This window comes from Felis catus, chromosome A2 (assembly GCF_018350175.1).
Source record: "Felis catus isolate Fca126 chromosome A2, F.catus_Fca126_mat1.0, whole genome shotgun sequence".
In the NCBI taxonomy this organism is placed as follows: Eukaryota; Metazoa; Chordata; class Mammalia; order Carnivora; family Felidae; genus Felis; species Felis catus.
This window is the reverse complement of record NC_058369.1, coordinates 166480901-166602796: the sequence shown is the minus strand read 5'-3', so window position 1 is coordinate 166602796 and position 121896 is coordinate 166480901. Positions and strand designations below refer to the sequence as shown.

Genomic DNA, 121896 nt, shown 5'->3' with positions numbered 1-121896 from the left:
TGCTGCTACTTCCAGAAATCTCTCGGCTGTGTGTTTGCCCACGTTCCTCCCAGGGTAAACAGCATTTGATGCTCTTAATTAGCTCTTCCCTTGGTGACTAAAGGCCATTATCCCGAACATCAAGGATGACTGAGTAAGAGTGTAGGTAAATAGAATTACAGCGCAACTAGAATATTCCCTGGAAAACAAACACCAGCAGTAACGGAGTCTAATATCGCTTCTTTTTCTTAAAAGCATACAGATGGAAAACGCCTGTGGGGTGGGTTCTGAGTAAAATATTGTAAGATTTGCCTTTTTTTTTGCCATTGATCTCTCTTTGCCTCACGTCCGGAGCCTCCTAAAGTTGTTAGCATGAGTTCTCCTTCTCACAGTGACGCCGATTTTAGGCCTGGAAAATATAATTTGGGTTAAAACTCGATGGGGAGTCGCTCACGCGGATGGGTTGCCGTGGAGATGTGCTGGCGAGGGGAGCCGGATGGCCGGCGGTATTTGCATGAGCCTCCGGGCTGGGCTTTGTCTCCCAGCCAGCTGGTGGGCCTCCTCCTCCCCTCACCCCTCCCCACCTGCTGCCTCCCTGAATCCCTGCCCGGTACTGACACCAGCCTGGAGTAGGAGGGCGTTTCCGGCAGGGGTGAGTGGGGGGCGGGGGGGAGCCTCTGGGCGGGGCATGTCCTCGCTGACAGAACCCCGATTTTGTGCAGCAACAGAGCGGCTCAGTCCTTGCTGGGACAGCGTCTCGCGGCCACGCAGGGGAAGCCGGAGCCTGGCAAAGAACCAGACCCGGAGACAGATGACCTTCGAGGTGCTGAGCTAACCGGTGCTGAAGCCGCTGCCCCGTGGCCGTCCTGGTTGTGGTAGCAAACCCCCCGCCTTATTGCCGAGCTGTGCGCCCCCCTAATTCGTCGGCTGCGGCCCTACGCCCCTTGTGCCTCGGAAGGAACCCCTGGAGACAAGGTCTTTAAAGAGGTCTTTAGGGACCGTAACCCGAGTGAGGGTTAGGCTTGTGATTAACGACCAGTGAATTGTAATCGGTAACTCACGGTCCAGTGTGGCTGGTCTTGTAAGAAGAGGGGCTTTGGACACAGACATGGGCCCGCACAGAGGAAGGACCACGAGGGGCCACGGACGGGCCACGGAGAGATACCCGGCCCGGCTGGTAGCTGATCGTGGACTTGTGGCCTCTGGAACCGTGGGAGAGGACTGTCTGCTGTGGGAGCCCCGTCCGTGGTCGTTACAGCCACCCTAGGAGACAGGACAGGCGTGAGAAGCAAGCCAGCGACATTCACCCTAAGTCGAAGTGGCTTCACCCAAGAGAAAGTTGAGCGAACCCGGGAGTAGAGCGGCTCGTGGCGGTCTCCACACGTCGGTAGACAGCCAGGATCTCCACCTTCCTGCTGGCCCCCTTCCTGCTGCACGGCCCACACTGCCTCCTGTGCAGCGGCACGGACGGGGCCCCTACATGCCGGCGCTTTGTGAAAGAGAGGAAAGTCTTCTCCCCGGGTCTCGGCCAGAGCTCCTCCACGTGTGCAATCCCAGACCAGCAACTGGCAACACGCGTGGAATTACTGCGGTTGACCCGGGAGGGAGTCAGTTTTCTGACACAGGTGGCTGCCGGTAACCAAACAGGAATGCTGTGTCACCACCACAGAAGAAAGTAGAACGGAAACCCACCGGCGCTACCTCCTACAGACCTCTCACAGTCGTCCACCTCTCAGCGTCTCCTCTGCGCTTACTATGATTCCAGCCACAGTCATCCCTTGCTGGGACTGGTGCAGTAGCCTATCAGCTGGCTTACCTGCACCCACCCTGGTCCCCTCCGCCTCTTCTAACGACAGGCTGAATCGTTTCCGGAAGACACAAATCACATCAAGCCACACCTTACGATACCGCAGGGGTTCCACGTGGCTGAGGAGAAAGACATACTTCCTCACCTCTGCCCGCAAGGGTCTGCCTGGTCCCTGCCCACCCCGGCAGCCTGATCAGGCGCCGTTGTCCTCTGAAACACTCGGACTCAGGCCTCGGGCCACCGTTTTTTTTTTTGTTTTTTTTTTTTAATTTTTTTTTTCAACGTTTATTTATTTTTGGGACAGAGAGAGACAGAGCATGAACGGGCGAGGGGCAGGGAGAGAGGGAGACACAGAATAGGAAACAGGCTCCAGGCTCTGAGCCATCAGCCCAGAGCCCGACGCGGGGCTCGAACTCACAGACTGCAAGATCGTGACCTGGCTGAAGTCAGACACTTAACCGACTGTGCCACCCAGGCGCCCCTAGGGCCACCGTTTTTGATCGTTCTTCAAATTCACCTTACGCTCTTCCACTGCGGTGCTGTGGTGTAGACACCCCCTCTCCCGAGGACCAGCTCCCTCCACTCTTCGCCGGGCAGGTGTATCCTCACCCCCGCAGGCCTTCCCGCTCCCTCTGTCAGGGACGCCTCCCATCTTCCCCGAGGGGGGCCGCTGCACCGTGTCACCGCCCCACACCGGAGGCCTGGACGTGACCCGACGCTTCCCACAGGCACGAGTGGCTCCCTGCCTTCGGCTGGCCTCACGCGCGGTCCCCCTCCCACGGCGGCTCCCCCCCGGGGGCCAGGATGGCTCCCTCACCGTCTGGGGTGGGGCCCATGTTTCGATTCCATTCCCGGGAGGCCCCTCCTTGTTCCCAGACCGCAGAAGTGAAAACTGCGAGGCCCCCGGAACTTCTACGGAAGCTCCACCTTGTGCGGGTCCCCCCAACTCGGGGCAGAATGTGGTGGGCGTGTCCTCTTCTCCCGCCCCCTCCCCGCCGGTCTCGGGGCACGGCTGCGCTCCTGTCTCCCGGACCCCGTCGTGGGGACCCTGGCCGTGGCCGTGGCAGGGACGTGGCTCTTCCCCCTTCTGTGTCCTCCCCCATCCTCCCTCCCCCCCCCCCCCCCCCGCACCCTGGCCCAGCGCCTGGAAGAGAGTCAGGACACAAGTGTTTTGTTGAGCGATGGCTCCGGGTTAACTGGAAAAGGCAGCTGTGTTGCAAAGGAAGATAATCTTTGAGCCCACGTGATGCATCTTTTAGACACTTGGAGCACCTGATGTGCACAGATAGGAGAGCGGAGAAAATCACGGTACATCTACTTGATGGGGTACGAAGCAAACATTTAAAAAGTCATCACAGTGCAGCAAGTGGAGATAATGCTTAAGACATACTATTGAACGAGAAGCAATGAGAAAAAAAGAACATCTTCTTATGATAATGTGTCCCCACCGCCCAAACACATCCCCCCCGGCTCCCCTCCTCCTAGAGGTGGACGCTGAGCCTCCTCGGGACGGGCCCCTCTCGGTCCAAGCCTGGCCCGTCCCTGTGTGTCCTCGGGGCGTCTCTCTGAGGCCCAAACTCAGCACGTCCCGGTTTGTTCAGGCCTGTCCCAGCTTCTGGCGGTGGCTGGGGACTGTTGGCTCACAGACCCTGCGTCTGTCCTCACAGGTGCCCTCCGCATGTCTGTCTCTGCGTCTCTCCTCTTATAAAGACGCCAGTCACATTGGGTTAAGCCCCATCTTTTCTTATTAAGAAAATTTTTAATGTTTATTCATTTTTGAGAGACAGAGAGAGACAGAGCATGAGCAGAGGAGGGGCAGTAGAGAGGGAGACACAGATTCGGAAGCAGGCTCCAGGCTCCGAGCTGTCAGCACAGAGCCGGATGTGGGTTTCAAACTCATGAACTGGGAGATCATGACCTGAGCTGAGGTCTGACGCTTAACTGACTGAGCCACGCAGGCGCCCCGGATTAAGGCCCCACCGTGACGTGATCGTCCACAGAGACCCTATCTCGAGTTCCGTCACGTTCACAGATCCCGGGTGTCGGCTGTGGACCGTCCCTCTTGGAGCCACGATCGCACTGGACGGTGAGGAGCAGGGGAGGAGGACCCAGGAAGGAGGCGCGTGGCCGGGCCCCGGGTCGCTGTTTCTACATGGGTTTGGCCGGACTGGTGTCTCCTCCGCTCCCGAGTGGGACTGTCCAACACTCCACCACCCTCTGGAGGTCTTGGGCCCACAGCGCTGCGGACAGACTCAGGTATCAGCCACTCTTCTCGAAGGAGAACGAGTGTTGCTTCGTCGGCGGGGTGGGGGGTGGTGCTCCCTTCTCCCCGACGTGTCCTCCCCTCCGTGAGGAGCAGCGGGCAGGGCTTCGTCTCCCCCTAAAGGCGTCGGGCTCCACTAAGCGGACCCAGGCGCCCCGGGCGGTCTTTGAGTGGCCGTCGTGTGGTCACAGGTGCTTGTCAAAGAGGCAGGCCACACCCCCAGCAGCGACCAAGGGCCTGTGACCGGGGCCTGCGGCTCGGCCCCTTCCAAGGTGGGTCTGGGGTTCCCCGGCACGTGCGGCTGAGGGACGGGCTGCCTGGCCCGGCCTCCCTCACTCGCCCCGCCTGCTCGAGGCGTCTGCACGCGTGTCCTCACGTCCCCGGCTCCTTCTCACATCAGTGCTGCTCACGGACCCCCAGTCAAGTGCGGGTTCCTTCCAGGGCCTGGTCTGTGACCTCTCCCTCTCTGCTCCTTCCTGGTACCTTGCGCTTGTCCTTGAAGACAGCAGGTGCCCGAACACCGGTTGATCCACGAGTCTCCAGGGCACGTGCAGAGCAGGGCCGGGCGGGGAGCGGCCGCGATTCCTGATTCGCGGCCCTTGCCTGGTCCCCTGCGTAAACGCCCGCATCCAGGCGGCTCTCCGGCTACCAGTGCCGCGTGGCTCACTAACTGCAGGGCTGGGAAGGTGTGAGGCGATTCCAGAAGGCTCCGGCACCTGAGCTCCCCCGGGACAGGCTGGATCTGCTGTGACATCCACCACCACCTCCTTGCCATTGCCAAATCTCACTCCGACAGAGAGAGAGAGAGAGACAGAGAGAGAGAGAGAGAGAGGAAGGACGGGAGAAGGGAGGAGGCAGACAGACGGAAGAGGCTGGCGGGCCCAGCGGGGAGGAGGGCTCGCCCTCTGGCAGGCAACGTGACCCGCCAACCCCCCCAGGAGGCTCACTCCTGCCGCCTGCTCTAATAAACCCAAAACTCCAGTGACTTAAGTGAAGATTTCAGATTAACATTTAAATTAACACCGGACTGGAAATCTGGAGGCCCAGGTCGCTGATGTGACTCTGTTAACTTGTTCTGCGACCTGGGGCAGAAATCTAAAATGATCTTTTCTCATTGAGCCGCCCCTCCATGGGGAGGCCCCCCTCCCTCCCAGCCTGTCCTAGAAGCTAGAGCCTTCCGTGTCTGGGGGGGGGGGGGTCACCTCTGACCCTGAGATGCTCTGCTCGACCAGTGAGTGTGGCCCCTCCCACCGCACCCCCCACCCCGGGGTCAAGGGGCCAGAGATGCAGGAGACACGGGCCTCTCTGACACCAGGGGCCCGGCCATCAGCTCAGCCCCTCCAGGGGCCCGTCCTCAGGAGACATCCTTTGCATGGCTGTCTCGGTGGCCCCGAATCTTGGGGACTGAGTGGAAGGGAACAGGTGTTAACATATGACCGATGGCCCCGGTGGGGGGGTGCCAGGCACACCCCGTACCTGCCACGTCCAGCCTTGTGGGCTCTCGAGAGCCAAGGCCACCTTTGATCAGGCTGGACTCTGAAACCTGGGCCTGTGACACAGAGCAGAGAGACCTCAAGGATCCCAGGTGGGTCACCAGGTCAAGGTGGGATTCTGGGAATCGGGACTCTTCCAGAGGGTGGGCGAAGGGGCCTCGCAGGTGCCTGATGCCTTATCCCAGGTTGAGGGAATAAGCATACATCGGGCTGGCGTGTGACCATCTTCCCCGATTCCTGCCCAGGAGGCACAGGCTTACGTTCGCCTGGGATTTGGCAAACTCAAACTAGTGAGTGAGCACTCTCCCAGGGGATGGGGAATCGCTGTCCGGGTTGGCGGGGGACCAGCCCCTGCGGCCACTCACCTGCAGTATCTGTGGGCTGCCTGGTCCCCGTGGCCTGGCCCAGCTCATCAGGGCCCCCGTGGTGGGAAAGGGAGGGGACGACCCCAGGGCCAAGGGCAAGCACCAGCTCTCTCTTCAGGAAGGAAGGTCATGGAACACAACTTCTAGAGCCACCAGGGGCCGTACAGGTGCCGGAAAGGACGCGCGTATTGTCTGAGGCTCCGCGTTCTTTCTCCGGGTGGGGGGAGACCCGCCGGGGGAGGCAGAAAACGCTGAGCAGACGGCCTAGGCAGGGACCCACACACCTTCCATGCCCCGCTGGTGACAGCCTTGGGGCTGTTTTGTTGGGGAAAAATTATGCCCGGAGACTGAGACGCTCTTTGCTGGTCATCTATTTAACACAGGTTCATGGCGGGCATTGTAATTTATAATAATACTCTTTCACAAGCCAGTAGCAAAGCAGATAATGTCTCCTAATAAGCCAATGACGAAATAACGCACTCCGAACCAACGATAGATGAATTCCACGATCGTTCCGGGGAAAGCGGGAGGAAGGCCGTCAAGTCCAGGTTCAGCCGAGGTGCACTTTGCTACCGGTTGTTTCTGGGGAGTGTGAGTCCTTGCGGCCAAAGCGGGGTGTTAGCCACCCGCGTAGGTCCCTCGCTGCCGGGGCGTGTAGCTGGGGGTGGGGGGGGGCAGGCCGGGCTGTTCCGGAGGGCGTTTCTCCAGGGGCCACGGCACACCGTGCACTAGTACCCATGAGCAGGAGCCCCTCCACAGCCCGGCCGGGCCTCCCTCCCCCAGAGCCCGCTGCACGGTTTGACCCCACCGCCGACCAAGAGTGACCCCACCGGCCTGGCCACTCGGGCACAGGTGTCCAGGACCTCCGGAGAGCTGTTCAGATCGGCCAGGAGCAGACTCGCCAGGCCGGACACGCTTCCCGAGTCCTCTCAGATTCTTTGAAGTTTCCAGAGACCGCGTGATGACGGCCCCTCCCTGTGCTCATGTTGACAAGCCCTCCTCAGCCCCTCGGTTTTGATGACGTCCCCCTGACAGCCTCCCCAGTGTCCGCAACTCCTTTCTTAGATCAAAACAGCCATCAAAACAAGTTATGCAAAACGGGTTCAAGCCACCAACAGTTTGCCCCCCAAACGAGCTGGCAAAACACTTTGAAATCCCCGCCATGAGGCGCGTGTGGTCCCAGGGACCCAGGAGGACTGTTGCAGTCACGGGCTGTGCGCGTGGGAACACAGCTCGGTCCGCGCGAGGAGGGCGGCGAGCCCCCACAGCGTTGGTGTGGGTCACCATCGGGACTTTGGCCTTTGTCGTCGTCACCGGGCCGCCTGGGCCCTGGGCCATCCCGGTCCCGTGTGCAATCAGGACGCGGTGCTGGAACCGGGTCGGGTCTACGGTGCCAGAATGCACCTCGTGGGCAGGTAAAGGCAGTGCTGTTCCCACGGGGAGACTCGGAAATACTTGAGTCAGACAGAGGCTGCTTATGCCTCGTCCGAATGGGGGAGCTTTGTCTCCATCACGCCTCCACATCCCTCGGCCACGGCTGGGCAGAGACGGCACGTCCAAAATTGCTTTCTGCTGAGCAAATGAGGCTGGTGTTGGAGGCATCGCTTCATTTACTTGTTCCTGGTGAGAATTCTCAGCTGCTGAGGCAGTGCCTGGAAAGAAGGAACCGAACCCGCCGTATAGCCCGTAAGAGGTACGGGTCAGAGGCTCCCTGCGATTTCAAATCCAGCAAAAGTGTGTCATTTGGGAGCAGGGCCCAGTTTGGGGCCAACCTTTCCCGTAAGGCGGAGGCTCCCTGAGTGTAATGAATGCGACCCAGGGAGGCTTGGGGAATCCCTGACAGACTAGGAGCAACTGTGTCTTTATTCCTTAAAAAAAGCATATTTTAGGGGCGCCTGAGAGGCTCGATCAGTTGAGCGTCCGACTTCGACTCAGGTCAAGATCTTGCAGTTTGTGGGATTGAGCCCCGCATCGGGCTCTGTGCTGATGGCTCAGAGCCTGGAGCTGCTTCGGATTCTGTCTCTCTCTCGCTGCCCCTCCCCTGCTCCCTCTCTCTCTCTCTCTCAAGAATAACAAACATTAAACATTTTTAAATATGCTTTCTTATTTTTTTATTAAAATTTTTTATGTTTATATATTCTTGAGAGAGAGAGAGAGAGAGAGAGAGCGCACGCGCACACACAAGTGGGGGAGGGGCAGAGAGGGAGGGGGACACAGAATCTGAAGCGGGCTCCAGGCTCCGAGCCATCAGCACAGAGCCCGATGCAGGGCTCCAACCCATGAACTGTGAGATTATGACCTGAACTGAAGTCAGATGCTTAGCTGACTGAGCCACCCAGGCGCCCCCAAACATGCATATTTTAAATGAATACGTAAAACATACATGGTTTTAAAAACCACAGAGTACAAAGGGCCATACAAAGAAAATCGGTCTCAGTTGGTTCTGCGTTCTGTCTCAGTCTCAGATGGTTCAAACCTGTCTTTGAAAAGCTGCACACCTGTGCTCGGGGGACGAGAGTCCTTCCCTGTTGACGGGGACGCCCTGGCTGAGGGTCGAGCTAGCGGCCGGTTCCGAGCGGCCTTACTCTGCGCCTTCCAGAGATAACAGACGCTTCGTGTCTTGTCTAGCATGCAGGGCCCTGATGGACGAGGTGGAGTATGACGTCACCAAGGCTCGGCAGAAGACGACCAAGGTGGGCTCCTTCCGAATAAATCCTGACGGGACGCAGGAGAGGAGAAAGGTAGCGGAAAAGAAATTATGTGCCAGTGTATAATTGCGGATATGGGCAATTACCAACCATTTATCCAAACAGCAGTTGGTCTTAATCTTGTAACCTTCCTCTTGTTCAGGGTATCAGCTCTAAATTGCTTCTGAGTCCTGGGGGATCCAAAGTAATCTTTAAGCTTGAAATTGAAGTCTCTCTCCCAGCACCTAAATTTTGTGTCTTGCCAAGTCGGAAGACATTTCGGCACTATTGTTCATCAGGATAAAAATAGCGTTTCCATGGTTCTTGGGCGAGGCCAGCGGGGGGCCCAGAGCGGCTGGGGGTGGGGGGGCTGCCTCGAGCCCCCCTAACGGGAGCACCCTCCCCCAGACTCCACCCTCCCCACCCCGAGACCTACAGGTTTCTATCGGGGCGGGGGGGAATGCGAGACCCGTCTCCAGGACAGACGGGGGCTCTTGTGTGAGGGGACAGGATGATGTTCCCCCACAGAGACCCTCTAGAGAGAGGCTGGCCCCGAACCCGCGGGCGTGATGGGTGGGGCCGCCGGGAGCCGGGCTCCTGTCTCCTCCCCCGCCCGGCACCGAGGTCCTAACGTTCCCAACACGCCAGCCGACAGTGATGTCATCCTAAGCGAGACACAAGTGAAGCTGTTCCCCGACGGGGCCTAAGTGGCTCAGAGCTGAAGGGAGGCCGCTTTGGGGCTTCTCGCTGCTTGGCCAGTGCACTGCACTCTGTCTTAGAACAAATCATCGAGGTGGGCTGTTTGCTGTTTCCACCTCTTTCTGGGGTTTTGTGCCCATCAAAGAGGGAGGAGGGCGGGGCCGGGTCCAGCCGAGGACTTCACGGCGGGGGGGGGGGGGGGGGGGGGCTGCGCTGTGTGAACACGACAGCCTTTCCGGGGGCCGAAGCGCGATGCTCACCTCCGTCAGGAGCCCGCGCACCTGCTGGCGAAGGGAGGGGGGGCTCCGGTGCGCCGCGTCTTGAGGCCGCAGACAGGGACAGGCCCTGAGGTCTCGCGGTTCGCGTCATGCCACCGGAAGGACCGTGCTTACCCGCGTCACGGGCACATCCGCGCGGCTCCTTTGCCGGCGGTGGTCGCCAGGTGCCCCCGGCCCCACGCGGTCACGGCAGCCTGTAGAGGAGCGGCCCTGGGACCCTGGCAGCAGCCGGAGCGGGGTCCCACAGCCAGGCAGGCCCGGGCACGGGCCAACACGGTCAAAAATAACCGGGTGCTAGTATCATACGAGGTTACAATGCGGGTTACCTGTCGGGCGCCTGCCCAGGACGAAGGAAGACCTCTCTCTCACAGGGTAACAGGCCAAAGGTTAGAGGAGACACCAGAGGGTCGCGGAAGGAGGGAATGAGGCAGGCGCGCAGAGCCTGGGGTCCCGTGGTGGATGGAGGGCCGCACGGGGGCTGGCCGGGGCACCCGCGGGCCCTCCCGCCTCCTGGCTCTCACCCAGGCCTGGCTTAGAGACCCTGGGCCCTCTGGACAGGGGCCCGCGTTCACCTGGAGAAAATGGGCCTCCTCTCCCCTCCTCCTCTTGCCAGACGATATCCCACTTTGAGTCCGTCGACTTGAAATAACTTTTTCGACGTTTGCCACAAACTGTCGGTCCGCAGAGCGATTTGAAAGCCACCATCCTGCGCATCGGTGACCTCAGAGTCCCGGCTACGAGGAGCGGGTGCGCCCTGGGTCTCAGGCTGGAGCAGGGCTCCCCCGCGGGCATGTGGGCCGGTCTGTGGGGCGGCCAGAAGGCTGCTCTTTAAAGCCCCCGCGTTTTGGAACCGTGTGGTTTTCAGCTCTGGGGTGCGGGTCGGTTTTCCCACCTCTGGCCAGCTCGCAGCAGAATACCCCCAAAGCCCTCATCGTTTCGGGAGCCCTGCCACCTTCCCCAGGAAGCTACCGGGGCCTGCGAAAACTCTCCCCTGCGGTGATCCAAAACCCCGTGGCGCTGTTTTCTTGGGCCGGCCGGCTGCTCGCCACACTGGAAATGCAGGGGGGCGTCACGGCAGGAAGTCAGGCCCTTCCAATGCCCGTCTTGGACGGGGGCCAGGCGGCTCTTGCCTGGTGTGGACCCAGAGGCATTTCTCTGCCCTTCTGCCGCGAGCCTGCAGGATGTGGGGGCTCAGCTTGGCGTTGGGCAAAGAACAAAAGCAGTGCCTGGCAGGACGCTGAAGGAGGAGGTTTGGACCAGCCGCCCTGGCGGGGCGAGGCCTCAGACGCCCGGGGCCTTTCCTGGGTCTCAGGGACGCGGCTGGCCCGAGGCACGAGACCACTCACCTTCCTGCGTCTTTCTGCTTTTGCCTTCCCCTTTGCATTCCGTTTCTCCGAGGATAAAAGGAAACACGAATCTGCGAGCTGAGGGAGCCGACACCCCAAGGTCCTTGGAAAGCCTCCCCGTCCTCAGAGGGAGGGCGGGGGCGCTCCCCGAGAGAGCCCATGTTCGGAGGGGGACGGGGTGAAGCGACCCGAGGTGGCCTTGCACAGTGTGGTTGAGAGACGCAGGGCTCCTCACTGTGAATCCGGGCCCGCAGCGGGGCGGGCGTGGGGAGGGTGGCGTGGACGGGGGGCCTGCTCGGGACCGGTTCTCACTTGGTGAGAAGACCCGAGGGGGTTCCAGGTGCACGTTCTGCCCCCAGAGGATGGCCGGGGAGAAAGCTGCCCTGTGCAGGGCTGCAGATGGCCCCTGCCCCCACCTGCCCGCCTGCCCCCCCTCCGCCCGCCGGCCCCACCTCGTCTGGTGGCCACGCCATCTCCCTGGCCCTCTCCGGCTCTGACCCGGCTTTGCTTTGAGTCCTGGTTTCAGTCTTTCGTCCCCCGGCTCCGTGCGCACGGGAGCAAAAGGGGCTGCCGACCCCCGGGGTCACCGGCTGGCTAACACCACCGGCTCCCAGACGCGATGGCCCATGTGGCCACCGGCAAGATGCCGGGCGGTGGGGACGCTGGGAGAGCTGTCCCTCGGAGGACTGGGCGGGACTCAGGTGGGGTTGGGGGCAGGGTTAGGGTACTGGACGGGGGGGCCGTACCCGGTTGGACACCCCCGTTTCTCCGGGGCTCCAGCCGACTTCCAGTGAGACCTGCTCTCTGCCCGGCAGTTGTTTCCAGCTGAGCAAGAAAGGAATCGACTCCGGGGGGAGCAGCCCCCGGAACCGGGTTTTAAGTACTCCTTGGTACCTTCAGAGTACTTGTGAAGTATGCTCAGCGCTAAGGTCCCCCTCAGGCAGAATCAGGCCCCAGCTACTCCCGGAGAGCACAGCTTATCAGCCGCCCCTCCTTCCACAGCTCTGCCCCCTCCCCTCCCCTGCCTCGGGAGCCTCCCGGATGAAAACCCGACCGCCCGGGGGCTGAAAGGCCCCCTCCGGGGACATGAAGGGTTTCTGAGAGCGCCTCCTCTGTGTCCTGCTCACAGATGTGAGCGTGGACGAGTGGGGGGTCCTGGAGGGACACGAGAGCCGCCAACGGCTCCCCACCCCAGCACGGGTGGGCAGAGGCCCCCATTTGTCGGAGTTGTGACCGGCCAGGCCTCCCAACACTTGCCGCCCGGACTCAGTGGGCCCCCGACCCGACCCGAGCCTGCTGGGCTGAGCGGGCTACCAGAGATTGACAAGTGGGGCTGGGGTTTGAAGACGTAAGTCTCCTGGGCTTTGATGACATCATCCTCGAGGTCGCTCGGAGGCCTCCAGTGTTACCGATTTTAGGGACGGCCTATAAAAGCAGACGGTGCAGCAGGGGCGCCTGGGCGGCTCAGTCGGTCGAGCGTCCGACTTCGGCTCAGGTCACGATCTCGCGGTCTGTGGGTTCGAGCCCCGCGTCGGGCTCTGTGCCGACGGCTCGGAGCCTGGAGCCTGCTTCGGGTTCTGGGTCTCCCTCTCCCTCTGCCCCCTTCTCGCTCACTCTTTCTCTCAAAAATGAACACATAAGCTTAAAAAAAATACTCTCAAAAACAGATGAGTGAGTCCCGGTGCCGGACCAACCCCAGAGATTTGGTGGCTTTGTTGGAAACAGTCTCCTTCTCCTTTTCCTGAACGGACAAGTTCGGTTCGCGCACAGCGGCGTTTTGCCTCGGGCTGTCTAATGAGCCGGACGTGCTTGTCTTCCTGTCGCCGGCCGCGTCTCTGCAGCGGAGCGGGAGGGGGGGCTGGGGGAGGCACGCTCTGGGGGCCCCAGGGCCCCGGCCGGTGACCGCCGAGGGAGCCTCCTGCTGGCTGCACTCGAGGGGACCGTCGCCGCCTGATACTTCCCCTGGCTTGTGACAAAGCCATGTCCGTGCACGTCAGCCTCTAGGTCACCTCGTGGTTTTGTGACGGTCGTAGTGACCCACGGTGAGCGGGACAGCACAACACCGTCCGGAGGCGGCTGTCCTACGATCGCTTCGTAACCAAGTGTTCATCCTCTCCTGAAAAGCCAACAGCGGGCCTCCAGGAAGGGGCCATGAATGAACTTGTGCTCTCGTGATGGGGACCCAGAGTCTGGGAGCAGGGGGGTGGTGAGGGCTTACTCTTGCTTCTACGGATCGAAACCACGAACTCGGTGCGCGGGACCCAGGACCCACTTCTCTGTGCAGTAGGTTGAAGGTGGGAGCACCAAGGTCCCCTTTGCCGTGACTGAGACCGCGAAACTTGGAAAGTTCAAAGAGAATAGATCTCGTCGATCAAAGATGACGATGATTTAGACCAGGACGTAAAGCCTCTTTCGTTAAATTCTTTTAACAGCTCTGCAAAGTAAATAAGGCCACTTTAATTAGCTCCCTTTCCTTTTTTTTTTCCCAAGTAATCTCTAAGCCCCGTGTGGGGCTCGAACTCACAACCATGAGATAGAGTTGCACGCTCTACCGACTGACCCTGCCAGGCACCCTTAATTAGCCTCATTTTAGAAATATAGAAGATGAGGGGCTCCCGGGGAGCTCAGTGGGTGAAGCGTCCGACTTGGGCTCCGGTCACGATCTCACGATTCGTGGGTTCGAGCCCCGCGTCGGGCTCTGTGCTGACAGCTCAGAGCCTGGAGCTGCTTCAGATTCTGTGTCTCCCTCTCTCTCTGCCCCTCCCCCGTTCATGCTCTGTCTCTCTCTGTCCCGAAAATAAATAAAAACGTTGAAAAAAAAAATTAAAAAAATACAGAAGACGAGGCTCAGAAAGCTTTAGTGACTCACTGTTTTGGCAAATCGGGATTAATTTAATTTAATTGCTGATAAGTCCGTTTAGACAGAGCCACATCATTTGCTATCGATAGAGCTACCCCATGCTGTTACATACTGTATAGCACCAGGTTCCTGCGGCGTTTTGAAGTTGTGCAGTGCACAACCTGTACAACTGTATGGGGGCCCTGTTTGCTAACAAGGTGAGAGGTGTGGCCTTTGTAATAGGCCAGCTAGGAAGCAGAGGGGAAATTCAGTCCCTCCATACTTTTCGGACTGTAGTCTGTCACAAATAGGTGTAGTGGGGTGAAACCAGCATGTAAAAATATACACAAAATATCAGAGTGCATCTTATGGCAAAGGACTGTTATCTCGTGACATCGTGTAACGAGCTGAAATGCAAAAAGTGGGTCATGTCCAAAAAGCTAAAAGCCACCATAGCAGATGGCTGTTCTCAGCATGGGACAGTAGCCGAAAGGTATTTCATTTGGGAAGATTATTAATACCCAAACAGAGAGCTGTAATAATTCCTGCCTCCCTATACAGAAGCAGCCAGAACTTCTCTGAGACCAGATATCAGGGCAGAGATGGCTGGCAGTTTGGTGGTCTGTACCTCCTCGAGGCTGGGGACCCAGGGCCCCACGGGGGGACAGATGACTTCCTGGCCCCAGTGGCCCGAGTCTGGCCCACTGCTACTGCCGTCTCAGGACCTGTGCTCTGACGCTGTGGCCTCCCAAGGTCAGGACGCCAGATGCAAGTTCAGCCCTGCTGAACGTGGCGGAGACGAGACAAAGAGTGCTTACCCGGAAGGAGTTAGACCCTAGCCACTGTGAACACCGCGTGTGACAGCAACAAGACACGTGTTTGGTCTTTGCCTTCCCTTCCTGCCACAGAGCTTCTGAAACCCTTGTGATATCCTGAGTGATAGGGACGAGAGTGTATGCTGGTGAGGTGACCCTTGGGGTCGAACCTTCAACCCCTGGGGAGGGCGGGGGCTGGAGACAGAGCTCAATCTCCAACAGCCAATGATTTAATCGACCATAGGCCTACGTAATGAATCGTCCATCGCGGCGTTCAGAGCAGTGAAGGGGAAAGTTTTGTATCACGTTCCTTTTTTAACCCGTGGGAAACTTGTCCAGAAGCCCCACCCCCATCCCCGGAACACTTCTCTCCTGGGTCGTGGTCAGGAGAGCCCCAAACACCCGCTGGTGATCTCCCTCACTGGAGACCCGAACTCGGGGTCTGCTGGGGGTGCCTGCTTGAGCACAGGCGGCAACAGGAGTGGGGGCTGTCGGCGGGAGGGGGCAGGGGGGTTCCTGAGGGCCGGGGACTGAGGAGACAGGCAGAAGCCAGAGCCCCCCTTCGGCGAGGCACGGGTGGGGGCCAGCCCTGCGCCCTGCCTTGCATTCCCGGGTCGGCAAGAGAGGGAAACGGTGTGGGGTTGGAGTGCCCGGCTGGCAACCATGCCTAGGAAGCAGGAATTGGGGGGGGTCACCTCTAAGTTCGTCTGTGGACATTGTCAGCCCACAGACAACATTTTAATAAGTATGTTACTGGGGCGTCTGGGTGGCTCAGTCGGTGAAGCGTCCGACTTCAGCTCAGGTCATGATGTCACGGTCTGCGGGTTCGAACCCCACGTCGGGCTCTGTGCTGACCGCTCGGAGCCTGGAGCCCGCTTCGGATCCTGTGTCTCCCTCTCTCTCTGCCCCTCCCCCGCTCACACTGTCTCTCTCTGTCTCAGAAATAAATAAAAACATTAAAAAAAATAAGTATGTTACTTTGATAACAATCATGAATAAAATTATGTTCCCAGGAAGCTCTAAATCAGCAACAGTAAAAAAAAAAAAAGTCAGAAAGATGTTTTCCAGTTTTTAAACGCAAAAAAGAGGTTATTAGCCAGGGTGTAGGATGACCCTGCGTGTACATGCGCTTGTTCTGGGGGGGGGGGGGGGGCGTCCCAGAATACACATCACAGCGGCAGTCATGGTTATCTTTGGTATTACTGGGTCTTTCTTCTCCGTTTGCTTATCTTTTAAATGTTTTCCATAATGAACACATTATCGCTGTAATGTTTTGCAAAGTGTGGGTTTTTTTTTTTTTTTTGAGAGATCAAAAGAATTCCACGTCATTTCAAGAACTCCAATGCCAAAAAGCAGCGTTGTTCTCAGGGAGGTGGAAAGCCACCCAGGAACACGTGATTTGCCTTTTTACAAAATTCCTGACAAAGAGCTACAGCGAGGCCTTCTCCCGATTTGTTCAGTCTCCGTTCCTGGTGGTCGTACTGGTCCTCCATCACCGTCGGTAACGCAGTCGGCACACGCTTGTCCTTCAGACATTTTGAGAGGACCAGGAGGACGGGGTGGGGCTGGGGCGGCTTTCAGCACGTCGCCGATGTGTCGCTGTCTTGTCTCCATCGCCCTCGCGGCCCAAGAACTTCTTTAAATTTCTTTATTATTTTTTTTTTTAAAGAGAAACGCTACCTCTCAAGATTTCATTTATTTATTGTATTTATTTACTTTTGAGAGACAGAGAGAGACAGAGTATGAGCAGGCGAGGGGCAGAGAGAGAGGGAGACACAGAATCCTAAGCAGGCTCCAGGCTCCGAGCCGTCAGCGCAGGGTCCCACGCGGGGCTCCGACCCACCAACCGCGAGATCGTGACCTGAGCCGAAATCAAGAGTCGGACGCTTACCCGACCGAGCCCCCCAGGCGCCCCCAGGAAGGAATTTAATACAGGCTTTTGGATGCGTCCACACAGCACACCCAGACCCCCAGGGAGCTGCCCCCTCTGCTGCCCACAGGAGAAGGGAGAGCGAGAGGCCGCGGCCCGGAGCAGCCGCATTAAATGCGGGACTCTGGTTAGCTGTCACCGAGGGCCCAGCAAGTGACTGGGGCAGCTGTGACCTTGCCCCCAGGACACGTCTGCTGGGTCAGCTCCCACAAAAGGAAGCAGCGGAAGTCCCAGCCCCTGCCCAGTCCTACCGCAGACACCCTCGTCCTGCTCCAGACCCGTGCGGGGTGCTGGGAACCGCTTTGGGAAAACCCGAGGGCGCGGACCCCCCGACCGGAGGATGGCGGCAGAAGACTCCCCGTCTTCCCGGCCACGTGGGAGGACATCCAGTGGGCCCCAGAAGGAGCCCCCCCCCAGCTGCCCAGAGGGCTGTGCTGTGTGGCGCCCCCTGCAGGGTGGTGGGAGGCCGTCTGTGGGAAGGAGCCAGTCGGCGCCCGGACTCAGGTGTGCGCTCCGTGCATCCGAGTCCGTTTATGTCCAGTAACATGCTGTCATCTTACTCGGGTGGCCTCCGGGCAGCCTCAGATTCCTTCTCGGGCCCAGTCTATTTCTGTCATTTTGCCCCTGTGTCCCTTCTGCTTCTCCCCAGCTTTGGAACGCCTCCCCAGGGCTCCCGCTGTCCCGTCCCGGCGGGCTCCGCTCTGGCAGAGGCACGGACAGAAGGGTCTGGCCTGAGACTCTCGCCCTTGACCCCGCAGCGCTGGCCTTCCCGGAGGCAGGGGCAGCAGGGTTGGGGGAGCAGGGGACAGTGGAGAGAAGGCTCGCCTTGGTGCCCCCACAACGCGGGTGTGCCCGGATGTCCGCACACGGTTCACGCGCAACAGCAGGGACCCTGGGGGTGTGGAATCTGAACTCGGGTGCTTGTGGACGGCCCCTTGTTTGGGGGGGAGGAGCCTCCCCCACCTGGCACCACACACCCCACCTCCTGATCTGCAGCGGCTCAGCCCGGGGGTGGTTCCCTCATCAGCCGGTCCCACCCCCCCCCCCCCAGCCGTCTTAGCTCAGGAGGATCTTCCTGACACGGAACCGCCCGCCTCCTCCGACATCAGACTCTCTCACCCCCATTGCCCGCGGAAAGGTGACCCACTCCACCTCCCCTCGCGCCCCAGACCCTGCGGCGAAGCCTCCAGGTCCTTAGCCCTGCTTCTGTGGCTCAAAGGGGTGCCCTCCGCTCCGCGCGTGGCCGGGAGGGCATCTGGGCCTGCAGGCCCCAAGGCTGGGGTGCCTCCCCCCGTCCAACCTCACGCAGCCCCTCCTCGTCCCTGCCTCTGAATTGCCCGGGACCATCAGGGCTGCCTCTGGGTCAGCGCGATGGGCCACCACCCCAGAGTGGAACCGCCCCTGCCACCAAATCTCGTCCGGGGAGGCCGGGGTGAGAATGCAGCCCTGGGGGACAGGAGCAGGCGTCTGCGGGCTCCGTGTGTGCACGTGTGTGTGCGTGTATGCACACAACACAGGCACCTTAGCCGGAGGTCGCCTATCACAGAGCAGAGAGCGTGAGCCTCGGGAAGGCAGGAGCTGCGGGGGCGGGGGGAGGCCCGGCTGGGACCCCAGGGGGACTGCTTGCGGCCCTGGGGTGGGGGGAGGGCACATCTCTCCTGCAGGACCGCGTGCCCCGGCGTGGGGGCGCCACTGCTCTTCCCGGAGGGGCCAGCAGGGGGACCTTTCACCAGGCCTTCCCCACCGGGCCACTGCCTTCCCGGCCCCAAACCGGTCTTCCTGTGCTGGGCGCGCGCGGGTGGGATTCAGGCGTGATGGCACCTCTCCTCGTCCGGGTTTCGAACCGGCCCAGGAGGCCTGTCGCGGGGACTCCCCGATGCGGGGGTGGGTGGGTGCTCCTTCTGGGGGTGTTAGCTGGGTCGCCCGCAGCCTCCGCCCCGTCACTCGGGCATAAACTTAAAACTAAAGTGACCCCGAACACTGAGCTGCCTTGAGAACCTTCCAGAAAGTGACACAGACGTTCTCGGTCCCCCGTCCTGCTCGGACTAATCCGCCCGGGCCAGGAGTGAACACAGAGCAGCTGCGTCAGTGAGGCCCTGACTTGCTGCATTCCGGCCGGTCGGCTTGTCCCACCTGCCTGGTGCGGACGGGCCGCGGGCTGAGATTAGAAGTTGGAGCAGCTCTGTCTGGGGTGCGGTGGCCGGGGAGGGGGGGGGGGGTGACGTGTTGCGGTAGGAAACCCCGCGTCTGCAGTTACTTATCTGCACGTGGCGTTGGAAGGTTCCAGTCACCGCGTGCCCGTTGGCTCCATCTGGTTTATCCTCCGCTCCTCCAGCGGCAGTGGAAGGCCCCCCGCCCCCCGCCCGGTGACACGTCTGCTCACTTACCTGGAGGTGAGCAAGTCTGAATGGGTATCCGTTTGAGATCATTTGGTTGTTACTGAGTGAGAAAGAAGTTAGCATATTTTGTTCTCTGATGAGGCAAGCATTATTTTTTTAAAGAATCTTTTTTTTTTTTTAAGTTTACTTATTTATTCTGAGAGAGGCAGGGACAGCATGAGTTGGGGAGGGGCAGAGAGAGAGAGGGAGGGACACAATCCCAAGCAGGCTCCACGCCGTCAGCACAGAACCTGACACAGGGCTCGAACCTACGAACTGTGATGTCATGACCTGAGCCGAAATCAAGAGTCGGACGCTCGACCGATTGAGCCACGCAGGCGACCCGCAAGCAGTATTTGAGGGGGTGAATTCTCATATCGGGCTTGCAAGCTGAACTTTGTTAGCAATGTTCCCCAGGGGCTGGAGGTGCCCGTGGGCAGGAGGAGGCACACAGACGCCTGTGGCCAGGCTGGGAGGTACTCCATCGGCACGACTGTCCGTGTTTGCGATATGGCATCTTCTCATAAAGGCATAGTGGGAGTTTTTAATGCAAATTCTTCTCTCTTGGGTTTAATTTAAGAAAAAATTTTCTGAAAGAAAGGAAGAGAGAAAGAAACAGAGAGAGGAGAGAGAGAGAGAGAGAAAGAAAGAGAGAAAGAAAGAGAAAGAGTGAGAAAGAAAGGAAGGAAGGAAGAAGGAAGGGAGATGGAAAATTCCAGCAACATTTTTAGGAGGAGTTGGTAGGTAACATAAAATAAAGCAATGGTTTATAAACGTGTCCTGTTTCCAAAACGGTGAAGAAGGGTTCTCCGAGAATCGTTTCAAAAGACAAAAAGACCCTGGTAAAGAAGCAGCCTCGGGACCGTCCACAGACTCATCTCTTCTGAAATAACTTCCATTGTTAATTAATGGGCTTAAAAAATCAGGCTGAACTTTCAGAACCAATTTCTTTTTCCTCTCTGAATTTCAGCATCACTTTTGCTTATGGAGTCTCCTACTAGCCATCGATCTAAGTGAGCTATTTATTAGCCTGGGCTGCTGTTTGCTCATATTCTGTTCTATTCTGTCATCTGGAATGCAAGCCGACTTGGCTGTCACACTTGAACAGGAATGTGCAGTGAGAGGACAATTTACCGCGAGGAGGAGACCCCTTTCCGCTGAGGTCCTTTCTAATGCTTCTGGACATCCTGGGTTGATGATTCTCAGGGGCTCAGGGCTCAGCCCTCTGGGGAACTGACAAGGCGAAATCCCCTTCTCTGTTTCTGAGGCATTTCCCTGGAACTCTGTCCCTTTAGCTGTCACCACTCGCCCTGACGTCCTGTCTGGGGTTTCCTGTTGCTGGATTGTGTGAAGCTGAAATCAGCCAGAGCTCCCCAAGGCTGGGCTGAGCAGCTCTTTGGAAACAGAAATACCAATAAGGAATTATCCCATCTCTGAGTGCGGGCTGTGTGTCATCTGGCAAGGAAGTGCCCGAATGCTAGCCTGCAGAGGGAGAGGGTGAGCCGGGCAGGATGAACCCAGTAAAAGTCAGGGGTGACCAGCAGAAGGCTGCGGGAGGCTGTAGGAGGCCACGCAGAAGGCTGCAGAAGGCTGTGGAAGGCTGTAGAAAGCCAAGGAAGGCCATGCAGAAGGTTGTCAAAGGTTGCAGAAAGCCATGTGGAAGGCTGAGGAAGGCAGAGGAAGGCCACGGAAGGCTGCAGAAGGCGGAGGAAAGCCGGGGAAGGTTGTGGAAGGCTGTGTGAAAGGCCAAGTGGAAGGCAGTGGAAGGCTGAGGACAGCCATGGAAGGCTATGGAAGGCCGTGGAAGGCCGAGGAAGGCCGTGGAAGGCCGAGGAAGGCAGTGGAAGGCCGTGGAAGGCCGAGGAAGGCCGAGGAAGGCCGTGGAAGGCCGTGGAAGGCCGAGGAAGGCCGAGGAAGGCCGTGGAAGGCCGAGGAAGGCCGAGGAAGGCCGTGGAAGGCCGTGGAAGGCCGAGGAAGGCCGAGGAAGGCCGTGGAAGGCCGAGGAAGGCCGAGAAAGGCCGTGGAAGGCCGTGGAAGGCCGAGGAAGGCCGAGGAAGGCCGTGGAAGGCCGAGGAAGGCCGTGGAAGGCCGAGGAAGGCCGAGGAAGGCCGTGGAAGGCCGTGGAAGGCCGTGGAAGGCCGTGGAAGGCCGAGGAAGGCCGTGGAAGGCCGAGGAAGGCCGAGGAAGGCCGTGGAAGGCCAAGGAAGGATGCCGGTGCCCCAACACCACCAAGTGCTCAGCAGGTCCTTGCGCCAACATATAAGCACCCGCCCTATTGTCCAAACACTTTTTAAACTTTCTGAATGTTCTCTAAACCTCCCAGATTTAAATGCCATGACCAGTCTAATTACCTACGTGTTCGATTCACGTAATTTTGAGGGTAAGAAATTCTATCATTTAGCTTAGTATTAAGCAACAGGGGCTAGAGCCAAATACGGACCCTAGTCCTTGAATTTTTCATTTTAAAAACTAAACATTGAACAAACAAGGTCAAACCGTCAAGAATTTTGGCAGAGCATGACCCAGTTTTTTTCTTTCGAAAAGAGTCTATCAACAACAAGAAGTCTTCTAACAAATAAACAGCCCCGCGCTTTCCGCACCGGCAGCAGCCGCCTGTCGGGCACACGTGGGCACCGAGGGCCAGCAGGCGGGACTGGGCCGGGCTTGTGGGCCTAGGATGTCAAGGCCAACAGCGCGACGAGTTCAGCCTGGGTGGCAGTGACATGAGATCATGGGCAGAGAGCCTGTGTCCCCACCAGGATGGTTCAGAAGTGTGCAAACTGGAACCAGGTTCTGTGATGGTTCTCAACTGGCGGGGAGTTTGCTCCCCAGGGGACATTGGGAGATGTCCCCAGACGGTTTCCACAGCCTGGGGAGGAGGCGTCGCCGTCTTAGGACTGAGAACGCCTTGCTGCCAGGGCTGGACCTTGACTGTATCAGATCCAGCTGGGAGAGGAACACATCAGTAGGACACCGAGGGGCTGTGGGGCCCAAATCTGGTGAGGCAGTGCCCCCCACCCTCACGTCCACCCAGAACCTCAGAATGGGACCTGATCTTTTAAATAGGATCTCTCCAGGGGCGCCTGGGTGGCTCAGTCGGTGAAGCGTCCGACTTCGGCTCAGGTCCTGAGCTCACGGTTCGTGAGTTCGAGCCCCGCGTCGGGCTCTGTGCTGATGGCTCAGAGCCCGGAGCCTGCTTCCGATTCCGTGTCCCCCTCTCTCTCTGCCCCTGCCCCACTCACACTCTGTCTCCCTCCCTCTCTCTCTCTCACAAAAATTTTTGAATAGGATCTCTACAGATGTTTCTAGTTAAGAGGAGGTCATCCCGGATTAAGGGAAGCCCTATTCCAATGATCGCAGCCCTTCCCAGAAGGCCAGCAGAGACACACAGAGGGGAGGTGGCCATGCGAAGACCGAGGTGGAGATCGGAGAGGCCAGGGTCACCAACGATGCGGGGGACACCGGCAGCTGGAGCCAGGCCCGGAAGGACCCTCCCTGGAGGCTTCAGGGGGAGCGAGGCCCTGCCGGTACCTCGAGGTCACACCCCGGCCTCCAGAACTGCGAGAGAGCACGTTTCTGCCGTTCGGAGCCACAGTGTGGACACGAGCCGGGTGGGAGCCCAGCCCCGGGGAAGCGAGCGGGTCCCGCGGGGGGAGAAAGATCGGAGGGTCCCGCACATGCAGCCCCCACAACGTGGAAAACAGAACCGCGAGCCAACAATCGTGCGTGGAAGATTCCCTGTCAACGGTTGTCTTTCTCGTTTCTCTGGGGCATCCGGGGACCCGCCCCTCGGGTCTCAGTCATCCCTCCCATCCGGCGTGTTCCCTGCGGTGTCCGCAGCCCCTCTGGTGGCCTCCCCAGCCCAGTGCTCACCGCTGGCCCAGTGCTTTCCTGGGTCCACAGCCCGGTCTCTAACCATAGCAGACCTAAAAGACCAAGATGTCACAGGTTTGGAGATGCCACAGGTTTGCCCTGTGGAAGGAGTTAGACAAGCTCCCTTTCGTTGGAGTTTGGCTCGAGACGAGGGACTGCCGTGGCTGGTACTGCCCGGCGCCATGAGGGGGCTCCACTCCCCGTGCCCGACGTGAACATCCCTTCTCTCCGGTGCCAACGTGACCCGCACGGTGGTGACAGCGGCCCATCCCTCCAGCAGAGGTTAACGTGGGACGGAGAAGGGAAGGTGACCTGTGACCAGAAGGGCCGCCATGCCCAGCTGCCGGAGACCTGGCCGGCCTGGCCTGGCTCAGGGACCGGCCCGTCCTCCCTGCCGTCCCGCCGGTAAGAGGCACAGAAAGCCGTGGAGGGAGGCGTTGGTGTGGGCACAGCTCCAATGGAGAGACTTTAAATTTTATATGAACAGGGTCTTATTTTCCGGCCCATTGTTTAAGTCAAGTGCAGAAATAATTAGGCTCTTTGGGCCCCTTCTCAAGTCTTGGTCTGTGAACTTTCTGGAAACACCAGAGGGAGAGAGCCTCTCCAGCCACGTTGAATTGTTTGACCGTGTGGAGGGGGCTGTCTGAAGAGCTCTGCTCTCCCTTCTGTACGAAACCGTGGAGTTAAGAGTCATCTCTAATATTGTGGAGGCCAGTAGATTTCGCTGATAAGATCCTCTATTTAGTCAGCTCTCAAGCTGTCCCCACGTTTCAGGGATGGCGTCGCCTTTTGAGTGAAGGGGTCAGTGATGCCACCCAGGGGCTGGGTCTCTGTGGGCTCCCGGGGTCCCCCAAGCAGTGCGCCCTGGGGCTCCTGCTGGGCGACGAGCGGCCTCCAGGCAGGAGGCGGTCAGAGTAGGGACGCTTGTGTCCGATGCCCCCACTTTGGGTTTTCTAAGTTCTTTTCATCAAAAAAGTTACATTATGAAAGTAACACATGGTGATTTTAGCTGGAGGGATACAGGAGCTTTTGAAATCCACCCTTCCCAGCGACTCAGATGATCAGCAGTAGGAGACCAGCCCCCAGCTTTCTCCACGCACACTCAAACTCTCACAAACGTCCACACGTTCAGTATTTTTTGTTTTTGTTTTTGTTTGTCATTATAAATTAATAGCCTCTCTATATTCCTCTGAAGAATGTGGAAATGTGAAATAAACCTAAGTGTTCAGTCTAGACTCCACGCTCTCGACTGGCGTGTGCAACCCCATCCATATGTCGAAGCCCTAACCCCCCACGTGGCCACACTGGGCACGGGTCGCTCATAAGGAGGTGATTCGGGTTAAATGAGGCCGTGAGGGTGGGGCCCCACTCGGGTAGGACTGGGATCCTCGTGAGCAGAGAAGGAGGCATCTCTCTCGGTGCTGCGTGTGAGGACAGAGGGGGCTGTGGCCACCACAAGCCAGCAGGAGGGCTCTCACGGGGAACGGAACCTTCCGGCAGTGCGATCTTGGACTCCAGCCTCCCGAAGTGTGAGGGATACACTCCTGATGCCTAAGCCCCCCGGACGGTGCTATCTGTTATGGCCACCAGAGCGGACGAGGACACCCCCCACTGTCAACCAATGGACAGAGATCCAACCCGTCTCTGTCCATGTCTGCACCCTGGTGACCGCCCCAGCGACGGACGTACGGGCTGTGTCCAGTGTGTTATCACAACCCATCAGGACTTCAGCAAGCCCCCTGGACGGTACGTCCTGGTGTCGAATTGCTTTCCAGGGCACAGACCCCCAGAAGGGTGGGGCTCAGAGGACGTGCGCATTTTCTTTGGAACCGATGTTGCCAGATTGTTTTCCCCAAAGGCTGTTGGGTTTTAGATCCTCACCAGCTTTCTTGCCTTGCGGCCGGCATTGGATCATATCATTCTTCGACGTTTGGTAATCTCGTAAGTGGAAGATGGTTATTTCATTGTCTCTCTGTTTCTTTAATGTTTATTTACTTATTTTGAGAGCGAGCGAGCACAGTGGAGGAGGGGCAGAGAGAGAGGGAGAGAGAATCCCAAGCGGGCTCCGCACTGTCAGCGCAGAGCCTGACGCGGGGCTCGAACCCACGAACCACGAGATCATGACCTGAGCCGAGGTTGGACACTTAGCCGGCTGAGCCCCGCCAGGCGCCCGGGATGGTATCTCATTCTTGTCCACATTTCCCTTTCATGGGCTCCGAGTGAACGAAGCGTATTTTCGCAAGGGCACCGTTCACTTAGATTTTCCGTGTTTCCAGTTGTTTATTTGTGTCCTTACCCATTCTGTTGGCTCGTCCCTCGTGTCGTTGTTATTTGACAACCCAGCAGACGGGGACGCTGTGCCTCGCCGGCCGCACAGGAGTCTCCACGCGTGGTTTGTCAGTGGCCTTGCCCCCTTCGGCGCCCGGACGGTCTTTGTTCTTGACGGCTGTGGGTCTCTCGTCCTGTTCAGGGACGCCTCCCTCCTCTTTGTCATACTGACGGCTTTCTGAATTTTCCCCCAAGAGCTTGTGCTTTGGTGTGTGGACGTGGCATCCGTATGGAACGTGGTTTTGGATACGGCGTGAGGTACGGTCCGGCTCCTTTCCTTCCGGTGACATGTGTCAGCCCTCGCTACTAAGGAAACCACACCCCTCCTCAGTGAATGAGGGTGACGCGTCGTCAGCTTTTTATGAAGAGGGGTTCATTAGAAACTGAAATACAGATACTCCTAAATACACATTCCTAACATCGGATGTATTTTTGTAGCTTCTTCAGAGCTGATTTCTACATTTTATTCTAGTTATGTGTATGGCGTAATACATCTCTGTCCTGAACTACATCTTTTTCTGGGACCGCCCCCTCCGTATGCGCACAGCACGGGATTTGCTTCTAGTGTGTTCTCAATTTCTTTTTGTTTTAATTTTTTTAAAATTGCTTTTTAAAGTTTTTATTTATTTTTGAGACAGAGAGAGACAGAGCATGAGCAGGGGTGGGGCAGAGAGAGAGGGAGACACAGAATCCGAAGCGGGCTCCAGGCTCTGAGCTGTCAGCACACAGCCCGACGCGGGGCTCGAACTCACGGACCGTGAGATCCTGACCGGAGCCGAAGTCGGACGCTCAACTGAGCCACCCGGGCGCCCCGGTTCTGAATTTCCGTGAAACGCAAGAGGAAAAGAATAAATGTTTGCTCGATTGATGTATCACTTCTCTATTGGTTCTGTGAGGTGTTTGGGGACTATTGCCATTATCTTGTGAAGACTTTAGAAAAGTGATAGAATGTCAAGGAAAAAAGGGGATCCTCCACCTGCTAAACTCCTGAGGATTTAGTTTGATGATAAGTGTCTGTGGCACCAGGTGCTGATTAAGCCCAGCGCGGTATGACAAGAGTCTATGGATCAGGTTGGAGTTTCTAGACAAGACTCGGGAGCTGTGGCTTTGTGCTCGGGTCGGCGCTGCGTGCCCAGAGGGCGGCTTCGCACAGCCAGCCTTCGGTCCAGGCGGTGAGCCTGTGACAGGTCCCTGCGTCCCCGGCACCGCCTTCTGCCCTGCACTGCTCCCCCACGGCCCGCCCCGGGGCCCCGCGGGCAGCAACGCCGGCCGCCGGCCGGGACTGACGTGAAAGTTGGTGACATGACGCATCTCAGGGGCAGAGGCGCAGTGTTTTCTGCTTAATCAAATATCCTGGTGCAGGGAGAACACAGCAGCCTTAGCGCTTGGCCATGTAGGAGGATTAAATGCTATACCACCCTCAGGGGGAAGAAATAAAACAGATGATTCAGTACCCCTGAGCAGAATCAAAATAATAATTATCAGAGGGCATAAAGTGATGGGAGAGAATTAAAGGCTGGAGCGGCTTAGCACGGCACAGGGTTAATTAACCAGCTGCTGGCCACGCGTGTTTCTTTTCATCACTACAAACAGGAGTTGTGACAGGATGGGCCAGGCGCCCCCCCCCCCGGCTGAAATCTTCCCTGGGCCCCCCGGGGGACGGAGACCCCTCCTCTGGCCACTTTCCCCTGGCCGGGGGGACGCTCATAGCTCCTCCTCTTGCCCGGTGGGGGGGGGGCGGGGCCATCGGAGCCCCCTCATTAGTTCTTCGTGCCTGAAACCAGACTGGTGTGTGTCCTGGGGTTGCCCTGACCAGAGGCCACAGACTGGGCGGCCGGAACAGAGGCTGGAACAGAGGCTGAGTTTCTCAGAGGTCAGGAGGCGCGAGGTGTGGGCAGGCTGGGCTCCTTCTCCAGTGCTCAGGAAAAGCGGGTCCCCTGTCTCACCCGCTTCTGCGGGTGGCTGGCAGTCCTGGAGCTCCCTGGCTTGGAGCTGTACCCCCAGTGTCTGCCTCGTGAGCACACGGCACCCCTCTCCGGGGGTCCGTGACCCCGGTCACATGGGGTCAGAACCCATCCTAACCGAATGTGACCTCGTCTGCGCTCATTACGTCTGCAGAGACCCTGTTGACAAATAAGGCTGCATTCACAGGGACCAAGGGTTTGGACTGGAGCACGTGTTCTGGGGGGACACAATCTCACCCACCACAGGCTTTCGAGTTGGCGACCTGGAGCCTTCCGGCTGTCTGTCTGATCCCATGAGGCTGAGTGGGTTCTTTTCTCTGCCTCGGTGTCTCCCGGGCACTGTCCAGCGATGGGGGTGCTGGAAGGCCGGGCTGGCATCCCCCTCGCAGCCCCCCCTCCAGCTGCCGGGCGGTGGGGGGGGGGGCACCTGGTCGGGGCTGGCTCTTCCCACCCCTCACGTGGCCCCGTGGCGGGGACCGCCCCCCTCCCTGCAGATCAGCAATAAAGGTGTTAAGGGCAACAGACCCTACCGCTGGCCTCCACGGCCCCTCAGGAAACGCCACGCCCCCCCCCCCCATGGCTCCTGACCCCCGTCTGGGTGTGCGGCTCACTGCCATTTACCCTTTCTCTCTGATGTTCGAGTTCATTTCCGGTACGTGAGACCGCTTCTCATCCAGGCTGGTTCAGACCATTTGGCAAGAATAATTTCACAAGCCCGGTATTAGACGCTGCACAAAAGTCTAAATACATAATGCATCCTGTAATTCTGTCACACTCAAAACAAGCTGTCAGAACTGTCTGCATGACTTATCCTTAATAAATCCCTAGTCCCGTTAATTGCTCCTGATTCCACTGAATCAGGGTTGTTGGAATCCGCAAATCGGGCGAAGGAGGGACGGGGGACGGGAAGCGTTTAGAGGCCTGCCGCTGTTTCTCCCCCAGGACACAGGGGCGAGGACCCAGGTGGGCGCCGCGCAGCCCGCGTGCACGAAGGCCGGGTTTCCTGCGCGGCAGCTTGGAGTCTGGCGGGTTTCGAACGTTCTTTCCAGGGAGCCGTCGGAGGGAAAGCGAGGCCCCGGCTGCCTTCGAGAAAGATCGCCAGGACGGGAGACGGAGTCTGTGACACTAACTCTCCTGGAAACGGCGACCTGGGGGGCACGTGCTTGACGCTACAGGAGCCAGACGCGCTGCGCGGGGGGGCGCGCCCGGCGGTAGAGACACACGCGCACAGCTCTCGGGAGGACGGCAGAGAACCCGGAACATTCCGTGAGGGCTGGGAAGCCGCCACTCCCTCTGGCCCCCGACACTCGGAGAAGGACTTTAGCGTCAGATAGACCTGCTCGTCTTCTGGCTTCAGCGAAGAGACCAGTTTGTGATCTCGGGCCAGGGCCCTCCCTCACGCGCTGCGTTGGCTCCGCTCAGTGGCACGGGGCCGCCGCCCCGGGGGAACACGAGCGGGGACCGAGCGTGCTGGGGGGGGGGGGGAGGGGTTTGCTCTGGCATTGTCATCATGCCCTGGATAAAAATGGCTTTCCTCTCCATTCGGGGCGATGCAGCTTGCTCACTGTGTGTGTGTGTGTGTGTATGTGTGTGTGAGCACACGTGTGCGCACATGAGCGCATGCATGTGTGCGTGTGAGTACACACGTGTGTGCGTGTGAGTACAGTGTATGCATGTGTGCACACGTGTGCACACGCGAGTACATGTGTGTGAGCACACGTGTGTGTTATGTGATTGCACGTGTGCAGCACGGCCACACGTGTGTGAGCACACGTGTGTGCGTGTGCATGAGCACACGCGTGTGCATGTGAGTATACATGTGTATGCATGTGTGCACGTGTGAGTAATGCGTGTGTGAGCACATGTGTGCACGTGTGAGTGTGTGCATGTGTGTGAGCACACGTGTGCAGCGCGAGTACATGCATGTGTGTGAGTACACGTGTGTGTGTGTGTGTGTGAGCACCCGTGTGCACCCGGGAGTATGCACATGTGTGTGAGTGCACACACGTGTGTCTGAAGCCTGTTTAGAAGAACTATTGCTGCATCGGGCAGGAGAGGAAGGCTGTTGACAGAGAAGGGAGGAGGGACACAGGCAGGGCAGTGGGGACAGGACCATGCCCTGCAGGCAGGGGGCCAGGGAACAGCAGGAACAACGCCACCTGCGCAGAGGGGCGGGGCCGCAGAGCAGGGCTGGGCAAGTGGCTTCTGGAAAGAGCCAGACAGCGAGTACTTGAGGATCTGTGGGGCCCCGTGGCCACGACTCACCCCGCCACTGGGGCCGGACGGCAGCCACGGGCGAGATGTGTACGGACGGGTGTGGCTGCGTCCCAGGAAGCTTTATTGTGGACGCTGGAATTTGAATTTCCTATCATTTTCACACGTCACAAAATGCTATTCTTTGGATTTTTATTTGATTTGATTTTTTGCCACTTATAAATGCAAGAACCGGTCTTGGCTCCCAGGCTGTGCACAAACAGACGGCGGCCTGGGGTCCCCGGCTCCAAGGGAGGGCTCCTCCCAAGGCCGATACGGCCCCCGTGTGACCCCAGGCGGGGGCCCAGGCCGCCGGCACCGGACGACGAGGACCACCTTGATTTTGTTCGCCGCGGCCTCCTCGTGTCTGGCACAACCCGGCATGAGGTAGACGTTCAACAAACAGCGGCCGAGTGACTCACTTTCACCGCGGAGGTATGTGACTTGCCCTAGACTCTCTCTCGGGCAGGTGTCTCTCGGCCCAGCCTCTCCCGGGGCTCCTGCAGGCGAGGCACCTCGCCCGTTCGGAGACACGCTCACTCTCCTTGCCATCAGCCCGCAGCACAGCGCTCAGTGCCCAGGGCTCAGCAAATGCCCGTGGCCTCTGCAGTCGGAGGCCCAGCTGGCACCCCCCCTGGGAGGCTGGTGCGCCCGCAGCCAGGGGCCCCGGGGCCGGAAGAATGGCCGACCACGCTTTCTTCTCTCCAGGAGCTCCAGGGGGAGTATTTCATAGCCTCAATTTAGAAACAGAACCTTTCGGGGCGCCTGGGTGGCTCAGGCGGTTGGGCGTCCGACTTCGGCTCGGGTCATGATCTCACAGTTCGTCGGTTCGAGCCCTGCATTGGGCTCTGTGCTGACAGAGCCCGGAGCCTGCTTCGGATTCTGTGTCTCCCTCTCTCTCTGCACCCCCCCCCCACCTCCGCTCGCATTCTGTCTCTCTCTCAAGTATAAATAAACATGAAAGAAAAAAAAATTTTTTTAATCTCATGCTTGTTTAAAAAAACAGAAGCATAACCTTCTTCTCCGGTCCGAGTACTAACTAGCAGAAAGATAATATTTACCCCAATCCAGGAGACTCAGGAAGGCACAGATGTCACATTATCTCTTGGGACTAGTAATTTTTAAGAAGTGAAAAACCAATTCAGTTGCAACGGAGCAAAAGAGTCTCCTGTCTATGGACGTCAGAAAGCAGAGGCCACCGTGGCCGCGAGAAGTCGTGCGGAAGCTGGCGGTCGCTGCGGCTCTGAGGGCCGCCTCCAGCGTGGGTCCGTGCCTCCTGCCGCGGGGGGAGGGATCTGAGCTCTGGGTCCCCCGCCATCTGCTCCCAAGCTGGACTGAAGAGGGGAGACCGGAGGACCCTCAGGACGCGGGCAGCCTGTGGCGCCGTCTCTCCTCAGGGAAGCCATCAGAGAAGTCCAGCGAGTTGGCTCAGAGTTTATTTCTAGAGACGTCTTTCTGCGATTAGCCCGGCTGGGTTCAGTGTGCTGACCACACGCGGCCGGGTTGAGACGGAAACACGTGGAAACGCGTATCAAGGATGACGTCGTTACCCGACGTCTGGGACCCCGTCCTGAGAAAAGGATCCAGAAGCACAGAGCGGAGGAGTTACCCGTAATGTTTCAAGTGCTGGTGGTTCCCTCAGCGTCCCGAGGTCAAGGGGCCGTGAGACGGGCCGGAAGGTCTCACGGGACGCTCTGCCTCTGCCGTCCCCGAGCGGGGACACGAGAGTGAACTTTCTGCGTCCGGTGGGGGGGGGGGGAAGCAGCACCCTCAGTGTTTCCAAGCCGCTGGCATCGGATGACTCGCACTGGGGGCGCCAGAGAAAACGGCGCCTTCTGTCCTGCCGCCGCCCTTCCTCCCGCGCCCCGGGCCCGCGGGAGGTCGTGCGTTCCGGCTCCCAGCCCCCGGGAGCAGAGCCCGTCTTGGCACACGGCTCACCCGCCTCGGGTGGGTCTGGAGAACAGAGGGAAGATTGGAAATGCGTGAAAGAGCATGCCGCGTGAGCCCAGAGAACGAGCTCTGCGATGTTCCGGAGAACGTTCAGCCCCGTGACATAATGAAAGGTCCTGCCGGGACGACAGGCGCCAAGGATCGGCCGCTACCCTTCATCGCCTTTTGCCACTCTCGGTTTCTTGGCGAAAGAGCTCGGGTCTGGAAGCGTGTTTTCGAATCCGCAAGACGGTGCCTCATCACATTCAACCCTGGCCGGGAGAACGGGCGCATTTGGCTCTCCCGGAGGTGCTGTCCGCGTGCGGTTTGGGTCTGAGGACAGAGGCACCTTTTTCAGGCCGTCCCACACCGCGTTTCTGAAGACACGCCTTGTAGCCAGACCGCTGACCGCGGGGCCCTCCCTCCCGTCTCCAGGGGGAGCGCGGCAGCGGTGAATAAAAGCCCGGCTTCTCTGACGCCAGCTCGGGCAGCTCTCTACACGCTTGTCTCCACCGCAGGCACCGTGCTCAGGACTCTGAGCCGCGAGGCCTCGACTTCCCTGTGCTGCTGGTCCAGGACCACGCCTTGAGTGCCAAGGGTCTAGACGCCCTTCCCGGGCAGAGCGGGACCCAGCAGGTCCGGGTGGGACCAGGGCCCCCGGACACCAGTGCTGCTGGACCGCGCCTTGAGCGCCAAGGGTCTAGGTGCCCATCCTGGCGGCCCTCACATTCTGAGCGGACAGGAGGGGAAGCGGCAAGGACAGCTTCGCAGAGGTCCGCACCGCCGGGGAGGTCACCCACCCGTCCTCCGCACCTAAAGGACTCGGCCCCCTCCCTCCAGCCCAGCAGTAAGGAGAGCACAGAAATCAGTCTCCGCTCCTGAAGTTGGCGTCCCGCTCAAGACGTCGACGGACTCAAACGGCACCCGTCGAAGGGAGAGTAATCACGGTTCTTTACGTTTATTTGTTGGGCTCTGGGAGGATGTCACTCCAGTCGCTTGACCTGATCAGAGACACCGCCGGGGTGTTCTTTTCGTCCCAGCCTTACAGGCCAGGACCCTGGAAGAATGGAGAAGCCAGCGGCTGGCCGGGCCACGCAGGGGAGATGTGCGGGGGCCCCGCCCACTCAGCGCGGCGACGTGACAGAGGGGGATGGGGTCGCTGGGCGCGCACCTCGTGCTGTTCAGAGCCAGGGCCTCCTTGTGGTAGTCAGCCCGTGGAGCTCTCTGCAGATCTTCGGTTTGATGGGCTTGGGCTGTTGTAGCAGGACTTCAGGGTGGGGACCTCATGGTCTGTGACTGTATTTGCGGGTCAGGCCGCCACCACAAGGTACGGAAGATGGTGGGGGGCGGGGTAGCGTCTCACAGTTCTAGAGGCTGGAAGTCCAAGACCGAGGTGCGGGCAGGGCCGGTTCCTCCCGAGGCCTCTCCCCCCATCGTGTGGACGGCTGTCTTGTGTCCTCACGTGGCCGTCCCTCTGTGTGTCTGTGTCCTGACCTCTTCTTCTTATAGGGACACCGGTCACACTGGATCGGGGCCACCCTGGTGACCTCATTCTACCTTAACGACTTCGGTGAAGGTCCTGTCTCCAAATAAGGCCACGTTGTGAGGTCCTGAGGGTCGGGGCTTCAATGTAGGAATTTAGGGGACACAACTCAGCCCCAAAGAGTGCCCCTACCTGGTCACCTGGGGAGGACATGGCGTGTGGCTTCGGCTAAAGGTGGTTAGGGAACAGGCTTCCCTGAGGCCTGGCCGACCACGTCCCGGGGCTGGGTTCTGACCCCGGCTCCGTCCCCCCACTCTGTGCCTGCCCCTTCCCCTGACGAGAAGGGGGTTGGCTGCGAGCTCTCCAAACTCCAGTGCCCTCAAGTCCAGGAGCGGGGGGATGGGGTCACCAAGGCCCAGCGCTGTGCCCTAGCCTGGGTACCAAGGGGACGGGGGTGCTCACAAATGCTCGTGACACACACAGACACACACACGTGCAGACACACATTCACATGGATGTGCAGGGGGAAGGTTCCTGGCCCCGGGAGAGAGCTGGGCCGTAGGGTCCCGGGTATCAGCCTCACTTTTTACTTTGCCCTTTTGTTCCTTTTGAATGTTTTTTTTTTCCCCAATCAAATGACTATGTTACTTTTCCTATTAAAAATGGTTTTAAAGAGGGGCGCCTGGGTGGCGCAGTCGGTTAAGCGTCCGACTTCAGCCAGGTCACGATCTCGCGGTCCGTGAGTTCGGGCCCCGCGTCAGGCTCTGGGCTGATGGCTCAGAGCCTGGAGCCTGTTTCCGATTCTGTGTCTCCCTCTCTCCCTGCCCCTCCCCCGTTCATGCTCTGTCTCTCTCCGTCCCAAAAATAAATAAAAACGGAGAAAAAAGAAAAAAAAATGGTTTTAAAGAAAAACAGCGCTGTCTTTCTGGTCCGTGGAAACCACTGTGTGTGCGTGGGCGTGTCCACATCTGTGGACACGGAACAACTCAGGTTCCCGTGGTCCCATTTCTCCGTCCCTCCTCCCCTGAGCCCGCCAACGCTTTCTAAGGAACTGCTACCGTTTGCCCACAAAGCTGGGAAATGCCGCCCTACATCCCACAAACGTGGGGTCTCACCTTTTCCCTTGCGTGACGGTGCCCAGAAACACAACCGCTCGATCCCTTCCTGTTTTCCGTGACAAGGTAGTGAGGGATGCAGACTTGGGGGGAGGGCGGAAAACTGGGAACCAGGAGCACCGATTCTGCATTTATGTGACCTTCAGCTCGGCCGACAGACCAGGAGTCACATCACAGTTCGCTAGCGATCGCTGGGCCTCTCCCGGGCACACAGGCTCCCCCAAGTACCTTCGTTTTCATTCAGAACCACAGAGGAGGCCCCCTCCAAGCCTCAAGAATGACCCGGCACGGAGACGGACCGGGATTCGTGGCATGAATGGACAGACTCGCATCTTACTCACGGTGCTCCCGTCTCCTTTCATGCACTCTTCCATTCACTTTTTTTGTTTTGTTTTGTTTTTTAATCTGCAAAATCCTTCCGGGGCACGCCGGTGGAGGGCACGGCTCCACTGTGGGAAGGGCTGATTTGTTTAAAAGATTGAAAAGTTGCGACATTTTCATACGGAGAAGTGCATTTTGTTTTCACTTTACCTAAAATGCTTGAAAATTAAAGTTTTTGGTGGAAGACTTTTTTAGGGTAGGAAACCAAGTGGCAGGGCCAATTTTGCACTTGCCAGTGAGAGCAGAGCTTTTTTAAACTTCCGGAAAAGGTCAAATTGTGTTTGATGACCCCATTTGGAGTTCATCAATGATGGTGCATTACGCAATTTTTCTCGGATTCTGTTTTATCCCTGGTAAGCTGGAAAAAGGCTCCAGAATTAAAAAAAAAAAAAAAATGTGATCGAAACTCGAGCAGTTTTGAATTATAGGAAAATTTACCCCCAAACCAAAATGTTCTTATTTCATTCTTTCTGTTTTCCTCCCAACCTGAACATATACTTGATATAACACAATATGTCCATAAGTAAGAATAGGAAAGACTCTTTTCCTTATTCAAGTTGCGGAAGGTAAAATCGTGATGTTATTTACGTAAATTTCCTGTGTCTTTGTGATAAACTGTGCCGAAATCTTTGTAGTTTTGTCCCCAAGGTTTTATTGATTGTAGAAATTCACCTGTTTTAACACTGAATTGATGGTAACTGGAAAAACTATATTAGTTCTGTTATCTGTGGGCTGGCTTCAGTTCTCTAAACAAAGGCTACTTGAAATCTCTGTTATTGATTAAATCCAGATGGAATTCACTTCTGATACACAGAACACTGGGAAATTTATCAGCTTCTATTATTCCTCATCGAAATGAGCTCCTTTAGCTTTCTAATTATATTGTCTAATAAAACTAAACAGCCAATGCTATCTGCATATTATATGAAGAATTGTCCTACAACAAACTCATAACAGTCAATTAACATAAAAGCTAATTATATATCTCATCATCTTACAAGTTTCCGAATGTATGCTTACCCTGTTGTCGCCTAGAGCAAAGGAGGCTTGAGTTTTCACTTCTAAATATTGACTTTTAACTAATATCAGAAGCGATTTCAATATTTTTATGGATGGAAAGTTAGTGATTAAGCCAGATGCAATATTTGCCAGAGTGCAATTAAAATCTCGACATTAACTAAACCTCCGGAAGGGGAATCTTTGCAACAATGTGAAATCAATTATCAGTCGCTAAGCAGGTTAAGTCCTGGGTTCCTATCTGAGGAACACTCAAGATAACGATAAAGATAAGTGAGATTTATTTGAGATTGCCAGACTGTTATGAAAACCAGAGACAGAGCACAAGGGCATTTCCGCGTCCAATCGTGCGTCGTAACATAATTGTGTTCCTGCCTAATTGTGATAGCTATCAAGCAAGAAATTTGCTACAAGATTAACAGAGACACAGTAATGAACGCGCACGGAGGCGCCCTGGAACCGTTAGGAATGTGGCTCACGGGGTCTGGAATGAACCCCACACTCCGGCCTTCCAGAGCCAAAACTTCCAGAGACTTTTTTCCCCCACTTTCACGTTGGGATATGGGTACTTCCCCCCGCCCTCCCCCCCCCCCCCCCCCGTTTCATTGCTCACAGAATAAGCACATGGTCAGAATAAGCCTTGAGGGGAAAAAAGAAAAGTCGACACTCTTTCTACGTAGCAGGATTCAGAGTGGCAGGTAGGTTTCAGAAGAGCAAAAGTTAGGATTTACTTTGACCAGCGCGCTCTGAGATAGCGATGAAGTTATAACGGATCGCTTTTATATGTATAACGTATCCCAAGTGAGTGCCTGTGCAAAAGTAACGGCTGATAAGAAAACCGGGTGCCCGCGAATCGGTTTTCTCCCGATACAATGCTGGCGGCCTTTTTCATTCATATTGTAATGAGGTTACTATCTCTGAGACAGTCCTTCCGGGGTGGAGGCCACCCTCCCCTAAGATTACAATAGGAATTGCTTTATTGACAAGTACTATTCAAAATCTTCATAGTATAGAAAGAAAGACTTTGTTTTATTCCACTCGTCTCAATACTTATTGCACTCTTATAATCAAAACACTCTGAGGGGAGAAAAAGGCCCAATTATTCTGTGAACAGTCTTTAAATTTACTGAAGGCAGTTCAGCTAAGTGGAATCATTTTAAACTCCAATCGTGTGCGGCGGCGTCAATGTGCCAAGAGCGGCGATGCTTAGACATCTTTAGCATTTTCTCACAAAGCCGGATGCTTTGATTGAGATTTTAAAATCCTTTTTTTCTCTTAGTCTTCTGAAAACAGATCTAGTAAGTTCACGTTGGGTGTTTTTCCTTTACCTGTTTTTAGCGGAGATTGTGAGGAAGCATTTTCTGAGCTATCTGCAGGCAAACACTTCCTCCTATTAAAGAATGTTTACTCAAAAGGGCCAGCTAATGACGGGAAAACACACACACACACACACACACACACACACACACACACCCGTTTGCCTTCAGACTCATAAAATCAACAAAATTCACGTGTTGATCTCTTGATATAACATATGTGTGTTAAAACAGTACCATACTAGTATATTCAAACGTATAGCATGACACTTTGAAAACTGGAAAAAAAAAATCCGGTTTGGGGGAAAGTTGTAAAGTGGGGACTGTTCTAAAATAGTGCCAGCCCCGGGAAACAAATCAAAAACCCCTCCAAAGTAAGTTGAGGAGGCCTTTCGGCCGCTAGCGTCTGATCTGCTCACGCGAGACGGTGGGCAGCTTCTGCGCACGGCTGGGTGGGTGCGGTCAGATTTAAAAAACATTTTCGAGAGCGTCCCCAGTCAGCGGAAAGTACTGGGATCCGTCAAGGCGGTGCTGAGTGTTCCCCCAAACTCTCTCAGACTCGAACCCCTGCCCTCCGGTGACGACCACCCCCACCCTGTTTACTTTTCCGCTGGGGAAGGTGGGGGCCGGAGGGGACAGAGAGTGCCTTTCCGGGTTTCACTTAGCTTTTTTAAGTGAAAGCGTGCACTCATCGCTGTAAAGTGAAAACCTGCTTTGCTAACATCCAGAAAGTACCACGAAGGGATCTCAAACGTATCAGATAAGGAAATACACTTAAACCACACGCGTGGCAGGCAAAAAAACCCACCCCATAATCATGCAGCTAATGATCTGCTTGATTAACTGTAATTAAGAATTTACCTCTGTGTTTTATAACGTGCAGACCCAATACAGATTTAATCCTCAGCGCCTGTGGTTAATAAAACGGATTTTCGGTTTGTTCCTTAACCCACGCATTGCTGTGCTTTTTGTTTTGTTTTGTTTTTACAACTTACAGGGCTTGATTGGCGTACTTAAAAGTGTAAGTGAAATGCAGCTTGTATTTGGAATGCACTTCAAGCCACTGACTTTAGGGTCATTTCACTGGAGACCCGAAAACAACAACAACAAACCACACTCGCGAGTTTTTAAAAACTGGCTATTTCAGTGAATGGATAAGCGTTGTGGTTTAATCCAGTTGAGTAAACGGTTTCGTTGCAAAAGGGAGCGCCCGGGCCTGGAGAGAATGCGCCTGGAACCGGGTTTTGGGGGGAGAGGCGGGGACCCCGTTACCGCGTACACGGCGGGGGCAGCTGGGCGCCCAACGGCGGCGGTCGTCTTCGGCTCTCTTGCTGCCCCGGCTCCTGCAGGCCTGTGTCCCACCGCGCGCACTGCTCGCGGACCCCGGGGGCGGCGGGGACGCCGGCCCGGGGGAGGGAGGCGCGGGGACCCTTTGTGCGCCCGGAGCGCGCGCCTCGCCGCCGCGCGGTCGCCGGCACCGGAAGGGTTCACACTGCGCCTGAAAGGGGACAATGGAGGCCGGCTAGATCAACATCGCCGAAATCGAGTTCATTTGCGATTCAGCCCCTTTCACCACGGTTGTCACGCAAACTTCCTACTTTGATCAGCGGAGGGTGGAGAGGGAGAAAGCCCGCGGAGGCCCGGGCGCGGCGCGTCCGCGGCGCCCTTGGCGGGTCCCCGCCCCCTTCCGGAAGGAGCCGCGGGGACGCGGCATCCTGCACCTTGACCCGTCTAGACGGGCCCTGAGGTTTTGTGTCGGTTACCAGGGGCGAGGGGTGCTCTTTGACCCCCGCGCGGGGCGGAGGTGGTGGCCGGGGCGGGGTGGGGGTGGGGGGGCGTCCCCTGAATCCTCGCCGCATTCCGGAGGGACAGGGGCGCGCGGAGACGGGCGCCAGCTGTTCCCCGAGCCCGCGCCCGTGGCCGTCCCGCGCGCCCCTGTCCCCCCTCCCCCACCGGCGCCCGCGGGCGCCACTGTCGGCTCGGCCCGACCCGTCCAGAAGGACGCGGCGCGCTGGCCCGCGGTCTCTGCCTCCCTCCCGGTCCCCCTCTTGTGCTCCCCCTCCCCCTCCGCCCCTCCCCCTCCCCTCCCTCCCTCTCTCCGGCTAGTAAATAATCACAGCCATTTTCTGGCCTCGGCGCCGTATTCTGCATGTGCAATGACTTTGAAAAAGGACTACCTGTGTAAGTGCACTTTCCAGTTCCAACCTAGGGGTTTCCTTCCCGTCCACTTTCAAACACCCGCCCCTTCCCAAAAGCACAGTGTAAGCGAACTTCCCACGTTCTGTAAGTAACCCAACCGCAAGCACATTGTGCGAGGAAGGTCATGCCTCCCGGCGCTCCTGGGGGTGGCGCGCGGCCCCGGACGCGCCCGGCGCACGATCTGCTAAGACCGCGTGAACGTTAAGGCAGGTCTCCTGCCCCGTTTGTCTCCACAGACCCCCCTAGCCCACTCGGAGGTTTTCCTAACAGACCTGTTGGACCAAGTGTGCGAGCGGATGAACCACTACCAGCTGGAAGAAGATTCCGTGACTCGGGAGAAGAAGTTTAAGAGATTTGCTCCAAGGGAAGGAGACAGAATATACAAAGAATTTAAAAAATTCCATTTTTATTCTGATGCTTACAGACCTTTGAAATTCGCGGTAAGCTCCCGTTCTTCGCAGGTGAATCCCACGCGCCAGGAACACCATTTGGGGTGTTCTTTTTGGCCGTTTGCTTGGGTTGTGGTTGAGTTTCCAGACCTTGAACATTAAAAGGTTATCTGGCTGCTCTGTGGTCCCCGCGGCGGCGTCAGTGTTGACCATGCATTTGGGAAGTTGCCTTTGAGACACCTCACGGGGCTGTGCAGACAGGCGGTGTTTCGCAGAAAGTGCTGTTGTAGCTCCCAGCGACTTGAAGCCGAGGGTCGCGCCTGCTCTGCCCCTGTGGGGCTCAGAGAGGGGTCTCAGTGGCCCCCCTTGCGGAGGCAGGTCTCTTCCAGGTTCCCAAAGAAAGAATCAGGGGTGGCGGCTCCTAGGTTAAAATCCAAATTAGAATGAATGTCGTTTTCAAATATTTATAGCCAAATGATAGAGGAAGAGTGACAAACATCTTTTTTTTTTTTTTTTCCTTCTCCCCCTTCAGGCTTCCCAGAAGACAGAGAATTTCCTTCCCGGGTTAATTCAAGTATTTTAGCACAAACTAAGTTAAACAAAGGCTTAGGTATGATAGTTGGCCTAATGCCAAACTCCCGTCCGGTGTGGTGTTTATTTTAAGTGAATGCCGGCCTCTGGCTTGCTAGAATGTGCCTGGCAAGATAGATTCCAATATATTTCGCTTTACTTAACGCTGTTGAATCAGACCAAGTGATGGCAAAGCCTGTTTAAAAAATGTATTAAGTTCACACACTGGCCGAAATGTCAGGCATGCTGACGCCCCGAAACAGGGGCTTTAGCTGACTTCTGAAGATTTCATTTTAATTAAAAAGTACAGGCAATAACTCCAAGGTAAAAGTACCCTGGAACAGGAATTGCGATGAGTACGTGGGCCTGTATTTCACAGGTTTTAAATAAACACGTTATGGTGGAATTTGCATATTTTTAAATGCCATTGAAAAATTTTAAAGTCTTGCTGAATGAACTTGGACTGTGCTTTGCCAAGTCTCGAGCGATTGCTCCCCTGTAGCTTCACGGTTCCAGGAGCTGTAACCCTGTGGGTCTTGAGCACAGACGCGTCCTTCAGTTAGAATTTAAGATTTTCTTAATGCCCCGGGCGCCTTTGGGCTCCCTCTTCTCTGCAAAGTGAGATTTGGGGCTAGAAGCGAAGTGAAATTATCAACGGAGCGCGCTAGATGGTCTGAAAAGAAACTTGGCCAAGTCACTGCCAAGCATGTTACCCACAGTGAAACCGACGAGGTTTGTTTTGATTGCTGAGAAAGCTTAATTGTTTTCACACTTCAGTCTCTGTTTTAAAACCACAAAATGGATTGTTATGTTAAATCTGAGGGAAACCGGTTTAAGCGTCTCCAGGAGCCGGGTTCTTTGAAGGGGTCTAGAAAACCCAAACAAAACCAGAAAGCTAAGACTCCCCAGCTCTACCTAGGAGACCCCTTTCTTCCTTTTCTTCGCATTCCAAGGTAACGAAGAGGCACAGATACAAAGAACCGCTCTCCTCCTCACCCTCGTCTTTCAACACGACTAATCGGTTAGTTAAGTCCCAGGAAAGTGACGCAATTAACGTTTGGGGACGAGGCTCCGTCCGAGGCAGTGAGGTCCCGAAAGCCAAGGGGCTGATGAAAACGGGCCACGGTGGTTGGTAACACGGTTTTCTGGTTTTAGCTAATAAAATGTTGGTGCGTCCTTCTCACGAGAGCCCCGTGCGCGCGGATCTATCCACATATGTTGTTATTACGTTTCCGCAGTGCGAAGCTATTATAGAGGAGCATGAAGACGAGATATTCTCACTTACCGCCCAGGAGGCACACGACCTCGCTGACAAGCTGTGCAGTGAGAAAGCAGGTACTGTGTCTGATGTAACATGTGTCTTCCGCTCGCCCACCCCCCTCACCCGGCGCGGCAGCATCTTTTTTTCAAACCGCCCTCGCTGCCTCCCCGCCACCACCACCACCACCACCACCGGCTCCGCACTGAGTCAGAAAGACCCCATGTGAGAGAAGACAAATAAACAAAACCACGGGGCTAGGTGGCTCTTCCGTGGGCGCTGGCTTTCTTCTGCGTTTGCCAGCAAGTCTAAAGACGGTAAAGGGGGCCCAGGCCCATCAGCACCGGCGGGTCCAAAGCACTTTCTCTTTCCAGTTTGCAAACTCGGAGAGGTGGGGTTGGTTCTCTCTCCCTCCTGGACCAGGAAGGAGAATCTCTTTATGACTCGCCTGGAACCTAAACTGATAGCAGGCGGGATCTTTATTTAGTACGAGATTTTAAAAGCTTTTTTTCTTTGCCGATTTGCGAGGGGTGCTGGGTATTTTTTTTTTTCAAGTTTCTTTCCCGGGATATCTTAAAAAAATTTTTTTTGTTTCTAATAAAGCATAACGTACCTTCCTCCACAGTATCAAATTTAGTGCCCCAGTCCTTGAAATAAGAGTTACTGCCCATCTGTGGAGAAATGTTTTTCTGTCATCAAAGGTTATTAAACGAGAAAGTGACAAAGCCACATCAACAGGAAGAAGTTTTCTTCCTCTGAGTAGATAATGGGGTTGTTTTCTTTTTAAAATCCAGTTTGAAAAAAATTAATAATAAAGATGACCCAGTTTGGTTGGGGGTTTGAAGAGTACTGTAGAAGGAGACACTCGGGACTGCTCAGGGCCCGGAGAGCCGTCTCACTGAGCTCAGACACGAAAGGTTGCTTTTGTGAGCCTCCCATCAATAAGTGCATAGCCACGATTTTCCAAAGAAAGTAGTCTCGATATTTTCGAAGTTTTGCGAACGATTCAGAGACGGGCACGTGCTTGAAGATACGAGCAAAAATGGGATGCGCGCTATTGGAAATACCTGTTTTCCTATTTTTTTGTCACAGAGGGTCTGGACTTGTCACAATCACCTATGGCAAGGGCCACCAGTTTGCTCTCTAAACACCTGTTCGGACCTCACAGAAGGGCCTGAGAAAGTTTCACCAACTCTTCCTGGCAGCGGTGGCCCCAAATAATGACAAGATTCTGGGGAGAGACCCTCTTCCTAAATGCAGCAGTTTGACCTAATTTTAATAATAGTGACTGCCTTTTCATTGCTTCTGCATACTGGTCCCTGGAACTGAGCATTAACGTTAGCCCCGAGAAAGTGTGAGTGTAAGGCAAAACCCTAAGATTTACGCAGGAAAGAAAACCTTAGCTTACGGAGTCTTAATAGCATTTGGTTGTTTAAAAACTGGTAAAGTATTTCCACTGTAAAGCGTCGGCCCCTCCGAGCTGCTGAGAGTACAAGGTGGGCCACCGCCTCGTGGCCACAACGTAGCGAGCCTTTTCAGGGTCGTGTTTCCCCGTGAAGCATCCTCATGGCTGTTGTAAACCATCCGTAAATTAAAAAGTGAGAACACGGTCACCTTACAAAGAGGCTAGACTCCCTCCCAGCCCAAAGCCCCCGCCGTCGAAGTAAGTTAGCGCCACGTAACGAGGTCGCCTTTTTCACACTTAAAAATTATCGCCAGAAAACCGAAAGCCAGGCGTCAGTGAGGACGCTCGCCCTCGGTGACCACGGCGACAAAGAAGCATGTGTTTTCACAGGTTGGGAGGCTTTCGGATTCCCGTGGAAAAGGTGACACTCTCGTGTTGTAGAAAAACTCCCGCGCCGTTGTCCGAAACTTTGCTACGATTGAGCTCCGTGATTTAAAACGTTTTAAAGACAGGGCCGTGTGTGTGTGTGTGTGTGTGTGTGTGTGTGTGTGTGTGTGTGTGTCTTGTGTGCTGGAGGCCGCGAGGCCGCATTCACCGGTGACCGTCCCCCAAGGCAGAGCGTGCTGTGTCCAAGGCACTGCACTGACGGCTGCTGGAGTGTGTACGTTCTGCTTTTAGGGAGATCGGTTTTTTTTTAAATAGATGGTTCTAGAACTAGACGTTTAATCGGAAGGGCGGCCCCTTTTTACACTTTGTATACACTTCACCTATACGTGCGTGTGCCTGCGTGCACACGTGTGTGTTATATGTGTATATATATGAATTTTGCTTTTCTCTCTCGAGGGTAGATCGTTTCACCTTCTTCTTAGTAATTACGTAGGAGCACATGAAAGCACATTCACGGATTTTAAAGCCTCAGCCTTATTGGGCTTTGATGGACGTATAAAACTGTAAGGCGTTTCACATGTGCACCGTGGCGATCTGATACGTGTGTCCGTTGTGAAACCTTCTTCCCATCTAGTTCATGGACGCTGGACCCTAACAGGACTGTCCAGTTTACTCCCCGTGCGCAGACCAGTACGTGGGGGACCATGGAGAAAACGCATATTACATTCGCGATGACCGTCTGGATTTAAAAAGGCCCCATCAGTGAGGTTTTCGTGAACGTATGCACCCTGCCTTGAACGAATAAAGAAAACCTCGGTGAAAGACGAGAGCATCGCAGACGGGTCTGTGGATACCTCTTCACCGCTCTGCGCTGCATAAAAGAAAAGGCGTCAAATACATCCTGCTCTTGGGGTGTGAGACGGAGCAATGGGACTACCCGATAGACAATCTGTCGCCGTCGTCGTTTGTCCCCAGGCAAAAAAAAGAGAAGTGAGTGTATTCGATCTTCCTGGTGGAATATTTTGTGGCACTTACTCCGGCCACATTGTCAGATTAACGTCCTGAAGTCCAAACGATGCTTTAAAATCTGAATAAGATAGAAGGTCATGATTAAAAGGGTAGCTGTGTCCCACGGATGGTGGAGGGTGTACCACTCTGGGTTGGGAATGGATGGATCCTCTCAGTTTTGTGGAGGCGTTCACTAGCTGGAGTGTGAGGGCCTAAATGTAAATACATGAATATATTCTGGGTACGTGTCACTTCTGCTCCACTCCTAAATCTTAACCCTGAAAACGTGAGACTGAGGAATCTGACGCGTGATCCTTGTGAATGCGACCTATGGAGTAAAGGACCAGGTATCTTGAGATGTTCGGCTTCCGTCTAAAGAAAAAGCATTTTTACCTCTTCGTGCAGACTTCCCTACGCGAACGGAGGTGTTGAATTATATTACACGAAATAATTACTTTCGAAGCCTCGTCTTTTTCCTGTTTTTGATAAATTATAGAGTAAAAAGAATCGTAGCCTTTCTGGAGAGGGCGGACGTTAATTGCTTCCAGTTGGCAAAGTGGAGCGTCTCAGAGCCCCCTCCTTGCCTCTCTGCTCCTTGGGTTAAATGCCAAGCGTGCTGCGCCTCTATTTAAGGCATTTCTTAAACACCCCCAAGGCCATGGGCAAAGTGACACGCTCCCTGGGCTTTGGTTTTAAAATACTCCGGAAAAAATTCTGGAGGACGGCAGCAAAGATAACAGAGCCTTGGCAGGTGTGGAGGCCACGTTTGGGGTACCGGGGAGGAGGTGTGTGTGTTTGAAAATGTCCAAGATAAAAAAGTTTTTAAAACGTGCTTCCCTCAAAACTGTGTTTCTTGCAGAAAGTCCGTGACTCACGCGCTGGTGGGAGATGGGTTAGTGATGCTATGTGACTTTTCTTGGTTTGTTTTTTTTTTTTCCAGATCTCTGTGGAGCCTCTGCTAACCTCGCGGAGCTCCTGGATGGCACCTCTACCGGTTACTGAGGAGGAAAGTCACAGCCCACAGGTCAACGTCCGTGTTCCTATCTTCACGTTTCCTCACGAAAACAAAGTTCACGTGTCTCGTTTATACGGTGTTGTCGCACGTATGACATGGTGTTGAAAATCTGTTGTTTGGTGTCTCGACAGACCCGATTCTTTGGATAGGGGAAGTTGAGGACTGCATAAAACAAATTACCCTTGTGGATTCGGATACAGACAGGGTCAGGAGTGAAGCATTTAAGTGCCCAGGAAGAAAAAAACGGAAGGCATTTCATAAATGAAATAAGGATTTGATAACATACACAATATCTTATGCGCGTCTACAAGTATAATGTTCTAGTTGATGAGAAAGAGCATGATGTGAGTTCTTAAATGCTTGATTGGTCACGAAGGTAAGAAAATATATTGCCACAAATTCCAGATTATGTCTTCTGGGTTCTATACGGTGATCGATTAAAGACACAAACTTTCTTTCCATCAGGAAGGAGATACGAAGTTCCAGAAACCTTCAGTTTAAAAACGTATTAATCTCTAAAATGTAACGGAATGTGTGAAAAAATAACGCTTTTCTCGCAAGCAATATGGTGGCCTTTCTTCCGCATACCTTGTGAATCCAGATGAGTCAGAAAGTCACTGTGCTGTTACCTCGTGTGTTCTTCAAAGATGGCACCAGTGACCGCGTTTTGTTTTGCCGCAAACTCTGTTGTGCGTGTGCGTCTCTGAAAAGACTTCCAGCTAACGCTTAGTGTGTGTATTTTACCGCCAACTAATCTATTGTCCTCCCATTTGGGTGTGTTCGTAGGTGTGGAGACAGAGGGGAGGTGGGACCGGATGAAAAATTACTTTTGACCCCACTTAATACCAGAACGTAGTCGTCCTAGTGCTCGGCTTGGATATTTCATTGTCTTCGTTAAACTTACAGTCGGTGACATCTGACTGTAATCGTTGCCGATGCCGGGGCATATTCTGTAACTTATTCTGAAGGAGAGATGCTCATTGTTGGTGGTGAGAATTTACTAGGCAGGGTGATATAAAGTCTGCCCCCCGAGAGCAAAAACCGTCCGCCGTGTGTTACGTCATTGCCTGGAAATCACGCTGTTTAAACCGCTCAGCTGATGCTTTGGGAAGAGACAATTCTGGAACTTAGGAGAATTTACCAAAATTCCGGAGAAGCGGTTTCCGCTTTTTTCCTTCTCCCTCCCCACTTCTTGTCGTTAAGTTCACACCATTTATTTACTGGGGGGAGCGGAAAGGCACGTGGCTTTTGGACGTGTCGGCAGCTGGCTGCGAGTCGAGACCCTGCCCAGTGTAGCCCAGCGAGCCTGCACCCCAGCTGACACAAACAACACAGAAAGAGGATTTCAGAATAATTAGCACCGTACTGCAGTCAGGTAGCGAAAGTGTTTAAAACGCAGCCCGCACATCCGTGTGTAAACCTACCTATTTAAGATTCGTTCGGCATCTCACATAGTGAGTCATAAACGTTTCCCTAACGTGGGCCTTGTTGGGAAGTGTGCTGCCCGGGGACTCGATTCCTTGCTGAGCACGTGGCAGAGGCCCTGGCAGGAAGTGCCCAGTGCGACGGGACCTCTGGAATCGTGTGGCATTGTCTCCGCCTCCCTGGCGGTCGCTACAAATTCTCAGAGACAGACGCGGCCAGTGCTGATGGCGCCGCTCAGGAGAATTGGGGCTCCCAATTTCCAACCCGCACGAACACAAGAGGTGTGCCTTCTGTCCCCGATCGGTGTCCCTTGTGGGTGTGGATGCTTTTGCTCTGACGGGCGCGAACCACCCGTCTTGCCTCTGATGGCGCACATCTAAGGTTCCGCCAAATACGGCTTTTCAGTTTTGTTCTTATTTCCCGGTAAAAAATAGGCTCGTCTCTTACAAGACTTTTGATGCCCCACGACTTCTATGTACTTTTTCCTTCCAGAAAGTTTTTTCCGGATCCAACTTGCTAAACCCGTGTAAATATTTTTGGCTTTGCGAAGTTACCGATTAAACGTCCGCTTGAGGGGTAGACGCGAACCTCTGCATCTTTGGGCTGAGGATATTCTGGGGTTCCCTGTGGGGCACGGTCAAGTTGTGCTGCGTTTGCTAATGAGCAATAATGAGACAGAGCAGTGGGTTGCTTTAGCGACCCTCTGAACCACACTCCTGCCTTTTTAATGACGTTGATTGACCAAAACCAAAGACAGCAAAAAGCCTGGGGGGAAAAAAAAGAGTCAGCACCCAGAGCGTGGCACAAAAGTTTCTTAGAGTCCGTGAAAAGCAACCTAATTCTAGGTCAGGGAAATTCCTGGAGGGGAAAAAAAGGTGGGGGGTGGGGGTGGGGCGTGTGATGCTCATGAAAAGACTGCGGAGGGTAGACGTGTTGGAGGCAGGGGTTTCGAGGTGTGTTTTTGTGAGGCCGGCTCTTTGGGTCTCTGCAGAAGATCCTGCGCACCTGTTCTCCTGGAGAGAAACCAGGTTGGCCAAGATGAGCGGTTTATATCCTGTTATGTGGATTCCCATTTGCTAAGAAGCAGCCCAGGCCACTGAATCCATTTCACTGAGGACTGGAAAGTGGAATTGAGCCAGAGTCCCAAATGGGAGGGATCAATACTTTATTTACTAAGACAAGCCCGAAAAAATAGAGTCGGTTGCTGTTTATAATTGTTATTTGTTCTACCTGTTTCTCTGCTCAGGTTGATATCTATCCACGTAGGTGGTAGCGTTAGCTACATAAAAAAGTTGAAGCTTTCAACCTTAAAATTCAGGTTACAATGGCGTATGGGAAAAAGCCATTCTTTGATGTGATTTTGTGGCCTGTGTTAAAATCTGATACAAAACTATGAGCTCATCTCAGATCTGGAAACCCACTCAATGGCGTTTTGCGTCGTTCTATCCCACAATGCACTGGTAGCAAATTGTCACGATACCTGTTACATACGAGTGTGTGTTTTGTTAGGATTTTCTGCCCAGGTCTTAATGCCCCCTGCTACATTCCTTACAGTCCGCAGAGTCACTGTTCCAGGGCAAGGAACTACACAGACAAAAGATCGAATGAGGTGCATAAAATTGAAATATGGAATCATAGACCTCCATCGCCCATAAGTCACCTCAGAAGAGGTGCAACGCACAGATGATGATGTCGTCTCCGGACTTGTCCTTCCCGCCCCTCGGCCCCCAAACGTGGGTTTGCTGAGGAGGAGTGACCCACTCTTTCTGACCATTTTCAGGATCTGCCCTTCTCCACAGAGATGGTGCTTACAGTGACCGTAACAGCAACTCATCTGTCTGTAAGGACGTCACCTGAAAATCCGGCTTGGCCTCCTGGGGACGGTTTGTAGACGAGTCTGTGGCATCAGCCACAGGTGCGTGCCCTTCTGGGTTCTCTGAGGGTTCAGAGCGGAAACTTAGGTGCAGGCATACCGTCCCACGCACAAAGGTGGGCCTGTCGTCTGGGCAGGGGGAAGTCAGCTGACAAAAATATCCTGTCTCACGACAGCGAGATATTTACAAACCACATGCCATCTGTTAAGAAGCTTGGGAAACAAGCTATGAGGTTACACCGGAAATATGTCGGAACTGCAATATGGCTCATTAGTACGGAACACGCATTTTATTGGACCACCCGCGGGTCAACATCGTATCCCCCAAAACGTAACGGCACAGAGTGGAGGCCGGGACAGCGAGGCGAGCGATTAAATAGGAGAGAGAGCGCCGCGTGCCCCCAAACCACCGTGGAAGCTGCACCGCGCACTTGGCTGAGCTAAGATACCACTCGAGGCGCACACGCCTTCCTCGGAGCGGACAGAGAGGAGCTGCCTCCTCCTCCGGGAGCATAAACGAACCAATATCTAAGGAATGCAAGTTCCATAATGGGACGCCGGGTGCCCGATGTCGGCTAATTAAGCCTGGCTCCGACTCGGAAAGATCCCGTAAGTGAGAAGTTAAAATATTAATCCCGATTTCGAACTGCACGACGAGCGAGGCTGGTACCTGAAGGGAGAGAATGTACTCCTGACGTTTTAGATTAAGGGTTCGCCTCAAAGCCGCCTTCCGAACAAGTGGGACTTTCTCTACAGCGTATTCTCTGATACCGGCCGAGGAAGGGCGATGACAATCCTTGAAGTGACACCACTGTCAACAGAGGGAGAGAAGATTTCAATCAGGTGGTTTTCATTGTCTGATAGAAACGATCTTTATGGCTTTGTTGTTCTTCATCAAAGCGCACTGATTAAGCACCTTCATGCCCTGTGGTTTGTAGAAGAAAGCACGGAACCAAAAAATAGACTATTCGGTCCCCATTAAAAATGGACCCTATTTAAAGCAACACGGTATTAAAACAGAGTGAGGTCTAATACAAATGCAGGTTCAATAAGTGTTATTAAATTATTAGACCTTAAGGTGAAAATATACCCTTGAACTGCCCTTATATGCAATCAGAGCTGTGATTAAATATTAATGCCCTAAGATTAAAGGGTCACTTGAGTGGATTTTTTTTTTTTTTTAGCAATACCCCCAAATGGTGGGAATTAACTACATTTTGCATACTCTGTGGACACCGAAACCTGGACAACTTCCAGACTGCAAAGCGCCAGGCTGGGGGCTCTGCTCTGGCCTGGCTGAGCCCCCGCCCCTGCGCGGTCTACAGTCGTGCTGAGATTCTTTCTCACGGCGCTGCAGGGAGCTCCGTGGCCCTGTGTCCGTGGACCAGGGCTGTCGCGGGTGCCTTCTGCAGAAAGATGGAGTCCGTTTGGAGCAGCGCTGGTCAGGGCTGACTGTCCACCTGTTGGGTGTGGTGCTTTGAATACCACAGAAGGAAAGGAATACGTTCAAACATACATATATATATATATATTAAGAAATGCTTTTCCTTCCACTCGATGACTGAGTGTCTAAGCCTAGCAAAGCCTTTGTTCTTCTAGTTCGGACGGCCCATCCCCAAAGAGGGAAGTGTTCTTTCATGCACAGACCCAGGGTTAAGTAACCACACGGTGACCCGATGACTCAGGGCCAGAGCCCCCCCTACCCCAGCCCCTGGGGGTGCAGCTGTGTGACCCACACCCGTGGCTCTGGCTGCCCCGGGCCGAGCCCCTCGGGGCAGGTGAGGGGCGCCAGCCCAGGTGGGGAGCCCTTTGTCCAGGGCCGTCCTGCGGCCTTGCTCCGACAGCCAGTGCCCTTGAGCCCGGCCGCCCTCGTCCTGGATCCCAGAGGCCCAAACACCACGGTCAGCCCGTCAGGCTCAGACAAAGCACTGGCTGCCTCCCGTTTGTGGTCTCGCTGAGGGGAACCCGGGCAGCACCGGCCCAGCGCGCGGCTCCTCCCTCAGGGGGCCCCCGAGTCCGGCCGCGTGTCGTAGCTCAGAGCCAGGCGTGGGCCCAAACCGGAGAAACTTAGCCAGAGCCCCTTCCTGGCAGGCCCCCCGGGAAAGCGCTGAACGACGTCACGCGGCTTCGGCACTGCCCGCGTGGGGCCGAGGGTGCCCCCGAAGGCCCGCGCCCCCACAGTAACTGTCCCCCCTTGACGACTACTCTTGCTGGCCCACGTTTCAGCAGACGCCTGTGCGTTGTAAGGCCCCACGGTGAGAGGCGGAGGGGCGGTGGCCGGGGCCCCCTCTACATTCAATTTGGGACTTTTCCACGGGAAGGGGACCGTGGGGAGACCTCGCCAGAGGCCTCGACGTGAATGCTGGTGCCCTCTGCGTGCCGGACAGGGACCGGGGTCCTCGTCTTCGTCTCAAAAGGGCCACCTCCTCCGGGGGCCACCACTGCTTTCCAGGTCAGTGGACAAGCAGACCCAGAAAAGACTCCCCCGCAGGGGCAGGTGGTGGGAAGAAACGCTAACGTGGACGCTGTGGAGGAGAGGACAGGGACGGGGGCATGTGTTCCCTGCTGGGGGGAGGAAGGAGTCAGCGGGAAGAGGAGTTCGGAGGCTCCCAGGGTCTCCTGCGCTGAAAGGGGAGAGGCACAGAGACCGTGGGGGTCAGAGCGGCTGGGTGGTCCCTGGGCGCCCCTAGAGGGCACCTCGGTGGGGTAGGGGGGTGTCTCCCAGGTCACTGTGATCCTGGCCGAGACAGAGGATGACCGCCCTGGGTCAGCTCGCGGTTCTGCAGGCTCACTGGCAAGAACGGTGGGCCATGTGTGCGCCCCCCCCCCGCCCGCCTCCACCGTGCCCGGCCAGCCGCACCCGGAGCCCCCCTCCTGCAGGACCTGTGTCACTGGGTCACCTGCCAGGGCCGGCTCGGAGCGTGGACATTACCTGAACTTCAAGCTAAACACAAACTTGTGTTGTAGACGTAGTTCATCTACTTTTGCTAATTTTCAGTAGAGTGGAAAGCATTTAATTTTTATTGGCTCTCACAGTAAGGGGGAGGCGGGCGGTCAGGGCGGTGGAGAGCAGAAGGAATCCCTTGGATCTCTCTAGAGTTTTCATTTATTTAAGTGCCTGTGATCGGTTTGCCTCCTGGTCACCTTCCCTCTGAAAGCCTGGCGCAGGGCGTCTCCAAAGCGAGGTAGGAATTGAGGGACCCTGCTCGGCTGGGGGCCGTTTGTCGAGGTGACCGTGCGACTTCTGTGGGTTTATCCGCCGGCCGCCCCGCTCGGGCTCCAGTCCACTGAGTGGACCTCACTGGTCTTTCTCCCCCACTGTCCTCCGAAGACCCCGTTCCAGGTCGCCAAGTGCCCCGGGCCCTGTTCCTCCTGGAGGCAGGGCAAGTCGGGGGCTCAGGCGCCACGCTGGGGGATCCCTTGGTCCTCCAAACACTCAGCAGGTGCCGCTCAGGGCAGAGCAAACTGGGCCCTGGACGGGCGGGTGGCCAGGGTCCCTTCAGTCTGCGGGACTGCACACGAGGCACCCCAGTCTCTGCAGCTTGGATTCCCTTCTTTAATACCAGACAGAGCAAAATGAAAAACACACACGCAAAAACCCTACATTTTTTTCCCTTATGGGTAAGAAGAAATACACGTACTTCTTCAAAAAGAAGAAAATGACAATGTTCTCGGGGCACCTGGGTGGCTCAGGTAGTTGTGCGTCTGACTCTTGATTTTGGTTAAAGTCACAATCCCAGAGTTATGCGATCGAGCCCCAGGCTCTGCACTGAGTGTGGAGCCTACTTGAGATTCTCTCTCTCTCTCTCTCTCTCTCTCTCTCTCTCTCCCTCCCTACCTCTCCCTCTACCCCTCCCCCTCCTCCAAAAATTAATTAGGGGCGCTTGGGCGGCTCAGTCGGTTAAGCATCCGACTGGCTCCGGTCATGATCTCGCGGTCTATGAGTTCCAGCCCCGCGTCAGGCTCTGTGCGGACAGCTCAGAGCCTGGAGCCTGCTTCCGATTCTGTGTCTCCCTCCCTCCCTGCCCCACCCCTGCCTGTGCTCTCTCTCTCAAAAACAAACATTAAAAAAAAAATCAGTTTTTAAAAGTCCTCAAGTCCCATCACCAAGATAACTGTTTGCATCATATATGTGTGTGCACACACGTGTGGGGGGGGTGGGGGGGGGAGTTGAGTGTGTAACCTGTGTTCTCTGACCCGGCCTTTCCCCTCAAAGCGCCAGGAGTTTCTTCTTCTGCTGTTCAATGTCCTCCTGCTACATAAGTTGTCGCGGCTGCAGAATGTCTACTTGTATTTAACGGGCCTCCTACGTTAGGACCATTTAGACCATTTTCAGTGAGTGTTTGCTGGGAATGAGGCGGAGGTGAATCTCGGTAGCTGGATCTTCGGCGGATTTTCCCTGGCTGCCGCCGGCCTCGGCTGGGTTTCTCGCTGCCGCAGGGAGGTCTCGGGGGGCCCGTGGCCCCACGTCCCCAGCGGTGCCATCAGAGCCGAGAACAGCGCCTGCCCTCCCGACTGGGCACCCCCCCCCCCGGGTGAGGAGTCCAAACGGTCCTCTCCTGTTTGGGAAACTCCCCGTCTTCAGTGCAAGGACAGGAGACCCCGGAGCAGCGCGGAGCCCGCCCGGCGGACGTCCCTGGCGTGGTGCCCAAGCCACAGGGTGAGCCCGCCCGGTCGTCGGGGCCCTCGGGAGCCCTCCACGGCTCCAGCAACAGCTGTGCCGGCGACGCACGCGAGCGTGCCTTTAGTCCCTTCCACGGGTACTGTTTCACATCACCCCCCCACCGCCGCGTGTGGAAATACAATCCTGTCTCCACCGTGCAGATGAGGAAGCCGGGGTCTGGAGAAACACGGGTGACCGGGTTCAAAGGCCCCGGTGTCCTGACTGCAGCACCGGCCCGCCTCCGGCGGGGGGCCCCCTCCGACACGGTGAAGGAGGCCCCCGAGATGGACTGGTTGGACAGGACAGTCCCCGCGGTCCCGCGGGTGCTGACGTGAGAGCATGATGGCGGGAGGACGGGGCTTCTGGACTCGGTGCCTCGAGGGCCCCCAGAAGCCCTGTGCACGGAGCGTCGGGACGGAAATTTGCCGCACGGGGAACAGGGCCCCAGCGTCAGCCCAGCTGCTGCTCGGACGCGCGCTGGTCCACGGTGACATCTCCCCTAGAGATCGGGACGGGGAAATATGTGTCCAGGAGGGGCAGAGCACGTGGCCCCAACATGCGGGGCTGAGCTCGGGGCCGGGGGCGTTGACATCCACTTGCGGGGTCACGGAGGCCAGGCTCGGCCAGGTGGTGTGGCCCCAAAACCATCCTGAGGGACTGTCTGCCCTGAATACTAATAATTGAGGTGATGCCCCAAGGTCAGCCTCCTCTCCTCGGAGCTACTTCATTGATTGTTCCCCATGGTAATGACACTGTTCTGCTGGCCCTTTGGTAAACGTTCGTTTCGCCTCAACGTCTCTCTAAAGCAGGGCTTCCTAGCAGCCTTGGGAAGCCTTTGGCAACGCCCTTCTTAGACGGATACGTGTGTGTGTGTGTGTATAGATAGATAGATAGATCCATGCACAAAATAAAATGTGCAAGGTGACAAGAAACACAATTGGATTAAAATACTTACAAAATATATTTTAACTGTGATGTGTTTCTGTACTAATGTGTTAGATAAGACGACGTAGTCACAGGTTGAATCAATGATTTTAGAGTAGTGATGGGCGAGGGCACGCGGGTGGCTCAGTCAGCTAAGTGTCCGTCTCTCAAGGGCACCTGGGTGGCTCAGTGGGTTAGGCCTCCAACTCTTGATTTTGGCTCGGGCCATGGGCTCATGGTTTGTGGGTTTGAGCCCCGCATCGCGCTCTGTGCTGATGGCGCGGAGCCTGATTGGGATTCTGTCTCTCTCTCTCTCTCTCTCTCAAAATAAATAAGCAAACGTTAAAAAAAAAATTAAGTAGCGACGGGCCGAAATGACGCCTGCCGTATCTGCAACGATTAGAGCAGATATGAAAACATCTGTGGTTTCGGTTGGCCAAAAGGCAGCTAGAGAGGATAAGGCTGAGCGAAAGGAGTCAGAGAAGGACCAAGGCCACAGGACTTCCCTCATATTTGGAATTGGAGGAACAAAGCAAATGAGCAGGGAGACAAAAGAGAGGCACACAAACCAGGACACAGACTCTTCACTACAGAGCACACACTGACGGTCACCAGAGGGGAGGTGGGCGGGGGCAGGGGGAGGCAGGCGACGGGGACTAAGGATGCGCTGGCCAGGAGCGCCGGGTGGACACCGAGTGCTGGGTCAGTACGTCGCACACCTGAGACGAATATAACACCGTGGCCGCTGACGGGAACGAAAGTGAAACCTTTAAAAAGTTGCCAACAGGGGCTCGGGCAGGGTTGACTCCTGCCGCGACATCATTATGTCTGTCTCGTAAGGAAAAGAACGGGGAGGGGGCTGGTAGGCACCGATTCGCGAGAACAACAAGCCCAAGTTCCCGGCCCAAGTTCACGGAAGCCAGAGTAAGAGCTCCTGCCTTAAAGTAAACAGGAATGGGTCAACCTGTTCAGAGAAGAGACCGAGGCACAGAGAGGCTCGCTGTTTGGTCCAAGGCAACACAGCAGGTCAGAGCCCCACACGGGACCTTCTGCTGAAGGCACTGACCTTCAGTGCTGGCTCAGACGTCCTCCTCAGGAGTGTTCTAGAGATTTCATCCTGACGACCTTCCACGAAGATCATTTGACCACATTTGTTATTCACTGAAGACGGCTATGGACAGAATTTTAAGATGCTGAAAAGAGTCTCTCAGGAAAGAGTTACTGATCATCTAAAACCCACACCTGAACCACACACACAGACTTGCTCGGTTCGAGGGGGAATGAGAAGATTCATTTCGCTAGAGAAAAATCTCGAACTTCCAGTTCGTGGCCCTCGTTCTGGGGAGCGCTATAAAATTAGTAATAAGACTGCTTGAAGAAATCCTTCAGACCAAGTTCGGATTTAAAAGGAATAAATACCTATATAGATAAATTAACCATAAGCTTCACTTAGTACGTTGTGGTTGCAATGGAGGACGTGGCCAATGGGTCTTGAGGTCCCGTGTTGCCGAAATTCTGCACAAAATGAAGCGCTCTGGAGGCAAGTAGCCCCCCGAAAGTACAGACCAATGTCAGACGCTTCCAGAAATATATGGAAAATAACACCCCAAAGAATGGAACAGTACGTGGTTATTTATTGATTGAGCAAGTAGTCTGAGTGAAAAGGTGGGCACTTGGACCCTTGCACCATTTCCATAAACCAAAGGTCTGGCTCTTCCTAAATCTCTCCCTTCCTCGCGTTTGTTTGTACATCCCGTGGCGGTCAGGATCACCGCACAACAGGCACAGGGTCGCCGTCCTCTCCCAAAGACGCTCTCGGGCCGCCGCGGGGAGACTTCACCCGGGGCAGCGAGCCCACACTCCCTCCGTGTGGTCCTCACGTTTCCCTGGGGACGGTGTCTCCGCTGTACTGCTTCCCACCTTACGGCCCCCACCCCAAATCAGCCTCCCCTCGCATCAGCTCCCACCCTGGGCTCACCCGGGTGCCGTGGGCCAAGGTGCTCCTCCGGCAACTCCCCACCCTCCAGCTGCTCCCCCTTCTCCTCCAGCTCCTCCAGCTGCTCCCCCTCCTCCTCCAGCTGCTCCTCCTCCTCCAGTTGCTCCTCCTCATCCTCCAGCTGCTCCTCCTCTTCTAGCTATTCCTCTTCCTCCTCCAGCTGCTCCCCCTCCTCCTCCCGCTGCTCCTCCTCCTCCTCCAGCTGCTCCCCCTCCTCCTCCCGCTGCTCCCCCTCCTCCTCCAGCTGCTCCTCCTCCTCCTCCAGCTGCTCCTCCTCCTCCAGCTGCTCCTCCTCCTCCTCCAGCTGCTCCTCCTCCTCCTCCAGCTGCTCCCCCTCCTCCTCCAGCTGCTCCCCCTCCTCCTCCAGCTGCTCCCCCTCCTCCAGCTGCTCCCCCTCCTCCAGCTGCTCCTCCTCTTCCAGCTGCTCCTCCTCCTCCTCCAGCTGCTCCCCCTCCTCCTCCAGCTGCTCCCCCTCCTCCTCCAGCTGCTCCCCCTCCTCCAGCTGCTCCCCCTCCTCCAGCTGCTCCTCCTCTTCTAGCTGCTCCCCCTCCTCCTCCAGCTGCTCCTCCTCCTCCTCCAGCTGCTCTCCCTCCTCCAGCTGCTCCTCCCCCTCCTCCAGCTGCTCTTCTAGCTGCTCCTCCCCCTCCTCCAGCTGCTCCCCCTCCTCCAGCTGCTCCTCCGCCTCCTCCAGCTGCTCCTCCTCCAGCTGCTCCCCCTCCTCCAGCTGCTCTCCCTCCTCCAGCTGCTCCCCCTTCTCCTCCAGCTCCTCACCCTCCTCCTCCAGCTGCTCCCCCTCCTCCAGCTGCTCCTCCTCTTCTAGCTGCTCCTCCTCCTCCTCCAGCTGCTCCTCCTCCTCCCGCTGCTCCCCCTCCTCCTCCAGCTGCTCCCCCTCCTCCTCCAGCTGCTCCCCCTCCTCCAGCTGCTCCCCCTCCTCCAGCTGCTCCTCCTCTTCTAGCTGCTCCCCCTCCTCCTCCAGCTGCTCCTCCTCCTCCTCCAGCTGCTCCCCCTCCTCCAGCTGCTCCTCCGCCTCCTCCAGCTGCTCCTCCTCCAGCTGCTCTCCCTCCTCCAGCTGCTCCCCCTCCTCCAGCTGCTCCTCCGCCTCCTCCAGCTGCTCCTCCTCCAGCTGCTCCCCCTCCTCCAGCTGCTCTCCCTCCTCCAGCTGCTCCTCCTCCTCCAGCTGCTCCTCCTCTTCTAGCTGCTGCTCCTCCTCCTCCTCCAGCTGCCCTCCCCAGGTGCCCCCACCCCGTGCCTCCTTGTGCTGCCCCGCTCAGTCCTCACAGCCTGAGATCTGCCCTTCCCGCTTCCCGTCTGTTTGCTTCTTCCCGCCCTCGCAACACTGTCCTCGCTCCTTCCAGGCCTCTGCGTCCGGAGCTCAAGTGTGACGGAACGTTTAAGCAGCAGGCTGAGTATGTCCCGAAAGCATCACCACCACAAGTGTAGTTACCGGCTGCGTGTGTGTGGTGAGAACTCGTGAGATTCGCTCTCTTAGCAACAGTCCAAACTCGGACTGCGGCGCTGCTAACCGCCGTCGCCCTGTCGCACACGAGACCTACAGGTACGGAGTCATCGCGCCGTAGCACCTCAATAAGAGGAACGAGAGAGGCGGGGAGGGGGGGGCGGGGAGTAAACAAACAAGGCAAAGCAGGCTGCGTGGCGCCAGGGAAAGAGCTTGCACCGGAGTGCCCCCTCCCGGACCCCGTGGTGTGACCTTGGGCCACCCCTCACCCTTGGCTTCCAGCTTCTGTCGTCCCTGGGAAGAAAGGGGCTCTGCTGGGCGGCCGCCAAGCCCCTCCGGCCCCTCCCGGATTGTGCGGCTCCTCAGTGACACACCGTAGCGACACAGAGCGCCCCACACCTACTCTGCCGTGGCCTTCGGGTCGACTTCCTCAACTGGCCCCTGCACGTGCCCCAGCGCGGCTTCCGCCCCCGCCCCTTCCGGTCCGGTGCACCTGCGCCCGCCCCGCCCCCTCCCGCCCCTCCCCCCGTCGGCCTCATCTTGCGGCCCAGCCGGCTTTGCTGCGGCCTTTGTCGCTTTGTCTTCCCTCCTTTTCCTTTTGTGTCTGTGGGGCTCACTCGACTGTTTGCACACTTTTAGAAAAATTTCCGTCTTCCCCGTGAGCCCATTCTCTCCGCACCGAGGCCCGGCTGGCGTTTCCTGGAGGCCCCCCGGATGCCTGGAGCCACCATGGCAACCGCCGGCCCGCGCCCGGCCTCACCTTCCCCGGGCGGAAAGCGCCAGAAGGGGCGGCCCGGGCCTCGCAGGGGATAAAGGGAGAAGGTTCTGGACCCCGAGCCCGGAGTCCAGGTGTCTAGGCCGCTCGGGCCTCGGGCGTTTGGAGGCTGAGCGGCCCGGCGGGGAAACAGCGCCCTGCTCACGGGTGACACGCGTTGCTAACAACTTCCAGGGAATTCTGAGTGTGTAAAAATCGCACATTAACGCCCCGATGGAGAAGAACGCCATCCTGCAGCCGTCCTGGCCCTGACGACGAATTTGCGCCTGGCCGAGGGGCCCCAGGGCCGCTGCCCGCCGAGACCTTCTCTCTCTGACCTTTTCCCTTCCTGGAAAGCCCGCGCCCCGAAGTCAAGCCCTTCCCTGCCTGTCTGCCCGCGGCCCGGGCCAGTGCCTCCTGGCCTCATTGTCCCCGCCAAGCCCTGCCCGGCCCAGGCCTGGCTCCTGATTAGAAATTTAAAAGAGTCTCTCTGGTGAGAGCAGATACCCCATCACTTCCCGGGATGTTCCTCCTTTTCTCTTCGGGCCTCAGCTCTTCCCACTTTTAAAGACGCGCAGCACACAGAAAGCGCAGCCAAGCGTGCAGCCCGGAACGGCCCCTTCCGGGGCCCTCGCAGAGTCTGGGAACTGCCGCCATTCACCCTTTGCCTTCTGGTGGCTTCTGAACCATGACGTCCTGGGCAGTGGCGCTCAGGACAATCCCCGGGAGCAGGGGGCAGGCCGGGGGGCCGGGGCCCTGGGAGGAGCTCCCCAGGAGAGCGTTTCCTGATCCAAGGATCCCTCGTTCTCGGCCGACCCGGGGTTGGGACAGGAGGCACCTGATGAGAACGCCCGACGACACTCAGTGGCAAAGGGTCGCCCTTCGCTCCTGGCGGGTTGCCACACGCCTCGGTCACCCCAGCCGGCACTGTGTGGAGGGATGGGGTGCCCGGATGGGGCCTCGCTCGCCCTGGACCAGGGAGAAGGCGGTCTGGGCCCAGCGGGGACCCTTAGCGGGAGCAAGCCTGCCCTGCCAGCCCCACGCACCACTTTGCCCACCTGCCTCTGCCCCTCCCCCCACCAGCCTGCGCTTCTTGGGGTTCATCCGCCATTGCCTTCCTGTCCCATGCGGGCCCTCAGCCCTTCTCTCCTGGCCTCCCTCCAGCCACCCTTCAGGGGCCACCGGATAAGCCTCTGGCCCCGGCCACACTGCCCTGCACGGCCTTCCATCATCCGCAGAGGCCGGGCTCCCTCACTGGCTCTCAGCCTTCATTTTCCTCCGCGTCCTTTCTGTGCCCAGGCCCGCAGCCGGGGAATGATCCCGTCGTCCCTCGGGCGTGCCTTCCCCCGTCCCAAGCCTCGCTTGGCATTTGTGCCATTTGGTTCTGGGACCCAATGGCCGCCAAGACCCTTCCCTGTCGTTGGGCACTGGCCCAGGGGCAGGACGGGACGCAGCTCAAGGGAAGCATCGACTGGTTCCCCCCCCCCCCCCCAACCCCGCCCGGGGCTCAGATCCAGGCGTCCCACCCAGGTTCGCGTGCGCGTGCAATCCGGTTGCCTGACCGCCGGAGGCGTCTGTCCACCCCTCGGTGCTCGGCGCATCGGCGAGGAAATTGTTCAGCCTGGAATCCCAGCTCTGCCCTCTGAGCCTCAGTTTGCCCGCCTGTAAAATGGGCGGGGAACCGTATCCGCCACACAGCCCTGTTGTGAGGAGTCGAGGAGAGGACTTTCAAGCGTGTGTGTAAACAGTCACACTACTTATAAGGCAACCGCAGAGTCTGTCCTCTGACCTGAGACCCTGGAGCAGGGAGGGCTCGGAGCGGCCGGCTGGGGCCGGGGCGTGAGCAGAGCACACGGGGGTGTGGGCCTCCAGCTCCCACTATTACAGAAAACGGTTAGTAAATACCTATGGGCTGGTCAAGTTTTAAGTGATCAGATTTCCCATTAGACAAAGTGGGAGAGAAAGGGGGATGGTCTGATAGACCCAGCATCGCTTTGGGGACACGAGGGATGGACGTGGGGCTGTGTTGGAGGGAAGGGGGCTTAGGGGAGGGCGCCGGGCTGAGCTGGCTCATCAGGGAGTGGGGATTCCCGCCCCCCCTTCCCTCTGAGGGTTGCTGGGGAGACGGAATGAGCCAGGAGCCATCCAGGTCCTCTGACAATGAAATGGGAGGCTCTCGGGCGGCCCTGAGTCCAGGGCTGGGGCGAGGTGTCTCAAGGGCCCCCCCACGGCAACCGGGCCCCAAGAGGCGGGGAGCCCTGTCCAAGGGGATCAGAGAAAGATCGGTGTCCGGAAGGCAGGGCACCCGGCTTGTGAGGGGTTCCAGCGTCAGATGAGGAAGGACTGAGTGGGAGCTGAGCGAGGGGGGGGGGGGGGCCACCCGTGGTCACAGACCCCTGAGTGTGCAGTGACTGCCAGGGGCCCCTAGGCTCACCGGTGAGTTCTACAGACAGAAGAAACAGCACGTGTCGGGTTGAGGTGGCCTGGCTCAGACTGACAGCTGTCCCCCATGCCCCTTTCATGGTAACTCGGGGCGCCCCAGATGCTCCTGCCCTCGGCCAGTCCCTTCCCCGGCCCCTTGCCGTGAGGAGTGGCCCTGGACTGATTCTCTCGAGCGTGAGTCGACATAGTCCTCCTGCTGGGACTGCCTCCTCCAAGCAGGTCTCCCAGTGGGGACCGGGCCAGGCTGGGGGAGCTACGCTGTCCACCACAGTGGCCGCCAGCCCCCTGGGCAGATTTTTTTTTTTTTTTGGGCTTAATCAAACAATTTTAATCAAGTTAATAGCAAGCAGTAAAAGTCCAGTTACCTGAAGAGCCCCGTACTTTACATGCTTAAATTATTTTCCACTGTCTTCGCTTGTGAGGCGTTGCAGGTGGGACCCACCTTTGAATCTTCTAATGGCAGAATTGGAGGCACATATCGTCTGGAGCGCCACTCACACTGAATGCGCGGTTTGTCCAGATGAGTTTGCGGTTTGGTGGTTGGGGCGCCATCGGTCACAGAGCGCGGAGCCCCCGATGCCATCTGGGGGGGGGCACCACGTTTCCATCCACATCCCCAAATGTGCTCTCGGCGTTCCTCTCAGGGGCATCCATACCCATCGGTGACGGCCGGAAAGCTGCGTGTTGTCCTCGGAGTATTTGTTTCCGTGTTTGTCTCCCCACCCACGTACCAGCCCTCACACCGTGTGCCTTGCGACAACCCCACCTTGTCCCGCAGGCCCCGCCTCGCGGCTGCCGTGGCACCTCATCTAAGCGAGCCGAGATTCAGGGAAACTGCGCTCCACTTCCCAGCTGCACCGGCCGCGTCTGGAGAGCGCGACGGCCACGTGGGCTAGTGGCTGCCGTACTAGTGGGAAGGTGCACGTGCAGAACGTTTTCGCCACCGTGGAGAGTTCTGGAGGACGGCAGCCGGGAGGATCGTGGGTTTCCAGATGATCCCTTGGCACAGAGCCGCCCCACCGGCCGGGCCTGTTCACTGCAGAAGCGTGCCAGTCGGAGAAACGTAAACTTCTGTCTTCTCAGCAGAATACACTGTATTTGGGGCCTCTTTGTTACAGCAACCTACCTTTACGTGTATACTTGTGGGAGTATATGCTGATGTAAATATGGGTGGGTGTATATGCTTATGTAAATATGTGTGGGTGTATGTGTTTATGTAAATATTTGTGGGTGTATCTGTTGATGTAAATATGCGTGGGTGGGTGTGTTTGTGTAAATATTTGTGGGTGTATATGTTTATGTAAATAGTTGTATGTGTGTTCATTTGCATAAATATGTATTTGTGGGTGTTTCTGTGTTTATAAATACATACTTGGGGGTATGCATATTTACATAAAGATACATTTGCGGGTATCCGTATTTTTGAATGTGTGTATTTGTGTGTATACATACACATATACATAGATTATGCCTCAGACATGTGTGGGCGCTAATGTGACCGACAGATGCAAAGTTTTTGGGGTTTTGTATGTTTCTCAGAAAGTGCTAAAGCCGTTAATTGCCATCAGGTCATGGATCTCCAAGTCCATTTTTGATGTTTATTTTTGACAGAGAGAGAGAGAGAGAGAGAGAGAGACAGAGTGTGAGCAGGGAAGGGGCAGAGAGAGGGAGACACAGAATCCAAAGCAGGCTCCAGGCTCTGAGCTGTCAGCACAGAGCCCACTACGGGGCTCGAACTCACGAGCCGTGAGATCATGACCTGAGCCAAAGTCGGACGCTCAACCGACTGAGCCACCCAGGTGCCCCTCCAAGTCCATTTTTAGATGCTAAAAAGAAAGCCTTTACCTGAAAAGGTGGAGAGTCACTGCCACAGCCAGAAGACCAGCCTGGCCAGAGCGGAGGACCAGACGGACAGCTGCCCAGCTTGAGGTCTGCACGCTGGTGTGAGGACGTTGTGGGGGGCACAGGGGGCTTCGACCGCTGACCCTTGGTCGCAGGCGAGAGGTCCCGGACTGGACTCTCAGCGTGGGTGACTCGAACAGGCAAGGCAAGCAGGAGTGTCCAGGTGTGTGGCCTGGGGGTGGAGATGATCTTCTGACAGCCTAATGCGAGGAGCACCAGAGACAGGGAAACTGAGGCACAGATAGGCTGAGAGACTTTCTCATGCTCACACGGCTGGGCAGTGGTCAACTGGGGATCCAAGTGCAGAGTCCTGCTCCCGGCCACTCTGCTGTGCAGCCTCCCCAGAGGCAGCCAATGGAGGGAGAGTTTGGAGATGGGACAGGACAGGACACCCTCGCCCCTCCCCTCCCTCACCACCAGGAGGCCACCCCCCCTCCCCCGTCCCTCCGGCTGTCTCGCTATCTTCCCACTGGCCCGTGTTGAGGCTGTCACATTACAAGCAACTGTGTGAATACGTCCCCTGGGAATTCATACGCCAGCCAAGAAATTACTTTTGTACTGGTCACCCAACACTTTTTGCTGAATGATGACAAATTCTCCATCCTCCCTGTGCCTCAGTGACAAGGACACGTCTGCTTGGCACGATGTCACATATGCATGCCTCCCCCTCCCGCGGCCTTGAGGTTAGCCTGTTTGGTCAGGGGACCTGGTGGGTGACCCGCAGTGCTGGAGGAACTCTCCCAGGAAGACCCCTCCTTGAGCCCCTGTTCACCTTTCCATCCAAGCTGACGTGTGGCCGAAGCAGACAGCGGCCTGGGACGCCCCCCACCGGCGGGAGGGGCCGTGGTGGGAGAAGGGGCTGAAGAATGTGCTGTGGGCCAGTCGGCAGGGACAGTGTCAGACCCAGGATGGGAGAGGGGTCGGCGAGAAGCCTGGGTGTCCTGCTCACGTGGGCCAGCTGGCCACGGGGATGGTTAAGTTCTGGTGGCTTCCTAAAGCCAAGGAAGGCCCAGTCCATCTCAGAGGATGAGGCCCTGACCAGATACATCTCACGGGTCAGCACGTTTTCACTCCATCTGTGCCCAAAGGCTGGTGTTGGGCAGGTAGCGACCTGGAGCCCAGGCGGTAAAGGGGCTTTTCTCTTCCTGGGAGGAAAATGGGGCCTTAGGGACATGAGTCCTTGGGTCACCGCTCAAGGAGGGGCAGGTGGCTGGACAAAAAGACAGCGGAGCCCCTGAAAGTCACCTCTTGTAGACAGTGCTCGGGCCTGGCCCTGGCCCTGCGTGTGGGCTCGCCTTGGAGGAGGAGGGAAGGGACGGACCAGAGGGGAAAGGGTGACAGCGGAAGCCCCAGAGGAGTTATTTGGAGACTAACATGTCCCAAGTGGAGAATAACCAACAGGTCTCAGCCGAGGGTCGAGGGTCGGGGCAGGGGCTCAGCGAGAACCAAGGGGTCTGGAAAGTGGCGGGACCCCGCCCCTGGGGCAGGTGCTGTGTCTCCCTGGGGCGGGGCGAGGCCCGTTTACAGAGCGAGAGGGGTGCGGAGGCAGCGCGCCCACCTTCCGTGGGACCCATCCAGCGCCACCCCCGCCTTCCTGCCTCCACCCCGACTGGGTCCCCCGCCCCGGGAAGTATTGGCTCCGCCCCCAGCTCTAGGAAGGGCCCTGATTGGGCGGGTCAGTCAGCACAGTACCTGCTCATTGGCTCAGGAAAATCACATGACCCGATTTAACTCAGGGAGGCTCAGAGACGCGTTTCCTGGGCCTCTCCGCCCTTCTCTCTCGGATGGGACCGCGGACCCGGGTTTAGTTTCCTTATGAACGTGCAGGAGGAAGGTCATGTCCCCCGTCTTTGCGGGAAGCCCACTTGTAGCCGTGCGGGGAGGAAGGCTTGGAATGAAGCTGACACCTTCCACGGTAAAGGGAAGGGCAAAGGAAACCAGCCCCGGTGACTTTGACAAGCCTTGGTCAAGCCTTACCTGATGCCACCGTCCTGGGAACCGTGGGGCCTGTCTAAGCCGGGTTGAGTTGGCTTTTACTGTTCCTTGTGACTGAAAGCGTCTTAACTGACACAACTATTAATTCATTTTATGTTGAGCAATTCCGACAGGCTGGAGAAATGAAGTGTTTCCTGTTTATACAAGTGGATATCTGTAGATGCGGTTGTGATCGCCGCATTTAAAGGCATTACTTAATTCGTCATCGTGCCGTCCCATTGTTTAATTTCTCCGCGAGCGGATGGTACAGGACGGCAGCCGTGGTGCTGCGTCCCGCATGTTCTGGATGTTTAAAAAGGCCTCCTGCTGATGGGAATCAACCAGACCAAGAGAGACAATTCGAATTTGGCCTGGAGGAAAAAACAGAACCCTCTCTACTTTTCAGGATCCTTTCCGCGTTTGATTTTCTCTGTCCTGCCCAAGGTTGGATGCCCTGTGGGCATAGCTGGGGGTGGGGCTGCCGATTCTCCTTCAGAGGTGGGTGTCCCCTTTCAGGCTGCCAGGCAGGGGCACCAGCCTGGCCAGCGTGCACTCAGCCGTCCCGCCTCGGATGCCCGGGTCCCTGTTAGCAATCCCAACGTCCCAGCCCTGCTGGCTGAGGGTCATAGGTCCCCCCCAGAAACAAGGTGCTCCTGACACCCGGCTGACAGCGGGGATCTAACCTCAGGTGCTCTGAGCAGCCGCCCGACGAGTCCCGAAAAATCTAGTGTGGAAAGAGGTTCTGTTCTCCCGTTTACTATATCGTGGTTTGATTTCAGGTCCCCAAAGCAATAGCATTTGGTCCCAAACCCAGCAACAGACAGAAACCGCTCCTCACATACACCTTACGCACCTGACATGCCGGTGTGCACGCACACACGTAGACTTGTAGAGTACACGTGCGGACGCACATGCACGCACGTGTGCGCACTCACAGGCACACGCACACGTGGGTACGCACAGGATCACACACACATGTACACGTGAGCACCCACGATGCACACACACACATAGGTACACATCGGATCACACACGCTTGCACGCGTGCACACCCACAATGCACACACATGTGGGCACACACGGGATCACACGCGCATGCGTGCACACCCACGATGTGCACACACATGCGGGCACACACAGGCACACTCGTGCACATGCACACACAGCCTGCACACTCACACATGGGCACGCACAGACATGCACACTCATCCACACATATGCACACCTGCCCCCCAGGTCAGCGTGCACAGATGGCTCTCAGGGAACACGAGCTTTCCCCGGGGCACACGGCCAGTCCTCTCCTGCCCTGTGCTCACCGGAGGCCTAAGCCGCTGGGGAAACGGGCCCGGTCTGCCCTTCGCAGGGTCTGGGGCCCCCCCTCACTCTACTCTGGGGACCCTCGGCTCACCTGGCTCCTTGAGTCGGGGTCTCTGCCCACCCCCCTCCACCGGCGGGCTGAGGCTGTCCTCCCTGGCCCGCCTGCCCGGCCCTCGCTGGGGTCTGACCCCAAGACTCTACAGAGGCCCTCGGCCCTCTCACCCCGGCCCGCCCCCGCCATGGCCCCTTCTGCATCGCACCCTTGCACAAGGGCTCTGCAGCTCAGTGGGTAGGAGCGCTATCCCTTCGTGTCTGTTCTTGATTCGACTGGAAACCAGCCTCGGTGCGCCCGTTCCTGCGTGAACTGCGTCTGCTGGGCACGCCCGCACGCACACACCTCCCACCTCCCGACCCGACCTCGCACACTCGGGCAACAGCCTCTTTCCTGGCCCCCGTGGACCTCCACCCCCCGGGATGTGACCCAAAGGCCTGGGCCCCGTCTGCCTGCCCCTCCAGGAGGGAAGCTTCAGGCTGGCTTCCGGCGCTCAGGTCTGGGAGGGCGACCTCTGCCCCTGCACCCTCCCCGGCCCCTCCCACCCCTGAGATAGTCGGGGTGCGGGGGGCCCGTCCCGAGCTGCTGGCTCAGACACAGACCATGCTCTCCCCAGAGCCCACACGCACACCCTTCCGCCCCGAACAGGGTGTGAGGGACACAGCCAGAGGACAGGAGGAGACCGCCATGTGAACTGTCCCCTCAGATGACCGGGTCCAGGCATGGCAGGAAGGAGGCCCCAGCGTCCCCAGCACTGTCTGCCATTTCCTGGGTCAGAGAGCAGCCTCCGGGTAGCCTCTCCGGTAGGACCAGAACTTCTCTAAACAAGGACCGAGTTCACGTCACAGTCGGGCCTCCTACCTGCAGCGCCAGGCGGGTTCTCAGCATTCTGGTCCTTTCCCTCCGTCAGGAAGAGGCTCCTCCCCGGGGCGGGGCTTTGACCACCAGAAGCAGCGGGATGAGCCCTGGAACCCTTCGCACCGAGCATGAGAGTTGCCTTTATGACCCCGTAGGAGGCCCTGCTGTCCTTGGCACTGCCGGGCACCCCGTGCCTCTCCGAGAGGGAGGAGTCCGTGCACGGGCACATGAGGGTCCCCACGTCCCCGGCCGGCTCTACCTGGGGGCCCCGCCTCTCGCCTCTGCCTCGGTGCCCCAGATCCCACCACCGGCCCTTCTCCCTGCGGTGAAGGCCGGGGGCCCAGGAGCCCATGCTGGAGGGGAAAGGCCAGTTACAGCTTGGCGAGAGGGCCTGATGCCCAGGAATCGGGAGGGAGGGGAGAGCAAGAGAGAGACAGGGGCATGGCTGGGAGGGCCTGCTGGCAGGACTACGTACGCAGAGACGGGAGAGGGAGACGTGTTCCCACCTTTCCGGTCTGGGCTTCCAAGAAACGGAGCAAACACAGATTCGGGATGGCCCTGTGTAGCCCAAAGTCCGCCTGTTCCGTCCTGGGGCGTCCCCACTATCAGCCTGGCCAGCGTAGTGGCCAACGTACGATGCAATGCAAGCCACCTCCTCCGGGGACGCGGGTCTCGCTGAGCGAGGAGCAAGCACAGGGCCTGGTGCTTGCTGGACGCTCAGTCCAGACCTGCCCGTGAACCACCTGCCCCTTGAGAGCGCCTGGGGCCGCCCTGTCCGACGCCAGCCCGGGTCACACACGGGGCCTGTTTAAGTGGGATTGCACTGAAATGTGTTTAAAACCCTCAAAAACAAAACAAAACAAAACAAACAAACAAAAAAAAACCAGCCCCAAATTCTAGATGTGGGCAAAGAAGGCATTTGAAAGGATAGCCTGGGGGGCTCAGTCGGTTAAGCATCTGACTTCAGCTCAGGTCATGATCTCGCGGTCCATGGGTTCGAGCCCCACGTCGGGCTCTGTGCAGACAACTGAGACTGGAGCCCGCTTCTGATTCTGTCTCCCTCTCTCTCTGCCCCTCCCCTGCTCACATTCTCTCTCTCTCTCTCTCTCTCTCTCTCTCTCTCTCTCTCTCTCTCAAAAAGAAACATTAAAAAGAAAGAAAGAAAGAAAAAGAAAGAATAGTGTTAGCAGTTCCCCACGTAGTGCGTGGAGCACTGCTGGGCACTGCGGAGCCCCGGGCGGCTTGCAGGGGTGAGATCCCTTCCGCTCATGGGTCTATAGGACAACCCTTGTTGGGCTGAGCAGGGATGGGCCCTGGCCCCGTGCTTCAGGATGGGCGCAGGGGTGCATCTGGAGTCCGGGCTGCCCGCGGCCACGTCTCCTCACGGCCGATCAGCAGGGCACACAGGGAAGCCGAAGACGTCTGTGAACGCATTCCTAAGCAGAGTTGCACGTGGGAGGCGGTGGGGACAGCACTCTACGCGAGGAGCGGAGGCGGGGAGGGGGGAGTGGAGCCTCGCTGAACGAGATCCCCACGGTCAAGGTACCCGGCAGGGCTTTGTGTTGCTGTGGCTTTTGTTTCTGAGTTCTGTCTTGTCCACGTTGGGCGCTCACGTCTCGGGGACGTGTGGGTGGCCACTCCTTGGGTAGCCTCCCAAACCTTTCTGGCGGGGCTGCTTCCGCGGTCTGTGTGCAAGTGTGAGAAAGCCTCTGCTCTGGGAGCCGCCGTGGACAGTCGAGCCCAAACCCCGGTGAGCGGGCAGCACGTTCAGGCAACCTAACGAGAAACAGGGGCGCCTGGGGGGCTCAGTCCGCCAAGCGTCCGACTCCTGGTTTCGGCTCAGGTCGTGCTCTCATGGTTGTGGGGTTGAGCCCCACATCGGGCTCTGTACCAGTGGCATGGATCCTGCTTGGGTCTCTCTCTCTCTCTCTCTCTCTCTCTCTCTCTCTCTGCCTCTCTCTGTCTCAAAATAAATTAACATTTAAAAAATTAAAAAATGCACCCCTCCCTCGAGGTGGATACAGCCCTGCGCCAGGACATGGGGCCTGGCAAATGGCTCAACCATCTCAGGGGGCTGCCCTTGCACAGTGAACAACCTGTTCAGCTGTGTGTGGCGGCCTGTCTGTGTACCACTTCTGTCTCTGGACTAGCAAATAACAGGAAACTCCAACGTAGGTCAGTGGATGCTCCCTGAAAAGCAAGAGAAGACAAACCCCTCACTGCGTTCGCTTCTCGGTAGAGAACAAGCACTGTGTTTTGGGGTGAAGGGGTCATACAAGACAAACAACCAATAGCATATGGTTAAACACATGATTTTGGTTTTCTTAATGTTTATTTATTTTGAGAGAGAGAACATGAGCAGGGGAGGGACAGAGAGAGAGGGAGAGAGAAAATCTCTTGTCAGCACAGAGCCTGATGCGGGGCTCGAACCCACAAACCTATGTGATCATGACCTGAGCTGAAATCAAGAGTCGGAGCTTGAACCAACTGAGCCACCCAGGCGCCCCGAACATATGGTTTTAAAGGTAGAATTTTCTCCTGTGAAGCTAGAGGAGATGAAAATGTAAATTTAGGGGCGCCTGGGTGGCTCACATGGTTAAGTGACCGACTTGGGCTCGGGTCATGATCTCGCGGTTCATGGGTTCGAGCCCCGTGTCAGGCTCTGTGCTGATGGCTCGGAGCCTGGAGCCTGCTTCCGATTCTCTGTCTCCTTCTCTCTCTGCCCCTCCCCCGCTTGTGCTCTGTCTCTCAAAAATAAGTAAATGTAAACATAAAAAAAAAAGAAAGAAAATGTACATTTACTTGAGTTAGGCGAGTGTCGCCCAGAACCGTCATAAAAGAGGGCTGGGCGTAGGAATAATACTGACGACAGTCAGTCTTGAATTTTCATCATCCCGAGGAGACCCCAGGAATAGTGCGACTATCAACATATCCCATCGTGTTGTATGGGGTCCTGGACGGCGGGAGGCCTGTGGTGCCGCTCGGCGGCTTTGAACGCACCCCTTCACCCCACTCCTTCCTTTCTCGGCAAATGTTCAGACGGGCCCTCTTCCCCTTTCATAAAGACGCAGTTAGTGGTTACAGCAACAGGGGCGTGCCCTTTCTCGTCCCAGGGACCCCCTGGGCCCCATGTGTGAGCCTCAGTCTGCCTCCTTGCTCTGGGTCTAGGCCCCTGGAGGTTGAAGTGAGAAAGGACGACAGTGGGGGAGGAAGGGCCAGGGCGGGGGGACTGGCTCGCCTCCATCAGGACCGGCGGGCTTTGGAGTCACGTCGTGACGTACACGTCCAGGGTGAGCCAGCAGCTCTGTCCCACACGGCCATTTAGGGACCCAGGCGGACGCGGGCCTCACCGCGCCGTGACATCACGGTCTAACCTGGGTGCCCAGAGCCCTGAAGGCAGAACAGAAAGAATGTGGGGGGACCCAGGCCCGCTTTTAGTGGCCTCGTACCCAAGGGCCCAAGTGGGCCACTTTGCCCCAAGATCATTGGTCAGTGCCAATCTGGTGTCCCCAGCCTACCTGCCGGGGAGGCTGGGGAGCACACGGGTGCACGTGGAATGTTCAGGGAGCACCACGTGTCTGCCACAGTGGTGACATGCCCTTCCCGCCGCGGGCGATGGCAGGCCCTGAGCGGACGGAAGCCGGACGACCCGGGACAGTGCCTTCAACGTGCGTTTGTGGCTGGCGTGCCGCCAGGCCCCTGAGAAGGTGCGACAGCAGGTCTCCACCTGACGCTTCTCCCCAAGGGCTCCGACCGGACAACGGCCGCCCGTCCCTCCCTGCCTGAAATAGAATCTCGAACCACAGGCGTCCGGTCGGGGGCCTTGCGCCCGGGCGCTCGGCCGTCTGCCATTCTGAGCGTGCCAGCCCCACACTTCTCTGTCCGCTCTGCGGGAACGGGACTCGCATCACACAGGACGGGCAAACGAGGGTCCGGGGTTTGCTCTGGAGCACCCGGCGGGGGCCCCCGGGAGGCCAGGCGGTGGCTGTGGCGGAGTCCTCGTCAGCCCCGGGCCCATACGTGCCGAAAGCCACCCAGAGACGACGGACTTGCCTGGATCTGCCGGAGTTCCCAGACGGGCCCGGCTGGTCCCGAAGCCTGGGTCCCTTCCACTTGTTGCTCACAGAGCCGGGGACCCTAGAGGACCGCTTGCGACTCACCTGAACCTGAAAAACCCAGAGGGCGGCACACAGGACTTCGTAGTTGGACTCTTAGGATGAAAAAATCGAAGGTAAACTTGGCAAAGAGGAGTGGGAAGCCTGAGTCGTAATCTCCTCCACTGACGCCTCTTGAGAGCTCCCCGCGGTCCTGGGCTGGCGGTCCAAAGGCCTCCCGCCTGCCCTGCTGGTCACCACCCTCCCCCCCCCCAGCCAGCCCCTGCGATGGCTTCTGTCGCCCCCTCTCTCCCAGTTTCACACGAGGAAGTCAAGGCACGGAGGGCGAGGGGGAGCATCACCACGTAGCTACCTTGTGCCCTGCATCTGGCCAAGCGGATGACGAAGGCCATTCTCATGATTGTGTCATGGGAAGGACAGTGTCTCACTGGGTCACACGGATGCGGGCTGGCCAGGCCCCAACGCAAGTCAGGGCTTGTGTCACCGGTGCCACAGACCAGCAGAGGAAGCCGGAGGGCTGCGTCACGCGGAGCACAAAAGCACGCTCACCCTCCGGGAGGGTCTCACCTCCAGGGTCTTCACCGCTAAGTGCTGGTAAGAGCAGGGTCCAGGGCGCAAGGCGTGATGTCACAAGAGTTTAGGACCATCTACGTCGAATGCCACGTCCTGGCTGTACCAGCTGCGTCCACGTCCGTGCACGAACCTGTGACTGTGGCCTTGTTTGGAAACAGACCCTCTCCAGATGCAGTCGAGGGAAGGGTGAGCCCTAAGTTCTCTGTGACCCGTGTCTTAGAAGGGGAAGAGATTTGGACACAGAGGCACGCAGCAGCGGGCCGTGAAGACAGAGGTGGGACGGGAGGCCGGAGGAGGTCTGGGACCGCTCTGCCCTCGGAGTCCCCAGGAGGAGCCCACCTGACCTGCTGGTGCCTTGGTGTCTGACTTCCGGGCTCCAGAGCTGAGACGACAACTTCCTGCTGTTTTAAGCCCCCAGCGCGTGGCTCTCTGCTATGGTGGCCTTGGGAAACTGAGCCACGGGCGCATACTAGGAGCCCCGTCAGGGTTGGCTGGTGTTCCTATTTAAGGCCGAAGGGATATAACAGACTGAACGTCTGGGAAGCAGGGCCGCTGGGGCAAGAAACACAAAGGAAGTTCTAGACTGCCTTCTAAGGCGGCCACTAGCTAAGGGACACAACAGGGAAGGAGAGACCTGGGCGGAGAAAGAAGAGAGCATCCCGGAACATTCCTGTTCTGGAGTCTCTGGCCTCGGAACAGTGAGCTTCCCCCGGCCCCCCTTCCCCTGGTGGTGAGAGCTGGGACCCACGGGCGGTTTACAGTAATTACAGTGCACAAGAGGGAAACTGGGGGGGGGGGGGTGGATTATGGCCGCGGACATTCCCAAGTCCTGGAAACCGGGGCGTTCCGGGGGCGGGGGCTATGGGTCAGCGGGGATCCGGACAGCCAAGGCGGGTCTTTGGAATGCAGGGACGGGCGATGCCGGCTTTAGCGGGAGTCAGGTTTTATGCCTGAGGCAGAGGGAATTCTAACACACGCTAGAACAGCAAGGCAGAAATTGCCTTTTAGATGGCTGCCATCAGCAATATTTAGCAGGTAGGTTCTGCAGGGTAGTTTAACCTTCTGTAACCTTACAGTTGAGTGCTCGCTCCCGCTCCCTCTCTCTCTCTCTCTCTCTCTCTCCCACACGCCTCCACGATATTTTACCTTGATGGTTTGCTTTGAGGGGGAGCTCTGCAGACTTAGTCTCTCTCCTTCGGTGCATAACTGCCTGCCTGCGAATGCATGCAAGCCCCCCTTACACGTTCACATCTAGTAGGGACTGAAACTCCGAGGCACAAGCACCCGCAAGCTTCTTGTTAATCAGGGCAACACCGGATGTACAGTTGAAGGTCGGCAAATAATTAATAGTAATGAAAATTGACATCGCAAAAATTAAAGTGAGGGGGCTGATAGGGAGGGATTGGGTTGGTTGTCATACCTCGGGCCTAAAGGAAACGGGTTGCTTTGGAGAATCTTTTAATTAATTTCAGAGTTTCCCTGTTTCTTCTCCACCAAATGAGCTGCGTTCCTCTCTCTCGGCCGGCAGGATCCTGTGCAGAGAGAGGGAGGCCTGGGGATCAGCCCATCCCGGGAGCGTCCTGAATCCCGCCTCCCCCCCCCCCAACCCAGTGGAGAAAGGTCTAGATGAGGGGGATGCCCTCCGCAGCCCAAAGAGGGGTTCGTTTTGCAAATTTACTTTCACCACCTGTGAATAAGCCAGGCGGTCTGCCCCTCATTCACAGCTAAAATAAAAATGGATCTCTACAGTCTGACCAAGTTCAGCCACTGAGCTGCAGCGTTAACTTGTATTCTAACAAGATTAAAATATATTTGTCCTGGGGATTAGCATACTAAGTCCCCCTTTGCCTTTTTAGCAGTGGCAGGGCACTTTGATCTGCCTTGCGTGGAGAGCGCGGCTTGGGCCCAGCCATCCGACTGCCAAGTGTGAAATCGGCCTGGTGTCATCATCATTCTTCCTCGTTTACATCTTCCACCAGTTTAATTATATTTCCGCCACAAAGGTCTGGCGCCTCATTGCATATTCAAGTTAGACCAGGAAGCATTAAAAAAAAAAAAAAAAAAAAAGGTAGGGATGAAATAGCCCCGTAGGGGGGAGGGAGGGGCTGCCCGGCCCCTCGCGCCCCTGGGTTGTGTGCCCCCTAGACGGGCCTACCTGCGTGCAAACGTGTGCCCCACGCGGGCCGGCTCTGCGCGGCTCCCCGCACAAAGGCCATGGTCACGCCCGCGCTGGGTTCGGGGGCCGTTTGGCTTGTGACTCCAGCGGTTTGTATCGTATTTATCCTCCCGACGCGCTGGTTCTGTCTCCTGAGGGCCGCGAACCCACCAGCACGCTCCCGCCACGGCTGAAAAGCTGCCCTTCCCCCTTCCAGGTGATGAGTCACCAGTGACTCGCCCATCAGTCGGCTGCGAATGAATTCTAGGGCACGCCCGGTGCCCAGAGGGAACGTGTCTCGCTGACCTTTGATGGCCCCAGAAGTATCAGGCCCTTTCACTCCCCACCCAGACCCGAGATTCGGGCCCTCCGGCCCTCCGGAGATTCCCCGAACTGCCCGGGGAGAGGCCAGCCCGCTGGCAGAACAGGCCTGGAGAGGAGATCCCAGCGGGGGACCTCTTAAACGACCTCGCCTCCCAAGCCATCGCCACCGGAGCCGCCTTCGGGTGGCTTAGGGGTGGGGGAGGGGAGGGAGGGGGAGGAAGGGGAGACGGTGACAGCCAGCCCTGGTCCCGCCGGCCCCACACGGGCCACCCCTCCCAGAGCACTAGTGTTTGGGAGAGGAAGTGAGCCAACTGCAGGGGCGGCTGGGGTCTGACCTTCACCTCAGCCCCCAGCCCCGGGCTCCAGGCTCCATTCACTCCCAGCTGGAGCGTCTCAGAGCCCGTCATTCTCAGTTTGGGGAGGGGGGGGGGTTCTACGTGAGGGACGTTGGGTGTTATTTCCACAAACAAGCTGGGCAGAATAGAAATGCGGACGGACTTCCTTAGCATTTGAGAGCAGGTCAGCGCTAGGAAACGCTCGGCTCCGACTGGCCCTTTGTCTGAGCTTTGCCAGGGCTTTCCACTTTCTTGGGGGGACGTGGCAGAGGTGGAGGGACTGGAGGTGGGTTGAGCTGACAGTCACTTTTGCCATGTGGGGAAAACGGGGAGCCCTGAGAGGTCTTTTTCAAGGTCCAGATTTATGACCATTTTCGTTTCGAATCAACACTCTTGTCCAAACGAGAGGTTAACAACACATTGCTTCTCAAATTGAATGATATAATTATAAAATTATCCCCACATAATTAACTCAGGATTATGTTTCATTCTGGTTAGCATGTAATCAAAGCCTGTTATGCTTTTAGCTATAGGAACAGCAATTAATTTAAAGGGGTTACTTTAGACCAAATAGCTCATCAGGCCATCAGGACGCCCACTCACTCTTGGAGGAAGAGCCACGGGAGGGGGGTACGCGGGGGGGGGGCACAGGGAGGCTCCTGACCACAGGCTGGGCCCCACGTGCGTGCGAGGTGCAGCCTGACTTCTGGCCTCCCTCACTGTCCAGCGAGGTGCCTGCGTCCTGTGCATGGAGTCAAGTCTGAGTCAGGGTGATGGGACTATGCTGCTGGACGCAGTGACTACGGGATCGGAGCGGAGAGCCGCGTGGCGTGTGAAGTCACCGGGCTTCTATGGAAACCGGAGCATCTTCCCTACTTTGCGGTCAAGAAACATGTGGGGGTAAATCCTCATGGGAAGGGGTGTGCCTGTGTCCCAGCCGGGCGGGAACAAAGCACACACAGCAGTGCTCCAGAGAAGGGGGCAGTGTTTCTGGGGAGTGCGGACCAGCATCCTGAATTTCCTCTGTCGTTCTCGGCTCCTCTCGTGGTCCCTCTTTGTATAGCCGTGTGAGCACTGTCTGTCCTAGTCGTGACCTCCTCCTTTTTTCCTTTCCCCGGACAACTAAAGCGAGGCCGCATTGGGTGGTAGCGGCCAGGAAGGCGAGGCGCTCTACCAACAACGGGCACGGAGCTGTGGAGGGCACAGCCCGAGCCCAGCGCCACAGTCCCTGCCCCGTGATGAGTCACCCTCTCGCTCACCCTGCCCCGTTCCGTGCCAGGGGCTTTTATGCTCACTTTCCCGCATGGGAAACCCTATGGGGAAGCCCATTAGATAGATTTTCTTTCTATTGAAGAGATGAATGGATGGGCTGGGGTCGGGGGGGGGGAGCAGTTGGGAAAATTCCCTTCACTGTAGGGCACTTCTTTCAGTGCTGAGTGATATTATGCGTTGGCAAGAAAAAAAAATAAAAACAAACCCGTGCACCCTGGACTGCCTGAGCCGAGGTGCACAGGCCTGGGGCACCTGACAGCCAGCCAGGCCTGCTGCCCTGTACACGTTCTCCTCTCCCCCAACCAGCAGGCGTTTGGAAGCCAGCATGGGCACCACTCATTCGAGGGGCTGAGGTCTCCCATCTTTGATGCAGATGTTCCAGCATCAGAAGATACAATCTGAGGCTTGTGGGTCATGACGGAAGCGGTTCAGCGGGGGCACCTTACTGGCAGCGGTAGAGAAAGGGTGCTGGCCCTGGCAGGAGTCGGATGCTGCCAAGGGCACCGTGTGGCCTACTGCCTGAACCCAAAGAAATGCCAGATTCCGGGGGAGGGGGGCCCACATCAGTTGATGGAGAGTAACGCTGCCAAAAACCTGAGGACCTAAAGTTTTGGCCTAAAGGGGAAAAGTCAGAGGCAGCGGGCCCCCCCCCCCCCCGCCACCAAATGACGCCAGAGGGCAGGGGCCTGGGGTCCCCGCGAGGTTGGAGGGAAGCGGGCGGGTCTGCGCTGGGAGGGGCCGCAGACACAGAAACAGGGCAGCGACTGCTCGCCGCGCTTGGCAGCTGGAGCCTGTGATTAACCATCCAAGGAGGAGAGAAAAGCGGAGGGAAGAAAGGGCAGTTGGCGGAGGGGGTAGAGGTTGGGGGAAGGAGGAGGCGGCGGAGCTGACAGTCCCCTTCCAGACAAAGGACTTGGCGGGAGGAGAGAACCCCGAAGGCGCGGCTGAAAGGCGCTGGGCGGCCCCTTCCGCAGGCAGCGCGCGCTCGGACCGCGCGGCCGAGACAGATGGGGATGAGCGGCGGCCCGCCCCGACTCTTCCAGACGGTCCGTGCACGCGGTGATCCCCACCTCTCCTCGCCGCACGGAGCACCCCCGGCCGCGCCAGGGTCCCTCCGCGCAGGAGAAGGCGCCCCGCAGGCCCGGGCAGCGGCGCAACGCACTAGGCCCTAGGCCCTCCCGCCCTGCCCTGCCGGGTCTCCGGGGGCCCGGGACGGGGCGGGGGGTGGGGGGGGAGCCTCTCTGGGACGTCTTCCAGGCAGAGGGGGCGAAAAGGCGGCCCGGGAGGCAGATCTGGCTACTCTTTGTTTCTGCTCCGAGCAAAGCGCGGGGCTCAGCCCCGAAAAGGGAGCAGCCAACGGGGGCGGAGGAGGGGAGGTGTCCCGGGCCCCGGACCTAACGTTCCCCTTCCCAGAAAACTTGCCCTGGCGTCCCTCGGGGACACGGGGGGGCCTAGGAGCCAGGGGACCCCCTACCTCCTCCCCGAGCTGTTGCGCAGGCCTTGCACCGGCCTGGGGCGGGTCGGCAAGGGCAGAGAGCTTGGGCCACACCCGTTCCGGAGTCGTTCCGCCCCGCTTCCTCCATCGTGGGGCTCCCCCAACCCCCAAACTGAAGAAGCAAGCGGCACTCTGGGGGCTGAGACCCGGGCTGCTAACAACAGCAATATTAGTAACTCTGTCGCCGTCATCAGCCTCACCAGCCGAAGCCCGCGCGGCGGACCACGCTTGATTAAATCTCATAATTAGGAACCACTTTGATGAATATTATTACATTTCGGGCGATTTCAAGAATGGCCTTTATTTTCCGTGGGTGTCTGACATTAACAACGCCATGAGCAGCGGACGCGGGGCTCACGCGGCCGGGTTCACGGACCTGCGTGCGCCCAGGGGCTCCCGCCGCCCGCACCCGCGCGCGCGCGCGCGCCAGGCTGGGCCCGCGAGGGGTCGCCCCCGCCCGCGTCCTGCCAGCCCGCGGGGTCCGGGGGACGCGACGCTCCGTGCCGCCGTACGCCGCCCGGCCCAGGCCTGCAAAAAGCCTCGCTCTCCGCCCGCCTGGGCCGGAGACGCGCGGAAAGGGGGGGGTCCCGGCCCGGGGGGAGGGGGTGGCGGTGCCGTGCGAGCGCGGAGCGGGTGTCGGGGTGCGGGCGTGGCGCCGCGACACAGCTCCAGGTCGCCAGTCTCCATTAACCTCCCAGGGCGCCGCGCCTCCTCCCGGCAGGCTGCGGGTTTCGGCCGAGCCGGGATGGGGGCGGGGGACACCTGGGGAGCTGCCGGGGCGGGCCGTGACCGCGGAGGTCGGATGTTACTCCTGCGGACGCAGGACGGCTCGTAGCGGAGCAAGAGCCCGCAAACCCGCGGCCGTGAGCGCCTGGGCGCGTCCGGGGTCTGCCGTCGGTGGTGAGCGCCCCGCGCCCCGCACACCGCACACCTGCGCCGCGCGGTCCAGACGCCCCCGCCCGCTCCACCTTTGGCCTCAAGGAAAAAGACAAAAACCACAGTCGGAGTCCTCCTGGAGATTAGACCGGCGACAGCCGCGTGGCTCCGTCCCGGTCTGAGCCGAAGAAAGCACATGGCGGGTCCACCCTGCGTGACGCTCAGGCCCGTGCAGACCCGGGGGTCCGACCCTATTCATCTGACCACCTTTGGCAGCGGGAGGAGGAAGGCCCTCTGGGCCCCAGGGAGCCCTGCTAGGCCCCTCGGTCGGGCACCCCTGGCGGGAGCCTCTGCTCGGGCAGGGCTGGGTCGGGGGGTGGGGGGGGGGGCGGCAGGCAGCGATCCCCACCCCCAGCGAGGCCCCCGGGCCCCTGCCTGGACTCTGCCGGGCGATGGAGGGCTGTGGGCACAGCCAGGCCTGGGGGGTGGCTGCCGATTGGCTGGAAGGAGCAAGGACTTCCCTTATAAACGGGCGGGCGTTCCTCCGGAGAACGCTTAAGGAACCGGCCTCCCGGAGGGGCGACGGTCTGGCAGCGGTCCAGCTCCATCAACTCCGGGGGCTTCGGTCCCGGTCCGGATGCAAGGCACGCTGGGCCCGGAGTCCCGCAGGCTCTGGGTTCATAAAGGAGCCCTGCCTCGCCTGCAGGCCCGGCTCTGGTCTCCACTGGCCACTGAGAGAGGGCTGGCTGGTGCAACAGTGGCTCTCCGCGAGTCTCGAACTTAGATTGCATGTTGAATTTTTTAAAAAAGTAATAAATATAGGAGCAAAACCAGAATCTCAGCATTTCGAGGGTCTGGGGTTCATCCGGTCCAATCCCCTATCAGAGACAAAAAAGAAAAACTCCTCATGCCACTGCTGGCTTGATGTTTGCTTGCACTCCCCTGACGACGGGGAACTCATTACCTTACAAAACTATACATTGCCCCTCAACAATGTTATGATTTGTGAATAAATTTAAAAAAACAAGAATGATTGCTTAAAGTTGTTGTACCGACTTTTTATTAAAAAGAGAGAGAAGCCAATCGGGTAACAGAAGTTGTGCCCATGCTTTTTGTTTAGTTTTTAGTCTAAAGACTCCTCAGAACTGTGCAGTGGAGGGGGGAGACACTTGGAATGGCCTGAGTGATGGGGCCCCATTGGCGATGACCCTGGGGCACTCCTGGGACGAGGCAGCTAGGGCTCCAGAGCTTTGTGGTGAGACCCCAGCTCTGTCTCACTCAGCGTGTCTGTGCAGATCCCGGGAGTGGCCACTCTCCTGCCTGGAGGCCCAGCTTCTGCTTGGGAAGCCAACGTGAACGTAAAACGCCTAACCAGTCTCCTCTGGCAACAGAAGGTTCTCGCTAGTCTCTGAGCTTCTTTTACTGGGAGAATCATCTTTTTCAAGCCAGGATAGTTTGGACATAGATCAACCGGGCTCACAGGGAGCGCTCCCCTGCCCGGCTGCCCTGGACGTCAACCCCCGCAAAACACTACCCCAGATACCTCTGGTCAGCTTGGGCAAAGCCTGTCCTTCCCCACCCCTCCGCCCATCTGTCCTGAGATGTTGTCCATGACCTTTGCTTTGGAGGGGGCAGGAGTAAAAACAACAAAACACAAAAGAGGAGAGCCCTCCCCACGGCCCAGCGTCTCTGTCCCTTTCGTGGGATTCGCATTCTGTGGGGTTTTCAACAATTCTTCAACATCCTCAGAGGACATCGGTGGTTCTGTGCCCACACAGGAGATATTCCAAGTGTCTTCGTCGTTTAAAAAAAAATCGTACCTCTGGCTACAAAGACAGCATGTGTACCCCCTGCTCGACGGAGGCCAAGGCCAGGAGTACCTGAGTGATGGGGAGGTTGCCCAGGGCAGTGGGGCTGGACTTAGAAACAGGCTTAGAAAAACTAGTCATTCCACCTTGGACATCCAATGTTTTACAATAAAGCAGTTGTTTTTTTTATTTAATGTAACTTTCAAGAATTGGAACACACAAAAAATGCAAGGGGAATGCTCACAATGCTGATAACCACAGTTGTAAATAGAAACATTCATTTCTCATAAGATTATAAATATTTGATATTGGAACTGTAAAATGCATGTTTTAGAAACGGAAAAAAAAAGAAATAAAAAAATAAAAACCCCCAAACTTTGCTTCCTGCTAAAAAGGCATTATCATTTCATTGAAGTTTCCTAAGCAGCAGTTGGTTATTTCACAGAATTTTAAATTACAGCTTTTCTTTTTATAGTTTCCTTTTTAAAAAGGTTTGCACGAGTATGTACAAAATAAAAGTGGTCTCGCAGGGAAATAGAGGTTTAAGGCAAAGAGAGAAGTTCACCCTCAGTCCTCAGGGGTCCAGCCGTGGGTCTGCCTCAGCCACGGGCACACCCCCGGGGCCGTCCCGGCTGCACATGGACATTTGGACACGATTCTTTTTCCATACACTAAACAGAAGACAGTGCAGAGTTATATATATAGATACTGTGTTTGTTTATATATATGTACTTGGTGGGGATATATTGAATATATTTAATTTACACTGTACCACACCGTCAAAAAATAAAATGTGTATTAAAAAAAAAAACAAGAAAAGACAAAAAGCGATAAGAAATGATTATTTACACATTTTTCTTCCTTCCTCTAGATCCTGGAGGATTCTGAGTTCCTTTGAAAGTCAAGGTAGCCACACGTTCGGAAACTGGACTCTCACAGGCCCGCTTGTGCACGTGTACACGCAATGCATAGATATGTACACGCGCATATGCACCTTGAAAGAATGCTCTCCGTGGCAGAAGCAGCCACTTAAAAAAAAAAAAAAGGAAAGGAAGAAAAAAACAAACAGAAAGGAAGAAAATACCAACTCCCCTCTCTCTCGGGAGCCCTGTGCCCGCCCAGAGGCAGCAGACCTCTGCCATTTCTGGGGCCCACGTGAGCGCGAGCGAGCGCCTGGCGTGGCTGATGGAGCCACAGGAGACGCCCTGGGCCTGGAAGGACGAGGGGCCTCTGGCCAGAGGCTGGGCCAGGGGTCCCCGAAGTGGTGCCGGGAGGCGAGAGAGCGGGCTCTGGCAGTGGGCGGCTGGATAGGGGACAGCGACACGACAGACTGAAGCTTACACAGAGGTGCTGGCCAGGCCTTGGCGAGGAGGAGGAGGGGGAGGAGGAGGGGGAGGGGGAGGAAGGGGGGAAGATGAGGAGGGGGAGGAGGGAGAGGAGGGGGTGGAGGCGGAGGAGAAGGGGGAGGAGGAGGAAGAGGAGGAGGGGGAAAGGGAGGGAAGGCAGGAGGAGGGGAGCCTGGTGAGGCTGGGGCCTGGGCTGCCCATCACCAAGGGCCCGCTTCCCAGGGCGCTCCTGCGGGGGCCCCTGTGCTCCCCCCAGCCCGGGGCAGGGCAGGGGGGGCTACATACCCTCCTGCTGTCCTCACCAAGCCCATACAAACAAAGTGGCAGAACTCATAGACCAAGTAGGAGCTATTTATTCGGTTCACAGTCGTGTGAAATGCAGCAATAAAAATCTTTGGACTTTAGCAAGTTGTTTTAATTTTTTTTTTCTTCTTCTGAAATTAAAAAATAAAAGTGTCCGATGTCCCACCATGGAGCTTAGGGGATTAAAAAAGATGAAACCCTAAGCAGCCCCCCTTTGCAAAAAAAAAAAAAAATCATAAAATTAGCATAATCTCATAAACACAGAAAAACTCAAAAAAATATTTTATAGTCAGATATTTTGGATTTTACACCACCTGTAAATTATATATACATAGAATATTGCAGAACCGTAGCGAATACACGATATTTTCACTATTAATGCTGGTATAATCTTTATACACTGGCCCTTTATGATTTTAAATTATTGCATTGTTTAGCGTGGACTGAGACTGGACTCGCGCCCGCCCGCCCTACTCGCTGTCCGACTTGCCCTCCTTGGCCGTGGTCGAGTGGTTGTACAGGCCCTGTGCCATGAGGTGCACGGCCAGCGTGTTCTTGTTGCCCGTGGCCTTCTTGATCTTGGCGCGTTTGTTCTGGAACCAAATCTTGATCTGCGACTCGTTGAGGCTGAGCTCCTGCGCCAGGCTCTGGCGTCGCTGCTCCGTCAGGTACCTGTTGGTCTGGAACTCGGCCTTGAGCCTCTGCAGCTGCTCGGCCGTGAAGGCCGTGCGCGGCCTCTTGTCCTCTTTGTTGGGGTTCTTCTTCTTTGGTTTGCGAGACCTGGGACCTGGGCAGGCACGGTGGACAGAGAACAGGGTTAGGACGTCTCGGGGCCTGTCTGCCCCCTCAGTGAGCCAGAGGGACAAAGAGATGAGGGAGGAAAGTACCCAGTCCCAGAGGGACTTGGGGACCGGGCTGGGACCCACACAGGCTCCAGGACCCACCCCTCCTCCCCAAAGCGAGAAGATAGGCTGAAAAAAGTGTTAAGTGTGGGGGAGTGAGTGGGGGTAAAGGACAGGCTTAGTGGAAGGGTCGCCAGGGGCACGGCTGGCTCAGCCGGGGGTGCACGTGACTCTTGATCCCTGGGTCCTGAGTTCAACCCCATATGTGGCATAGAGTTTACTTAAAAACAAACAAACAGAAAGGTCTCCAAGGAAAACTCCGGCAGGAAAGCAAAAATCCAAAACTTCCCAGCACGACCTTTTCTATCCCTTTCTGAGGTTCTATCCAGGAGTGAGGACAGAGTGCAGGCAGGTGCCAAGAGAGGGGCCACGAAGAAAGGCTGGGGGAGGGGAGGGGCAGTCAGAGCAGCAGGAAGAGGAGCCCAGGGGACGTGACAGGATTCCCACGAGATGCCCACAGGGGGTACCCCTCAGGTGCTAGGGGCCTGAGAAGCCAGGAGGCCACAGAGTCTGGAGAACAGGAGGAACCCCCGGGCTGCCTCCACCTTAGCCCCCTTTCGGTCACCCCTAACTGGGCCTGTGGGCCCAAGTTCATTGTTTCTTTTCTGGAAGAGAGGGGGCACACGCACTGAGCCACTCGACACCCCCCCCCCCCCCGCCGCTCAAGTCTCCCAGTGCAGGAGAGGGGACCCGGCTCCCCCAGACTGGGGCTGCCTCACTGGAGGCCACAGGGGAGCCCAGCCGACCTCGTGCGGAGGGTTCGGGCTTCTGACCCCCACGCGGGTCTCCTGCCGCTGGGACCCCCTCCCCGCACCACTTGAGGTTGGTTTGGGGCAGTGCAAGGTTTCTCGGACCCGGCCATCTGAAAAGGCCTTCGTGAGGGGAGCGCTCACAAGGAGGACCCAGAGCTTTCTTTTTGTTTCTGTTCAAGAAGTTCGGCCCCACGAGGGTGTGTTTGAAGGCCGAGGCCGCAAAGGCTGTTGGGGAGAGGGTCCGGGCCGCACGTATGGGCTTCTTGGTGCGTGAAGGGAACCACCTTTGGGGAGCACCGACCGCGGCCCCTTCCCAGACGCCCGCGGCGGGAGGCTGGACCCCCTGCCGGTTCCCTCGAGCCGCCGGAACCCCCGGGTCGCCGCCTGCGCCCACATGCCCGTCCCGCGGGTCCAGGGGACAGCCCTGCCACCCCCCGCCGCGGCGGCGGCGGAGGGATCCCGCCGGGAGGTTTCCGATCGCACAGTCCCGACCCGGGTGGGTGGAGCGCGCGCCCGGGCCCCAGAGAGCCAGCGGCGCCGAGGCCCGAGGACGCGGCCGTGCGCTCCGGGAGAGGCAAACTCGGACAGAGGCCGCTGCGGCGCGGAAGAGGGGGCGCCAAGGGCCGTTCGGCTCAAAGCCCCGGCCTTCTAGAATCTAGAGCAAACCCACACTCACCCCCGCGCCCCCGCCCCCGCCCGCGTCCCGCGCGCGCACACCCACCGTGGCCGCCGCGCGCTCGCCCAGGACGCCGGTTCCGCGCGGGCCGCCGGGCTTTGATCGAGAGGCTGCGGGGGCGCCCGCGAGGGGCTCGGCGAAGGCTCGGAGAGGCCTCGCGAGGCCCCGCACCTGCTCGGGCCGACCGCGGCCTCCTGCGCCAGGAGCCGGCGGTTGTCCGTCTCCACCGTCCCAGGGAAGCACGCCCCCCACCCTCCAAACTCCTCCGGTGCTGGGGCTCTTGCACCCACGAGCCAGCCGGTAAAAACATACACACCATTGTGCGGGAAGGAAATCTCCCTAAAATCAGAATGTTTCGTTCTCTCTTTGATTTTCTTTCAAAACGTAAACACTTAAAGAGTCGCAGAGACACAACCAAAGCTCGGCAAGAAAACTCTCTGCGTTGCTTCTTTGTAAAAGGCCAAGAAACACCAATGTTACCTTATGGGTTTTGTTGTTGTTGTTGTTGTTGTTTCGTTTTGTTTTGTTTTGAGTGCAAGACGACCAGCGACTGGGGCCCGGCAGGGCTGCGGGGCTCCCGCGGGCCAGCGGGGCCTGGGGCGGCCGCGACTCGGTCGCTGCACAAAGCGGGGCCGAGACACCTCGCCGGCTGCTTTGTGAGCCTATATGTTAATTAAATATTAACAAAGGAGGGAGGCGAGAACAATGGAGCAAATTTCAGGTCTAGCCGGAGAAATTTGGATTTCATCAGAAATATACACACACATTTCTGCGGGAAGGCGGCCAAGGGGTGACTCGGTTGTGCGGTGATCTGGGTAAACCACCCCCCTCAAAAACAGCTGAGGGCTAGGGGGGCAGAGGAGTCCTGTCTGGGCTACCAGCTCAGGGACAAATGGAGTCCGTCCTAATGGCGGTTTGCAAGCCGAGGACCGCATTTCATGCAACTGATGATTTCCACAAGGACGCGGATGTAGCTTTTCAAAATCCAGATCTATGAAAAATACACTCAGCACCTCTGCACACACCCGCGGGCCCCTCCACCGCACTCCCCACCGAAATCGCTGCTTTCCTGCCTGGGAGCTGCCCCACGAAACCTCTGGGAGCAGGTCCTTTATTTGGGGGACTGCAGGCCTCCCTCCTTCTCCAGGCAGTGATCAAGATGGGTGCCGAGCTCCCTCACCGTGTGCTCGGGCAACTGAAACCGGGCGAAGAGCGCCTCTGTGTCCGTCCCGGTCTCTGTCCCCCGCTCCTCCCTCCTCAGCCCAGGCCCAAGGGTGGAAGGAAGAGCCGGGAGCCTTGCTCTTTCTTCCCTGGCTTCGTCTGGGATAACTGGGTCGTAGGGCGAGTCTAGGTCTGAGGTGGGCTGCACATGGGTCCTGGGTCTGGACTGAGTTGGAAGGACGGAGAAGGGGTTAAGAGTGCAAGCTTCTAGGCCAGCCCTGCGGCCACCCCCAGTCTTCCCGAATAAACTCCAGCGGGGAGGGGTGGGTAGTGACTCCGAGGAGTGGCCCCAAGGAGAGAGAGAGAGAGAGAGAGAAAGGTCCTGTCTCCTCCGCTTGTCTAAGAAATCGATCGTGCCCCTTCTCCCGGCCGCTGCCCGGTCCGGCGTCAGCCACGCACAAGGTCTCCGCTTGTGCGTCTTTGTGTGTGTCGGGGACGAGGGGGGGGGGTGGTGTCCCGGTGTCTTCTCCCCCTGGGGAAGTTCCCGCGCCAGCGCCGCCCCGCAACCCCGCGGGCCTCCCCGCGGCGGGCTCACCTGAAGACGGCCGGTCGGAGTAGCGCGTGCAGTAGACCCAGGCCGGCCAAAGCATGGGCTGCGCGCCCAGGTTGGCGCTGGCCTGCGAGCTGTCCGAGTCCGAGCTCACCGACAGGTCGCCGCCGCCCAAGCCGCGGGCCTTGAGCGCCCCGTCCAGGGGGCCCCCGGCGTCGCCGCCTTTCTTGGCGCCGCCGTGCAGCGAGAGCGCCTTGGAGCCGCCTTCCCCGTCGCCCGGAGAGTCGCCGCCGCCGCCGCCGCCGCCGCCGCCGGGAAGCGGCCCGCCCGCCCCGGGCGCCCCGGGCGCGTTCTGCCGGGCCTCCCGGCCCGACCCCAGGAGCTGTTCGGCGCCGCCCGCGCCACCGCCTCCTCCTTCCGCGCCGCCCGCGCCGCCTTCGCCGCCGGCTCCACCGCCTCTTCCTCCTCCCGCGCCGGCACAGCACGTCCCCGCGTCCTTTCTGCGGCCGAACTCGGGCCGCAGGATGTTGTCGATGAAGAAGTTGGTGATGCGGTGCGGGTGCTGGTGGTTGCCCGGCGCCTGCAGGACCGCGGGCAGCATCAGAGCCCGCCGGCGGCCAGTGTCCGCGTCGCCCGGGCTGCCGCCGCCGCCGCCGCCGCCACCGGAGCCGCCGCCGGGGCTGGATTCCGGCTGCCGCTGCCCCTCCGCCGCCGCCGCCGCCGCTTCGATGGGCTTGGGGTCATTCTCCTCCATGCTGTTCACGACAAATCCCAAATTGGTTCTCCGGGGACCCCCCCCCCCCCGCCCGCTCCAATCAGCCCTCGGCCCGCCCGTGATGCGCACGGAGACACTCGCGGCCGGCTCGCGCCCCTACCCCGCCGAGTCTTCCGAGGGCGTGCGCGGCGGCCGCGGCCAGGGCCGGGGTCGTAGGAGTCACGGCCGCGTTCGGAGCGGAGCCACGTTCCAATCCACGAGTTGAGTTTAGAAAATAGCAAGAGTCGCCCCGCGCCCAGACGCCGGGAGATTCAAAAGAGTCGGGTCCTCGTCTCTGCAGCGCACCCGGGCGCTAGACAGTCACAGAGGTCCGGCGGGGACCCGGGGCTCCTCCCGGGCTCCGCGCTCCTCTCCGCGGCCGGCTGCCTCCGGCTCCCGCGCTGCCGCCGCGGCCGCCCGGGGCTGGGGCCGGAGCTGCGCGCATGCAGGCAGCGCGCTCCCCCGCGCTCACGCCCGCCCGGGCCCGCTCGGGCCGCCGCCGCCGCCGCCGCCGCCGCCGCCGCCCGGCCGCCCCCGCCCGCGCGCCCCGGCCGGCCCTCGAGGGTGCGGGGCGCGAGCGGTCAGCGCGCCCGCCGCCGCCGCCAGCACGCACATGGAGGCCCGCGGGCCCGCGCTGCGCTCGGCCGCCGCCCCGCCGCGGGCCCGGGCGCCCCACCGGCGTGCGGCCGCGCCCCCGCCGAGCCCCGCCGAGCCCCGCGGCCCGAGGCGCATGGGTGAGCGGCGGGAGGCGCGGGCCGGGCCGGGCCGGGCTGGGCCGCCCGCGCTCCCTCGCCGTCTGCGCGCCCTCGCCGCCTCGGCCTCGGCGCGGGCTCGGGCGGTTTCCAGGCCACTTAGCGCAACCTGAGACACTTTCACTCTGGATTTTTGTTCTTATTTTTAACAGAGCCCCCTCGAGTGACGTCGCGGGCCGGTCTCCTGGACACGTGCCTCGGGCCAATGGCCGCGGCGCCGCGCGCCCACGTGACGAGCCGGCGGCCGCTGGGTGACGGGGGCCGCCCGCCGCCCCTCCCCCGCCGCCGCCGCCCCTCCCCCCCTTAAAGCGGCCGCGTCCCCGGGCTCCGCGTGCCGGAGCCCCGGCCCCAGCGAGCCCGCGACCGCGCTCCCCGCGCTCTCTCGCGCTTTCCCCGGCCGCCTCTCGGTCCGGGGACCCGAGGAGCCCCCGCCACAGCCCCGCCGGGTCTCCCCCCCCCCCTCCCGGTGTGCCTCCGTGGACGCGCGCTGCGAGACGGCTATTTTTAACATTTCCATATTGTTTACCGTGGGGAAAAAAATCCCACAATTCCTTGCACAAAAATGCATAAATAATATTAAACGAGCCGCCGAGATACAAAGGGACTTTTGTGGTCTCCTTTCCTTGCTGGCGGAGAGGGAAATTGTCACTTACACTTGACTTTGGTAACCCGGCAGATTCCTGTCTTTAACGCAGAGCTGGCGCGCAGGACCCTCCTCCCGTAGACACTCATTGTAAGTGTGCATGTGTGTGCGTGTGCGTGAGCAGGGAGGCGCGTGCATACGGTAGGATTCCACCCGGGGACACCGGTCCTCATGAAACATGCATGTAGACCCCGAAGAGCGCGGGAATAGGATTTGGGGCTCCGTGCGGGGAAAGAGGAATAAAGGAGCCTGTTTCGGTAAAGGAGAGCCCGGCCGACGGCTCAGCCAAACCTTAAAAACCGGCCGGAGAGAAAATACCCAGATCCGCCGCCTCCCCCCCCCCCCCCCCCCCAGTTCTCAGACAACCCTTCCTCCTCCCCCACATCTCCGCCCCCACTGAGGGGCTACCAGGCCATTCACCTCATTTTCTTTGTCTTAAAACCTTTTAAACGAGCTCCTTAGGAGAGCAGAGACCATCTAAAAGGAGCGGCGGGGTGGGGGGTCCTCTTGGGTCTCCCCACTTCCTCCGCTTTTTTCTCTATCCCTTTCTAAACTTCCTTTCCACTTGCTGTCAGAATGTCCAACTTGAACTTCTGTTTCCTCTTCTCTTCCCCCTCCTCCCCGAGGCTCCTTCCTGTTTGCCCTTCTCTCCTCCTTGCCCCCAGCGGCAGACACCCCACCGAACGCGGTTGTTGTTCCCCGGGCTTGCCTGTCGATCACTTAAAATGCATTTTTATGGAAATTTGCAAACTTCAGGAAGCATCCTAAAGGACAGCTCGGAGGGTTCGGGGAGCACTGACACAGTAAAAGTACCCTCCGCCGAACGAGGGGTGGGGAGAGGGAGAGGAGGGAGAGCTGGGGCTCTGGCCAGCCCAGGCCGTTTCAGGGTGCAGGCTGCTGAGACCCACTGCGGAGCGGCTCTGGGCCTGGGGCTGCCAGGGGGCACTGCCAGGCTGGGCGAGGTGGGACGGGGCCTGGGCGAGCAGCCTTCCCAGGACGGTGACCCCCGGGCCACCTTGAGGATTGAAGGCTTCATCCTAGTCTGGCTCGGCTCTCTTCCGGTTGGTGGCACCTGGGGCCTGTCCTCTCTCTAAGCCAGCTCTGTCTACCCGCTGCAGGCTCCAGGGTGCACTGTGGGACAGCGTGGGACAGTGTGGGACAAGGAGCAACAGTTACAAGGGTTCTGCTCCCCAGAAGATCAACCCTCGGAGGGGGGGGGCCTGGATGGGGACAGGCGAAGGTGCTGGCCTGGGTCGCCTGGCCACTAAAGCGGACTGAGGGCTGGTAGGCTCTAATGGCAGATGGGGAGGCTCCTTGATCTTCTGTAGGACTCAGACAGGGTGGGGAAGGCACTTCTCACTTGGGGTGACCCACATCTCCTCCTCCATTTTCCTCCCCTTGGAGGGGTGCTTGCCAAATGGTCCGGCTGGGCACACACCTGCCAGGGGCCCTCCCTGCGTCTCAAAAACTCAAACCTCCCAGTCTGCCTGCCCCTAGGAAAACGGGGCTGGTAAGGTTTGTGGGAGCACCCTTTCGACACATGCCTATGGTCTTCTGGGAAATTTTCCTGCACCTCTGAGAGCCCTAGTCATCACCAGCCAGCGAATGTCCAATTACTTCGGGCTCCAGAACTCGCAGGGAGCGGAGGGAAGGCCCAGGGCGGGTTTGCTTCCTGCAAAGGCATCCCAGGTTAAGTTCCCCACCTGTCCCATGAAAAATCAATTAGGCCGGCTCCGAGAAATATTTTCTGATTTCTTGGGAAGCTTGGCCTCCGACTGCCTTAGCACTAAGTGAGCCCCGGGTGCTGGACTTCTGCTGTGTTCTCTCCTGCAACCCAGGCTCGGAGTCACGGCTGCAGCAGGAACTCTGCAAAGCAGCACTTGATCTCCAGGCAAACCTAGACTGTTTGTGGGCAGTAAACCTGAAGACACCGGGTCAATACACGTGGCAATAGTTCCCCAAAAGAGCACCCCTAGAGAGGGAGCAGCATCCAAAGGGCCAGCGGGGAGGGCCGGTGAATCTGGGCCCAAGCTGCACAAGCGGAGGGGATTCTAAATCTTGCGACACAGACACGCGAACAAGCTGTTGCAGGAAGCTTGCAAGACGCGCTTGAGGCCCAGCCCCGGCCTCCCGCGGAATCCGGGACTCTGCCCTGGCCGCGCTTTTGGGGAGTGCGGGGAGTGGGCGTTTGTAAGATTCTCGCGCGGTCCCGGAGATGTCAGCCCTGCCGCCGCTCGGCCGGCCCCGCGGCCCGCGCCCCTGCGCCCGGCGAGCGGCGCTCCCCCTCTCGCCGGACCCTGCCGGCTGCGGCCGCGCGCAAGGTCGGTTTCTCGGTCGCTGCGCGATCCAGCGGACCACCGCCGGACCCGTGTTTCTCCTTAGCATACAAGGGGGCCGCGGCCCGGGAACCTCGAACGTTGCTACTCTCCCAGGTGCGGGAGAGCCTCAGCAAGCCACCCGCTTTCGGAGAAGCGCCTCCGTCCTTCCCGGGCTAGCTGCACAAAGAGGGACCTGGAAGTGTGTCAAAAGGAAAGACCGCTGCTGGACACGTGGGTTTATAACAGCGACACTAGCATTGCAAATAAAACCTGCAGGGCTGCGGATAGCAGGGGAGCTCCTGGGGGCGTTGGGTGCCTGGCTGCAGGTTCAGCCTCCTTTTTTTCTCTTAAAACGAGGCTGGAGGAGGGTGACGTTTCCGTGGCAGCTCCGTGGTCCCCTCACTCTCCACACTTGGGTAGGTGGGAGTGGGGACACGCAGGAAGGAAAAAATGGAGGCAGTGAGAGCGGCGTTTTCCCCGAGGGGTCCCTGCTGGTAGAGATGCCCCACAATTTTAGAGAGCGAAATCTCAACCCCAGCACAATCAAGCTGGGAAGCCCCGCGCCCCTGGCTGGGAGCCCGGCTCCGAGCGGCCTGGCCCTGGGCGCTGGGCCTGGATGGGGAAGCGAGGCCGAGCAGAACCGCCTCCAGCCTGGCCGAGCCGCCCGCCCTGGGCCTGCAGACAAAGGCCGCACTGAAGGGGCTCGGGTAGCAGGGGAAGGATCCGGTGGGCCAGGAGGGAGGGAGCACGTCTGTGCCCACCTCCAAGGGAAGCAGGGGCCTACACACCCAGCGGGGTGACTTGGGGCCCAGGGTCCCGGAGGCTGGGCCTGGGGTCTGGGGCCTCAGCCCGGTGACCCCAGGAAGGAAGGGGTGAAACACCGCAGTGGCCAGCCGGGGGAAGGCCGAAGCCTGTGCGGGAGCTGAGGTGCCTCCACTCCTGGGCTCCAGGCCTCATGCCTCTCCTGTCCCAGGCCGGCAGTGGTCCCCCAGCTCCCCAGAGGTGCCTGAGGTGCTGCAGAGAGCCTCCTGGGCGGGTGGGTGCCCAGGCAGGCTCAGCTGAGGAGGGTATTCGGGCAGCAAGCGAGCCTTGCCTGTCTGGGCTCCGGTGGGGGCAGCCCGAGAAGCAGCAGCTTGTGCTTAGGCAAAGCTCCTGGGTGGCAGGGGGCACCATGTGGGTGAGGCACCCCTGGAGACTGCCCTCCTGTCCAGGCCACAGGGAGAGGTCCTCATTGGGCCGCTTAGCTCTAGCGCTAGCCTGGGAGAGCTGGGGCAAGTGTGGAGTGTGGGCAGATCTCCGGAGCTGGGAGACTGGCCTGCAGAAAGCACCCCTAACCTGGTTTCTCCTGCAAACAGAAGCTTCTAACGGGGGATCTGTAGGCCGGCCGTACTTGTGCTCGTGAACTCACCCCCGAACTCTCTCCTCGGTCTTGGCCCCAAGCTCACCCTCCCTTGACTCTCTCCAGGGCCAGAGGACTCTGGCGAGCAGATTCTGGAAGGAGTCTCTGGGAATCCCTTTGCGCCCCGGTGCGGGAGGGGAGGGGCCCTTTCCTGCTCTCTCACCCTGTTTCACTGCCGTTCTTAATCCCAGTCAAACCCGGACCCCTTTGGAGGTTGGGCCCACTTGCTCTCCGGACGGACCACAGGCTCTGGGGTCTGGCATGGATGTTTTCCCAGAGCAGCCTGTACAGAGAGAGTCATGGGCGGGGGCCGCACGGACTGTTCCAGGACCGAACGCCTCTACTGTAAAGAAAACGTCCCCAGAGGAAAGTGACGCATTCCAAATAATCCAGAGGAAAATAGGCAAAGTTGGTTTGGCAAAGGCATTTTGAAGAGCGGCACTTAGAGTCCGAGCTGAGAGCAGGAACAGAGTGAGACGACACAGCAAAGGGGAACGGAGTTGGGGAGAGAACGAGCCCCCCTCTCCGATCTTATGATTACTTACGAATAGTGGAAGAACTTTGCGTGTCCAGCCACTGTCTTCCTTTCGGTCTTTGGAAGGAGAACGAGATCTTCGAAAGGAACCTCCCCAAACACCTGCTTCACCTCGCAGAGCACGAGGTTTCTTTTCCTCTCTTTCTTTTCCCTCAAAGACACAGGTAACCGTGGAGAGGCTACCCACGTGTGCTGACTTTACGCTGTGTTTGGAAGTGTGTTTGAGGAGCTACAGGTCTTCAGAACTTTCGACAAGTTCAGGCTCAACTCAAGTCCCTGGACCCAGCCCAGCTCGTGAGACAAACCGCGCCTTCGTCTAGATTTCCACCTTCACTCTCACACGTCCACGACTGAACAGCGCCTCACTGCGGGGGGGTGGGGGGTGCGCTCAGTAGAGTTATGCCCCTGGTTCAGCTGGGGGAGGGAGGATTTTTAAAAAACCTATGTTCAAGGTGATTTCTTTGTCCCTTTAGCAAATAGAACTGGATACTTGGATATAAAAGGGTGAAACTACCTTGTGGTTTAAATCCAAACATTCCCTGTCCTTGGTCGAGTTATGGATCAATTTCAGGGACTTCAACAAAGTCGGTCACCTCTTCAGCATGACGATCTAACTGGAGAACGTTCTCAAACGAACAGTGTATGGGAGCTGGGTATGTCCCAACCTGGCAAATTCCTGTGCTAAGTACTGAAGGGCACTCGTGGGAAGGGTGGTGGTTGCCCTTGACGGGGACAAAGGCTCCACGCACCAGCCTGGTGAACCTGCAAGGGGGGCCGGGCACCAGGCGGGGGTGCCCAGTGGGTGCCTGCCTTAGCAACTTACTCTGGGAGTCCTCACCAGGGCCCCGGCTGCCCTTCCCCGGGCTTTTCAGAAGGCTGTTAGGGCCGGGGACACCCTCAGAACCTCCCTCCACCCTCCTCCTCCCCTCCAGGAAAAAACCCGGGGCGCGATGTTTTAGAGCGAGGCCACACTGCAGAACATTCTTTCTCCTGCGAAACTCTTCCCTCCCCTCAGTTCCTCTAACAAAACTACCCCATCCCTCCGCAGGCAGCCTCTTTGTGTTGCGTTTTACGTTATGGACTTCCAGCGTTTTCTGCGTGTCTCATGTCAGTAATCCCTTAAGACACAACAGCCTCTGCGAGGCCGGCAGAGTGCTGGGACTCTATGCCATTTGGAGTATTAGCGCAGGCTCCGAGAGAGAAATGGGATATGAGCGAGGATTTCCCACGTATGTAGCTAATGCCCTTAAATTCCTCGGGATTTACACCTCCCCATGTACCGGGAGCGGGAAACGCGAGCTGTTCTAATTAACCGCCGACGTTAGTTCTCGGTCGGCATCGCCAGGGATGCCTCGGCGGCGCCGCCGCTTCTGGGTTACAGACGTTGGGGGCCCCGGGCGCCCAGGGGGCGAGCGGTCCGAGGCGGCCGGCCGGCCGGGCCTAGATTTGGTGCCAGCGCCAGCCAGGCACACGCGCTCGGAGGGCGAAGCGCGGGTCCCCCCCCCCTCCAAACAGACGACACTCTCTGGGTGACAATTAGGTTTTCTGTCTTATTTGCAGACACGAGTTCAGCGGCTCCTCGTGCCAAGCGGCCGCGGAAAGCTCAGCCTGGAAAACAGAAGGCGAGACCAAGTGGGGATCTGCTGGGAACCTCGCTCGGGTGCATTCCCCGCAGTCGAAGCGCGGAATGGGTTTAGGATCGGGAAGGTCCGCAGAGGGAAGCGTCTCCCCGGGTTGGAGACCGGGCCGAACGCAGGCTCGCAAGCCCTCTGCCCCGGGCCGGGAACCTCCCTTCCGCCGTAAGAACAACTCCCGGAAAACAGAAAATCGGGCGAGCAGGAAAGCAGCGAGGCCGGGCTGGGCCGGGGCGCGAGGAGAGCTCCCTCTCCGGGAGCCAGGGCGCCTCGCCCTCGCAGGCCCCGGGGCGGGGTGGGGGCGGGGGGCCGTGCTAGGGGCGGGGTGCCCCCCCACCCCCCCACCCCCCCGGCAGCCCACGGGCGCCCGCCGCGCTCCCGTCTGCTCCGGCGAGCGGGCTCGGGGAGTTGCCCTCGCACCCGCAGCGCCCCGGAAGGGCCCGGAGGTGTCTCGGGCGGGCACACAGGCCTCTGCGCCCAGGGGCTGCGGTCTCTGCGGCGGCGGCGGCGGCGGCGGGGGTGGGACGCCCCGCGCCGGGTCCTCCCGTCGTGCGCCCGACTGGCGAAGCGGGCACGCGGGGCAGGGGCCGGCCGTGCGCGCGCGGGGGTGGGCGGGGGCGCGGGCCTTTGCTCGCTCGTGTGTGACCCGGGCCCTTCCTTCCAGGGGTGGCTGCCTCGGTCGGGGGCGCGGCTCCTCTACCTCCCCCGGAACTGCCCTCCCCACCTCGCGGCTGCGCGGGGTTGGGTGAGGGGGTCCCTCGCTGAGCTCCGACTGCGAGACCCCCAGGAGGCCCCCGGGCAAGTTTCCTCCGCGGGTGCCCTCCCCCACCCCCACCCCCACCCCCCGAGCATCAGGGTGAGCTGCGAAGATTCCTCGTGACTTGCCCAGGTGCCCCGCCACGCCCCGAGAGGGAGGGAGGGGGCGCTGTGGCTCCGGCGCCGGCCCTGCCCGGGTGGCAGAGAGGTCTACACTCGCGCCTGAGGCTCAGAGTAGGCCCTTAGGGATGCGCCCCAGCAGGGCTCCTGCCTCCGGGCGAGGAGGGGACCCGGGCCCAGTTGAGAGGGTCTCGGCCCGACAGCGGGGGCCCGGGGGTCGGGGGCCGGATCCCCGGGGCGGACTTCTCAGCCTCGGGCTTTCCCTTCGAGGTGAAGGCCGCCCCTCCCCCCCCTCCCCGGTAGGCGGGGAGGCGAGGGCGCGGCAGGAGCAGAGGCGCGGGGCCCCAGGCTCCGGCGCAGCGAGGGCGGCCCCGGGCGCGGATTTGTGAACCAGCCGCCGAGCTCTCCGCAGCTCACAGATCAGAGGGCTGCGATCGCCCCACCGACGTGGTCCAATGAGCCGCTGCAAAGAGCGCTTAGCGACAAAGCAGGAACGGCCCGGACTTGGCGGTTCCGCGCGGCGCGGGGCGGGACCGCGGGGGGCGGGGGGCGCGCGGAGGCCGCGACTTCAAAGCCGCTCGCCCGGCCTCAGTGAAAGGGTGGCGCTCGCAGCGGGGGCGCGGCCTGGAGCTGCGTGTCCCTCACCCCCACCCCCGACCCTCCCGCTTCCTGCCCGCAGCGACCCTGAGATCGCGGCCGCCTCTGACCCACCCCGCGCGCGCCCTTCGCCGACCCCCCGGGGCCTCCGGGCGCGCTCACCTAAACCCTCACCCCGTCCGGTCCGCGCGCGCGCGCGCAGGGCTTCCCCAAGGAGCTGTGTTTTCAAACGCCTCCCCCACTGCTCCTCCCAGCTTGCAATCGAGGCCTGTCTTGGCCTCGCCGGTGTTCCCCGTTGTTGGGGGTGGGGGCGCAGGCACCCCGGGGGCCGGGCCCAGGAGAGCCCCCTCGGGAGGGAGACCCGTCCGCGCGCCCGCCGCCGGGCTCCCCTTCTCCGCAAGGTGGGTCTCGCTGAGTCTCCGAGGCGGTCCCGGCCTCCGAAGCGGCCCCCCACCTGCGTTTAAGTGAGGGAGCGGCCGAGAAGCGGGAAGGGAGGCAGGGGTGCGGGGGGCGGGGTGGGGCACTTGCTTGGAGGGAAGGAGAGCGAGGTCAGAGGTTAGAAAGGATTACGGCTCGGCGACCCCTCTCATCCTCAGTGGCCCCGGGAGGGGATCACTGAAGCAGAGGGTCCGGACATGTTTTTAAAAAGCCCAGTTGCGGCGGGGGGTGGGCAGCTTTGGTCCAGGAAAGAGCAGGAGAAGTCTAGAAGTCTTTCGTTTCTTCCTCTTCTCCAGGAGCCCGGCAGAAGAGGCCAAGGCCGCCGCAAGCGCGCTGTGCCTGCAAACATACCCTGTGTCTCAATGCGGCCGCATCAACCATTTCTGGACACCGACGACGACGGTGCCCATTGCCATCTACGCCTCTGATGATTCTCTGTCCTTCGGTGATCAGGGCACCCCCGGAGAGCCCCCCCCCCCCCCGCAGCAGCAGCGGGTGGGAAGATGCATTCTCTCCTTGGCCGCCCTGCAGGAGCAGGGCCTCGGATTCCTGGGCCAGACTCCCAGACTCCCCAAGCCGGGCCTCGGCCTCCCCGCTCCCTCCCATCTCCTGGGAAAACCCTTCTGGCTTTTCCCCTTCCCCAGATTCCCGAGGATAAATCCCACCCCCCGCCCCCAAGGGGGACCAGCCGCCCCCAGCCACAAGAGGGGCTCTGACATTTTCTGGGAGCTGTGGCAGTCAGGAGTACAAAGAAAACGTGAGTCTGGTATGTCCTTCTCCACCTGGGTCCCCCCCCCCCAGCACCCGGCTGCCTGTGATTACCCCCACCCCCATTTCCCGGCAGCTCGGAAGAGATGCGCCTTACTCGGTGAACAATCCAGATTTCTCTCCGCCTCTGAGCGCGAGACTCCTGCTCGGGTCCTGCCTTCCTTGTTCCCCAGTCTGCTCCTTCTAGGTTTCCCCCAAACACCCAGTTTCTCTGTCGGAGCCTCCAGGCCACCCTCGCTAGGCCCTGATTACCCCTCTTCTCTGTCTCCCTCTCCCTCGGCTGCGGTCTCTTGCCCCACCGGGACGGCTGCGGTATCCCTCCGAATAGCGAATAGCTTCCTACCCCTGCCGGTCTCTGCAGTCTGAGTAAGCCTGAGTGAGTGCAGGTCAGACTCTACACAGGCGGTTTCCAAGAATGCGGAGAATGAGAGGCAACCCTGTAAGCGTCCTTCAGGACCCTGCCTGACACGAGATGCCACCGGCCTCCCTCTGCAGGCCCAGGCACTCTCCCTCTCCATGCAAGCCACCCCCACCTCAGGGGGTTCTGTCCCCGCTGTCTGGAACATCCTTCCTGCGGCTCCTTGGATACAGACAGCCAACACGAGGCCATGCTGTCTAAAACCGTGCCTGACCCAGGCGTGCGTTCTTCATGACACTTTTGGCTTCCTGAGGTTGTGTCAGTGTGGGTGCAGTTGGGCTGTGCTGGGACACGCACGTGGGGCGGGCGGGGCCCTATCCCTTGTGGCTTCAAGCCCCGTCCTACGAGAGGAGCTAGAACACGGCTACACCCAGCCAGCGCCCTCAAGCTTTGGTCTCCGAGCCCCTTAGTAGTCTTAAAAATTATTGAGGGTCCCAAAGACCTGTCTTTTATTTTATGTTTATTTCTTGTTTTTGAGAGTGGTGGGGCAGAGAGAGAGACAGAGAGAGAGAATCCCAAGCAGGCTCGTACTCAGTGCAGACCTGGGCTGGGCTGGAATCAAGACTCTGATGTTTAACCAACTGAGCCACCCGGGTGCCTCCCCCCACCCCCCCCCCCCACCAAAGACCTTTCTTTATTTGGATTATACCTGCTGATATTTAGTTTAGTTTTAGTTTTTAATGTTTATTCATTTTGAGACACAGTGAGGGAGGGAGGGGCAGAGAGAGGGAGACACAGAATCTGAAACAGGCTCCAGGCTCTGAGCAGTCAGCACAGAGCCCGACGCGGGGCTCGAACCCATGAACTGCGAGATCATGACCTGAGCTGAAGCCGGACGCTCAACCGACTGAGCCACCTAGGCGCCCCTGAAGTCGGATGTTTCAAGGACTCAGCCACCAAAGCGCCCCGCTACTGATATTTATTATATTAGAAATTAAGACAAACGTTGTGAAAGTATTTGTGGATTCACTTACAATGGCAACAAAAACCCTCCTCATGTTTTCTTAAATAATATGTTTCAATGAACGTTTACTGTATCCCCTCAAACAAAACAAAATTAGTCAGAAGAGTAGCGCTTTACACGTTTACATGCTTAATCGTCTGGCTTCGGAGTGAAGATTGCTGGCTCTGCACCTCTGCTGCGCAAGCCTTTACTTTGGTCCAGGTATATGAAGAAAACCCCACCTTTCACGGGGAGTTGGAAGAGGAAGGAGTGTTTTGTTAGGGTTTTTTTTTTTCAATGTTTATTTATTTTTGGGACAGAGAGAGACAGAGCATGAACGGGCGAGGGGCAGAGAGAGAGGGAGACACAGAATCGGAAGCAGGCTCCAGGCTCTGAGCCATCAGCCCAGAGCCCGACGCAGGGTTCGAACTCCCGGACCGCGAGATCGTGACCTGGCTGAAGTCGGACGCTTAACCGACTGCGCCACCCAGGCGCCCCTTGTTAGGGTTTTTTTTGTCCGATAATCGTGGATAGTCTTCCCCATAATATTACACCAAATTTCAACAAGTGGTAGTTACGGGAAGGTTAGTTGCGCCATGGGACCGGAAACCACATCCACGAACATTTCCTCCTCTCCCAAACCCCCTTGAATTTGAAAGGACCTTGGAGCCATGACAGATTTTGCACCACCAGTCACGGGTCAGCTCTTCCAGACGCGGATGCTTTCGTCACCCAGGACCACACGGTCACATTCGTTATTGTCACCGTCGAATTCATCAGAAACGGCTTGGAATACTGGGAGGTGGTCTGGCTCGGCGTATTGGACACGGGGTTTCTAAAATTTTGTTTTTCACTTGGAAACTCAAATTTGATGCTTGGCAACAGCTATGGTTCTCCTGGACACGCCAGCCTTGGTTCTTTTATTCTTGCGAAACGTCGGTCAGATACCCAAGTCCGGATAACCGTGGTTTGTCCGGCAGCCGTCGTTTTGTGCAGAATGGAGTCCCAGGAACAGAGGCCCGCTTGGCTCGCAGCTCGGCCGGCAAGAGCCTCCCTGCTGGACGTGGCCACTTCTCCACCCAGAATGGTAAAACGATACGTATGTGCCCAAGGGCCAAGGTTTAATAAAACCGCTTTTTTTTAAATGTTTATTTATTTTTGAGAGAGAGAAACAGAACGCGAATGGGGGAGGGGCATAGAGAGGGAGGCACCGAATCCGAAGCAGGCCCCAGGCCCTGAGCTGTCAGCACAGAGCCCAACGCGGGGCTCGAACTCATGAACCGCGAGATCGTGACCTGAGCCGAAGTCAGACGCTTAACCAACGGGCTGAGCCCCCCGGGGGCCCCTGAACACATTTCTTAATTCACCCTTCACTCTGGAGTGAGCTGGGTGGACCGAGGGAGAGGATATGATGCCTCTTAAAGAGAAATGATTTCTATGACGATCTACTTGTCCAGAAGTAAAAGTGACATAGGGCAGAAATACTGTTTTGTAGGCATTCAAGTGCACAGGGACCCTTCCCGCTCTTAACTAATCAAGCTACCTCTGAACATGAATACCCACCTGAGGGTCACACCCACATATGGCACCCAGGTGCCCCTATTTGACATTGTTTGGAGGAACTGTCGCACTGTTTCCTGCAGCGGCTGCACCTTGTGCATCCCCACCCGCATGCGCAGGGTCCCAATTTCTCCACGTCCTCGCCAACGCGCACCATTGTCTGGCGAGAGGGAGAGAGGCGGACCCGGCCTCACGGTTCCCGGAGGTGAGGCCCCAGGAGAGCTGGGTGGCGGGTAGGCTGTGCCTCGGTGCCTCTGCCTCGGTCTAGCTGGCTTTGTTGGGGGAGGGGTGTGGGAGCACGGGGTGGGGACAGCTTGGGGGACGGGTCTAGAATTGCGCTCCGCAGCGGCGGAGGCCGCGACCCGGGGCAGGGACGAGTGGACAGAGAGCAAGAGCGCACTGGGGACTTAGTAGAGCTGAGCCCACAGGAGGGCCAGTGGGCAGAAGGGCGGTGGCCCTGGTCCAGGGGAGGGGGGAGGGCTGGGGGGCGGCCTAGTGGTCGGACCCTGTCTCTGGGGAGAGAGTACGGGGCGTGTGAGGGAGAGTCCCCAAGGGCAGGGAGCGTGGTGTCTTGTCCCCGGCCCAGAGCAGCCACGGCAGGTCATGTCTATTGAACGATTGCTGTGTCCTGGGCACCCTTCTGGAACCTTCACGTGGAAGGATCCATCCAAAAGCACGGCATCCCCGTGGGCTCTTGCAGCAGCCAGGGCTCGCCAGCGGCCAACAGGGGACCGGTTTTACAGAACTGGCTCCCGAGACGGTGGGCGAGCACACCTAAAATCCTCCGGGCAGGCTGGCGGGTGGGCGCTCGGGCAGGAGCTGGTGCTCGTCTTGAGAAAGGATTCCTTCCTCCTGCTCTGAGCACCTCCGTTTCTGCTCTGAAGGCCTGCAGCTGGTTGGACGAGGCCCACCTCACTGCGGAGGGTGATCTCCTTTCCTTCAAGCCAATACCCAGTGTGGACACCCATCCACAAAATACCTCCAGAGCGGCCCCTGTGTATGTGTGTCCACACTGGGTATTGGGGAAGGGGCTGGAACAGGAGAGGCGGCCTTGACCCGTGGTCTCCAGCGGACGCTTTATGAGATCCGAGATTGCTTCCCAGGGCAGCTCCCCGTCTGGCTGTGGCCTCAGAGGGCCGGGCCGAGGGGACGGGTGGGCTCGGCCCTGGTGGCTGGGGTTTCATCTCAGGCTCTTGTCCGCGGGAAAAGCCCTCCTCGTGACGGCCCTCACCGGGAAGCCTCACGGGGACTGACGAGACGGACGCGTCGGAGCACACGCTTTGCTCAATCAGTGTTTGTTTTGAGCAGGGTTTTGAGCTCGCGGGGCCTGGCTTCGGACGCAGGGTCACCTCAACCGGCACAGGTGTTTTTCTGTGCACCCGCGAGGGTTGGCTTTCCACGGGCCTACGGGCGGGAAGATGCTGTGGGCTCGTTTGTAACAACCGGAGCTGTTTGTAATCATAGGAGCTGATGAAGACTGACTTTCCGAGACTCCCCGGGACCTGTCACACCCTGGCCCCTAGGGGCTGGCTGCCAGGGACGTGGCACGGTGTTCCCAGGGACTCCCTGGGTAAGGTGGCTGGCCAACGGGTGGCCTAACACCTCCCCGCCACCTAGGGGTCATTGAGAAACACCACGGTCCTTTTGGTTTCGTTCAATTTTGTTTTTCACAAACAAGCTAGTAACTCCTCCCACTTGGTGGGCGTATGAGGGAACACACGCACGCACACGCACCCCACTGTGGCCTGGAAGGTTCCAGACTGGTTGACACAGTCTCTCTCCTCTCCTGTGGTGCTGGTCGTGAGACTGTGGCTGGCCGTGCCACCCAAGACAAAACGAGAAGGTGTCAACGCTCCTATTTAGGGCCGATAGCCTTGGTGCCTCCCCAGGGCAGTCCCCTGCACGCCCAGAGCCCCTGCCCCCTGGGCTCCGTCCCCGAGACCCCAGGCCCCCCACTTCTGCCGCCTTCCTTCCTTCCTGGCTAGGAAGTGAATCCAAACTAAGATCAGGGAGCTTGACAAAGTCACCTCCCCACCTCCCCCCATGTTCAGTTTCACAAGGAAAAGTTAACGGCTTGGTGCAGAGGCTGGGCTGGGGTCATCAGGCTGCTTGGTAGGAAGAGGGGGCAGCTGAGGCTTGTGACTCTGGGGACCTCGGGAGGGTCCTCTAGCTCTGCCCCCCGACCCACCTCTCCTTGGCTCCCCAGTGCCTGTCATTCAGTCCTAGGAGGACAGAGAGCCCTTGAATTGGGAAAGGTCCCACCCTGGAGGTGGGGGCGGCCACCCATGCCTTCTCCCGGCTTCTCTGCACCGGCCAGGCTTTCCCGAGTTTTCCTTGGGAGGGAGGGGTCTTGAGCATCCTGAAGCGGCAGGGGCTGGAAGTGAGCCTGCAGTGACCCCTACGGGGAACCGGGGCCTGAGGGCATGGGCGGCTCTCCCGGGGTCCTCAGCTGTGGTTTCCACATGGTAACACAAGTCTTGGGCTCAGTGACCTGAGAATCAGATAAACCTGTGCCAGGGGGTAAATGATGTGCTGTACGCACCTGCCGTGGGAATCCTGAGCCCGTGTGCACGTGGAGGTCCATCCCTGTCCGGTGCGGGAGCACCTGCGTATAAAGAGCCGGGGACTGGTGTCGGTGACCCCCACACGCAGGCTCGGTCCTGGGGTCTCACCGTGGCTTCTTCCTGGCCCGCTCTCTCGGCTTCCTTCCCAGGACCTCAGGGGGTCACCTCGCAGCCTGGAGGTGGGGACAGTGTCCAGCTGTTTGCCGAGGGCAGTGACCTAGCTCAGACACACAGCCGGCCCTCTGGGGAGCACAGGTGGGCGCAGGCACCCGGTGCTGACAGCCCTGCCCCCGAGCAGGCCGCCCACTGCACCCCTAGCGCGCGCCCCCAGCTCGCCCTCGCGGCCTGTTTCCACACTTGGCAAGGAAGTGGCCTTGACCCTGGAGCCGCTGTGTGTTCTGTCCCCAGGGATGGAGCCCACCATAAGATGCTCCAAACGTCTCCCGATTACATTCCGGAATGCGTTTCCACCTGTGATACTGGGGGGGAAAGTTCGGTGCCCATGTGTCCCGGTCGGGACTGGGTCCGCCTGCCGAGTGACGGTGTCCTAAGTGAATTGCAGGCTTCTGGTCCTGTCCTGTGGAAGGAGGCAGCGTGGGGCTGGCGAGGTAGGCATGCCCTCCTGGGGGGCGGGGTAGCTTTTCAGAGACAGAACGAAGCCGGGTGCCCGCAGGTGGGAGCCGCGGGCACGGTTCCATCCGGTTCCATCCGGATTTACTCACTGGGCGGTGGATGCATTTCCTCCCTCTGCTGTTTAAAACAAGTGTGCGGGGGTTAAAACAACCCGCACTTACTACCCTGCCGCTCTGGAGTTCAGAGTTCTGAAGCGGGTCTCAGCGGGTGCAAACCTAGGTGGTGGCCTGGAGGCTGCAGGCGAGGGTGCGTTTCCCGGACAAAGTCCGGCTTCCAGCTACACCTGCAGCCCCGCTGGGGCCCCGCCTCCACGCCCGGACCCAGAACCGCGGCCTTGGCTTCCGACGGGTCCTCTTTCTGCCTCTGGCCGTCCTGCTTTCCTGTGATAAAGACCTTCGTGAGTCCGCTGGACCCACCCAGGGGATCCGGGATAATGTCTCCATCTCAAGATCGTAGTCACATCTGCAGAGTCCCTTCCTTCTGCCGCGGAAGCTCAGGCCACCACAACAGGCCCCAGAACGGGCCGCATAAATAGCCCGGTGGCTCTGGAGGCTGAAAGTGCAAGAACGAGGTGCAGGCAGCTTTGGCGTCTGGTGGGGACCCGCTCCCCGGTCCGCTGATGGCAGACTCTCTCTGTGTCCCCAGCGGCTGAAGCGGGGAGGGGGGCCCTGTGGGGTCTCTCTCATACGGGCACTGAGCCCATCGGGGGGGCTCCACCCTCGTGAGCCAGACACTTCCCGAAGCCCCAGCTCCTGACACCGTCATATTGAAGATGAGCTTCCAACACGTGAATGTGGGGCTCGCAAAGTCCCCACCAGGAACACACGCGCAGGCTCCGGGGCCTGGGACGGCGGCATCTCTGCGGGGCCATAATGCTGACGCAGCAGGTCTGCGGGATCAGGCAGGGGTGTCCCCAGAGCTGCACACCTCACCCTCTGCTCCCCTGACGTCTGCACCTCGGAGTCCATCCAGGATTCACCTGTGCGTCTCCGGACGGCGGGCCCAGTTCTCTCTAGCCTGGTGTCTCTCACCTTGCGAGCGAGGCTCACCCGCCAGAATCCTGGCCTCATCGACATCTCCTGAGTCAGAAGCTCCTCCTGGAGTCCAAGGTGTGGTTTGGGAATCCGTGTTTTCAACAAGCCCCTCGGGTCATTGGCACGCACGCTAAGATCTGACCATCTCTTGGACGCAACGAGCCGTTGGCTAGCAAACTAGGAACCGGCGAAGCTGGGACCTCCCCGTGGCCCCCGCGTCCGGCCCCCCCCAGGCCTCAGTGAGCACAGCCCATTTTCTCGCCCCTCTGCCTGTGTGTTCTGTTTGTCTCCCCCACCAGACCGGGTTCCAGAACTGGAACCCTGAGGCAGCGCCTGGCGAGGGCTCCGTGAAGGAGCTCCCTGGCTCCCTGGCCGCACCCTGTAATTTTGGGTGGCCGTGGCACCCCCCCCTCCCCCCACTGACCCGAAGGGATTCAGGAAACAGAAACCGGTTACGATTTGTATTCAGAGCCTTCCCGAGGTTGGGATTCAAAGTTAAAAACCTGCTCGGTTCTTTTTTTTTTTTTTTTCCAGCTGCACTTACAGATATTAAATGTTCTGCACATAAGCCCTTCGAATCTGCCTCCTGGGGGACAGGGGGTGCAGTGAATCGGGCACTGGGCTGGGGACGGGAGGGGGTGCCGGTTCCGACCATCATTAAGTCGCTGAGCCGCTCGGGGCGAATCTCCACACCTCTGTGGACTTCCAAGATGAAGGTTTGGGAAGAGTCCCCTCTGCCACTGCGATCTACGTGGGATTTCTCCTTCCACAGGTGGCCAGGCGAGGGGATAGTTTCTAGGCTAATTGAGCATTGCCCCCAATTCCACCCTATCAAAAAAAAAAAAAAAGAAGAAGAAAGAAAGAGGCTCTTGATTATTCACGTATGAGAACACGGCTTTAAATAGCACCTCAATCTGCTTCCTCACCCACCGAGCCAGGGTCTCTGCGGGGAAGCAGTTGCCCACGGGAACCTTCTCCAGTCTCCATCCGAGAGGAGTGTGCCAGGTGGGAGCCGCCTCCCCCACCAGGGAGGGGACCTGGTTTCGTCTCATCTCCGCGTGCTGGTGATTCTCACGCTATGACAATTAAAAAGATGGAGAAAAACCATTTGCATTTTTCCTGGGTGTTAATGACCTTCCAAGCCAGTGTTCAATTGTCGAGTTTAAAACAGTGGAGCGCAGGCTGCATGAATAATTCAGCCGACCCTGAGCTCTCCACGCACAGGGTAAAACCTCATTTGTGACCTACTTCCTAAAGTTGAAGCCGCTCACGTAATCTCTACACTCGGCTTCCGTTTCTTGAGGTGTGCGTTATTTTACTCAGAGATAGCACATCCCAAGTAAACTTGCTGTCAAGGTGTGAGGACTTAAATCAATGACACAGAGACCTAATTTATTTTACATCACCTGGAGCCGTAAATTTAATTAATTCTCCGTCTTGGGCACGGACGCACCTAGTGGCTCCCTGGGATCTGGCTCCGGTCGGCTTTGTAAACACACAGACCAAAAAGGAAGCACAGAGGGGCGCGGGCGCTCATGGTGGCCTCAGGGAGTCGAGGGCCCTGGGGGTCGTGGGCCGGGGCCGGGGCCCCTGCCGGACTGTGGGCTGTAGGAGCCCAGAGGGCCCTAGGGTGACGGTGCCGAGCAGGTGAGCCCGTGGCTCCCGTCGGGCACTGCACGTTTTCCCCGGAGCCTCCGATCTGCAGACGGAGGCTAATCCTCACCCAGCACGTGGCGGGGACGCTTCTGGTCCATCACACGGGCTCTGCTGGGTCCAAGTCACAGACACGCAGCCCCAACCCTGAGGCCATTAAAGCCGGATTTCAGGGCCGGGGGTTGGGTGTGCTTACTGCAAAGTGCTCCCTGGGTGTCCGTGATCAATATTACTGTCCTAAGGCTGCCTTGCAAACCACAAACTTGGGGGCTTCAAACCACGCAAATGCCTCCCAGTTCTGGACGCCAGGGGTCTGAAATCAAGGTCGCGGCAGCGCCCTGCTTCCTCCGAGACCTGGAGGAAGGGGGAGGGGGGTCCTTCCTCCCTCTTCCGGCTTCTGGCGGATGCACACGGCCCCTGGTGCTCTGGGCTGGCAGCTGGCTCCAGCCTTTGCCTTCATCCCTGCAGGGCCGCCTCCCTGCGCGTCTGGCTTCACGTGCTGGCTCTCCTTGGCGCCCCGGCACGTTGGAGTAGTGCCCCCTGCACTCCGGTCTGACCTCATGTTACCTAACTGCATCCCCGGCGACCCTATTTCCCAATAAGGCCGCAGTCACAGATCCGGGGGTCAGCGCGTTCACACGTCTTCTCGAGGCTCCAGTTCAGCGGGTAGCAGAACTGGGAGGGTCAGAGACTGGGAGGGACTCGTCCACTTAGGTCCTAAGCGAGTATGAGCTTGGAGAGTTTTCTTTCTTTTTTTTCCTTTTAATTAATTCATTCATTTTTTAAATGTTTGTTTTTGAGAGAGAGAGAGAGAGAGAGCGAGGGAGGGAGAGAGCGAGTGGGGGAGGGGCAGAGAGAGAGGGAGACACAGAATCCGAAACAGGCTCCAGTCTCCGAGCTGTCCGCACAGAGCCCGACGCGGGGCTTGAACCCACGGACGGTGATCATGACCTGAGCCGAAGTCGGACGCCCAACCCACTGAGCCCCCAGGCGCCCGAGAGCTTTTCTATTGCTTCGGCTGCTAATCCGCACCCACAGTAAGTGCTTAGTCAGGTCCTACGTTTATTAGCACTGGGTTTCCCACCCTGAAAGACTGATTATCGAGTGCTCCCAGGCTGGAGTGAGTGAGGGACGGGGAGACTGTGATACGTGCCACTGTCATTCACCTGGGCTTTGGGGGACACATTTGAAAAACGTCTGACCCACCATAGGGTGCTGGTGAGGGAGGGAGGTGTTTTCTTTATTTTTTTTTTAAGTTTATTTCTTTATTTGTGGGGGGAGGGGCAGAGAGGGAGAGAGAGAGAGAGAGAGAGAGAGAGAGAGAGAGAGAGAGAGAATCCCAATCAGGCTCCGCACCATCAGCACCGAACCTGACGTGGGGCTCCGTCCCACGAATCGTGAGATCAGGACCCGAGCCAAAATTGACAGTCAGACACTCAACCGACTGGGCCCCCCAGGCACCCACGGAGGTGTTTTCAACGAAGATTCATCTTCCTAAGAAAACTCCGTGTGTAACTTGTTCACGCCTCTACCGAAATACTCGTTAATACTATAAAGAGGCTACCCTGCTGGGGCCCGGACCTACTGAATCCCCAGATACGCACCTTGTCGTTTCCCAGAAAGACCGGATCTTTCCGACAGCCCCCTGCCCGCTGAGAGCACGGCACCTTAAGCAGTCCCTTAACAACATCTCCAGCCTTTCCCGTTTGAACGGTTTGATCAGATAGGAGTGCGTTTGCCTGCAAGTAACAGGAAACCTAACTCACGGGGACTGAAACCAGCCCTTTCTTCTCTGCAAAGAGGCAGGCAGACGTGGTATAGCTCTGTGTCCTGTGGCTCTCTCGGCCTTTCTGTCATTTTCTGTGCATGATCTCCCGGGCTGCTGTGACAGAGCACCACAAACATCCGCGGCTCACCCCTCGCCCCCCAGCGGGCCACAGGACGCCCGGAGTCAGCTGGGGCTGGGATGCCTGGCTGCCTTACCGCCATATTGGACATGAATGTCCACAGACCTCTGGAGCCCGGAAGCTCCCACCCAAGGCCACGTGACCCCGGGTCAGGCTCTACCTGGAGCTCGGGCCTCGCCCTCAAGCTCACTGCCCTCCCACACTCCCAGGGCCCAGAGAGGCCAGGTTTTCTCGCTCTCCAGAAAGGATATCTCACTGGATCTCCCCACGCACGGCAAGACTCAAACTTCAGTCGGATGTTTTCTGCACCCGATGGAAAAAACACCACTCGAGTCCCGATGTGGCTTCAGGTAAGAGCATCATGAGGTGCTGAGGGTCAGACACAGCGGAGGGTGACGGTGACCATATGTTCCGCTGTCCCCAAGCGTCACTGCTGTCCTCGTAACAGGTTCTGAATGACCCCTGCCTGACATCGTCTGTCAGCCCCACCTCCCTTGACGCAGCTTAAATCCGGAAAAGGGGAAACCCGTGTGCTGACAGCCCAAGTAACTTGTTCGGGCTCACGCAGTTAGTGATGCTGAGTTTATCCCAAGTGACTTCTGATCCCGGGGCCAAGAGGCCACACCGCTGATAACGCCACCAGGCGTGCGGTGACCCAGCGGAGAGAGCGCACGGTAGGGGCACTGACGGTCTGCCAGATGGGTAGACGGTTGTCTTCGCTTTGCGGGCAGGGCAGAGAGTTTCTGAGGCGAGTCGCATGTTGAAGAGACTCCCGCATCGTCTCTCCCCACGCGCACCCACGGGGGACGGTGTGGTCAGGTGCCGCGGGCAGCTCCTCGCCCGGTGGGCTCAGTCCCTCATCTGGAGCCGGAGAGGTGGGAAAGCCCACCACTGGGTCTCGTGACGGGTGGCAAGGTTGTCCAGGCAGCAGACTTGTGACTTCGTAGGTTTTGGCTTAACATCGTTGATGGGATGACATCATTCCGGACCTAAATGGACCCTGAGGTGGCAGACGGAGCCATGGCCACCGAATGGGACTGTGAGGGTGTGGGAGGTGACCGGATCTGACCTGTGCACTTTACCAACGAGGATACGGGACACAGAGCTGTGACGCGTCTGCTTCTCTCGGACTGTCTCTTGTTCTTCATCTCATGACCAGAAGATTCCAGGGAAGGTGGGACTAGACCCCAGGAGTTCAGGTCTCTGTCCAAAGGCCCTGCCTCCACCCGGGCTGCACACCCAGAGGGTCAGGCGTGGCCATCCTGGGGCAGACGGCCACCACGCACACACTGTGGCACCTCCACAAGCTGAACCACGGCTCGGAAACCCACTTCCCAGGGGGGAGTTTAATGGCGGCTGGCCTGTCCCGCTAGACCTCAACCAAGCCAGTGGTCAGGAGGTATCTCAGGGTGTTTCCAGAAGCATGGGCTGAAGAGCGGGGGCCCAGGGCTGTCCCCCTCCTGGGCCACCCAACCCTCGGTCCAGGAGGGATTGGCGGCTGTGGCTCCCAAGGGGGTGGGCCGGCATCAGCCTCCAGATGACCACCAGAACCTTGACCAAGGATTGACTGCGTCTCACGATCCACAGCCGCCATCACCACCAGGCAGACCGACGCATAGTTGGGCCACAAGAACGCTCAGAGATTTACATCGTTTCACCCCACGTACCCCAGTCCGGCTTATCAGGAGCAAATAGACTGAAATGGAAGACGGTGTCCTGGAGGTGAGGGATGCTTGGGGGTGGGGGACAGCTGGGGCCGCCCTGCACCCGCCCGTCCCTCACCAGCCCTCGCCCGTGAGCACGGTCCCCCCGGCAGCCAGCCATGGTGGCGCCCTTCCACCCGTCAGCTGCCTTCCAGCTGCTGAGGGCCCCTCCCCTGCCCACGGCCTTCCCTTCCTGACACCCAGCACGGGTACAGCCACTGGCCCGCAGGCACCGGGAGCTGGTCCACCCGCCTGGTAACTGACTCCCCTTCTCTGCATGCAGGAGCCCTTGACCAGTGACAGTCCGGGGCGAATGGCGATCCTCTTGGCCGATCCCTGGGGGAGCCGGGGTGAGGCCCCTGGGAACTCACCCTGCCTGGGTGTGTGTGTGGGGGGGGGGTCACCTGGGGGCTGGGGCCTGGGCTCGAGCCCCACGGAACAGCTCGGGCAAGGCTGTGGCGGCTCCATACCGAGTCCTGAGGCTCAAAGGGGACCAGGCTGATTCAGGGGCCGCCCCTCTGGGGACCTCAGCGTCCATGTGCCAAGTGGGGGGTGAGGACTCGGGTCCCTCCCAGCCCTTAAATCCTAAGAAGCCATTCTGCAAATCTCTGAATCTCCAGGTACGTCCCTTGCCCCGGCGAGGGTCTCCGGGCGGACCCCAAACCAGACGGCAGGCAACGCAGGCCAGCACTCCTGGGAGGGGCGGTGTCGCTGCACATCCGGTAGCGGCTCCCGTCCCGCGTAGGCTCAGCGACGGGACCAGCAGAAGGGCTGACGCCGGCCGTACCTGAGCTGGACAATGGCATTTATACAAAACATTTAGGCCTCGTAGCCACTACGAGGGTGAAGAAGTTTACGGGTGAAGAAATTGCAAAGCACTTGAACGTGGTTGCACAACCAGGAGGTTTCAACGTGTGAATACTGAGGGGGGCACACAGCAGCTGGGGTGTGGGACTGGGGGGAGTAGGGGCACCGGGACGCGTGGGTTCCACCCAAGAGGACAGGTTGCCGGGGCCATTCACAGTAGGGCGAGTTCCTGGTGGGAAGAGAAGACGGCGGGGCCGCCGTGGACACCTCTGGTCGAGGCGCCGGCAGGGATGTCGGAGGCCAGGGGACACGTCATCGCTCACCAGGCCCCCGCACACCTGGGTGTTCTCGCTGCGAAACGCCCTCAGCGATGGTTCGGAGAGGCGCACCCAGGAAAGTGAATGGAGACGTCACCGTGGTCAGTGGGCGTGAGGGGCGTCCGCGTGGCCGTGGGCGCCACTCTGCTCTGCCCACTCGGGCGCAGGGCCCCTTGGCGGACCCTTTAGCGGGGGACCCTGGAGCTGGAACGCGCGCTGCCCGCCCCCGAAGCAGGTGTGAGGCCGTGGGCAGGGGGCGTCCACTTCCACGTCCACGCGGCCCCTACTCGGTGCAGCCCGGCCTGTGGAAGCGGAGCGCCGGCTTTGCGCGGCTCCCCGTAACTAGACGTGCCTCCCGTTCCAAAGATTTCGTCTCTAAGCCCACGCGTGGCCCATTTCCGGGCGGGGCGGCTCCAGTCTCCGCAGCTAATTCTCCCAAACCTCTCCCATCTCTCCTCCCGGCTTCTCGGCGCTCCCCACGCGCCCGGGAGCCAACGAGAGCGGCTTTGATAAATCTATCAGCTATAACAGCCGGGATTCAGGCCACTTCTCAGATGAGTGGCAAATCTGTCATAAAGTCCTTAGCGCTGAGCCCCGGTGAATTTAAGGGTAAGCCCCGGATACTTATTAAACTGGAGGCCTTACGGAAAAAGGTATCCCTTTTTTTTTTTTTAATGCAGTAAAATTCCTTTAGAAATATCTCCTGCCCCGGTTTGCTGAGTTCCGCGAGACCCCGCTAAGACACCCGGAGACAGTAAGTCCCACGTCTGGCCTGCGGCTTCTCGCCGCCGTGGGGCTTAACTGGTGCCAGCAACCCCGTCTCCCGGAAACGTGCTTCGCACTTTTTGTCGAGTTACTCTGCTCGTTTGGAGCTTGGAGGTTTGCGCGTGTGTGCGCGCGCACGGCTGCATCGTGCACACACGTGGGCCCGCGCGTGTGAGCAGAGGGTTGTGCGCGCCGCCGTGGGCAGGGGACACGGCTGCCCAGTCTGCGGGCACAGCTCTGCTCTTGCGGGCCCGATGAGCGCTGAAGGTACTGACAGGGGCGCGACCACGAGGCCACGTGGGGACAGAGACACCGCCCCACTCCACCTGCACACACAGCCCGGGGCTGGCCTCCCGCGGTGGTGGGGGCGGGGCCGGGGCAATGATGCAGGAGGGCTTTACATCTTCGAGCAGGAGCCCTGTCTCAGCTTGGGGTCTGCCTGCGGGGCCCCAGAGCCGGCCGTGGGTGCTGGAGGGGCGGCCACTCATCAGACGGCCCGACGGCCTTGCCCGCGACCCTCTTCAGTCCTCCCTCTCCTGCCTCCCCGGCCAGGCATAAAACAAGAGCCGAGGTGATCCGATCGGTGGGTGACTCAGGGTTCTGGAGGGTGAGGGCTTCCTTCTCTTCCGTGGACGGGGGGGGGCATACGTGGCTCTCCGGGTGACTGAAGTGACACCCCCTTCCCTGTCCACAGGGAAATCCAAACCCAGGTAAGTCAGAGGACTTGGCCGGGCATGCGACTCACCGGCAGAGTTCGGAGAGGAACAAGGGCCCCCCAGCCCCTAGCTGTTTGTCTTTAACACAGTTCACGTTCAACGTAAGGTTCAGAGCAGTTTGCAAACCATGCTGAGGACTAGGAGTCTAGTCCACTTCTGGGGGTGCTGTGGGAGGAGGGGGGCATATGGGCCCTAGGGCAGTCTGCTCCAGCAGGCGGAGGGGCCCAGTCACTGTCCATGGTGCCCCAGGCCAGAGGGGACAGAGTCAGCTAAGAACAGAGGATTCACAAAATGGCCTGGTTCCAGCAGAAGACGACCACCCTGGAGACACGTGCCCCCATCCAGTGAGCAGACGCCCATGGACGAGACCAAGGTGTTGGCCCCACTGACGGACGGCGTCCACACTGCATTTGCTGGAATGGGGGCATTAGCCCCCATGATAACAGGGTGGTGGTCACGTTCCTAAAAAGCCTTTATCTATTAGAAATGCATATGGTCAGGGCACCTGAGGCTCAGTCGGCTAAGCATCCGACTTCAGCTCATGTCATGATCTCACAGTTTGTGGGTTCGAGCCCCACGTCGGGCTTTGTGCTGACAGCTCGGATCCTGGAGCCTGCTTCGGATTCTGTGTCTCCTCTCTCTCTGCCCCTCCCCCTGCTTGCGCTCTCCCTCTCTCTCTCAAAAATAAACACTGAAAAAATTTTAAGAAAATTAAAAAAAAAAAAAACCTGCCTTCCAAAAAAAAAAAAAACACAACCACTTAGTAAGTATAGGAAGTGGACATTTAGGGGAAAAGTCAAACATTCCACCTCTCTTGTTGACGTTTCTTTCACATACAAAGTGGGTGGATGTGAGTTGCCTGGGACCACAACACTGTGTTATTTATAAGTAGATTTCCCGGCAGAATTACCGTGTTTTGTCTTCCCATAGAGAAGGACATTTTCTCGTAGCTTCACAGAGAATCTCAAGGTCACGGACCCGAGGGTTATGTAGGTCTAGCCTCAGACGCAGGGACAGACGTCCTTCCCCGGAAGCCCCACCTACCAACTGAGCCTACAAGTGTCTGTTTCCCTCTCCTGCTGCAATGAATCCTCACGCCATGTCCCGGCCTCGTCCAGATGCGACCCCGGGCAGAGGAGGGCTGAGGAGTGCCTGGGCCCAGAGGCCGACCAGACCCTGCCCTGCCACGTGCTGTCCGGCTTCCCTCTTTGTTCACGTGCTGTCATCGGACACTGATTTTGGTTACAGAATCCCCCCAGTGCATAGTTTTTTGAAATCATTTTATGAGAATAAAGACCCAGACACAACATAGAGCCACCCCGTGCTAAACAATGAAATCGACATTTTATCCTTCAAAACGTTCCAGTGTCTTTAGAAACACAGACACTCTAGGTGGGGTGTGGTGGGGGGGGAGAGATGCTATATTTTCATTCATTTCTGAGCGTTTATATCCAGTTTTAGACTTACCTTCACCCATGGTTGGTTGGTGGGTTATTCTCCAAACGTAATTAGGCAATTAACTCGGTCTCAGAGTTTCCATTTCGAAGTCAGGCATGGATTAATAACCACGACTGTCACGAGAAAGAGACGCCGAGAGAATGCTGGTTATTCCCCACCGGAAGCAAGGGACTGGACCTCTGTGGTGGCTTTTTGTCCGTCTGGTTCTCGGCTGTGTTCACCGTGCCGAGGACAGAGGCCCCAGGAAACATTTGTTGTATGAATGAATGAACAGGCAAATGAGTATGTGTCAACAAGACGGAGATCTTTAAAAGGTAGATAATGCCGCGTTTGTCCGATCACCCGTTCCGTCAGCGAGGGGAGAAGGTGCATCCCAGCCCCCAGCACGGTGCTGGCCCACGGGGGCCCCACTAGATATCTGCGGAGTGAGCAAACAGCATCACTCCAAGCTGTGATTCTTGGCCTCAACTGGCTCCTAGCCTGGGTGGGCGTCCCCACCATCCGAAGAAGACACTGGGGCCACAGCTGGGGCGTTTTTCTTTTTCTTAAATTGTTTTTGTTCTTCTTCTTTTTTTAATCTTTATTTATTTTTGAGAGAGAGAGAGAGAGAGAGAGAGAGAGAGAGAGAGAGAGAGACGGAGGGTGAGCATGGGAGGAACAGAAAGAGAGGGAGACACAGAATCTGGAGCAGGCTCCAGGCTCTGAGCGGTCAGCACAGAGCCTGACGCGGGGCTCGAACTCACAGACCGCGAGATCATGACCTGAGCTGAAGTTGACGCCCAACTGACTGAGCCACCCAGGCGCCCCAAATTGTTTTTGTTCTTTGATGATTCATCCACTTATCTGTTTTTCACGGGAGCGTAGTTGACCCACAATGTGCCCTGAGTCTCCGGGGTACGACGCAGTGACCGGGCAAGTGTGGACACCATGCTGTGCTCAACGCAGGTGCAGCCTTGTGCTGTCGCCACACAACGGTACCTCAGCACCATTGGCGAGATTCCCTGCGCTGTCCCTTTCATCCCCGGGGCCCGTTCGGCCGCAACCGGAAGCCTGTCTCTCCCCTGCCCCCACCCCCTCTGGCCACCACCAGCGTGCACTGGGGCATCTGTCTCTGCTTTGCCCTTATTTCTGCATTTGTTGTCGTTGTTTTAGATTTCCCTATACAATTGAGATCGTGTGGCATTTGCCTTTCTCTGTCTGACTTCCTTCACTTCGCACAACACCCTCTGGGTCCAACCGTGTGGTTGCAAATGGCGAGATCTCCTTCTTTTTTAGGGCTGAGTAATGTTCCGCTGTGCACACACCACACTTTATCCATTCACTCGGGACACTCGGGCTCCTGCAGGTGCTGGTGCAGTGATGGGGGGGGGCACCTGGGGCTTCTTTCCTACGATGCAGCCCAGAGCAGGTCAGCTCCCGGGCACCCACGTCCCTCTCTCCCTCTGGGCCCTTGTGTCGGGACCACCCTGTGCCCCAAACGCCCCGTCTCACTTTCTCCAAGTTGACTCAGATGCCCCTCCCCTGGTGGCTTTCTGCACATGCGGGCCAGTGGCAGGGGACAGTGACGGAGCAGCGGGGGCCCCAGTCCTACGGCACGTTCGTGCACAGGGTGGAGCCCACCTCCTCGGAGCCGGCCCTCTCTGCAGACCGGGGATATGTTCCCGGGACAAGGACACCATGAGGGTGCCGGGAGGACCGAATCCGGCACAGGAGGCCTGGCCGTGTGTTGGCAGCTGCTGGCCTGGGGCACACGCTCTGCCCCCCTGTGCCCCGGCCTCCCCCGGGGCCACGTGACGAGCCCTTCCAAGTGCCCACGGAGAGGACGCGCAGAGCGTTCTCAGGCTGTGAGGACCCCAGAGGTGGGAACGCCTCCACGTGCCCTTGTTTGACACTCTATCCTGTGCCAGGGAGCACTCACGTCCGTGCTCTGGCAATGCGGTCACTTGCAGCTTTCCAGAACCTTGTGGGTCCGCTTCTCAGCCACTCCCGTGGCACGGGCTTGACGGGCAAAGAGGGTCCAGAAGGGACAAGTGACTCGGTCAAGCTCCAGAACTTGTTGGTGGCGGCACTGGACTCGGACCCAAAGCTTGACCTTCCTCACGTGGGTTCCCTCATGGAACTCGTCTGCAGACGACGGTGACAGGGACGGTGATGATGATGGCAGCTAACCTGTAGGAGCACTTGCATTGCAGCCGTACCCGAGGCCCATCGGGTTTCATTTCTTTCTTTTTTGTTTTTTAAGTCAGCTCCACACCCGATGTGGGGCTTGAACCCACAACCCTGAGGTCAAGCCTTGCGTGCCGCAAAGACTGAGCCAGCCAGGCGCCCTGCACAGGACTTCGTTTCATCCTGACGGCAGCCTGATGAGGTTGGCGCTCTTCGTATCACCCCCGTTTCACAGAGAGGCAAACTGAGGCTTAGCGGGATTGAGCGTCTCCCCGTCACACTGTCCACATGAGGGAGGGCCAGCCCTGGCTGCTCGGTGGCTGTGACAATGCGGCTTAGGGGGGGCCCCGTCTGGTCACAAGGGTCCTTTCCCCGCCGCGGCCGGAGGGAGGTGTGAGCACGGAGAAGGCGGGAGGGGCGCCGTGTCGCTGGCACCCCGGGGGGAGGAAGGGTCAGTAGCGGAGTGTGGGCACCCCTGGGAGCTGGAAAGGTAAGGACACGGATCCCCCCCTGCAGCCTCCGCAAGGAACCAGCCCTGTGGACACCCGCCTGTAGCCCGCGGCGGCCTTCCGACCCGCAGAATTGCGAGCCAGTGAGTCTGTGTTGTTTCACAGCCACCGCGTCTGGTCCTCTGTCACGGCAGGAACGGGAAGCTACGACCGTCTAGAACGGGACCTAAAGCCCAGAACTGGTTCCTGCATCTTCCCCCAGGTTGCCGGAGGTCGGGGAAGGTCCGAGGTTACGGAGGCAGGGAGCCAGGTGAGAGGTAAACTTGGAACAGCGACGAGCCGTCCTCGGGAACAGGGCCGCGCAGGGCGTACATGACCGCTCAGGTCCCCCGGCCCCTAGTTCCAGGAGCCGGCTCGCGGACAGATGCTAACAGAGCAACTTCCTCTGCACACGCCTCTGGGACTCACTGCGGGGGTGGGGGTGGGGGCAGGGGAGCCTCCCTGCTCTGCGACTCCTGGCGAGCTGTGTATTCCCTGCGGGCCTCCAGCGTGGGCCCTACCATCCCTGCCTCACGGGGAGGCGGGCCCGAGGGCAGGCCAACTGCAGCCACGGGGGTCCCCGAGGCATCCGCAGGGCGGGTGAGTGGAGTTTGGATGTCAGAGCCCCGTCTCCGTGTCCAGACGCGGCTGATGAGACACAGGTGAGGGGGGGTCTGAAAGCGTGGCCCAAAGAAGCCCGACGAGCCTCAACCCGTTCCGAGATTTGGAGAGATTGGGGGCGCCGGGGACCGGCAGAGCAGGCCAAACTCAGTGGCTGAGAGTATCCTTCCAACACCCATGTCGCCCCCGCTTTCTCCAAGAGACCAGCTCCCGGGAGCCCCGGCCTACCGGGCCCCGCTGGAGGTCGGGAAGTCCTTGTTGGATTGAGGACTGTTCCAGAGACTGGAAACACCCCCACACACATGCACACGCACACACACATGCACACGCTCCCCATCCAGGAACCATCTCAAACCCTGAGCCGCCAGGACATTTGCCCAGGAGCCAGGGCCCCTGGCACCTGCACTCTTAGGAGGCAGATTTCGCACTTGGCTCCTGGTGCCCCGGGTTAGGTGGGGACAGACCCCCAGCGTGGGGCCGGACAGACCTCTGCAGGGCGGCCTGTAACCGCCGCGCACCAAGACGCGGGTGTTCCCAGCAGCCCGTAGGCTCTGCCCTTCGCGGTCAGCACTGACCCGGAACAACCCGGGCTCTGAGCACAGACCGTTCCTGGGGGTGCCGTCCTCAAACACAGCGGTCCGCCCAGTCCCAGTGGTTTGAGCATAGGGACCGGGGGAAATCCTCCCCCCATCCCAAATAACTTCCTATCGTGCTTCCGGGCCTAGATTTTCACTATTAGATGCTCATTCCTTCGGGTGAGGCTTCCTTTACTCCGAGGAAGTTCACCAGGTCGACAGCATCCACACAAGGTGCTAATAGCTATGGGATCCTGAGGGGAGATGGATGTAGGCAGGGGGACGCTGGGGTCAGGTGGGAAGAGGCAGGAGGACCCCCGAGAGGAGAGGAGAGTGACCCTGTCCATGTCTAGCCTGACCCACCTCCCAGCCCCCCTGCTGGTGTGCCGGGTGCCCACACTGGGAGCTGAGCGGGATCTCTTCGGGAAAGCGGTACCCGGACAATGTGGCCACAGGTTACCATGGAGACAGTTACACTTAGAAAAATTAAAATCTTTTTTAGTGTTTATTTATTTCTTTTGGGAGAGAGAGAGAGCAGGGGAGGAGCAGAGAGAGGAAGACAGAGAGGGTCCCAAGCAGGCTCCACGCCGTCAGCACAGAGCCTGATGGGGGGCTCGATCCCATGAAATGCGAGACCACGACCTGAGCCGAGATAAAAAGTCAGAGGAGGGGCGCCTGGGTGGCTCAGTCGGTTGAGCGTCCGACTTCGGCTCAGGTCATGATCTCATGGTCCGTGAGTTCCAGCCCCGCGTCGGGCTCTGTGCTGACAGCTTGGAGCCTGGAGCCTGTTTCAGATTCTGTGTCTCCCTCTCTCTCTGACCCTCCCCCGTTCATGCTCTGTCTCTCTCTGTCTCAAAAATAAATAAATGTTAAAAAAAAAAAAAAAAGTCAGACGCTTAACCAACTGAGCCACCCAGGCGCCCCAGCAAAATTGTTTTCAAAAAATGAAGAATTATCCCTGTAGTAAAGAGTGCTTAACATTATAGGCTCTGGGTCCAGACTGCTTGGATTTTAGTGTGTTCCTTCCACTTGGGAGCTATGTGACCTTGACTGTCGTCGCCTCTCCGTGCCTCACTTTCCTTGCCTTTCCAATGGGCATGATGAAAGATCCCCGCTCCGGTCTTTTCTTCCATTCGTACAGTTGGAAGTGGGGCAGGCATCCCCGCCTCGAGCTCAGGGCCCAGTGAGGTCATGGAGACACCAGTGGTGTCTCGTGACCCATGAATGAGACTTAAGGATGCAGGAAAGGGGGAGGGGACATACGGGGACACAGGGGAAGAGGCCCGCAGAAACATACAAGCGACTGCTCGCAGGACGCAGCCTGTGAGGGTGCTATGGGGGGCCGCACGCTCGCGCGCTCACACCGACCCGGCTCTATCCGCTCAGTCCTACATGGTGCGTCAACCAATTCCTGATCGACCGTGACCCCCGGCCCCCCGCCCTTCCCCGCTATTCCTTGCTCCCGGCGCTCTAGGACTTGGAGGCTTTGGCTGTGGCTCATCCCCCCGGATAATTCTGAGCCTGTTTTCCCGGCTGCCCCGTGGAGGAAATCACACTGCCGTCTCAGAGCTTCTCTGGGGCGCCCTGGAGAAGTTGGGGGGTGCGGTGTCTCAGCCCCTCCACCAGGGCCCTCCCCCCCGGGAAGGGTGCTCAGAGGAGATGCCGCCCCACCTGCCCACGACCCTGCAGAACCCCCACCCCCACCCCGCCCCTCTCCCTCCCTCCCTGCTGCCCGCAGCCTTGGAGCGGCCGCTCGCCTGCCTCCAGCCACAGCCCTGCACCGGGGCTTCTGAAACTGTATGAAGTTATGTGCTTGGGAGGCTGACAGCAGCCTCCGGGCTCGACTTTTGATCCGCCTGAATGCTGACATCTTCAAAACAGAGCGGGTTTGCGATCTCCTGATCCCGCAGCTGCTGGTGGCGGCTCTCCTGCAGGGGTGTGGCGGGGGCGTTTACGCAGGCATGCACACGCACAGGAGGAACCAGCACGGGCGCTGTCTGTCGGGTCCAGGGCCGCTCTCGGCATGGAGGGGAGGCTTCGGGCGGCCGGCCTCCCCTCAGCCTCTGCTTCCCTCCATCTCCCCTGCTCCTACACCCCACCCCTCCCTCTCTGGGTGCCCCCTCTCCAGGCTTGGGAGGGGGTCGCCTGCGGCAGGGGCTCCTTCGAGACGAGCCTGCAGAGGCGGCCCCCGGGCCGGTGGCGGCTGGGGAGGGCTGTGTCCTTTGAGCCCCCGGCAGGCACTTCAGGGAGGCCGGGGCAGGACTGCTGGGGGAGGCTCTTAGCTGCGGGTGGCGGTGGGAACGAGGCAGAGAGAGGGACGGGGACTGACGGAGGTTGGGAGTTTCACGCCAAGGTGTCACCGGGCTGGTTCCTCCTGGGGCCTCTCTCCCCAGCGCGTGGGCGGCCGTCTCCTCCCCAAGTCCTCACACCATCCTCCCCCCCCCCCGCGCGTCTATGCCCTGATCTCCTCTTCTTATAAGGACACCAGTCGAATTGGATCAAGGCCACCCTGGTGACCTCCTTTTACCTCAGTCACCTCCTTAAACATCCCGTCCCCAAATGCCGTCACATTCTGAGGTCCCGGGGTTAGGGTTCAACGTGCGAATCCGGGGAGATACAATTCAGCCCCGAACACACCCTTCTTCGGCACCTTTTCCAACCCATAACGTCTGTTAGATTCTGTCCACGGCATCAGGCAAGAGGCAGAGAGGACCAACCCACAGCCTTTGTCTTTCAGGCACTTGCACGCGATTGTGCAGTAACGTGTGTGCCCCGAGCGTGGACAGGAAGCACAGGACAGCCGGAACGGTGCGGTCTCTGGTCGCGCCTGTAGACGAGGGGGCAGTTCATTGGACTTCGTGGCTGCGGGAGCAGGAAGTCTGCTCACAAGGAGGGGTGTCTGTCCTGGACCTCGAGGCGAGCAAGTTTTGTGCGGGTGGGGGCGAGGCCTGAAGATCTTCTGGTGTCCAGGGAGCTGTGGGCGAGGGGGCGGGGAGGGCTCCGAAGGCTGTGGGGGCCAGACCAGCACGGTATTCTCGAGGCCACGGGGCCACGTGGAGGACTCCGTGACTCAGCTGGCCGCCGTGCCGGGACCCCGGGAGCAGACCTGGAGGGACGGAAGTAAGCCCGAACAGCAACCCCACCCCCACCCCCCGCCCCAGGTCAGAGAACGTGGCCAGCGTGCAAGCGTCCCGCAGCGACCCCGGCCGGGCCCTGGGGTGCGGGCCGCCGCCCCCACCCAACGGACAGGCCCCGGGCTGAAGCTCCTTTGGCCGAATGGACGGGAGCCCGCGGGCTCGACGGACACAATCCTCACCATCAGTTTAAAAACCGTTCTGTTTTTTGCCGGAGAGAAGGCAGAATGAAGCACGTGGCCTTTGTTCCGCAGGCGGGGGGAGTGGACGAAGGTCTGTGCACCGAAGCCACGTGAGCGGGGGTCCGATTCCGCCCGGGGTTTTGGGAGCTAGACCGGATGCACAGAGAGAATCGGGGGCTGAAAAGCCTGGTCGCCGATCTGTGTTGTTTCTCTTGAATTCAGCTGTTCGCGCCTCTTCGGAGAGCTCTCCCCTTCGGTCTGAACGCTGTGCTTGCATCCCAGGTGGGTACCTCCCCTCGTCAGAGCTGTCCCCAGGCTGGGGCCCTCGGCTCGCGGACGGGACCCCGCTGGCCCGGCCTCTGCCCCTGGCTCGGGCCGCGCGGATCTGGCTCCCCAACGGTGCCGGCCGAGACGTCGGGCCTCCTCTAGCTGCAGGGAACGCGAGGCCTGCTGGAGACTTCTGCAGTCGTGCAAAGGATTTCTGAACGCGGGAGGCTACTCCAGGCTGGATTAAAAACCCCCTTTCATGCCAGCTGGGTTTCTGGCAGAAGCGCCACAAACCGGCCCCCGGCAGCGTTACTGAGCTGGCGAAGTCAGAGGACTTTCATTTTTTGCAGCTCACGCGGTGGAGCCTCCAGCATTTTGCAGATGTTCCCATGTGACTTGCACGTTTGCAAGGGGACGGCGTGGGAAGTCACCTCCAGCGTGATTGGGACCTAACGGCGTTGCAGCGAGCCGCTCCAGCCCCTTCTAGAAGTTTCCACGCAAGTCCTACCGAGTCCTGCGCACCGCCGTACCTCGGCGGGCCGTGTCTGTGCCGGTTGCGACGCACGAGGGAGACTCGAGGGAGGCCGGGAGCCGTGGAGGACGCCCAGGGCACAGCAGGAAGGGCAGCAAGACAGGAGGGGGGGACCCGCGTGAGGTCTGGGCTGCCGCCGAGGCCCCCGTGGACCGCGTATCCCTCTGGGTTACAGGGCACACCCCAGACGGACACACTTCGTCGGGCAGCCGTCTCTGCTCATGCGCTCACTGATCTCCTTAACGCATGAGGTTACGGTGCACTGGCCGCTGTCCCTCTCGCGGCGACCATTTGAGGCCAGCGCGATCATTAGCTCCCGAGATGAGCCTCTCCCGCCTCAGCCTCCACGGCGGGCCCCCTGGGCTGCTGCTCAGAGGGAAGTGTCAGACGTCCGACAGAAGTCACACGGGGACTTCTCCCTGGCGCAAAGACGACTGAACGTAGTCAAAGGGAAAGGAGGAAGGACTATGTTTTTCCCTTCTGGAAAACTCCAGGGGCCTCAGATGCCACCTGCGAGGAGCCAAAGTTCTCGAGGGGTGTGCGGGGGTCCGCGGGCAGGCGGGCGAGGCGGGGCCCGGCAGCAGCGGGGGACTCTTGCGGCCACGCAGTGAGCTGTCCCGGGGGGACACCCAGCGCTGGGGACACAGTGACCTCGGGGCGGGCTGGGGAGCTGGGCCACACACGGGGACTCCGCAGTCCTCCGCTCCAGTCCTGGCCCCTGCTCCGCGACGCTCCAGGCGTCCCCTCCTCCTCGAGCCTCAGTGTCTGCCTCCTGGAACCAAGGGGTTGGGCCATCTGCTCCTGAGGGTCTCTGGGGCGTCACACTGTGGTTGTGTCCCCTCGGGCACCTGTGAACACAGCCCCATCCTGCCCTCTGCGAGCCTCCCGGCGTCTCTGGAGACCAGAGGCCCAGCATCAAGGTCGGCAGGGTCGCTTCCTCCCGAGGCTGTGAGGGAACCTGTCTCCTGCTCCTCTCCCGGGTCTGCTGTTGCCAGTGACCTGTGGCTTGACCCGCCCCGTCTCCGCCTCGCCCGCACGCCGCTCCTCCGGTGTGTCTGCGTCCAGACTTCCCTCCTTTTCCCAGGGTGGGGGCCTGTGCGTGACCCACCAGGGTGACCTCGCCTGAGCTCAGTCCCTGTACGATGACCCCGGTTTTACTCACAGGGCACGTTCTGGGGTTCCCGCGGGTAGGACCGTAGCGTAGTTTCGCGGGACGCGGTTCAACTCCTCCCACTCAGCTTCCTCTGGTGTTAAAATGTGGAAACCATTATCCGCCTCGTAGGCTTTTGGAGAAAATGAAACGATTCGTGCGCGTGAGGTCCTTCGCACCGGGGCCTGGCACATGTCAGGTGCTAAATAAACACTACCTGTTGGTGCTGTTGTCTTGTGAGAAGTTTTACGAGATCCAGCACCCAACTAACGTGAGGTCAGGGCCAGGCAAGCGGCCGGGATCGGGACGTGGGGACCAGCACGGGCTGCTTAAATCTGGACTCGGGCCTGGCCAGGTGGACAGGCCTTAAACACAGCGAACCCTCAAAGCCCGGGTCCGTTCTCATTTCCGAGGGGGCCGGCAACCCCTCTGGGACGTCCAGGCCCTGAGACCGTTCTCCGCGGGGATGTGTCTGCAGGCTTGCTCGGGGGTGGGGGCAGGGCGCCCGATTTGTACCGTTTGCTGGATTTCATGGTAGAAA

The 121896-nt window shown here is 58.6% G+C and overlaps 2 protein-coding genes and 2 long non-coding RNA genes across 8 annotated transcripts; 1 reads left to right on the top strand and 3 right to left on the bottom strand.

The window, feature by feature from the left end:
- Positions 1-8210: 8210 nt before the first annotated feature.
- Positions 8211-11343, bottom strand: LOC111559563. The gene is made up of 3 exons (XR_002740675.2): positions 9554-11343; positions 8706-8785; positions 8211-8622 (listed from the first exon to the last, which is right to left on the bottom strand). It is a non-coding gene; the product is annotated as an uncharacterized LOC111559563 (long non-coding RNA).
- On the top strand, positions 8550-49218 carry CNPY1 (canopy FGF signaling regulator 1). Of its 5 annotated transcripts, none has more exons than XM_006929538.4 (5): positions 8550-8648; positions 38974-39177; positions 40935-41031; positions 44695-44778; positions 47749-49218. In XM_006929538.4, the coding sequence occupies exons 1-4, from the start codon at positions 8550-8552 to the stop codon at positions 44754-44756; spliced, it is 462 nt and encodes a 153-aa protein (XP_006929600.2). In that variant the 3' UTR covers positions 44757-44778; positions 47749-49218. The 5 variants fall into 5 exon arrangements, 4 of the variants coding, with proteins under 4 accessions (XP_006929600.2, XP_023106554.1, XP_006929599.2 ...); XR_002740674.2 differs by adding an exon at positions 43381-43736 and having other exon boundaries at positions 44695-49218; XM_023250786.2 differs by lacking the exon at positions 44695-44778.
- A 23150-nt stretch (positions 49219-72368) lies between these two features.
- LOC109497806 lies at positions 72369-73588 on the bottom strand. Its single transcript, XR_002737298.2, has 2 exons — positions 73249-73588; positions 72369-72625 (listed from the first exon to the last, which is right to left on the bottom strand). It is a non-coding gene; the product is annotated as an uncharacterized LOC109497806 (long non-coding RNA).
- Positions 73589-81034: 7446 nt separating this feature from the next.
- EN2 (engrailed homeobox 2) lies at positions 81035-85817 on the bottom strand. Its single transcript, XM_006929557.5, has 2 exons — positions 85094-85817; positions 81035-81794 (listed from the first exon to the last, which is right to left on the bottom strand). The coding sequence occupies exons 1-2, from the start codon at positions 85800-85802 to the stop codon at positions 81478-81480; spliced, it is 1026 nt and encodes a 341-aa protein (XP_006929619.5). The 5' UTR covers positions 85803-85817; the 3' UTR covers positions 81035-81477.
- Between the last annotated feature and the right edge of the window lie 36079 nt (positions 85818-121896).

What these genes read in the sequence shown, in the direction of transcription:
- EN2 (XM_006929557.5), bottom strand. Translation starts at nt 85,802, where the DNA reads ATGGAGGAGAATGACCCCAAGCCCATCGAAGCGGCGGCGGCGGCGGCG. An exon ending in CTCCGACCGGCCGTCTTCAG is followed by an intron (nt 81,795 to 85,093) that starts GTGAGCCCGCCG and finishes GTGCCTGCCCAG; the next exon opens with GTCCCAGGTCTCGCAAACCA.
- CNPY1 (XM_023250786.2), top strand. Translation starts at nt 8,550, where the DNA reads ATGGACGAGGTGGAGTATGACGTCACCAAGGCTCGGCAGAAGACGACC. An exon ending in ACAGACCTTTGAAATTCGCG is followed by an intron (nt 39,178 to 40,934) that starts GTAAGCTCCCGT and finishes ACGTTTCCGCAG; the next exon opens with TGCGAAGCTATTATAGAGGA. An exon ending in GCTGTGCAGTGAGAAAGCAG is followed by an intron (nt 41,032 to 47,748) that starts GTACTGTGTCTG and finishes CATTCCTTACAG; the next exon opens with TCCGCAGAGTCACTGTTCCA.